The 138991-nt window shown below is 39.6% G+C and overlaps 5 protein-coding genes, 1 non-coding gene and 2 pseudogenes across 19 annotated transcripts; 2 read left to right on the top strand and 6 right to left on the bottom strand.

The window, feature by feature from the left end:
- Positions 1-4805: 4805 nt before the first annotated feature.
- ZNF684 (zinc finger protein 684) lies at positions 4806-19034 on the bottom strand. 3 transcript variants are annotated; one of them, XM_020280306.2, is made up of 6 exons: positions 18439-19033; positions 17927-18187; positions 16942-16979; positions 11860-11986; positions 11098-11193; positions 4806-6763 (listed from the first exon to the last, which is right to left on the bottom strand). In XM_020280306.2, the coding sequence occupies exons 3-6, from the start codon at positions 16954-16956 to the stop codon at positions 5865-5867; spliced, it is 1137 nt and encodes a 378-aa protein (XP_020135895.2). In that variant the 5' UTR covers positions 16957-16979; positions 17927-18187; positions 18439-19033; the 3' UTR covers positions 4806-5864. The 3 variants fall into 3 exon arrangements, with proteins under 3 accessions (XP_020135895.2, XP_075853161.1, XP_020135897.2); XM_075997046.1 differs by lacking the exon at positions 17927-18187 and having other exon boundaries at positions 11860-12011; positions 18439-19034; XM_020280308.2 differs by lacking the exon at positions 17927-18187 and having other exon boundaries at positions 18439-19032.
- A 6941-nt stretch (positions 19035-25975) lies between these two features.
- LOC142869635 (uncharacterized) lies at positions 25976-26133 on the top strand (annotated as a pseudogene).
- Positions 26134-27462: 1329 nt separating this feature from the next.
- LOC142869883 (U6atac minor spliceosomal RNA) lies at positions 27463-27589 on the bottom strand. Its single transcript, XR_012918431.1, has one exon. It is a non-coding gene; the product is annotated as a U6atac minor spliceosomal RNA (small nuclear RNA).
- Positions 27590-29839: 2250 nt separating this feature from the next.
- Positions 29840-38276, bottom strand: EXO5 (exonuclease 5). 8 transcript variants are annotated; one of them, XR_012914544.1, is made up of 5 exons: positions 37975-38276; positions 37322-37421; positions 37086-37129; positions 30445-30574; positions 29840-30025 (listed from the first exon to the last, which is right to left on the bottom strand). XR_012914544.1 is itself a non-coding variant. In XM_075997037.1 (4 exons), exon 4 carries the CDS (start codon positions 34093-34095, stop codon positions 32974-32976), a length of 1122 nt encoding a protein of 373 aa, XP_075853152.1. In that variant the 5' UTR covers positions 34096-34124; positions 37086-37129; positions 37252-37421; positions 38006-38147; the 3' UTR covers positions 32605-32973. The 8 variants fall into 8 exon arrangements, 6 of the variants coding, with proteins under 6 accessions (XP_075853152.1, XP_075853150.1, XP_075853146.1 ...); XR_012914546.1 differs by having other exon boundaries at positions 37252-37421; positions 37975-38111; XM_075997037.1 differs by lacking the exons at positions 29840-30025; positions 30445-30574 and adding an exon at positions 32605-34124 and having other exon boundaries at positions 37252-37421; positions 38006-38147.
- Positions 38277-43037: 4761 nt separating this feature from the next.
- On the bottom strand, positions 43038-59401 carry ZFP69 (ZFP69 zinc finger protein). 2 transcript variants are annotated; one of them, XM_075997023.1, is made up of 6 exons: positions 59257-59401; positions 56891-57403; positions 55408-55493; positions 49845-49971; positions 49439-49537; positions 43038-44313 (listed from the first exon to the last, which is right to left on the bottom strand). In XM_075997023.1, the coding sequence occupies exons 2-6, from the start codon at positions 57015-57017 to the stop codon at positions 43187-43189; spliced, it is 1566 nt and encodes a 521-aa protein (XP_075853138.1). In that variant the 5' UTR covers positions 57018-57403; positions 59257-59401; the 3' UTR covers positions 43038-43186. The 2 variants fall into 2 exon arrangements, with proteins under 2 accessions (XP_075853138.1, XP_075853140.1); XM_075997025.1 differs by having other exon boundaries at positions 49439-49534.
- Positions 59402-66396: 6995 nt separating this feature from the next.
- Positions 66397-68883, top strand: LOC105855058 (Y-box-binding protein 1 pseudogene; annotated as a pseudogene).
- A 4126-nt stretch (positions 68884-73009) lies between these two features.
- ZFP69B (ZFP69 zinc finger protein B) lies at positions 73010-84191 on the bottom strand. 2 transcript variants are annotated; one of them, XM_012735776.2, is made up of 6 exons: positions 84067-84191; positions 83135-83580; positions 80409-80494; positions 79150-79276; positions 78786-78884; positions 73010-75421 (listed from the first exon to the last, which is right to left on the bottom strand). In XM_012735776.2, exons 2-6 carry the CDS (start codon positions 83259-83261, stop codon positions 74253-74255), a joined length of 1608 nt encoding a protein of 535 aa, XP_012591230.1. In that variant the 5' UTR covers positions 83262-83580; positions 84067-84191; the 3' UTR covers positions 73010-74252. The 2 variants fall into 2 exon arrangements, with proteins under 2 accessions (XP_012591230.1, XP_012591232.1); XM_012735778.2 differs by having other exon boundaries at positions 78786-78881.
- Positions 84192-90501: 6310 nt separating this feature from the next.
- SMAP2 (small ArfGAP2) lies at positions 90502-138751 on the bottom strand. Of its 3 annotated transcripts, XM_020280296.2 has the most exons (11): positions 138223-138293; positions 128935-131197; positions 107783-107916; positions 105992-106077; positions 104936-105014; positions 100920-101006; positions 99790-99871; positions 98645-98754; positions 97730-97895; positions 96959-97275; positions 90502-91891 (listed from the first exon to the last, which is right to left on the bottom strand). In XM_020280296.2, exons 4-11 carry the CDS (start codon positions 106072-106074, stop codon positions 91766-91768), a joined length of 1050 nt encoding a protein of 349 aa, XP_020135885.1. In that variant the 5' UTR covers positions 106075-106077; positions 107783-107916; positions 128935-131197; positions 138223-138293; the 3' UTR covers positions 90502-91765. The 3 variants fall into 3 exon arrangements, with proteins under 3 accessions (XP_020135885.1, XP_012591229.2, XP_075853133.1); XM_012735775.3 differs by lacking the exon at positions 128935-131197 and having other exon boundaries at positions 138223-138751; XM_075997018.1 differs by lacking the exons at positions 128935-131197; positions 138223-138293 and adding an exon at positions 137765-138199.
- Between the last annotated feature and the right edge of the window lie 240 nt (positions 138752-138991).

Genomic DNA, 138991 nt, shown 5'->3' with positions numbered 1-138991 from the left:
GCACAAGATTAGAAAACAACCTTGATAAAAAAAAAAAACAGAGTCTGGGACAGGCCTATCGCAAACAGCTGATGACAAGATCCACCGGATGACCTGTTGTTTGCTGATAGCCATTGAACAAGTTATGATGACTTGTGTAACCAGTTCCATAAGCAAGAAAATGTTTTCTCAATATTTTTAGTTCCCTCATATTTCAAATAAGTTTTCAGTGTTCACATTATGGGTGGAGCTGGCAGCTCTAAGTGACCTTGACAATAAGATATATCTCACCCCTGGTAACTTAGCAGCTACAGTCTCAAAATGGGCAGAAAATAGAGAACTCTCAGTACAATTTGCTGACCAGAACTTTGTACATTTCTGTTGCATTGATGCATTCTCTTTTAGAGTTTCTTTCCCAGGAACCAGGAACCTCCTACAAAGCTTCACACCTGTTTGCCCTGAGAAGATAAGATAAGCGATTCTCCACTACAGACTGTGCCCAAAGACCCACTGAGCCTGCACACAAGGCTGAAAGAACAACCGATATTAACCCTTAGCTTATTATAGTACTAAAATCCCTGCCCTGGGAGGGACTTATCCACCATTTATTGATCATGGGACATATATACTAGCATAATTTCTCACTGTACTTGTGTGCTCTGCATTCCATCCCAAACATGCAATGTTCATTTTGCCTCCAGAAAAACCCCTTGACCATGTTGGTCATAGAGTTGGATTTAAGTCATTTCCTAACCTCTCCCTGCCAGTTGATGCATGCAACTGAAATAAATCCTCTCCTCCTTAACAATCCCAGCTGTCCCAGAATTAGCTTTCTGTGCATTGGGCAACATTGAACCCCTCTTGTGGGTTCGCTAACACTTGCACAAAGCTTGCTTTCTGCTACATACCTCCTTCTCTCCTTCCCTTTGAGTTGCTCAATAAGCAGAGAAAGATGAGATGGTCTTTCAGACAACATCCAACATCTCCTCCAGCTGCTGTCACTTGAATAAACCACCTTTCCTTCACCAACACGGGTCTCTGGTGTTTGGTTCTCAGTGGCAGGCTGCCAAACCTGCATTCAGCAACATTCCCAGCACATTGGTAGAATTGCAATTTCCCATCCCTTAGAAGTTGGCAGAGACCATGTGATTTGTTTGATGATAAAATAAAAGAAGCGAGGCCGGGCGCTGTGGCTCACGCCTGTAATCCTAGCTCTTGGGAGGCCGAGGCGGGCGGATTGCTCAAGGTCAGGAGTTCAAAACCAGCCTGAGCAAGAGCGAGACCCCGTCTCTACTATAAATGGAAAGAAATTAATTGGCCAACTGATATATATATAAAAAATTAGCCGGGCATGGTGGCGCATGCCTGTAGTCCCAGCTACCCGGGAGGCTGAGGCAGAAGGATCACTCGAGCCCAGGAGTTTGAGGTTGCTGTGAGCTAGGCTGACGCCACGGCACTCACTCTAGCCTGGGCAACAAAGCGAGACTCTGTCTCAAAAAAATAAAAAAAAAAAATAAAAAAAAAATAAATAAAAGAAGCGATGTGTGCCACTTCCAAAAGGAATCTTCTAAGAGCCAATGCACGCTTTGTCATGTTTCTTTTCCCTCTGGCCCAGAGATTGTAATGTTTAGTGTGGCAGGAAGACTCTAAAATGGCCTCCAATGGCCCCCTCCTTTGGTATTTAAGCCCTTGTGTAATCCTCTTCCCTTAAGTGTAGGCTGAACATAGTGACTCACTGCTAATGAATAGAAGAATATGGAAAAAGTGATGGGATGTCACTTTCACAATTGGGTTACAAAACAACTCTGGCTTCTGTCTTGCTAGCCATCTCTCATTTTTTGGTTCACTTCCTCTCTTACTAGAGAAGCCAGCTGCTTTGTTGTGAGCTGCCTATGTGGTACATGGAAGATGTATTTGGCAAAGAACTGATGTCTCCAGCCAGGTAGGACCTGAGGCCTGCCAACAGCCTTAGTAAGTTTGGAAGTAGACCTTCTAAGGCCTGCCAATCACCACATAGGTAAGCCTGGAAACATATCCTTTCCCTAGTTGAGCTTTAACCACTTCAGTACGAGTGTCGACTATAGTCGATAGGCACAGATGAATGCGCACAGCAACTTTAGCCGACAGCCGTGATATGACTTTTCTAATTTTTCATTTATCAAAATAAAATTGTGAACATTTAAAAATAACAGCATGGGCAATATAAGTAACCTTAACACTTGTACCCCCATAATACGCTAAAATAAAAAAAAATTAAAAAAAATAACGTAATAAAAACATATGTGTATATGTTACCTATTCTGATTTACATTACAAGTAAAGCTGCCTGTAAAGTAAAACAAGCTTTCAGTGCTTTAAAGCTTTCCTCATCACACAAGAGCAAAACAAATTCGTCGTCAATGCACAACACAAACTATTGTGTGGACTATGAGTGCCGGCTGTGGGCAAAGTTTTGCAGCCAGTGAGCACTGTACAGAAGTGGTTAAGATGACTGTAGCCCCTACTGACACCTTGACTGCAGTCTTATAAGAGACCCTGCCTCTGGACTGATCTGGACCCTCAGTCCAGATTCCTGACCCACAGAAACTATAAGATAATAAATGTTTGTTGTTTTAGGCCACTAAGTTTTAGAGTAATTTGTTATGCAGCAGTAGATACCAAACATATGCAGGATGGTTCTGGAGTGAAGGCAACATGGAGCTGAGTCCCTAGCCTTTCCAGCATGGACAGGTTGTATGGACAAGAAATAATCTTTGTTGTTATAAGCCACTATAGATTTTGGTTTTGGTTGATGTCTTAGTCAGTTCAGCCTGCCATAACAAAGCACCATAGACTGGGTAGCTTATAAACAGAAATGAACTTCTCACAGTTCTGGAGGCTGGAAGCCTGACATCAGGTTGGCACTATGGTTGGGTTCTGGCAAAGGACCCTCTTCTGGGTTGCAGATTGCTAACTTCTTGTTGTAATCTCACACAGTGGAAAGAGAGCTCTCTGGGGTCTCTTTTATAAGGGCACTGATCCCATTCATAAGGGCTCCACCTTCATAACCTAATTACCTGCCAAAAGTCCTACCTCCTACTACAATCACATTGGAGTTAGGATTTCAACATATGAATGGAGGGGATACAAACATTTAGTCAATAAGAGGTGACTATTGTTCTAAACTTTGCAGGTGTAAATAACTGTAATAAACATCTTTATACATAAACTGTTTATCAAATTTCTCATTTCCTTAGGACAGATTCTTAGAAATGGAATTGTTTTATCAAATGGTTTGAAGTTTTAAAACTTAATGCATGTTGCCAAATCATGGTTCAAAAAGTTATGCCAATTTATACTTCTACCACTGAGGGGGAATTTAATTCACCAAACCCTGACCAGTTTTTATTTGCCTTTCAATCATAGCACATACGTTGATATAAACACCTGTTCATTCCCCCCTCCTAAATATCTTTTGAACATAATGCTTTCTCTCCATCCCCCAGTACCACAGTGTTGGTTTAGTCCTTTGTCATTTCTTATGTGGCCTACTGCAATATTCTACTAACTGGTCTTGCTTTCTGCAATCAATCTGCCACATAGCTTGCCTACATGATCCTTCAAAATATTAACCTGATCATTATTCTCCTGCTTACAGTACTTTAATGCCAACTCCTACCCAGTTAAGGTAGACTAAACTGCAATAACAAATAGACTTTAAAATATATTGGCTCAGACAAAATAGAAGTTTTTCTTTCCCTCACTAAGCAGTCCAGGGTAGATACTCTGTGTTGGTAGACAGGCCAGAAAGAGGATATTTCTGAATGATCCTTTTACAAAGTAAAAAAAAGAAAATCTCTTAGAGGTGAGGAAAATCAAGGGATTTCTCATTTAAGATTGTGCATTGCTGTTTCAATGACAGAGAACACATAAACTAGGGAGTTCTAGGAATCGAAGGTATTTGGATTGAACTGAGCCATTTTGGTTTTCTTGCCAAAATCTTTTACAGTCTGAAAGTGAGGAGTGAGGTCAGTGACAGAAAGTCTCTAGGTGGCAATTTATATTTGTCCAGTACTACAAATTTACATATATGACAGGTATACCACCCCAGTGAAACTCCTCATCTGGCACTGTCCCATACAAATGCATTTTAATTTAGTCTGTTATATTTCTTTTTCCACTTAAGAAAGGGAGCAAGCAAATTTATGGAACCCAGATTACATGCATGCTGATACATCACAATTAAAATTTCCTGGCTCCATCTTATTTCCAGTCAGCTGGAGCAGCCTATTGCTTATTTCTTGCCACCGTGATTACACAGCTGCTCTTTCCAGGGCATCTCACACTGTCCTGGCAACAGTGGAGCCCTCATCACTCTTGCTGTTGTCTGTGTAGTTTGAAGTTTCTCAATGAGGGTCACAGGCAGGGGAAGGAAGTAGGATGGGAATGGTAAACACTAAGTAGGATGAAATGAGGACTTCATATATGAAATGACAGAAAAATGTTGAGCTGGTAAAAGGCAAATCCTGTGCCTATAAATACCTAGATTTTCCTTGTGGCTGGCAAACTGATTCTGAAGACAATTCCAAGAAAGGAAGGCTCCAGATACTTTTGGAATGACTGCATAAATGAAATTAGGACATAGCCTTCTAAAATAACATTAGAAAGACAAACATTTGAGTCTTTAAGTTCCAGTATGTGTGTTCAAAAAAGCACTGTCATTCATTTATAGTTATTACTCAACATAACTCTTCATGAAATGTCTAATGAAAGAAAAACATTGCAAAATAGTAACTGAGCTTAAACTTAAAAGGAAAAGGCTTAATTTCTGAATTTAGGTTTAAGTTGAGTTTTGTCACCACTCAAGAAAAGGCATAAAAGTTTTTTGACATTACCAAGGAATACTGTGGCAAACACTAGAAATGTTAGCTTACATAATGGCTGATTAGTCCTTCAAAGAGAATATGTAGAACTTAGAACTTCATTAATAATGCCTACGCTGCTCATATGGAAAATTCCAGGTACCTCCAGGAGCTAAACCTGTATTGGTTTCTTAAAAAAACAAAATTCCCAAACCTTTGCAAAGTATCATGACACCCTAACTTTATTAAAATACAGATGATACCCCACTTAAATACCTCTTAAGCTATGCTTACATCTTACATAGCTATACCAATGAAAAAGAACAGGAATATTTGAAGTGCAAATGTTTTAGTTACATATTTAAATACTTCCTTTCCTCAACTGAATACTTATTATAATACAGAACAAAATTGCTTTATTCTCTTCAATTAGTATCTTGTTAAATTTTTTGTTTTGTTGTTTACATATAAAGGAAAACATCTTTGTAAGAATTTTTATAAGAAGTCTTCACTTCTATAATTAAGGAGGAGACTCAGATTCAGTAACACTGCCATGCCCATTAAAAGTGCCAGCAAATGGATGAAAATATTACTGAAATTCATAGAACATATTAAACCACATTTTCTAATTTGGTTAATTATGTTGTTATTGTTAGGATTAGAAGGAAAAATGGTAATGTTTACTGCAGAAACTCATAATAGGTATAATTTAATAAAATGAATAAGCAAGTACTTTATACTCACACTTGCATAACTATATTATTTATTATAAAATTTAAAGTCAGGAATGGTAAATGTAGTTTTTAGTGGTTCCTTGATTATTTGCTTTCTTTCCAAGCTCTATGCTCTATTATTTGTAATTTAGTGTTTTCTGTGATTTTTTTCTGTAAAAAGTTTATTATCACTTCTAAAACATGATTGGCTTGTTTATGGGAATCTACCCTTTCAAAATCATTCAAATTGTGGATTTCTCCTTGACATGAATTCTCTATCTCGTAATATTTACCTAATATTTAAGTTCTTCTCATATTCATAAAGGGAATATTACATATGAATTTTCTGATGTACAATAAGATTTGACTTCTGGGAAAATGCTTTCCCACATTTGTTACATTCATATGGCTTCTCTCCTGTGTGTGTTATCTGATGTCTAAGGAGATGAGACTTCTTGATGAAGGCTTTGCCACACTCAATACATCCATAAGGTTTCTCTCCTGTGTGAATTCTTTGATGTGTAACAAGCACAGATGTGTTGCCAAAGGCTTTGCCACATATGATACATCGGTAGGGTTTCTCTCCTGTATGAAATCTAGAATGTTTATAAAGGGATGAACTATACCTGAAGGTTTTCCCACATTCCTTACATTCAAATGAGTTCTCAAGTGTATGAGATTTCACATGTTGATTAAAGGAGGAGCTCCAAGTGAATGTTTTCCCACACTGACTGCATTCATAAGGTTTCTCTCCAGTGTGAAGTCTCTGGTGGACCACAAGTTGAGCTTTATGCATGAAAGCTTTCCCACAGTCACTGCACACAAAGGGTCTCTCTCCATTATGAATTTTCTGATGAGTAGCAAGGTGTCCCTTTCTACTATAGGCTTTCCCACAGTCATTGCATTCAAAAGGCCTTTTTCTTGTATGGTTTGTTTCATGTCTAATGAAATGAAACTTCTTTTTGAAGTCCTTCTCACATTCACAGCATTCACAAGAGTTTTCTCCACAATAACTTCTCTTATAATTAAGAAAGTCTAAATTAGGTTGCAAACTCCTCCTATGTGATTTATATGATTTTTTTCTTGTAGGATTAAGACTTGTGCTCATGTTATAACGGTGGATTCTCTCCATAGTCAGAATTTTATTGAATGTGAACAAAACTGATGTCAAAAAATTGTCTTTGTTTTCCTCTTGCTTCTCTGGTTCATCAACAAGTGGGCAGTCAGCTTCTAAAACGGAATACAATAAAACATTCCTAGTTATTTGTTCCTACCAACATGGTATGAGAAACATCTATGGTTTCAAATCTAGTCTCTTATTCTGAAACAAATCCTGTATTTGCCTTGTTCCTCTTGAGTTCTAAGAATAAAACTGCTAAAAAAGAAATGGGAGCAGATGAATAATGAGAACAGATGGCTTAACATGACCTGTGGAAAGACAGTAAAACAGGCAAAAGGTACAGTGAGTAGGGTACAAAGGAAGTCAAAAGGTTGATCAACAGGGGTGCAGGCTTAGCTCATAGAATGAAGAGAGATCATCATGGAGATATGCTTAATGGATAGGGGAACAGGAGACAAGGGAGTTAAGGGAACATATTAGAGAACAGACTAGGTTTGGAGGAGGCAATAAGAAGCAGAATTCTCACTATACAATTCCTAGATCACCCTGGTAGATAATTCCCTATTTCTCTCCTTTGTATCTCTTTTTCCTCTTAGTCACCCTGCACAATGTCACTTTCCTTTAAGAACATTCTTATATTTCCAGTCCTCTACCACCATCCAAACCACAGCTGAGACATATCTGTAGACAAAGCTCCAGCTCTACTGACAGCTGGGATTCACTCTTACATATACTTACAAGCCCAGGAACACAAATGTCCAGCAAGTCATCCAAGGATAAGACATCCTAGGCCCAGGCATAGATTCTGTCTATTTGCTATCATTTTTAACTCTGGCTGGCTTTCTGTATATGACAGCTATCTGTCCAATTTTATGTGACAAGTACTGTTTTTATTAACACATCCTCTTTGAAGCTGCCCTCTAGAAAGCGGCTTTGCCCCTTAAGTCATATTTTTTTGTTCCTATGCTCAAAATATTATAAATCCCAAATCTGCTGCTCAATTAGAAAAACAGTTGGGTTGAGGGGGTTGTAATTCCCCACTCTTAAGTATCCCTCCATGTGGAGTATTAGTACAACACCCCTTGCCTCTTGCTCTATGCTTTATCTGTCTCTGTGGAGCTAGACTGAGCAGTGAGTGGGCTATGGCCATCAATACACATTTCTTTCCCCCCACCCCCCGCCCACATTTCTTTATAGAGTGGTTCTGAATATAGGGATTTAGTTTTTTTCTTCTTTCCTCTCTACTTCAACCAATGAGAAGCAGCAGACTGTGTCACTTCTACCAATAATAACCACCTAAAAAATTGAGGGTAATTAGCCTTATATACAAAATTATGCCTGTATGAATTCACTCATGGGGTTAAGCATGCTTTCCACTGGTCCTCAACAAATACCTTCTTTTCCATGCATTCTGGATTCCTAAATTCCATCTTTTTTTTTTTTTTTTTTTTAAACAGTCTTGCTCTGTCATCCAGGCTGGAGTCCCATGGCATCAGCCTAGCTCATAGCAACCTCAAACTCCTGGCTTATGTGATCCTCCTGCCTCAGCCTCCTGAGTAGCTGAGACTACAGGTGCAAGCCACCACATCTAGCTAATTTTTTCTAATTTCAGTAGAGATGGGGGTCTCGCTCTTGCTCAGGATGGTCTTGAACTCCTGACCTCAAGCATTCCTCCTGTCTCAGCCTCCTCCCAGAGTGCTAGGATTACAGGCATGAACCACTGCACCTGGTCCTTGATCTTTTGCTCATGTTCCTTCTGCACCTTAATTTGGCCTCCCTCACCTCCTCTCATTCTATCTAGTACCTAGATATTCTTTAGGGAGAAGCCATTGTTTCATGATCTCAAAAAAAGACTTCTCCAATCTTTGCATACTTTAAAACTTTAAGGTCCATTTTCTTTTAATTTCTAAAATAGTCATTGCAACTATCTGTACCATTCATTCTGACAATTAACTGGAACAAAACTGAAATGTTAATGTGCATCAAACAAATGTTTCATACTCACTTGTCAAATTTTGAAATATTTTAATATGACTATGTTGTGCTGTTTCTAATTACCATTTATAAACTTAGAAAGTGGTAATGGGTTTTTGCTTTCTTTGAACCTTCTCAGGAAACATTTTTTTTAAAAAAGCCTTGGATACCTTTCTAGGGAGCATGTAAAAAAATAAAATAAAAAATTTAAAAAGCTTTGTTGAATGGAAAAATAAGAAACATCCCCCACAATGTCTGGCTCTACAATAATGAATTAATAAAATGTTCATTGAATGCCATTACAGGCTCAGCATTAATATAAAGGAAAAAATAATGTAGACTGTTCCCTTCAGGGCACTATCATGAAAAAACTTGCCTTAAAAGCCACAAGGGTTTTAAAAAAAAAATCCAAGACAGTATATGTTAACTTTTCATGATAGAGTCATAGTAGTGTTGGCTTGGGAGTTCAAAGAGAGTAATTAATTTAGAGTGAAATTACCATGAAAAAGGAGAAACTGAACTCAGACTTAAGCACGCTGGTTTTAGTGAGGAAGACACACCAGCATCAAAAGGATTGATGCAGGCCAGGCACGGTGCCTCCTGCCTGTAATTCTAGCACTTTGGGAGGCCAAGTAGGGAGGATTGCTTGAGCTCAGGAGTTACAGACAAGCCTGAGCAAGAGCGAGACTCCTATCTCTACTAAAAATAGAAAAAATTAGCTTGGCATGGTGGCACAAGCCTGTAGTCCCAGCTACAAAGGAGGCTGAGGCAGGAGGATTGCATTAGCCCAGGAGTTTGAGGCTGTTCTGAGCTATGATGACACCACTGCACTCTAGCTGGAGTGACAGAGAGAGATTCTGTCTCAAAAAAAGGATTGGCAAAGAGAGGAAAACTGTGTATAGAGGACATTAAAGAGCCCAATTTCTATGTAATAGGATAAAGATGAATAATTCTGGGTAAGCAAAATGGGACTACATGATCAAGGACACTAAAAGCCATTTAAATATCACAATATAGGTTATGAAGGAATTATATATTTATCAGAAAAGCGACAAGAAAAATAGAATAATTTGTATAAATCTTGGAGAAACATCTGAGATAAATTAGAAAACAGAATGGAATTGGTAAAATAGTAACATAAACAGCCCAGACATGATATCAGTAATTAAAATTCATTGGTTTATGTCAGCAGGAGTTGGGGTCCCAGGGAATCTAAAATATAGTTAAAGTGGTATTTTAACAATTTGAAAGATACTTTTTTATGATCTCTGTAGAAAGGGAAACTTTTCTTTTGAAGTAGTTTTGAATAAACTAATAGCTGAAGTCATAGGCCATAAGTCACTATAGTATTTAAGACAGTCTATTGAGAGAAAAAATCCAAATTGCCTACCACAGTGATTTTGAGACTGCAAAGCAGTCTTCTTGTTCTTTATAGTAATGTGAAGATAATAGTGAAGGTTGAAGAATTTAAAAAATTAGTTATTATGGGAAAGATATTAATAGAAAATAAGGCCTACTAGGTAAAATGATGGGAATGGAAAGTGGGTGAGGCAAAGATGCTACAGATAGCATAAGACAACTTTAGTCTTCAGAGTAATGAGGCTTCTGATGAGGCTACTGTGGAGAGAAGTTAAGAAGATGGACGAGAAGGCATGAAGCAAAAGGCAAATAAGCAGTAAGACAGGGTGTGAGTTAGCAAGGAAACAACTAAAGTTAGAGGAGAATTTTTAAAAGATATCAACATTATCAAGTGAAACAGAAAGATGCACCACGTTATCAGTGAGACTAACGATGCAAGGTAGGGTGTACGACGAAGAAGAGGAATAAGTGTTTTTTAAAAACGAAAAATCGAGTATGATGTAACAAAAGTTAAAAAAAAACCCACATATACTTAACACAATCTGCCAACTATTTGAAGTGTTTTGCATGTATTAGCCCATATAATCTTTACAGGAAACTTGAGGTAAGGATTAATATTATTCCATGTGCTTGCTTCAGTAGCACATATGCTAAAATAAGAGTAACATTATTCCTATTTTATAAAGACAACTGTGGTACAAAAGAATTTGTCCAAGTTTAGACAGTGATTGGTGGAGTAATGCTTCAAATCTACACAATCTGATGACATCATAAGGACTAACTGCATAGAAAAAGATCTGTAATCATGTTGAGAACAGAAACAAAGTAAGGATCTAGTTGAGCTAGGTAGTGTGAGGAGCCAGAGCAGATAGGAGAGGGATGTCCCTCCATACAACAGCTGAGCAAAGAGGAAAGAGCACCTATGTGGGGAGAGTGAGAGTGAAGGTATCATTCGAGGTGCTGGTGATGTTATGTCAAGTGTACCCAGTCACTTCCAAAGGTGTGGGGCTTTTAAGAGGTGCTTCCTAAAAGTATTTCAAAGGTGGCTGTCCCTCACTGCCCAACTGGGATCTCAATTCCAAACACTCGCATCTGATTTTCTGTCACTCACCTGGATGGCTCCAGCATGAGTTCCCTCCCTCTACCATCCATGGCTCTTGTCCTTGCTCCACCCTGAAGATCACTTTTGTTTTGGAAACTGGACATCCTGTGGGTGGGAAAAAACACAGAAGTTGGGACAAAGTGCTAGGCAAACAACTACCTCACAACTCGGGTCAGCCTTCTTGAGTCACAGGGCCTTCAAAGGTTAACAAATGGGTTTTAGAATAGACCTTTCTCCATTTGGCAGGTAGAAGCATACACAGACTATCTGATCCCTAAAGGGGATTAAGAATTTTTTTTTTTTTTTTTTTTGAGACAGAGTCTCACTCTGTTGCCCAGGCAGAGTGAGTGCCGTGGCATCAGCCTAGCTCTCAGCAACCTCAATCTCCTAGACTCAAGCAATCCTCCTGCCTCAGCCTCCCGAGTAGCTGGGACTACAGGCATGTGCCACCATGCCTGGCTAATTTTTTCTATATATATTAGTTGGCCAATTAATTTCTTTTTCTTTATAGTAGAGACGGGGTCTCGCTCTTGCTCTGGCTGGTTTCGAACTCCTGACCTTGAGCAATCCGCCCACCTCAGCCTCCCAGAGTGCTAGGATTATAGGCATGAGCCACCGCGCCGGGCCTGGGATTAAGAATTTTTAAGCACTAAAATTCAGGGTCAAACTTACTAATGTTTCAGAAAGCTCACAGCTTTCACAACTCTGAAAAGAAGGGCACTACTATTAAATTCTGAGTTATACCAAAAAGTTACCATACATTGTCCTTACCCACTGAGATGAGGTTTCTATAGTTCTCCAACATTACATCCCAATACAGGGTTCTCTCAGCACAATCAAGCAGCTGCCACTCCTCCAGGGTGAAGTCCACAGCCACATCCTGGAATGTCACTGATTCCTGTAACAGCATGTTCATCTTCAAACTAAAGTATGTATCATTAAAGGACTTGTAAGAGAATCAAGGCAGCTCCTTATTATCTTGTCATATGTTTATTGCTGAGTTTGTAGCGAGTTACATACAATAACCATTACACACTTGATTCAGAAATGTATTTTGTGATAGAAACAAAAATCATATTTAAAATATCAAACTAGTGCCAGAACAATTCATTTGGGGAAAGAAAGGTCTTTTCAACAAATGGTGCTGAGACAGCTGGATATCTACACACACAAGAATGAAACTGGACTCCCTACTCATCTCACATCATATACAAAAAAGAACTAAAATGGGTCAGAGACCTAAATGTAAGAAATAAGGCTATCAAACTCTTAAAAGAAAACAGGAGAAAATCTGTGACCCTGGATTAGGTGGTAGTTTCTTAAATACAACAGAAAAAGTGGAAGTGACAAAAGAAAAAATAAATTAAAATTCATCATAATTAAAAACTTTTGTGCTTCATAGGACACCATTAAGAAAGTGAAAAGAAAATCCACAGAATGGGAGAAGGTATTTGCAAATCATGTATGTGAGAAAAGGCTTGTACCTAGAATATATTAATATAAAGAATTCCTAAAATTGAACAATAAAAAGATAATCCATAGCACTCTGGGAGGCCGAGGTGGGCTGATTGCTCGAGTTCAGGAGTTCGAAACCAGCCTGAGCAAGAACAAGACCCCGTCTCTACTATAAATGGAAAGAAATTAATTGGCCAACTAAAAAATATATATACAAAAATTAGTGGGGCATGGTGGTGCATACCTGTAGTCCCAGCTACTTGGGAGGCTGAGGCAGGAGGATCGATTGAGCCCAGGAGTTTGAGGTTGCTGTGAGCTAGGCTGACACCATGGCACTCACTCTAGCCTGGGCAACAAAGTGAGACTCTGTCTCAAAAAAAAAAAAAAAAAAGACAATCCAGGCTGGGCATGGTAGCTCACACCTGTAATCCTAGCACTCTGGGAGGCCGAGGCAGGCAGACTGCTCGAGGTCAGGAGTTCAAAACCAACCTGAGCAAGAGCGAGACCCCGTCTCTACTATAAATAGAAAGAAATTAATTGGCCAACTAATATATATAGAAAAAATTAGCCGGGCATAGTGGCACATGCCTGTAGTCCCAGCTACTCGGGAGGCTGAGGCAGGAGGATTGCTTGAGCCCAGGAGTTTGAGGTTGCTGTGAGCTAGGCTGATGCCACAGCACTCACTCTAGCCTGGGCAACAAAGCGAGACTCTGCCCCCCTCCCCCAAAAAAACCCAAACAATCCAATTTAAAAATGGACAAAGGATTTAAACAGACATTTCTCCAAAGATATATATGTGTTTATGTGTGTATGTGTGTGTATAAGGTAAATAGACACATGAGAAGATGCTTAACACCATTAGTCATTAGTGAAATGCAAATCAAAACCATAATGAGGGCCAGGCATGGTGGCTCATGCCTGTAATCCTAGCACTCTGGGAGGCCAAGGCTAGTGGATTGCTCGAGGTCAGGAGTTCGAAACCAGCCTGAGCAAGAGCGAGACCCTGTCTCTACTAAAAATAGAAAGAAATTAATTGGCCAACTAATATATATAGAAATAAATTAGCCGGGCATGGTGGCACATGTCTGTAGTCCCAGCTACTCGGGAGGCTGAGGCAGCAGGATTGCTTCAGCCTAGGAGTTTGAGGTTGCTGTGAGCTAGGCTGACGCCACGGCACTCACTCTAGCCTGGGCAACAAAGCGAGATTCTATCTCAATAAAAAAACAGAAAACAAACAAAAAACAAAAAAAACCATAATGAGGTACCACTCCACACCCATAAGGACAGTTAAAATCAAGGTAGACAATGACGAATGTTTGCAAAGATGTGGAGAAACTGAATTTACTGTATACTGCTGGTGGGATTCCAAACCAGTGTAACAAATATGGAAAACAGTTTGGCACTTCCTTAGAATGCGAAACATAGAGTAACAACATGACCCAGGAATTCTAATCCTTAGGTATATATCCAAGAGAATTCAAAACATGTCCACACAAAAACTGATAAACAAATGCTCATAGCAGAATTATTCATAGTAGTCAAAAAAGTAGAAAAATCTGCAATGAACTGACAAATGGATAAAAAGGTGGTATAACCATATGAAGAAATATTATTTGGCAATAAAAGAGGAACAAACTACTTATACATCTACAATGTGGATGCATCTTGAAAATACTATACTGGCTGAGAAAAACCAGTCACAAAAGATTACATATTGTGTGGTCCCATTTGTATGAAAGGTTCAGAATAGAAAAGCCATAGAAACAGAACTAGATTAGGGTTGGAGAAAGGGAAGAATGGGGAGTGATTACTCATGGGTATAGAGTATCTTTCTGGGGAGATGAAAATGTTCTGAAATTAGATAGTGGTGAAAGGCTGTACAACTCTATGAATATCCTAAAAACCACTGAATTGTATACACTTTAATTGGGTAACTTCTATGATATGTGAGTTGTATTTCAATAAAGCTATTTAAAAATATTACATATATTTTTCATTTATTCACTCACAAAATATTTAACAAGGACCTACCAACCCTGTATTATTGATATCAAAAGGAATACAATTATGACTCTTCTCAGATATTTTACAATCTATTAGATTCTACAAAGTAAACATAAGTATAATAAAAGGTTATTGAGACTAAAAAGTTGACATGCCAGATGCACATATACATAATAAAATAAGAACCCATGGAATTTTTTATGTGGTAAAATATATCCTCCCAACTACAGAGCCAAAATCATGCTTAATGGATAAATATTAAAAGCACTGCATTCAAAGGTATGTGGTTACATATCTAGCATAAAAGAGAAAGTTAAGACCATATATAGCAGGGATCAAGAAACTAAAGCCCATGGGCTGGCCTCCTATTTTTATAAATAAAATGTCACTGGAACATGGTCATATTCATTCATTTACTTCATATGCAAGGACAGAGTTGAGTAGTTGCTACAGAGCCTGTATGGCCTTCAAATCTAAAATATTTACTATCTGGCCCTTTAAGAAAAAGATAAGGTGACTAGATAGGGTTTATCCCAGGAATGCATAGGTAAAACAAAACAAAACCCCCCAGCTATCTATCAGAATACAAGAGGAAATGGTGAAACACTTGAAGCATTTCCATTAAAATTGGGACAAAAGACTTTTGGCTAGAAATTACACTTGACTCTAGACAACATGGGTTAGAACTACACAGGTCCACTTATACTTAGATTTTTTTTTTCAGTAAATACAGTTGGCCTTCCACTGGCAGGTTCCACATCTGCAACCAGATGCAGATCCAAAATATAGCATGTTCAGGATGCAAAACCCATGTGTATGGAGGGTCAATGTTTCATACCCTTGGGTTCCACAAGGCCAACTGTAGGACTTGAGTTTGCATAGATTTGGGTATCTGCAGGGGTCCTGAAACCAGTCTCCCTCAGATACCAAGGGATGTCTGGCAAAGCTGTAATTATAAGAAGTCAGGCCATTGCAATAAGATAAGAAAAACATGGAAGAAGATATAAATATTGGGCAGGAAGGGACAAAATGCCATTTGAAGAGCATATTACTATCTACCTAGAAAATCTAAGAATCAACTAAAAAACTCTTGGACTTAATAGGACTTCTGTAAGTTGGCTGAATATAAAGTCATCATAGAGAAATTCATGGCTGACTGTGGTGGCTCATGCCTATACATCTAGCACTTTGGGAGGCTGAGGTAGGAGGATTTCTTGAGGCCAGGAATTTGAGACCAGCCTGAGCAACATAACAATACCCTGTCTCTACAAAAAATTAAAAAATTAGTCAGACGTAGTGGTACATGCCTGAAATCCCAGCTACTCTGGAGGATGAGGCTGGAAGATCACTGGAGCCCAGGAGTTTGAGGCTGCAGTGAGCTAAAATGAAGCCACTGCACTCCAGCCTGGGTGACAGAGTAAAACACTATCTCAAAAAACAACAACAAAAACAAGCAAACAAACAAAAAGACATACAGAAGCAGTGTGTGTACCTAACACATTACTTTATGAACCCTGACAATATTCCTTAAATTCAATGACCTTAAAATGCATTGGAAGAGAAAATGCTCAAGATAGTGGAGACTCTGGAAATGATACAAGGTTTACTTATAGATCCGTGTGGCCATTTTAAAGGCTATGTACCCGAACTTACAAATTGAGTTCACTTACTGCTGGTTAACACTATGTTCTCTGCTTACTCTAGGCAGGGAACACTCTAAGAAAGTCATAGGAAACCTGGTATATCTATCATAGGCTGTTGCTGTGAATGTTATTATTTTTTTTTTATGAGACGAGATCTAGCTCTGTCACCCAGGCTGTAGTAGAGTGGCATGATCATAGTTTACTGTAATCTCAAACTCCTGGGCTCAAGTGATCCGACTGCCTCAGCTTCCTGAGTAGCTGGGACTACAGGTGTACCCCACCACACCTGGATAATCTTTTTTGTAGACATGGGGTCTCACTATGTTACCCAGGCTGGTCTTGAACTAGCCTCAAGTGCTCCTTCCTCTGCAACCTCTTGAAGTGCTGGGATTACAGGTATGAGCCACCATACCTGGCTGGGAATGTTATTTCTAATATTATCTATACAGGAAAATCATCTTACTTATCTGGGGAATTATTTTGCTTTATCCATATGGACAATGCCAATACTTAAACTGGTTGGCTATCCATTTACTATGATTTCCAGGAAGACTGAGTATACATTTGCAGCTTAAATTTATTCCAGCTTTGTACACACTCTACAAATTGTACATAAATGTATCAATTTCCTAAATTTTCTTTTGGACCTGATACTCTATTCAATCTATATTTTCCTTGACTATACCATTGCTTTCTATCATATAGATTTGGGGGAGATTTAAATGACTGAATGAATAAATGGATGCCTTACCTGGAAATTGATCATTTCTGCAGCTCTTGGACAGAGATCTATGAAAGTAGAAATGGAGAGAATAGAAAGACCTGAGAAACCAGGACTGCAATATAGAATCCTACTCTATTGGACCAGAAGCACCCACATTGCTGCCTCGAAAATGCCACCTAGTGGGAGAATGACATTTCTCCCCTTTTGGGAGAAAATTCATTTGGGAGACATTCATTTCTCCCATTTTCTGAAATGAATGACATTTCAGAAAAGTCCATGTTCCACCAGCACCAATCTCTACTTGATTCTGTTGCAAATATACAGAGCTTAGATAAGGATGTTGTTCATTTCTGTCCTACTGATCTAATACCAACTTGTTAGCTTTTGAATCAGTGATTTTTTTCCTCCCAGAAATTTATCCTAAGGAAATATTATAATGAATGAGTTAAAGAAAACCAACTAAAAGCCTCATCTCTGAGACTCAAGTGCTCTAGAAAGTATTCCTTCTTGTGACTGCCTGGTTTCTGCTCTGAAGCTGGCATAAAAGATCTCAAATTGGATTGGGCATTCTTGGAAAGGCTGGATTCAGGGACCCAGGAACACTCTTTTAGAAAATTTTTTATTTTTTAAAGCTGGAGCCTTCAGCTTAAACTCCAAGTCTGTTTCTCTCTCTCTCTGGGCACTCACCATCTCCTATGAGCTTAGTTTGGGCTTTTTGAAATTCTAACCAGCACTGCTGGAGCCCTAGGGAGGCTAAAATAGGCAAGAGAGACTCACAGCCTCATCTACACAGTCTTTACTAGAAGATCTACAGATACACCAAGAGACCTAAATAACAACCACAAATTGAAATTTAGTTAGCATTAATTGCTTAAATGACAGCAATAAATATTATTTATGTTTTATGAACAGTTTTATAAAGGAGTGTGAGGTAAAAAATGAAATTTGAAATTTCAAAGAATGAAATTTGGAGAAAACATATCTGGGTTGGAACCTCAGCTCTCCCACTTACTAAGACGTGTGAGTCTAGGCAAGTAATTTCATTTCTTTCAGCTCCAGTTTATTCATATGCAAAATGGTGATAGCATTTATTGCAGATGATTGCTGTGAGACTACCCTGAAAATGCATAGCAGTTTCTCTAGAAATGCTTTCTTCCGGGATCCCCTGAAGTGGCTTAAAATTTCCTGTCGCAGGCTCCGATAGGGCCAATGGTGCTGTCAGAACCAGGAAAGGTGCAGTTAGACGCACAGACTCCTACACAGCGACCTTTACCTACAAAGACAAAAATACAAATTAAACCTCTCCCAGCCCCACCAGGGGACTAGGAACCTACCAGTGCCAGCTGGGAGCCCTACTCTTGCCTTCTCCAAACTACTCAAGAGTTGGAAAAGGATCCACATCCCCAAATCCAAAGTCACCGCACTTGGAGGTTGTAAAGTTTTATCTTTGGCGGGGTAAACCCACAAGCCAGTCCCCGCCTTTTTCACCGTCTTTCCCTTACAGCCCCCAAGTCAAAGCCATACCTGCCACCCTTTCACTGCCTCCCTGTCAGCTCTGGCTCTAAGCCTAGGATCAGGTTACAGCGTTGTCCAGACTCTAAAAGAGCAGCCCCTGCCCTGACTTCACGCGGAACCCCTCTGAATGCAGAATGCTCGCTACCTTCCTACTGCGCGTGTGCGGAAGTAACTGTCCACTTAGAGTTCCCGGTCTCCTCCGGGCTGTAGGGCATCCCGCCAAGACCACATTTCCCACAAGGCTCGTTTCCGGAAGGCGTCAGACGCTTCTTCCTCTTTTGGAGGAGATTCCTGGGTTAGTATCTCTGGGGTTATCCTGAGAGTTGCGCTCATTTTTAAGAAGGAATTGTAATATCATTTTCCTTTGAAAAGACAGACATCAGAATTTTTAAGTACTGGAAAGTCAGAGTCAGTAGTATGCCAAAGAATAACTTACTCAGTAGGGTTTCTTCTAGCAATGCACCAGCTTAGGTGAGGGAGATGAAGAGGATCCAACTAAGAAGACTGAGTAGGCATAATCGGTGAGATAGATGGAAAAGTAGGAGAGTTTAGATCTGCAAAACCAAGGGAAGAAAATGTTTCAAGAAGGAGGGAGTGATCCAGTGTGTCAAATGATAGGTCAAGTAAGAGGAGAACTAAGAATTGGCCATTGCATTTACCAATGTTTAGGTCACTAGTGGTGTTGAAACATGCCATTTTAGTGGAGTGGGTGAAAGTATGTTAAAGTCTGATGAGAATTTGATAAGAGTGGAGGAAGAGGTAGTGGAGAAAGTAAATATTGACAATACTTTTAAGTTTTGTTTTTAAGAAGAGCAGAAAAATAAGGACATCATTGGATAGGGATTTGGGATCCTATATTTTTAAAATTTAAAGATGAAGAAATTATAGTAACTTTGTATACTGACTGAAAAGATCCAGTAGAGAGGGGGGAAGTTGACAATCTAGGAGAAACAGGCTAGTTACATGAGGAAAGTCCTTGATGGAAGAAAGGCTGGAAGCCAGTACAAAATCAGAGGGATCAGTTCTAAGTAAGAGTGTGGACAATTCATCCATTGAAATAAAAGGGAAGGCAGAATATGTAAATGCAGATGCAGATAGGTAGACAAATAGGGTGGTAAAAGAATAAAGATGCCTTCTCTTATTACCAAACCCACAAAGGAATTCATCCTAGGTCCTGTCACTCACTGCACAAAGAGCCAATTATTTAGACAAGGAGGATTGCCAAGGAAGAAAGGAATTTTAATGTGAAAGCTGTCTGTCTGAAAAATGGGGGAAATAGTTGCAAATCTGTCTCCCTGACTGACTAAGAGGGCAAGGGCTTTTATAGTGAACTGTGGAATGCAGGTCGTGTGGGGTTTGAAGTCACAGGGTCTTCTGGTGGTCTGATTAAAGAATCAAGCTGTTGGTGATGGATGGTGAGTCTTGTGGAGAGGCTAGTTAAGTCTAGTTGTTAGGCTTTACTGATAAAGTACAGTAGCTGGAACCAAGAGAGAAAAATCCTTCCCTCTCCAGTGTGCCTCCAGCACCCTCTATTAACAGGGTTAACAATTATGCTGGTCAGCAAAGAAGAAATATTAATAATTGACAAGTCCTAACTCCATCACAGATGAGGCCAAAAGGGTCAATTTGTAACTGAAAGGCAAACATTACCAGCATACCTGGTAATGTTCCTTGCTTTAAAATATACTTTGATATAATCATATGAGCTTGCTTTTTTTTTTTTTTTTTTTTTTTGAGACAGAGTCTCACTCTGATGCTAGGGCTAGAGTGCCATGGCATCAGCCTAGCTCACAGCAACCTCAAATTCCTGGGCTCAAGCAATCCTCCTGCCTCAGCCTCCAAGCAGCTGGGACTACAGGCATGTGCCACCATGCCCTGCTAATTTCTTCTATATGTTTTTAGATGTCCAGCTAATTTCTGTCTATTTTTAGTAGAGATGGGGTCTCACTCTTGCTCAGTCTGGTCTCGAACTCCTGAGCTCAAACAATCCTCCTGCCTCAGCCTCCCAGAGTGCTAGGATTACAGGCGTGAGCCACCGCACCTGGCCATGAGTTTTCTTTTGAGTAGTGTTAGCATGGTATATTGTTTTTTCATCTTTTCAATTTTAACCAATTACTGTCTTTATATTTACAGTGAGTTTCTATTAGGAAGTACAAAGGGTATTGCTTTTTTATACAATCTAACAATCACAATCTCTTAACTGTGATCTTTAGAACATTTATATTTAACATGACAATTGATATGACTGGTTTAAATCTGTTATCTTGTTAAGTGTTTTCTACTTCTCCCACCTATTTTTTACCCCCTTTCGCTTTATTAACTACCTTTCTTTGGATTAAGTATTTTTTATGATTTCATTTTAATCTCTTCTGTTGGGTTATTAGCTATATATCTTTATTTTGTTTCTTTAGTGGTTGCTTTAGGATTTCTTGTATACATCTTTAAGGTATCAGAGTCTACCTTTCAAAGTATGTTATACTGCCTCATATATCAGAGTAAGAACTATGTAACAGTAAACTTCCATTTATCCCTTCCCGGGTTTTGTGCTATTATTGTATGGTTTGTTTCTACATATGTTATAAATCCCCCCAAAACATCCTTATCATAACTTTAAACAAATTATCTTTTTCCCCCAATTTTTTTATTGTGGTAAAATACACATAACATAAAATCTACCACCTTAACCATTTTAAGTGTATGTTTCAGTGGTATTCAATATATTTATAATGTGGTTCATCTCCATAACTGTCTTGAACTTGTAAACTGAAATGCTATCCCCATTAAACAACAGCTTCCTATTCCATTCTCCCCCAACCCTGACTCCAAGCAACCACTATTCTACTTTCTGTATTTATGATCTTGACTACTATAAGTATTTCATTTAAGTGGAATCACATAGTATTTGTCCTTTTGTGACTGGATTATTTCACTTAGCAGAATTTCCTCAAGGTTCTTTTATGTTGTAGCATGTGTCAGAATTTCCTTCTGCTTTTCAGGCTGAATATTCCATTGTATTATCATTTTGCTTATTCATTTATCTATTGATGGACACTTGGGTTGCTTGCACATTTTAGCTATTGTGAATAATGCTGCTATGAACATGAGTATATTATATAAACATCTCTTCAAGACGTTGATTTAAATTCTTTTGGATATATACTCAGAAGGGGAATTGCTAGGCCTTATGGTAATTATATTTTTAATTTTCTGAGGAACTATCATAAATCATACTGTTTTCCATAGAAGCTGTACTATTTTACATTGCCACCAAGAGCACACAAAGGTTCCAGTTTCTCCCCATCCTCACCAACACTTGTTATTTTCTAGGTTTTATTTATTTATTTATTTATTTATTTTTATGGCAGCCATCCTGATGAGTATGAAGTGATATCTCATTGTAGGCTTTTTGTTTTGGTTTGGCTTTTATTTCTTTTTTTTCAGACAGGATGGGGTGGGCGTCTATGTTGCCCAGGCTGGTCTTGAACTCCTTAGCTCAAGTGATCCTCCTGAGTAGCTGAGAACACAGGCTGCACCACCACACCTGGATCACTATAGTTTTGATTTGCATTTCTAATGATTAATGATGTTGGGCATCTTTTCATATGCTTATTGCCCATTTGTATATCTTTGGAGAACCATCTATTTGATGCCTTGCTCATTTTAAAACTCACAGTAGTTTTGTTGTTGTTGAGTTTTAGGGGTTTACCATATATTCTGGATGTTAATTCCTTATCAGATAAATGACTTGTAAATATTTTCTCCCATTCTGTGGATTGCTTTTTTACTTTGTTGATAGTGTCATTTGATGCACAAATTTCTAAAAATTTGGGGGTCATATTCAAGAAATCATTGCTAAATCCAATGTCATGAACTTTTTTTTATAGAGACAGGGTCTCACTATGTTGCCCAAAATAGTGGACTTGAACTCCTGGGCTCAAGCAATCCTTCTACATCAGCCTCCTGAGTAGCTGGGACAATGTGCCACCACACCCAGCAATATCATGAATGTTTGCCCTATGTTCTAAGAGTTTTATAGGTTGTCTTACATTTAGGTCTTTGATCCATTTTGAGTTAATTTTTGTATATAGTGTAAAGTAAGGGTCCAACCTTATTGTTTTGCATATCAAAAATAATTTGACCACACGTGTGGGTTTATTTCTGGACTATCTATTATAGTATATTGGTCTGTATGTCTGTCTTTTTATTATTTATTTGTTTTTAGGGAAAGGGTTTTGTCTTGTCACTCAGGCTGGAGTACAATGGCATGATCATAGTTCACCGTAACCTCAAACTCCTGGGCTCAAGTGATTGTCCTGCCTACACCTCCCAAATAGCTAGAGCTACAAATGTGTGCCACCATGCCCAACTAACTTTTAAATATTTTAATGCAGAGACAGGGTCTTGCTGTATTTCTCAAGCTGGTATATGTTTGTCTTTATGCTAGTACTATACCGTTTAGATTACTGTATTTTTGTAGAAAGTTTTGAAATCAGAAAGTGAGTTCTTGAGTTTATTCTTCTTTTACAAGATTGTTTTGGGTTTTTCTATTTCTGCGAAAAATATCACTGGCAGAATATCACTAGGACTTTAATAGGGATTTCATTGATCTGTAGATTCTTTTGGGTAGTACTGACATCTTAATATTGTTTTCAATCTATGAATATGGGATGTGTTTCTATTTATTTATACCTTCTTTAATTTTTTTTTCAGCAATCTTTTGCAGTTTTCATTGCACTAGTCTTTCACTTCCTTGGTTAAGTTAATTCCTAAGTATTTTATTCTTTTTGGTGCAATTGTATAACAAATGAAATTTTTTCTTAATTTCCTCTTCAGATTTGCTCATTATTGTATAAAAATGCAACTATTTTTTTGTGTGTTGACTTTGTATTCTGCTACTTTGCTGAATTCATTTATTAGTCCTAACAGGGGTGTGTGTGTATGTGTGTGTGTATGTTCTTTAGATTTTTCTACATCTAAGACCATATAATCTACAAAGAGAGATTATTTTACTTCTTTCTTTTCAATTTGGATGCTTTTTATTTCTACTTCTTGCCTAAATGCTCTGGCTACAACTTCCAACACTATGTTGAATAGAAGTAGTAAAAGCAGTCATCCTTGCCTTTTTCCTAATGTCGGAGCAAAAGCTGTCAGTCTTTCACCATTGAATATGATGTTTGCTATAGGTTTTTCATACTTGGCTTTTATTATGTTGAGGTAGTTTCCTTTTCTTCCTAATTTTTTAAAATGAAGATATTGAATTTTGTCAAATGCTCTTTCTGCAATAAGAGAACCATGTGGTTTTTTACCTTCATTTATTAATGTGGTGTAGTAATTGACTTTCAAATATTGAACCATCCTTGCATTCCAGGAATAAATCTCCCTTGGTTATGATGTATATTCCTTTAATTTGCTGCTTGACTTGGTTTGCTAGTATTTTTTGAGGATATTTGCATCAATGTTCATAAAGAATATTGGTCTGTAGTTTTCTTTTTTTGTAGAGTCTTTGTATGGCTTGGATGTCAGGTTAAGGCTGCCCTCATACAAGGAGTTATCTTTAATTTTTTTTTTTAAGTTTGAGAAAGACTGGTATTAGTTCTTCAACTGTTTGGTAGAATTAACCAGTGAAGCCATCAGGTCCAGGGATTTTTTTTGTCAGAAATGTTTTATTTCTGATTCAATCTCATTACTAGTTATATAATAGTTAAGCACAGTTCTCTAGGTGGCCTTAGACAAACCCAGCACTCTCTCTTTCTTGCTTGTAGTTCTCAAGCATGTGTAGAATATGCTCAGAATGCAACATCCTGAGATAAAGAAGATGGTTAGAACAGCTCAGGCTTTCTTCATGTCCCCCATAAAACAGGATGTCCTTTAACACTTTATCCTAGCTTATCATGTTGTCCCTGTGGTATAAAACCCAGGGTGGGCTGCTTTCCAGGGTCCCTCAGCTGCAGTACAAGCAGAGCATCATAGACAAGCCTCCATTCACCCTGGGCAGATTTCCTGAGCCTTGGGAACTGGCTCACTCTGAATCCTAGGCCTCTGTTGTCCCTTGCTGCCTATCTGTAAGTAATACATCCACTTCATGTAACTTGCTTTGTGTGTGTCCCATCTCAACAGACTTGTGAAAGTAACCAGTGCACAATGAAACAACTTTAACCTACAGGACTATTCAGATTTTCCATTTCTTTATGATCTAGCCTTGGTAGGTTTGTGTTTATAGGAAGTTTTCCATTTCTTCTAGGTTATCAAATTTGTTGGTATACATTTGTTCATAATATTTTCTTATAATCCTTTCAAATTAGGAGTAATGTCCCTACTTTCATTTCCAATTATAGTCTTGGAAAGAGTGTTTCCTCTTTTTTTCTTAGTCCAGCTACATTTCAGGTTCTGTTCCAGATCACTGCAAATGTTGCAATAAAATGAATCACACAAATTGATTTCCCAGTGCATATACAAGTCATTTTATACCATGCTTGTAGGCTATTGAGTGTGCAATAGGATCATGTCTAAAACAATGTATATATCTTAATTTAAAATACTTTATTGCTAAAAACAAATGCTAACAATCATATGAGCCTTCAGTGAGTTCCAATCATTTTGCTGGTCTTGCCTCAATGCTGACTGATCAGGATGGTAGTTGCTGAGGGTTGATATGACTGTGCAATTTCTTAAAATAAGACAACATTGAAGTTTGCTGCATTGATTGATGCCTCCTTTCATGAAAGAGTTCCTTGTAATATGCACTGCTGTTTGATTGCACTTTACCCACAGTAGAACTTTTTTCAAAATTGAAGTCAATCCTCTTAAATCCTGCCACAGCTTTACAAATTATTAATAAGTTTATTACTTAATTCTAAATCCTTTCTTGTCATTTCAACAATGTTCACAGCATCTTCTCCAGGAGTAGATTCTGTCTCAAGAAACCACTTTTCTTTAGTCATCCATAAGATGCAACTCCTCGCCCATTAAAGTTTTATTATGAGATAATAGCAATTCAGTCATATCTTCAGGCTCCACTTCTATTTCTAGTTCCCTGGCAATCTTCACCACATCTACAGTTGTTTCCTCCATTGAAGTTTTAAACCTCTTAAAGTCATCCATGCAGGCTGCAATCAACTTCTTTCAAACTCCTGCTAATGTTGATATTTTGATCTCCTCCTATCAATGTCAAATGTTATTAATGGCATCTAAAATGGAAAATCCTTTACAGAAGGTTTTCAATTTACTTTGCCCAGTCCATCAGTGGAATCACTATCTATGGCAAGTATGTATATTCCTACAAAATGTATCTCATTAAAGACCTGAAATTCAAAATTACTCCTTGATCTATGGGCTGTAGAATGGATGTTGTGTTAGCAGGTATGAAAACATTAATCTTGTATATCTCCCTCAGAGCTCTTAGGTGACTAGGTGCATTGTCAATGAGCAGTAATATTTTGAAAGGAATCTTCTTTTCTGAGCAGTAGGTCTCAAAAGTGGGCTTAAAATGTTGTTAACCATGCTGTAAACAGATGTACTGTCATCCAGGCATTTATAGAACACAGGTATCACTTTTCAGCCTTTTTGCTAAGATCAGGTGTAGTATCTGTTCTTATCAGTTTAAGATAGAGCACAGGCAGAGTAGATTTAACAAAATTCTTAAGGGTTCTAGAATTTTAGAATGGTAAATGAGTATTAGCTTCAACTTAAAGTCACCACTTGCATTAGCCCCCCATAAGATAGTCAGCCTGTCCTTTGAAGCTTTAAAGCCAGTCATAGACTTCTCCTCTCTAGTTATGAAAGTCCTAGATATTCCAATAGAAGGCTGTTTTTGCCTACACTGAAAATCTACTGTTTAGTGTAACCACCTTCACCAATTATCCTTGGTAGATATTCTGGGTAACTTGCTGCTTCACCTTGGTTTTTTTCACAAACAAGTTCTTACTCTGTCACCCAGGCTGGAGTGCAGTGGTGTGATTATAGCTCACTGCAGCCTCAAACTCTTGGGCTAAAGCAATCCTCCCACCTTGGTCTCCCAAAGTGTTGAGATTACAGGCATAAGCCACTGAGCCTAAGCTTCAACTTGTATTTTTATTTTATGGAGATGGCTTTAAACTTTAAACCTCATGAGCCAACCTCTGCTAGCTTTAATCCCTTCTTCCGAAGCTTCCTCATTTCTCTTAGCCTTCATAGAACTAAGAAGAATTAAGATTGCTCTGGGTTAAGCTTTGGCTTAATGAAACGTGACTGGTTTGACCTTCTCTCCAGACCACTGAAACTTTCTACATATCAGCAGTAAGGCTGTTTTGCTTTCTTATGTGTGTTCACTGAAATAGCACTTTTAATTTCCTTCAAGAGCTTTTCCTTTGCCAGGCATGGTGGCACACACCTGTAGTCCCAGCTTAGGAGGCTGAGGTAGGAAGATCATTTGTCACTTGAGCCAAGAGGTTTGAGACCAGCCTAGGCAACATAGTGAGACCCCTGTTTCTAAAGAAAGGAAAAGGAAAAGAAAACAAGGAAAGAAAGAAACTTTTCCTTTGTACTAACAACTTTGCTAACCAAAGTTATAATAACACTAGCTTTTAGACTACTAATTTAAATAAAAACATTTGTTTCTTAAATCATGTAGAGAAGAAAACAAAGAGTGGAGTTACAAAGCACTGTTACAGTAATACCAGCTTTTATACTTGCCCATATATTAATATTTATATTTATTGAGATATTTATTTCTTCATATAAGAGTTCCAGTGTCCTTTCATTTCCACCTGCAGGACTCCCTTGAGCATATCTTGCAGGGCAGATTTAGTGGTAACAAATCCCCTCAGCTTTTGTTTATCTGGGAATGTCTTTAATTTCTCCCTCACTTTTTTTTTGTTGACTCAAAAATTTTCTTTTTATTCCATTTGTATTACTTCTTGAAACTTGCAGTGAAAGAACACACAAAGGTAAAGTTGTCAAGTGTAATTATGCTCTTGGAAGAGTTTAGATAATTTTTTTAACCTTTTTATAAATTTCAGCATATTATGGGGGTACAAATGTTAAGGTTACGTATATTAAAAATGATGGTTAGATGCCATGAAGTAGGTAGCAATGCCTTAACTGTATGCGTTTTGTATAGACCCAAGAGCCTCTTCCATGCTTGTCAAGGGGAGTGCTAAGCTTCTCTCCTTTCATACAACACTCTCCCTCACTTTTTTTTTTTTTTTTTTTTTTTGAGACAGAGTCTCACTTTGTTGCCCACGCTAGAGTGAGTGCTGTGGCGTCAGCCTAGCTCACAGCAACCTCAAACTCCTGGGCTCAAGCAATCCTCCTGCCTCAGCCTCCCAAGTAGCTGGGACTACAGGCATGCGCCACCATGCCCGGCTTTTTTTTTTCTATATGTATTAGTTGGCCAATTAATTTCTTTCTATTTATAGTAGAGACGGGGTCTCGCTCTTGCTCAGGCTGGTTTCGAACTCCTGACCTCGAGCAATCCACCCGCCTCGGCCTCCCAGAGAGCTAGGATTACAGGCGTGAGCCACCGCGCCCGGCCTCTCCCTCACTTTTGAAGTACTGTTTTACTGAACAGAAAATTCTTTCATTGATTTTTTTTTTTTGGTTTTTTTCCAGCACTTTGAATATATTGGCCCACTGCTTTCTGGCCTCCAAAGTTTCTGATGAGTAATCAAGTGCTCTTGAGGATCCCTTATATGTGATGACCATTTTATTCATACATTATCTTCTTGACTTTCTCCATGTCTTTCTCTAGTTCTATAGTATCTTTAAGAGAGTTGTTTAAAAGTCTTCATAAAGTAGGTCCACCATCAAGTCTTTTTCGGGGACAGTTTCTGTTGACTTATTTTTTCCTTTAAATGCACAATACTTTCCTGTTTCTTTGTATGCTTTGTGATTTTTTTGTTGAAAACTAGACATCTGAATATAATGTGGTAACTCTGGGAATCAGATTCTCTCCATTCCCCAGAGTTTCCTGTTTTTAGTTTGATTGTTTTAGGCTATGTCTGTCCCAAGAATCAGCCTGAGATGTAAACTTAAGGTCCAGTCAGGTCTTTTCTGAGCCTGTATCTCCTCTCAGTATGGATGCTGACTTTCTAATCTCCTCCATACATCCAGTTACTTCTGAATGTCCTATTCTTTGATACCTGGCTCACAAGAGGGGAAAAAGAGAAAAATAAAGGGGAAAAAATTGTGCCAGCTCTATATATCTCATGGAAGTCACTTCAGCCAGAAAGAGGAGGATCTTGGAGCAAACAGGGGACATGCAGCAACAACAGATTCCTCGTTGCACCTCTGTGATCAGAAGTAGCAATCGCATAAGCAAAAGGATCCATGCTGTTTGGAGAACAGGTCCTTTTGCCCACTTTGGCTCCCACAAGCTGGTGCAGATTGCTCCTGCCATAGGACTGACAGGTAGAAGATGGGTAGGTGCCACTATACTAAGAGTTGAAACTGACCAAAATTAACAATTTATCATTCAGGCTTCCTCCTGGAAATTGCAAGACTTCAGCAGACTCCAGAGTTTCAACTTAGTGACATGAGACAGGTTCTGCCACTGCAATTGCTGTCTAGGTGGGGAGACAAGGTTCCTAGTGCTTCCTACTCTGCCATTTCCCCCAAATCCTCTCTCCATTATCCCTTTTTGCAGTCACAGAATTTCCAGTTTTTGTCTGGGCAAAGGCTTGCCCAGTATAAAAATTACGTATTCCAATCTTCCTTGCAGCTAGCTAAGACCACATGACCAGATTTTGGCCAGTGGGATGTAAGTGGAAGTAGTAGTACAAATTTAAGAAGTATCTTTAAAGGGATACCCTTCTCCTATTCCAGATTTTTTTTTAAATGGAGTATCTCTCTGTCGCCCAGGCTGGAGTACAGTGGTACAGACATAGATTACTGCAGCTTATACACCTGGGCTTTAGTAATGATGTTCCCATCTCTGCCTCCAAAGTAGCTAGACTACAGGTAGGCACCATCATGCCCAGCTAATTTTAATTTTTTGTGGAGGCAGGATCTCACTATGTTGCCCAGGCTAGTCTTGAGCTCCTGGCGTCAAGTGATCCTCCTACCTCAGCCTTCCAAAGTGCTGGGATTATGGGGATAAGCCACAATGCCTGGCCTCCTATTGCAGTTTGATGCTGAATGTATAATGGGTGACTGACCTTTTACAGTCATTTTGGACTATGAAAAAGACATATGTTGATGCCAGACAAACAAAAGGGAAGGAACCTGGGCTTCTGAAAACATTAGGGGCAACATCAGACCTGAACTAGCTATATTTAGGCTTCTTTTAAATAAGAGTAATAAATTTTTTTTTGTTTAACCACCATCGTTTTAGTGATTTCTATTATAAACAGTTGAACCTCATCCTAATTAATGTATTCAACTCATTTCCTGGCCCAGGAAGCAAATTCTTTTTTTTTTTTAATCGAGAAATAGCTTTGGTGTGATGTCTCTTTTCATATATCTACTCACTGAACAAACATCCAAGGCGGCTGTAATTTGGAGTTCAGACACTTTAAGGTAGAATTCACAAGGAAGAAATGACATTGTTAAGATGGAAGCTGCAAACCAGGGAGAAATTTGTTGTAGAGAACAGCATCAGTGATGGTCTTAGCCATATGAGCTGCAACAACAAAATAACACAAAATGAGTAGCTTATAAACAACAAAAAAATTTCAGTTCTGGAAGCTGGGAAGTCCAAGATCAAGGTGACAGCAGATTTGGCATTGTCTGAGGGCCCATTTACTGGTTCACAGATGGCACCTTCTCACTGTGCTCAAGTGGTAGAAGAGGCAAAATGAGCTCTATTATAAGGACACCTATCCCATTCATTGGGGTTCTTCCTCATTACCTAATCACCTCCCAAATGCCCAATGCCATTGCCTTGGGGATTTGGATCACAACATATTAGTTTTGGGGGAGCACACAAACATTCAGATCATAAGAATGATCCTGGGGCAATCCCAACTATAGATATCTCAACTTATCTTGTGAGAAACCATAAAGTAATACCATAAAGGATTTCAGATCTTAGGGAATTACCGAATTCTCAACAGTGTCAGTATCTGAAACCAGCAGATGATTTCTTCTTCTTTCTCTTCTTCTCCTTCTCCTCCTACTCTTCCTCCTTCTCCTTCTTTTCTTCTGACAGGATCTTGCTCTGTTGCCTGGACTGGAGTATGTGGTACAATCATTGCTCACTAGAGCCTTGAACTCCTGGGCTCAAGCAATCCTCCCACCTCACCCTCCAGAATAGCTAGAACTACAGGCACATGCCACCATGCCCAGCTACTTTTCTTATTTTTTGTAGAGACAGGGTGTTTCATTGTGTTGCCCAGACTAGTCTCAGACTCCTGGCCTCAAGTGATCCTTCCACCACAGCGTCCTGAAGTGCTGGGATTACAGGCATGAGCACCATGCTCACCCAGCCTTTTTCCTCTTAAAGCTTCAGATATAAATTAAGATGATGTTACAGAACCTGAGCAAGTTCTTTTTTTGAAGACTATTAGCTTAATTAATACTGTTTCTCTCATAAGGTCCTGATTACTGTGCTCCCAATTTAACTGAAAACTTACTAGGGCCTATAATAACATACAGTCTAGGAGGCTTAACAACAGCAATAAAAACTTTATATCATAATGATTAAGAGCATAAACACTGAAGTCAGACATATCTACACTGGAGTCTACTACTTCCAAACTGTGGGACCTTGGGCAAGTTAAAACCTTTCTAAGCCTTGGTTCCCTCACTGAGAATAACAGATACATAGATTTAATCATATAAAGTGATTAGCACAGTGCCTGGCACGTAACAGTCACTGAGTAAATGGGAAGAGTTATCATAAGATTCCTAGTATCCACAGTATGTGCAGCTAAAGACCTCCAGAGGTAACTTATTGTATTTCCTTTAGATGTCCAGGTTTTACCAACACACATATAACATGGAGTCACATGAACAATATTTACTATGTTCTGCTGGCTCTTAATCTTCCAGTTAATAAAGAAACTCCATTTCTGCCAACTCTCTTCCCCCTACATTTACTTCTGCAAATTCCCCAGTAGTGTCTCCATAAACAAATCCTTACCATCCTGGTGATGCCCGTATCATTCTTTCTTCTAGCTTCTTTGATGATGTTTGTATAAAAGGGATCTACTGCCTTCTAAGATGGACTGAGACTTCTCACCACTACCTTTACATTTTCCTTAAAATATTATTTCTCGGCCGGGCGCTGTGGCTCACGCCTGTAATCCTAGCTCTTGGGAGGCCGAGGCGGGCGGATTGCTCAAGGTCAGGAGTTCAAAACCAGCCTGAGCAAGAGCGAGACCCCGTCTCTACTATAAATAGAAAGAAATTAATTGGCCAACTGATATATATATAAAAAATTAGCTGGGCATGGTGGCGCATGCCTGTAGTCCCAGCTACCCGGGAGGCTGAGGCAGAAGGATCACTCGAGCCCAGGAGTTTGAGGTTGCTGTGAGCTAGGCTGACGCCACGGCACTCACTCTAGCCTGGGCAACAAAGCGAGACTCTGTCTCAAAAAAAAAAAAAAAAAATATTATTTCTCACTTTATAAAAAGGGTATCACAAGACTTACTTTTTCACATAATGTTGCACTGCTAAGATTCATACAGATTGTTGCATGTCATTGCAGCTCATTTGTTTTTGACTGCAGTACCACATCATCCACTCTTCTGATGATGGGCACCAGGGTAGTTTCTAGGCTTCTGCTGTTGTGAAAGCACTACAAAGTATTCTTGTTCATGTTTCCTGTGGTACACATGTAAGTTTCTCTTAGCATATACTCAGGAGTGGTATTGCTAAATTATAGTCTGTGAATGATACATGTTACTTCATGTATTAAAATTTTCATATCTAGTATTTTCACCTTGTGACTTTCTGTTTTTATTTATCTTTCCTTATCTCTTTGAGAATATTATGCTTATTTTATTTTTTTATTATTTTTTTCTTTTTTCCAGCATATTATGGGGGTACAAATGTTAAGGTTATATATTTCCCTTGCCCCCCTCCCCGTATTATACTTATTATAAATTCTTGGTCTGCTCATTCTACTAATTCTCCTTCAGAAATGTTTATATATGCATGTTTATATATGTATTTGAAGGCAAGGAATAATATACACACAACTATATATAGTGGTCATTCTTGAAGAATTGAGATTATGATAAAACATCAGTTCAACTACCCTGGACAGCATTTCATTTTATTTTATGTAAAATGTAGAAATCCTTGATTAAGAAAAAATAGGGAAGACATCAGAAACCAAAGAATTTTCATAGGAAAGCAATGTTTGCTGAAGAATACCTTTGTTCCAGCCATGATGAGCATCTACCCTTTTGGCAATCCATGGCAAAGCTCCATGGTGTATCTCTCCCACTCATTCTTGAGCCTTGGTCCTGGATATGAATGTCATTAGAGGTTGTAGAAATAAAAAAAGAACCAAAATAAGAACACGCTCTATGAAAGCCAAGCTCAGAGAGTGGTCCTCTTTTACTTAGGTATTAATATATCAGGAACAGAAACAATCAACATTCCTGAGAGCATATCTTCTATTCATTTGGGTTTTTTGGCCTGGGGCTTCAGTGTGGAGCTGAGCACTCCACCACCCTTCCTCCAGTCACAAATGTCTGCATAGCTGCATGTCCGGCACTTCCAAGCCTCCTCCACATTGACCCCTTGAGGTTCTCGGTGTCCCATCCAATAGGCCATATAATGTTGCACCTTGATCTTCACCTTTTTCTCTTCAAAGGCTACAATCTCTGTACCTAGCACAGTGGCAGTCTCTTGATGGACATACTCAATCTTCAGGATATCAATAACTGGGAGGTCTGACAGTGTTAGAGACAAGAAGACCAGTTCCATGAGGTCACCCAAAGAGTTCACAGAGAAGCCTCCCTGCTGGGCATGCCTCAGCACTGAAGGCCCCAGTGGCTTTTCTGGACACAATTTTGTGTGGTGGATTAGGCTAGCAGGGGTCACTTTCCCTTGTACCATGGCATCAAAGATATATTTGTATAGGCTGACTTGAAAACAGTCTTTCTTTTTCTGAGCTTCTAGAGGGAGTATAGGGTGCCTGCGTGTCTTGAGTTCAGCCAGTTCCAGTTCTCCTTTTGCTGTATAGTGCAGCTCATCAATCACTCCAACAATAAGCACACCCTCCACTTCCCCAAACACTGGAAACTCTCTGATGCGCCCTCCTGACTGCAGGGTAGGAATCATTGATAGTATGTTCAAAAACTTAATTGCCCAAGCATCTTCTTTAGTGGTAATGGGGATAGTCACGAGATCATGAAGTTCTAGTTCTCTAGCTAGGTGGATGCTGGCACCAGTGTCCAAAACAGCTGCCTTCTCAGGTGACAAGAAACCAGGAAGCTCCTTTCCATATGCAGTTTGTAGTTCACACCAGTTCTGAGTACACAGGTCGGTGACATATAAATATTTAAGGTGGAATCTCTCCATAGGTGATGAGACATCCAATCCTCTTTTCCAGTTTTGTAAGCTTATGGGCTTGTCATCCTTCCCAGGGGGCTCAGTAGAAGGGCCAGACTTGCTAAGTGAAGCACTTGACTCTTGGGCATCTTCCATGTCCAGAAACTCCAAAAACTCTGAATCACTCAAGTCTGAGAAGCCTGAGGCTTCTGCTGATACTGTCTCCTCTTCCCCAGTCTCTGCCATGGCACAGCTCTGGATGGGCAAGGAGGGCCCTGCATAATATGTTAAAGAAACACACTGTCCAAATAAAGAACTTCTCAAAAGCACTTTCAAATTCCAATGAGATTTTTAAAAAAATCATGACAAATTACTCAAATTCTTTAAAGAAGCCAATTTATTTATGATCAGTTAGTAATACCACAGAGTTGCAGTACCTGTACACTTTACAATAGGGCTCCTTGTATCATCTGTATATATGCCTGGCAGAATATTTTAAATGGAAAAATAGTTTTATTCCTGGATCTGCCACTAACATATTTTGTGTGATTTTTAACTAAATCATTTTTCTTGGCCTCAACTTCTTCAGATTTAAAAGGAGATTTGGGGTTTGCCTTTTCTGGTTCAAAATTTTACATACTTAGAACATTATTTCATTATTTTAAGTGACTGTACATCTTTGTAAACGTATGAGCAACGTTTGACAGTTTACAACAGGCCACTTCTACAATTTCTTTGATACGAAGTCCTTGACCACAAAAGTAAATCTTAAATACAGACTGTTCCTTGAGAAAAATCGGCACCATGATGACTTTTTAAAAAAACTTTTTAATTTTTATGTTTTTGAGATAGGGTATTGCTCTGTTGCCCTGGCTAGAGTGCAGTGGCATGATCATAGCTCAGTGAGACCTCAAACTCCTGGGCTCAAATGATCCTCCTGCCTCAGCCTCCTGAATAGCTGGAACTAAGGGCACATGCCACTATGTCCAGCTAATTTTTTGTATTTTTTGTAGAGACAGGGTCTCACTCTTGTTCAGGATGGTCACAAACTCCTGGCCCCAAGCAATCTTCCCGCCTTGGGTGCTAGGGTTACAGGCATGAGCCACTGCCACCATGCCCTTTCTTTAATCTTAAGAAACTATCTTGTGAAGGTATTCCTTTTACACCTTCCTTCAAGCCTCACATATCTAACTTTGCACAGACAGAAAACAAAACAAGGTATGCCCAGTCAATTAGTATTTGACATTGAGTGCCAGAAAAATAAATAGTTGAAACAGAATTTAAGCTGATAGAGGTAACTATGAACTGTCTCCTCCTTGCCATTCTAATAAGCAGTGAATAAGGTGAATGCACCAACTCCCATGTCATAACTTAAGAAGTGATACCCTGAAAAATGTCTTTAATGTTATGGTTATGCTTAACTAATTTTTAAATAGTCTAAATGTCACTAATAAAAGAAAGCATAGATAGCCAGAAGAAAATTATTTGCAATGAACAAAAGAAATACAATGCTAAGACTTTTGTTTATACAGTATCTTATGAAGTTATTGCTCTATAGGATACTTTATAATAAAACACATAACTTTAAACATTCTCATAGGAAAAAAAGTAATAAACATAGAAGCTGCACATTTGCATAAGTGTCTTAAACTGTAAATATGCTTTAAGTGATAATTTCAAAATTAATAACTTTGTTTAACTATAAAGTCCCTGAAAGTTTCAGAGAATCTTTACTTTCTACGGAAGGGTGCACTCTGAGGTTTTTGTGAGGGGGAGAAGGGGCACTAAGTCCAAATGAATTAACCTTGAAAATTATTTTATTTCAAATATCTGGAGCTGGCTGTCCAATATGGTAGCCACCAACCATATGTGGCTACTTACGTTTAAATTAATTAAAATAAAATTTAAAATTCATTCTCTTAGTTGCACTGACAACATTTTCAATGTTCAGTAGCTCCATGTGGCTAGTAGGTACAGTATAAGGTACAGATATAGAACATTTCCCTGATCACAGAAAGTTCTACTGAACAGCACTTATTTAGACTATTTCTTGTGTATGCATTAACTGCCAAAAGAGAGAGTAAGTTCCTCAAAGGTACAGACTGTCTACTTGTTTTACGTACAACATTGAGAACAGGGAAGTCTTAAACAGGTAAATGAAAAGTCTTGTGGAGAAGAATCAAAGGGGGGCATTCTCTATGGAATTATTCACCTAAAAGAAGAAAACAATACACTAAGGATGGACAATTTACTCAGATGTGTGGCTGGGACTTTCCTATGCAGAAAAAAAAATCCAGGAGAGAGCATAAATATATAAATGTAGTGCATTGTATCCCAAAATGTAGTCTGCATATCTTTGACACATGAGAGGATTTTGCATGGTATATTATTAGATACACCTCAGATTAACTATAAAACCACTGGAACATTCATGAAATGTCTAATTTCATAGACACTATATCTTAGGACAAGTTTGATTCTTTTAATAATGTAAAAAAGAAAAAATATGAGAATAATAACATAGGTAGTACACAGATTATGGCAAAAATTGTTAGGTGATAAGTGAATAAGATGTTTGGGAAGCACCCACATAGTGTCAAGAGTCTGGGGGTCCTACAGATCTGGATTCTGAACCTTAGTAGTTCCATAGTATATTTTTTCTTTTTTTTTTTTTTGAGACAGAGTCTCACTCTGTTGCCCAGGCTACAGTGCCGTGGCATCAGCCTAGCTCACAGCAACCTCAAACTCCTGAGTTAAAGCGATCCTCCTGCCTCGTCCTTCCAAGTAGCTGGGACTGCAGGCATGTGCCACTGTGCCCGGGTAAGTTTTTCTATTATTATTTTTTTTTTAGCTGTTTGGCTAATTTCTTTATATTAGAGACAGGGTCTCACTCTTGCTCAGGTTGGTCTCGAACTCCTGAGCTCAAGCAATGCTCCCACTCGGCCTCCCAAAGTGCTAGGATTACAGGCGTGAGCCACAGCACCTGGCTGTTCGGTAGTATTTAATAGTATGCCTTGTGAGTAATCTTGGACAAGGTTTTAGTTTTCCTGAAACTACTGACACATCTTTAAAATGAGCGTACTCCTTTTAACCCTACTTAGCTACCAAACATTGAATGACAAACATAATACACATATAATGTGGAACTCCTCTTTCCCAAGGAAGAGATGAGAGAGAGTATCTATTTTCTCTGGCAAATGAGATTAAACTTTAGAAGAGAGGAAACTCCTACTCACCTGGGCCTCAGTTGGTTTTCCTCCTCACAGGGAAGGCCAGAATGCTGAAATGACAAGGCGAAGGGCAGAGAAAGAAGCTCTGAAAGACTAAGTCTTCATCAAAGAACCTAGATTAGCAACTTGGGTCTTTACTGTGGTAGATTTGGGGCTTTTGGTCCTTTCTCACCTGACCATTCCCTTACGTTGTGGTGTTTTCTCCTCTCTGATCCATCCACAATTCACAGACTATTGCTCACCTCAAATCCTAACATTTGCCTCTCCCCTGGAGCAAACCCTCCGTGATTTCTTCGTTTTCCCCATACTCTGGAAGCAGTTATTTGATCCGATCCCTGTTCCCTGCAAGTAAAAGGGTAAAAAATAGCCGCGGTGTCCCAGAAGCTCTGAGATCGGTTTCCTTTTCCAGCTCCATCTTCAACCAAAAAGCTTGGGCAGGAAACCTCTGGTCAGAGGCTTTGCTTTACCTCTTTGTGCTCCTGCTGCCTGCAGAATTGCCCCGGCCTTCACCCTCAACATCCTGACTTGTTTGGTGCAGGCTGGACTTGTGGACTCCAGGGGCATCTGCATTCAGCGGGGACCTTCCCTCTGGTCCCAAATCACTTTCTCCCCGGCGTGCCATGCAAGCCCTACTGAGCACTTCCTACAACATCCTGGAGAAGCCAGGAATGAGAACATTCCTAGATCGAGGCTCTCTGGCCTCGGGAAGGGGTCCTAGCAGAACACAGGGTCTTCCAAGGGTGAAGGTCCAGAACCGGGAACCTTGCCTGCGAGGGGAGACTAAACGAACCGCTTTCCAGGAGCCACTCCCCTCGCCCCCCTGCCAGGGAGAGGGACACGGAGACCGTGAGGACCGCGCGCAGCCCACCACCCCATTCGCTGGTCTTCCCCTAACCTCAGATACTCCTCCGAATCCCAGTCTCCACCTGGTTTTGCCGCGGCCTCAGAGCTGTTCCCAGACGCTTCCCGGACGAGTTTGAGAAGGCTGGGCACAGCGCTCAGCCACAGCCGACTATCAGCCCGCGGCAAAAGTTGCCCAGAGCCCAGTCCCACAATACCCAGCGGCTGCCCAAGGACCGCCCCTTCCCAGAGGCCTCAGCGGCTCCGCCTGTCCTCGCGAGGCTGTGGCTCCCACGGAATCTTTCTCACTGCAGGGCGGAAGGTGCTACAAACGCAAGGGCAACTTCTGGGAACTCGCTAAAGGTGGGCTGTCTCACCGTGTGCGCCGCTGTCGACACGTAGTTTAATTCCGGGCGGAGCTGCGCTATCTCCTGACGTATAAAGTCCCTCTCTGGCGTGGTCTCCCTGCTACTGCAGGGCCAATCCTAGAAAGTCTGGCCATGTCGCTTGCCATGGTGCACCTGGCCTCTGCGTGTTAATTGCTGCATCCTTGCTTTTGCCACCCTCGGATTCTCTGTCCCTATCTTAGCACTTTGCACCAGATTTTCCAGCTGAGGGAACAACCACGAACTCACTCTTGAAAGATGCTCGCGCCTTCCTCATCAACGTATTTCTTTTTTTCTGTTTGCTTACTTTTAACTAACCATTTTTTGGGAAATGTAATACAACTATATTTATTCTCAAGCATAAGACAAAGGTAAGTATAATAATTATTGCACATTAAGCAGACATGGCATCATTAGAGCAAAACTAGAACAGTGCCATTCCCTTCCCAAATACACTCCTGAGGCAACTACTAGCTTGACTTTTATGGCACTTCCTTGCTTTTCTTATCGTTTTTCACACATATATGGAAACTTAGTTTATGACAAAAGGTGGCATCACACAGCAATGGGGAAGAGATGGTGTTTTCAATTAAGGTTCTATGGTAATAGGGGTATCCTTATGAAAAAAATATAAAAAGGGACCTCTATCTCCATAACGAAAATCAATTCTAGGTGGATTAAATATTCACATATGAAATGCCAAAGTCTAAAAGCTGTTAGACTATAATATAGGAAATTATCTTTTGGACTTCAGAATAGGTAAATATTTTTAAATAAAAATAGAAAAGCATAAAATTAAGGAAGCTACAAAGGCTATTTTATGTCAGTTGGGAAAATTTAAAAGTGACTTGTGTTTTAGATAATATTAACACTGAAGTACAGATATCCTGAGTGTAATAATTTTGTGTTTATGTAGGAAAACGTCCTTTTTCTTAGAAATATGGAAGTTGAGGAAAAGCTTTTTAATCAAGTGAGATATGAGAGGGCATTTCTGGATTGAGGCTGGAAAAGGTTTCTGCCTCCTCTCCAATATAACCTTCCTTATTGTAACTCCCAGCACAAGGAAAATCTCTTCCCAACCCCTTCACCCATGGACAACTCCCTTCAAATGGAGGTTGAGGGGCAATGCCACTAAGTGGAGTGTAGCAGATGAGACTGAGAAACAATCATGGAATTTGTGGGGAAATCCAAGACAAAAGTACCATATTCCTCAGAGCTTTCAATCTGAGGACGGTGGGCCTCCAAATTCAGAAAAAAAGGATGCTTGTTTCCCCAAAAAGATATCCTAGGAAGTCTGGATCTTTAAGGCCCATCTATATACAAAAATCATTGATTTGTCTTTCCTCTCCAAGTCTATAACCATGGAAATACTGTTTGATACAAATGGTCCTTTTTCCTCTCTGTCCATCCTTCTTTCATTGGTCTTTTAGAACATAGGATTTGTACCTCTCATATTGTACTGGCTACAGTCTACCTTATATCAGAGGAGGTCTTTATATGAGTAGTCTCTAGAGTGGCACTGTCCAATACAGAAACCCCATGTGGCTCTTGAACACTTGAAATGTGGTTAGTCTGAATGAAATAAAATACACACTGAGGCTGAGTGTGGCAGCTCATGCCTGTAATCCCAAAACTTTGGGAGGCCAAGTCAGTAGGATCACTTAAGACTAGGAATTCAAGACCTGCCTGGGCAACATAGTGAGACCCTATCTCTATGAAAAATTTAAAAATTATCTGGATGCAGTGGCACATGCCTATAGTCCCAGCTACTTGGGAAGCTGAGATAGGAGGATTGTTTGGGCCCAAGAGTTCAAGGCTGCAGTAAGCTATGGTCACACCAGTGTACTCCAGCCTGGGTGACAGAGAACCTGTCTCAAAAAACAAAACAAAACAAAAAACCCCACTGTATTTTGAAGACTTAGTACAAAAAAATGTAAAATAACTCAATAATTTTTCATATTGGTTACATGATAATATTTAGGATGTGTTTGGTTAAATAATTTTTTTAATTAATGGTACTGCTTTTTATTAATGTAGTTGCTAGAAAATTTATATACATGGTTCACATTTGTGTTGTGGGTCACATTGTATTTCTATTGTACAGCATTGCTAGAGCATCAGAACCTTAAGGGCAGAGAATTTATGTTGCTCAAGTGTGTTCCTCACAGGTGCTGGAACAATAATTGACATAATAATCTTTATATACTTAAGAGAACTTCATTGAAAATATTCTGTATTTAAGAATTTCCTCTTCCCCATGTAAAGATCGGCCTCTCTTCACCCAAACTCATGGTCATTGAAAAGGGCATTTTTAGTCACAAATCTAGAGGCGGCTGGGAAATTGGGGTAGGTGGGAATGAACTAAGGACATAAGCCTGGGGCATGCTTCAGCTAAAAGCAGGCAGCTTCAGATACAGGACATCAAGGGTTTTCTCTTTCCATTTCTTGGGTTTGTTCCCTTGTGTTTGCTCCATTATCCAGACAGCCTACCTCCCCTTACACTGCTAGTAGTTTCCAGGGGCTATGAAAACCTTACAGATTTGTGTCCAGTGGAAAAAAAAGGAATTCCACTTCCCTAATTGTTCAAACGTTCCAGAAATTAACCCTGATTAATCAAACTGGGGTTATATGGTATGCCTGTCTTAGCCAGAATCTTATGCAAAACAGAGCCTGAGGCAGTGTGCCTTTTTTTTTTGGAAGGTGCAAATCCATGGTAGAAGGACAAGAGGGAAGTGGAGCAAATCAACAATGTAAAGCAAATTGAAGTGGTGTGTTATTGCACTGGCTATTGCTTCATGGTAAGCCATGGTTCTTTCACACCAATTTCTGAGTAATTTTATAAAATTTAAATCCTATGTTGTCACTCATCTCTAGTCTAAAATTCTGTAGGATAAGGCCTATCCCTTTAGTTAATTTAGTAAATTGAGCCAAGAATTCATGGGTTCACCCATAAAGGTATAAATTTTATGACATGTATCACACATCATTGCCTTATGTTGTGGTGCACACTAAATCTGGGATGATGAGTAGGAGCTAACAAAGAAATTGGGCAAAATCACTGTGGTCCTGGCCTTGGTGCTCAGCTTTCACATCATAAGCAATGTTAAGTAATGCTCATTCATTAATTTAATGTCTATTAAGTAGAAAGTCATGTCCCTCCTCCTTTCTCTCTCCCTCCCTGTGTTAACTCTAACATGCTAACATAAGCATCCTGTAAAATGCTATGTATGGTCAGGAGATCATTAATGGTAGACCCTGCCATCCTACATACCCTGTCTCATCACTTCTACATTCCAATCAAAAGTGTTGCAGCCAAGATTATATTTGCTAAGGTAAATCATCAGTCTCTTTAAAGGGACTCCCTTTCATCAGCCAGTTCCAACCTCAGAAATCAGGGACTAGAGCAGTTGGTGGAAAGGGGTCTCCTCTTTCTCCAGCAGAGACTGGTGGTCTTGGCTACTATTCAAGAAGACGCAGATTCTTCTCTCGCTCCAGGGATGGCAAGTGCTGATGTTTCTGGGGGATGCAGCTCAGCTGGTACTTCCAGGCCATGTTATTGAGACAAATTGATGCTTCTTGGAGGGTTGACAGGGCTATTGGTCCAGGAGATGCTTCATCATCAATTATGGCCCCTAAAGCTCCATATCTTGCTGGCGGATAAATTAGTCCAACCTGTATGGTCAATTTGCAAATATCCATCCTACAAATGCACATACCCTCTAGCACAGAAATCCCAGTTCTAGGAATTTACCCTACATATATACTTACATGTGTGAGAAATGAAAACATGTAAGAATATTCATTGAATATTGTACAAAATACTGAAAATAACCCAAATCTATCCATAGTAAAGAGGCCAAATAAAATACATTTATACCATGGAATACTATGCAGCTATAAAAAATGAACAGGCACGTTATATAGTGAGGTGGAATGACCTCCATGAAATATTAATAATGTGCAGATGTTTGTATAGGAGGTAGCCATTTCTGCTTAAAAAGAAAAAGGGAAACTGCATATTTGTACACTCTTGGATGTAAATAGAAAAATCTAGAAGGGTGCACAAAAAATTAGTTATAAAAATGATGTCCCTAGGTCAGAAAATTTGGTGGTAGGAAATGTAGGAAAAGAGGCTTTTCACTATGTACAATTGCTTTTGCCTCTGAACTTCATACCATGTGAAAGCTTTCCCCATTAAAAGAATAAAATTTTAATTTAAAAAATAGGGATGGCAATATTTTAAACAGTAGTTCCTAATGCCAATCTGTATATCCATGATTACTAGTGAAGAATAATTTTGAATCCAACATGAAATTAGAAAAAAAATTATGTTATGAATTTTTCATAATGCTGAATTCATTTAATTAGTTTGAAGGACCAGATTTTATTCTTTCTTTATTACTTTTTTTTTTTTTTTTGAGACAGAGTCTCACTCTATGCCCTGGCTAGAGTGCAGTGGTGTCATAATAGCTCACTGTAACCTCAAACTCATGGGCTCACGCAATCCTCCTCAGCCTCACCCTCCGGGATAGCTGGGACCACAAGCACACACACCATGCCCAGCTAAGTTTTTTCCTATTTATTGTAGAGATGGGATTGGTCTCCAACTCCTGAGCTCAAGTGATCCTCCCACCTTGACCTCCCAGGGTGCTAGGATTACAGGCATGAGCCACCACGCCCAGCCCAGATTTTATTCTTAAGTACTTTGTATGGAGATGTTAGTAGACAGTAGTTACCAAGGTAATGTTTATTTACACAACAGGCAAACTTAAAAGTTGGCATCATTACATCAATTCCTCAAATTCATTTACGTCCTGAAATTTTAAAGCATAGAAAGACTGATTTGGACTTGGCTTTTGTTCTCATGTCAAATATCTTTTTCTACACATTATTTCGGAAGGCATTCCTCCTGTGTATTTCATGGTGTCGACTAAGTGATGAATTATAGCTGAAGGCTTTTCCACATTCATTACATTCATAAGGTTTTTCTCCAGTGTGATGTCTTTGATGTTTTTTAAAGGATGAATCATGCCTATAGGCTTTTCCACAGCGGTTGCATTCATATGCTTTCACTCCTGTATGAACAGTTTTATGGTTGCTAAGGTGTATCCTCTGTCTAAAGGCTTTTCCACATTCCTTACATTTGTAGGGTCTTTCCCCAGTATGGATTCTCTGGTGATGTGTTAGATACGCTCTATGACTAAAGGTTTTACAACATGCAGTGCATGCATAGGGCTTCTCCCCAGTATGAATTCTTATATGTTCACTAAGATGTCTAATCTGTCGAAAGGTTTTCCCACATTCATTGCAAGTAAAGGGTTTCTCTCCAGAATGAGTCCTCAAGTGCTGAATCAAGCTAATATTCTGGCTGAAAGCTTTCTGACACTTATCACATACATAGGGTTTCTCTCCAGTGTGAGTTCTATGATGCTGATTAAGCGATGAGCGATGTCTGAAGGTTTTGCCACATTCCTCACATTCAAAGGGTTTCTCACCAGTATGGATTCTCTGGTGTGTACTAAGGGATGCACTTTGACTAAAGGCCCTTCCACATTCTTTACATCTGAAAGGTTTCTCACCAGTATGAATTCTCATGTGTTCAGTAAGATGAATGGGTTGTTTGAAGATTTTTTCACATATATTACATTCATAGGTTTTTGTTCTTATGTAATTTGTTGGATGATTAATCAAATCTAATTTGTATTTGTTCTTTCTAGGTGTATCACATTTATGGTGCCTCTGTTCTATAATAAGATTTGAACTCACAATGATATTTTCCCCAAATTTGTTAGTTTCTTGTCCTCTCTCCTTGTAGGTCAAGATGGTTTGTCTCACATCTCTAACACAGGTTTCCTGGTGCCTTTCTAACACATCATCATATTTGGAGACTTTTCTCAATGTGGAATAAATGATATCATCCTTCATGACTCTTTCCATCATAATGCCATGATACAACTCTTCCTGTGAAGTGGCATTCTTTGCACTAGTCTCTGTTTTACTCTTCAATTCTGAAAGAAATGGAAAAACTGTAAATAACTCATACTCATTATGCCTTGAAAAATCAATCACTATACTGGTATGGAACAGACACTTAGACAACAATACATATAAGTATATGAAACTTTGACTATCTTTAAATATAGTTATACAGCCTGGAAAGGTAATGAAAAATGAAATTAACAAACAGTGAACAAGTTAAAAGTGTTATTTTATATACATAGTAAAATTTGAATCTTGTTCTAATAATACTAAGTAATAGAATTTCAAAACTATGTCTTAAGAATGGAAGTACTCAGGCTGGGCATGGTGGCTCACGCTTGTAATCCTAGCACTCTGGGAGGCCGAGGCGGGCGGATTGCTCAAGGTCAGGAGTTCAAAACCAGCCTGAGCGAGACCCCGTCTCTACTATAAAAATAGAAAGAAATTAATTGGCCAACTAATATATATATATATGAAATTAGCTGGGCATGGTGGCTCGTGCCTGTAGTCCCAGCAACTCGGGAGGCTGAGGCAGTAGGATTGCTTGAGCCCAGGAGTTTGAGGTTGCTGTGAGCTAGGCTGACGCCACGGCACTCACTCTAGCCTAGGCAAGAAAGCAAGACTCTGTCTCAAAAAAAAAAAAAAAAAAAAAAAAAAAAAAAAGAATGGAAGTACTTTAAATTGACAACCACTTTTGGAAAACAATCTCAGAAAGATAGAAGAGGTCTTTCTCTCTCCCCCTACTCCAGCAACAGCAGGAGATTCACTAGTTCAAAAAATAGGGCTTGAACTAAAAACAAAGAACATTACACTGTCTTTTATTGAAACTTGTATTTGTGTGTATATGTATAATTCTGTTTTCTGTAGTTAGTAACATAGCGATGGAAGTGTTACTTATACAAGGAGACTTATAAAAAACCCAGACTGCTATGTTGCTATTGCTGGTAGGTTCTAGGAAAATATCCTTTAACCTTTAAAATTCTGACTGGTTTCTTTACTTGATAATTTGTTGCACCATTATTAATATTTCAATGGATACATTAGGTATATATTCTTTTTTTTTTTTGAGACAGATTCTCACTTTGTTGCCCAGGCTTGAGTGAGTGCCGTGGCGTCAGCCTAGCTCACAGCAACCTCAATCTCCTGGGCTCAAGCAATCCTGCTGCCTCAGCCTCCCGAGTAGCTGGGACTACAGGCATGTGCCACCATGCCCAGCTAATTTTTTTTTTTTGTATATATATTTTTAGTTGGTCGATTAATTTCTTTCTATTTTTGGTAGAGACAGAGTCTCACTCAGGCTGGTTTCGAATTCCTGACCTCGAGCAATCCTCCCGCCTCGGCCTCCCAGAGTGCTAGGATTACAGGCGTGAAGGTATATATTCTTGAAAAATAAAATTTCTTTTTAAAGATTGTTTTGTCAACACAGAAGGATCATTAGCAATTCCAAATTCTAAATGAAGAGAGGCAATAATAACATCTAATAATGTCTATGCTCCGCAGGCCCAATTCTGTCCTGAATAGGCAAAGAGGAAGAGAAGAAGACAGGGCAAGAGAAAGGTAGCCATCTATGTAGCCCTCCCCAGTTCAGTATTCAAGCCTGAGGTAGGTTCAAGCCAGGGAGCAAGAATAGAGGCTTTACCTTTGGATGAAGCTAGGAGTTTTTATTATTGCATTGAACTAAATAAACATTTTACTAAAATCAAGACTGTTCTAGGCCATCTATGGGACCTCTCTGAGATTTTTATCCATAGGCAAGGAAAAGACAGTCACGGTAGGTTTGTTTTGTTTTGTTTTAAAAGACAGAGTCTTACTATGTTGTTGGGTTAGATTTGAACTCCTGGGCTCAAGGAATATTCCTGCTTAGCCTCTTGAGTACCTGGGACTATAGGCACATGCCACCATTCTTGGCTATGTTAACTTTATTATTATTTTCATTGTTATGCACTTGAGTACGAGCGTTGACTATAGTCTATAGCCACAGATGAACTCGCACAGCAACTTTAGCCAACAGCTGTGATATGAAGGCGCACAGCTGAGCGTCAGCTTTAGCCGACAGCCGTGATATGCCTTTTCTAATTTTTCATTTATCAAAATAAAATTGTGAACATTTAAAAATAATGTTAATAAAAACATATATGTATATGTTACCTATTCTTATTTACAAGTAAAGCTGCCTGTAAAGTAAAACAAGCTTTCAGTGCTTTAAAGCTTTCCACATCACACAAGAGCAAAACGGATTTGTCGTCAATGCCCAGCACAAACTATCCTGCGGACTATGAGTGCCGGCTGTGGGCAAGGTTTCTCGGCTGGTGAGTGCCATACCGAAGTGGTTATGAATTGAAGAAGAGAAAACGCAGGAAAGTGTACAATCATTGGAATTAATAACAGAAAGAAACAAGATGGCTACCTATAAGATTAATATTCAAAATCAATTTGTTGGGGGGAGGGGGGCGGGTATATACATACATAATGAGTGAGATGTGCACCATCTGGGGGATGGTCATGATGGAGACTCAGACTTGTGGGGGGAGGGGGAAATGGGCATTTATTGAAACCTTAAAATCTGTACCCCCATAATATGCCGAAATAAAAAATAAATAAATAAAAGTAATACTTTCCAAATTAAAAAAAAAATCAATTTGTTATTATATATCAGCAAGCGGAAAACATAATTTTTAAAAATATGGAAAAAAGGAGAAAAAATACTGTTTATAATAACAACAAAATATAATATTTTCAGGCTGAATCTAACAAAAGATGTTCAATATATGTAAGATCTTTATGTAGAAAATCCTGCAATGTTATTGAAAAATTAGGAAATATCAATAAATGGAGCAATATAGCATATTCCGGATAGTTGGACTCAATATAATATTAACTCTCCCCAAAACTGATCTATAAATTCAGTTCTATTCCAATCAAAATGCTACCAGAGTATGTGTGTATGTGTAATTTTATATGCTGATTATATAATACATATGGAAAAACAAAGAGCTAAGAATAGCCAGAACAATTTTAAAGAACAAAGTAGATGAACTACCAGATAGTAAATTTCATTATGAAATATAGTAAATAAGACAGCTTGGCATTAGAGTAGGGACAGAAAAATAAAAGAATAAAACATAATAGAGCCCAGAAACAGACTCAAATATAACATATAAAGAAACTTGACAGGTGACAGAGTGCATTAATCATTACTGGACTGATTATCCATGTGGAAAAGTTAAACTAGATTTTCACCTCATACTATGTATACAATAACTTCCAGGTGAATTGAACCTAAATAGGAAAAGTAAAACTTTGAAAATATAGGAATATATACAGAAACATATTTATATATACACACACACACATACGTCATATATATGATACGATGTAAGATAGCCAAGTGTGGTGGCACACGCCTATAGTCCCAGCTACACAGGAGGCTGAGGCAGGAGGCTCACTTGAGCCCAGAGTTTGATGCTGTAGTGCACCATGACTGCGCCTGTGAATAGCCACTGCACTGGGCAACACAGCGAACCTCATTTCTTAAAAAAAAAAAATTAATTAAAAAAGAAATGGAGGATAATAGAGCAGAAAGGGTTTCTTACACAAAAAGTACAAACAATAAAAAGAAAACTGACAAATTCAGTAACATTAAATTTAGAAAACTCAGAAAAGACACTATTTTTAAAAAAGTAAAAAATGGGCCACTGAACAGAAACATTTGCAAAACATAAAGCTATCAAGGATTAGTATCCAGAATGTATACATACACAAGTTTCTATGAATCAATAAGAAAAAAACAAATAACAATAGAAAAATTGGCAAGGGATATAAACAGGTAATTTATACAAGTAGTCATGAAAATGAAAGAAACAAGATATCATATTCACCCATTGAATTTACAAAAATTTTAAAGTTTGACAATGCCAAGTACTGACAAAGATGCTGAATTGTGGAAACTCTTAAAACCTGCTAATGGGAGTAAAAATTCGTGTACTTGGTTTGAAGAGCAATTTGGTAATACCTAGCAAAATGAAAGTGCATGTATTTCATGACCCAACAATTTTGCTTCTACCACCTTATAGAAATACTTGCATATGTATATGAAAATATATGTACACAAAGGTTTGCTGCAGCATGTTTGTAACCCCCAAATTTGGAAACAATATAAATGCCTATCAACAGGAAAATAAACAAATAAATTGTGGTTTACTAATTCAATCGAAATGAATGAACTAGATCATGGAGAAATATCAACAGTGTTGAATGAGAAAAGCAAGTGGAGAGAATAATAATATTAAAGAATAAGAACATGCAAAACAATGCTATATATTGTTTAGGGATATATGTATGTAACAAAAATATGAGAACATACGGGAATGATAATGTTTAAACTCAGAAGAGTGGTTATTTTGAAAAGTGGAAGGGGAACAGTGGGGCTACAACTCTGTTTTATTTCTTAATCTGGATGGAAGCTACATAAAAATTTGTTATAATGTTCTCTATGCCTTTCTGAATATCTAAAATATTTCATAATAAAAGAAAAGTTTAAGGAGATTGCTAAAAACCATAGATTTGGTGAGAAAGAATCGATGGTAATTTCTCTTGTAGGAGTTTTCATGAAGTAGCCATTATAAAAAATCAAGATACACAGTTGAAAAGAGAATGAGAATTGAAGCTGGGACTGAAGGCTGACAAAAAATGAAAATAGAGGGCAAGAAAATTAAAGATTTACCGAATGCAGTAAGAGTCTTGAAAAGAGATCTGTTTTCTGTGGAGAGATCAGGTGCATCTGACTGCTTAAAGAAAAGGAGCTTTAGTCTACGGCCACACCACCCTGAACACGCCCGATTTCGTCTGATCTCGGAAACTAAGCAGGGTCGGGCCTGGTTAATACTTGGAAGGGAGAAAAGGAGCTTTAGATTGGCAGTCCTAAGGATATTGGAGACAGAAGGAAAATCAAGTTCAACCTTAATGAGAACAAGACTTCTCCTCCCTCCAACTCCAGAGGGACCTTTGCAAGAGCTCAGTGAAGGAATGGGCAATGGAGGGAGGGGTGAAATCGGGTTTAGTGCATGCCGTGTCCTGTGAACCTTCCCCACAGCCTGGAAAGACTTTGAGTACTCTCATCTATATATTAGAAGGTGCCATCTGCCTTGCTCTCACCTGAACTGGGATCTCCTGGGCCTTCTTTCTCTGTCATCCATGGTTCCTCTCCTTTCTCCAACTGGGAAATCACACTAGGTTTAGAAAGTTGATATCCTGCTTATGGAGTAAAGAAAGAGTGTGAATGTCTATGTTGATGTAAAAGAACTATCCCCAGAATTTAGTTCAAGTCTTCTGGTATTCAGGTTCTCTGAAAGTGGAAAGGGGTGGATCTTTCTATTCTGCCTCTATGTAGTAAAGCTGTTCCCCAAGGAAAGTTGATCAGATATGCCCTGGCTTGGTTTTCAAAGGAATAACAACACAGAACACAAGGCCAAGCTTCAAGAAATCCACAACACTGATAATTTAAAATAATGACTTTTCTATAATAGGTAGGTTTCTGGATGTGTGGATAGCCCATTCTTACCTACTGACACCAGGTTCCTGTAGTTCTCCAGCATCACCTCTCGGTACAGATTCTGGTGAACAGGGCCTAGTTGCCCCCACTCTTCCTGAGTGAAGTCAATAGATACGTCTTTGAAGGTCAATAATTCCTGGAATATCAAACATATTCCTTTTCAGCCAGAGACCACCTCTGTCAAGGTCCAATGAGGTCTGACAGTATTCTGAGTTCTAAGAGATTCTAAACTAGTTTTACCAGGAGCCTCCTCTGGATTTGTTTGGAGATTCTCTGGAGATTACTATAAAAGATTAAATATATGAAGGACAGATGGTCACGCATGTCTTAGAAAAAAATTAAGCAGGATAAGGAGAACAGGGAGAGCCACAGTGAGGATAGGAATATCTCTTATGTAAGGTGGTTGTGGAGGCCTCTCTAAAAGGGTGATATTTGACCAGAGACATCAATTCAGTAAGGGAGACAGCCATGTGGAAATCCGAGGGAACAGCACTCTAGGCAGGTACAAAGTACCTAAGGTTAGAGCATCCTTGGCTTGTTTAAGGAACAGGAAGGTGAACAGCATGCCTGGAGGCAGCTTAGTTAAGGGGAGAGTGGAAGGAGATGAGATCAGAGAGGTAGGTGCGGAGGCAAGGAGAAAGGCTTTTTGTTCCCCCCTAGCACTTATTGTCACAAACACCTATGCATTCTTGCTGAGCTTGAATTCTGGACTCCCACTGGAGTTTATTTTATTTTATTTATTTTTTTATTTTGGCATATTACGGGGGTACAAATTTTAAGGTTTCAATAAATGCCCTTTCCCTCCCTCTCCCGACAAGTCCAAGTTTCCAGCATGACCATCCCCCAGATGGTGCACATCTCACCCCACTGGAGTTTAATTAAAAAGTGAACAACAAAACTGTCTGGAACTGTGGTCCAATCTTTTCCTAGATCAAAAACTAAAAAGATAAAAGAGAGAAGCCCTCAGTGGTGGTGTCATGGGGTTGGCAGTTGGGCTAATTAAAGGTAAATTCAATCAAATTAAAGCTGCATCACAGCCAAACTTAGCCACAGCTCTAGGAGGAATCTGAATAATCATCCCCTCACCTTAACCACCAGACTAAGAAAAGGGCTTTGAGTCTCTTGGAAACAGAATAACACAAAATAAATTATTACACACACACATACATTCCCTCTCTCTCTCACTCTCTCTCTCTCTCTCTCTCTCTCCTTATATACAATATCTGAACTACAACAAAAAATTATTAGATAAGAAAAATATGACCTACAATCAAGAAAATGAAAATCAATAAAAGGAGACCAATAGCTGACCAAGTTATTGGAATTAGCAGAAAAGAAATTTAAACCACTGTTAAAATATGTTATTTACAATAAAATATGAATAGAACAGGTGAAGAGATGGAGATAACTAAGAGATACAGAGATGCTAAAAAAGAACTACAGTTGACCCTTGAACAACCCAAGTGTTAAGGGTTACCAACCTCCTGAAAATCCAAATCCTCAAAACTTAACTACTAACAGTCTACCATTTACTGGAAGCCTTACCAATGACACAGTCAATTAACACATATAGTCTATATTATATGTATCATATACAGTATTCTTACAATAAAGAAGAAAAATTAAAATGTTAATATGAAAATCATAAGGAAGAGAAAATACATTTATAATACTGTACCCTATTGATACTATAAGTTTATGTCATCTGTTTATAAGATGAATCTTTGATATGGCAGGCAACCACAGTTGCAGACCTCAATATATGCTACATATCAAGCAGTTCAACTTTTTCTTGTAATATCATGACTTTTCTCTGCTTCTTGGGAGACATCTAGCATCATTCGTGGCACTTTGTATGGGTCCCATGGTGTTATTCAAGGTTTATGGTATTGTACTATGGTAAACACAAAGAAAAATACTAAAGAACAGCAAGAGATCTCTTTTTACTTTGATATACAATTTACAGATGAACTGCTCACATGGAGATGTTTAACATCTCACAGCTTTTTAAGCAGTCACTCAATACATTTAACCTCACTGCTATAGCAATAGAAGGTAGTATAAAATTATTACAGTAGCACAGTATATACTACAGTTAATTTTATGCAGTAATGATTTAATACTGCATCTTTACATTTGTTTATATTTCTCTCGACTTTGAATGGCACCATGTATGACCTGTGTGTGCATAAGTTTTGATAAATTTTGACTTTTTATAATAGATTTGTATATATTTTATGGCAGTAAATAATAGACCATTATCTACATATATTTTATGTATTTACATATATTTACATATATTTTATGAAATACCTTCTTAAAATTTCTAGGCCACACAGTTCATCTGTGAGTTTTTTCAAATTGTGTCACATCTCCATAAAATTTTCCCATATATTTATTGAAAAACATCCATATGTAAGTGGACCTGCACAGTTCAAACCCATGTTGTTCAAGAATCAACTGTAAATGAAAGTTCTACTAGTGAAAAATACAATATGTGGAAAATTTATTTGATGGGCTTAAGTTAGATTAGACCATGATGAAGATCAGTGAAACTTAAGATAGATTAATAAATATTATTTAAACTAGAACACCAAGAGAAAAAAAAAATCTGTGGGATAAATGCAAGTGGCCTAATATACACAAATTAGAATCTCAGAAGAGAGAATGGGCAGAAAAAACACTTGAAGAAATAATGGGTGAAAATTTTCCGAATTTATGGAAAAAACAATCAACCCACAGATCCAAAAAGCTTAGCAAACCCCAAAAAGGATAAACTCAAAGAAAACCACATCTGTGCACAGTAAAGAAAAAGTGATATTTAACAGATGCATCGCATAAATGATAGTAACAGCTGACTTCTCATCCAAACAATACAAGCTCAAAGAGAATGGAATATTTTTAAGTGCTTAAAGAAAAAACACTCAACCTGGAATTCTATATCGAATAAAAGATCCTCAAATAGGATGGCAATAGGAAGACCTATTTAGATCAACAGAAGTTGTGAGAATTCATCACCAGAATACCCACATCGCAAAAAAATGCTAAACAAAGTTCTTTAAGCTGAAGGGAAATGATGCCAGATAGAAATCTGGAACTACAGGAAAGAATAAAGTGCCTGAATTCGTAAATATGTGGGTAAATATAAAAGATTCACTTTTTCTTTTCTTAATTTTTATAAGACAATTTACTGTTAAAAGCAAAAAATAAGAATAATGTATTGTGGAGTTTTTAACATTTAAAATAAAACATATGATGACAATAGCACAAAGAATGGGAAGAAGTAGAAATATAATGTAATGCTCTCATATGATATGTGAAGCAGTATAATATTAACTCAAAGCAATTGTGATCTTAAAAATGCATTTTGTAATAGCTAGAGCAACTACTAAAAACAAATCAATGTAGCTTAGAAGTCATTAGAGGGCATAAAATGGAATACTAAAAAACGATTCATTCCAAATGAAGGCAGGAGAGGAGGAACAAAGAAACAAAGAATACATAGAACAAACAACAAACAAAACCCAAAAATATACTTAGACCCAACCATATTAATGATTAACTGTCGGCTGTGCACAGTGGCTCATGCCTGTAATCCTAGCACTCTGGGAGGCCAAGGCGGACAGATTGCTTGAGGTCAGGAGTTCGAAACCAGCCTGAGCAAGAGTGAGACCCCGTCTCTACTATAAATAGAAAGAAATTAATTGGCCAACTAATATATAGAGAAAAAATTAGCCGGGCATGGTGGTGCAATCCTATAGTCCCAGCTACTCGGTAGGCTGAGGCAGTAGGATCGCTTGATCCCAGGAGTTTGAGGTTGCTGTGAGCTAGGCTGACACCACACACTCACTCTAGCCTGGACAATATAGCGAGACTCTGTCTCAAAAAAAAAAAAAATGATTAACTGTCAATGGACAAAACAAGCAAGACTCAGCTATATTTAAGAACATTACACTTTAAATATGACAAGTAGGTTTAAAGTAAAAAGATAGAAAAAAGCTATACGATGCAAACAATAATTAAAGGAATGTTGGAGTAGCTATATTCAATCAGACAAAACGACTTCAGGAAAAGGGATGTTACTAGGCACAAAGAGGGACATTTCAGAATAAGAGGTTCAGTTCACCAAGAAGACAACAATCCTAAGTGTTTACGCATCTGATGACAGAACTTCAAAATAAATAAAGCAGAACTGAAGAGATACAAACAAAATGACAATAACTGGAGATTTTAACACTACTCTCAGTAAATGATATAACCAATAGACAAAAATTCATCAAAGATATAGAAGATCTGAACAACACTATCAACCAATTTAATTTACACTTACAGAACACTATACCTAACACGTACAGAATATTCTTTTTTAAATTAAACTCTTTAAGATACATATAGATTCACATGTAGCTGTAAGAAATGACAGAAAGACTTCATGCACTCTCTATGGAGGTAGAATGGAGAATTAATTGAAAAGGGGCATGAGGGAACTTTCTGAAATGGTGAAAATGTTCTATATCTTGACTTGGTTGTGTGGTGTATACATATGTCAAAATGGAAGCATATACTTTCTTAAGTGTATTCCTGTTGTAAATTATACCTCAATTTAAAAAAATTTAATCCTTTTCCAGTGCTAAGAATCCAATCAGTTTATGATAAATGAAAGTAATAAATTCCAAATAAACAGAATGTAGACATAACTCTTTAAATAATTAGACTATTATTGTTAACTTCTTCCATATTACTATCAATAACCCTGGAATGCATTTCAATCCTAGAAGGCAGATATTAGCATCTGTACTTCTTAGTTGAGGAAACTGAGATTTTTAAACAGCTAAAAAATAGCTCTAGATCACCAATCAAGTAATGACAAGAGATGAAATCAAATCCTATACCATCTAATTTCAGAACCCAAGTTCTTTTCACTTAAAACTCTGCAATCCTCCAATAAGATCTCCTCTTTAAAAGTCTCTCTTTTGCATTTATTCTATAATTTTCCTTCTGTTTCACCCATTTCTGACACCCTGTTTTAACTGCTGCCCCCCCCCACTGTTCCTGCTTTTCTGCCCAGCCTGCAGTATTTGTACTCTGTGTGACCTATTTTTCTTCTCTGTCACTTCCCCTTGGCTGTGGTTTGACCTGTGCTCTCAGCACTATACTAAGAGTCACCTCTTGAAATTCAGTGCTATATGTACATGACTAAGAATGTTAGAACTTTCTTCTCAGACATTTTGACTTTGAGTACTTTTATTGAGGTTTATCTTATATCTCAAGTGGTATCTGTTGGTTTTTAGGGGATAGTATCATATCACTCATTTTGCTTTCTCTACAGAAATTAGCACAAATATTAGATCTAGATGTTGGTAAGAAATAATTACGTGGAGGGAGGCCACTAAGAGTAAGGAAATTTCCAACACTGAAGCCCAATTTTCTACACAAGAGTAATTGCACTCAGCTCCCAAGTTGACTTTGTTAGTCTCAACTCCCCTCCCCACCTCCCAAAGAAAAAGGAGGCAGGTTATAGCCTTAAAAACAAGAAGCAATGCCAAGAAAATGAGAGGAAAGTCCAACCTACCTGGGATTCTGCTGCTGGGGGCCCAGAGGTCACTTCATCCTCTAAACTTTCTCCTTGGGTCACATTAGCATCCCGAGACAACAGAACTATGGAAGGAAAACAGCCAGAAGGTTAGCATCTCCCCACAACCCCCAAACAGAAAAACTGCCCACAGACCCACTGAATGTGGCTCTTTCCCCAATACATTCACAAAGAGGGAAACTTAGAGCAGCTCAAGAGCAGCCCACGGCCTCCTTAATGAGGATGACTTGCATTTTGCTTTGGGCATTATTGTTTCCCAATGGTCAAAAACTATGTATGAGAGAATAAAGTATTTTGGAAAAATAAATGAATAATTCTTTAGAGTAAAAAAACCAAACAAATTCCCAATGGTCAATGCCGTTCCAAAAGCACATATCTCTCAGGATACAACTTTGTTCAAAAATCCTCAAGGGTTCTCCAATGACAAGGAAGAAAAATCCAAACACCTCACCATGGACTTCAAGGCACTATACAATCAGCCCAAAGTGTATTTTCTCAACAATGGTTACCTCTAATCCACCATCCTTTATACATGGGACATATACCCCCAACCACATTCCTAACCCTGTTAGACTAAATATTCCCCATTCTCTGAGCCACTCTTCAAGGTACTCATTTTTGTATCTTTTCCCCAAATCTTCTATAAAAAACTTAAGACATTTCTTCAAGGCTCAATTCAATGCTATCTGCTTTGTGAAAATTTCTGAAATACATACAATCAGAAGAAAGTTTCCTGTCTCTTGTATTCCAACAGAACTTTTCTTAGGCTACCTTCTATTATTTTGATTGGGGTATATGTCTATGTCTATCAGTTAATAATCAGCATTAGAGATAATTATTCATCTTTCCATCTGTATAGCTAGAACACAATAAACACTGCCTAAGTTTAAAGTGTTAAAGGTATGAATAAAGACACCACATGAGACACATGAATTCCTATGTCCTTCTGTCTATTCCTGAACACTAAATAAGGTGTGATTTGGGGCATATCTCCCATAGAACCCACATAGTTCAAGGTAAAGAGAGTAATCAGGCTTGTCATTCCTGCCTCTCAGCAGAGGAAATGAAAAAAACAGATACTTCTGAAAATTACTGGTCTGGGGCTAAAATCACTGGAACTTGGAGGACTTAAGGGGGCAGAAACCTTTGACTCCCTCTCTGTGAATCACATTCCCACACTCAGGAGCCACTGGTGGGAACACCTTGTATTTTCTTCCTGCCACATGTTGCATTTGAACACAGGAGATAGAAGCAGCATAGAGCAGGTATCACAAGGAGCTCGTGGGCTGGGAGCCCACTATTTTCCTCACCTTTCCCTCCCCTTCCCAAAGCCATAAGAATGAACCCCAAAGACCTTCTTTCCCCCAATTTCATCCCCAAGAGACCACCCAATGAAATGTATACCTATCTTTCCACACACAAATGAGACCTCCTTCTTCCCCCTCCATCAGTCTATTCTCACCTTCTCCCTCAAACATTTTGGTCACATCCTCCCACCGGGGTGCCCCTTCCTTGGTCCTCTTTGGATGGTGCAACTTCACCCAGGTGCTGGCCTTGGTGGGCAGGGTGATCAGGAGCTGCTGAGGCATGATGATGCCTGCCTGACTGGGCTTCGGGTGAGGAAACTGCCAGAACCTCTGATGAGAAGCTTCAGGGTTGTATGGTACTACTCAGATCGCAGTCACCTGCCCTCAGTCCGGCTCCTCAGGAAAGGAGCTGCGTCTGTCCTAGAGATTGGAGCTTGTGTCCCTGCAGCATCAGGCTCTTGCGGCTCCTGGAGGCCGGTGTGACTTTAACAACACTGAAAAATGGACTCCCCTCTTAAATTAAGCACTATTTCTTTGGGAGGCAGCCAGCTGAGTAGATTTGAGCAATGCCTCAATATTCTTCTACAGGAGCAAAGGGGAAGAGAAGAGGGATCCAGAAGCATCTGTCATACACCAGAACTCCAGAACCTGCAGGAGTATATTTAAAACTGCAAAAGATGCAAAACAAAGATCATCAACGTAGGAGTAATAATCAATGTTCCTGGATGTGGCTCTATCTCCCAGTTCAATACATACATACACAGATAGTCAAAGATACACAAACACCCCAAAGATGTACAAACATGCACAGACCCTGCCTCGACTTTCCTCCTTGTAAGCTGCAGGCATCTTCTGTCTGGATACAAACGTGGGGTTTAAAAGAGCAGGCTTTGAAATCAGACAGTCTAGGTGAGAACCCTGACACTTGCACTTAAAAGCCATGAGGCATTTCAACTATCTGAGCCTTCTGTTTCCTCATCTATAAAATGGGATAATAGGCCGGGCGCGGTGGCTCACGCCTGTAATCCTAGCACTTTGGGAGGCCGAGGCGGGCGGATTGCTCAAGGTCAGGAGTTCGAAACCAGCCTGAGCGAGACCCCGTCTCTACCAAAAATAGAAATAAATTAATTGACCAACTAAAAATATATATACAAAAAAATTAGCTGGGCATGGTGGCGCATGCCTGTAGTCCCAGCTACTCGGGAGGCTGAGGCAGGAGGATTGCTTGAGCCCCGGAGATTGAGGTTGCTGTGAGCCAGGCTGACGCCACGGCACTCACTCTAGCCTGGGCAACAAAGTGAGACTCTGTCTCAAAAAAAAAAAAAAAAAAGGGATAATAATTGTACTTCATATTGTTGTAATGTTGGTTGAGACGATGCTAGGCACACAGCAAATGCTTAATAAACATTGTTACAAACCTTTTATCATTTTGCTTATTACAGCATTATCTTTTTTTTTGAGACAGAGTCTCACTCTGTCCCTGGGGCTAGAGTGACATGGCGTCAGCCTCACTCACAGCAACCTCAAACTCCTGGGCTCAAGCAATCTTCCTGCCTCAGCCTCCCGAGTAGCTGGGACTACAGGCACACGCCACCATGCCTGGCTAATTTTTTTCTATATATTTTTAGTTGGTCAATTAATTTCTTTCTACTTTTAGTAGAGACGCTCTTGCTCAGGCTGGTCTCGAACTCCTGACCTTGAGCTATCCGCCTCGGCCTCCCAGAGTGTTAGGATTCCAGGCGTGAGCCACCGCGCTTGGCCAGCATTACCTTTTTAAATTAGTTTTTGAAAAAATTAGAGATGTGAATTTAAAGTTCAAGTGTCTCTACTGATAGAATAATCACATAGCTGCGTCTGGGCACAAGCAAGCAGCACAGACACATCACCACCCACGCAGATGCTCAGCACCTGGCCATTTCCTCCTAACCTCACTGGTTGAGTGCAGCCTGGTTTCAGAAATGTTAAAATTGGAGAGGGGTCTTCAAAGGAAGGAAACAGTACTTCAAGTATAACAAAGACTACAGCAGAATTGAACAGGCAAATTTGGAAACAACCCAAATCCATCATCTCAACTAACCCCCCCACCCCACCCCGCGCTGGCATCTGAGCAAGTGCTTCAGCTGTGACCAGGTCCAGTGTACTCGGTGCCCCAAGAACAGTCGTAGCTCCGTGGAAAGGGAGCCGGCCCAACTTTTTGAAGTTTGTAAGGAAGGGATGGGTTATGTGACTTATGGGTTTGGGATTTTGATTTGTTTTTTGTCTTTGTATTTTCCCTGGTGACTGATGGCAGAGAAAGGAGTTGCATATATGCTAGAGACTGGAACCTGTAGAAAATATCCCGCGCCTCAATATATAAAAGGTCTTGTTACCAAAGTGCAGAAACTTTCAAGTGCAGAAACTTAAGAACCGTGAATGGCTAAGAAGCTTCAATTCGAAGACGCCCCATCCTCGCAGTGGTCCCAGACACGCCACCCTCGGGGCTTACAGACGGCGGACACAGGCAGACAGGCCTCCTACTCACCAGATCGGCCGCGGACGCAGGTAGGACCACAGACCGGGCCATGAGAGCGCTTGCTCCTGGGTTTTCAGCTGCAGAGTGTCTCTTTAGAGATGGACTGAATGGTAACAGATTTTGTTCTTTTCCAGGGTTTTATGGACAGACCACATCTTCACTCAACGCATTCTCCAAAAACATCCAGCGTTTACATGGGAAGCCCAAAGGACCCTCGGCCTCCGGACTGCACCAGGGTCCTTTCCAAATTCCCATCAAGGGCCGGCCCAGGGCGGGTGGGCTTTGCCAGCCGCACCCCAGGAGCGGAGCTTTGGGGGCCGCAATGGGAGGGGCGCCCTAAGCCGGTTCCTCGCAGACCCGGGTGAGGATACACTCGCTGGCTGCTGCTTTCATGCCGGGCCAGCGGCAGCGGCCGAGCCCACCCCGCCTCTTAGGCCGCAGCCGGGCGTCTCGCGTTGCCCCCGCCCTCCCGACCAGCCCTTGCCCCAGCACCCGGGGTACCCTGCCAAGCCCACCCCACGCGGTTGCGCCGCGGGCTGGTTGTGCGCCTGCGCCACTTCCCGCGGGCCCCGCGCGCCCGGCCGCCGGCTCCGCCCACCAGGCGGCCGCTGAGCCCGCCCTCTCCGGGGAAGAGGCGCGCGCCCGCGGAAGCCGGAAGTCGGGGGGCGCGCCCCGAGCACTCGCGTACCGCGGGCTGCCCCTGCCCCGGCGGCGGGGATCTGCCAACCAGCCAGACTGCCTCAAGTTTCCTGACGGAGGTCCGGGAGAGACCCTGTGGCCCGCCAGTGGGGAAGTCCCTTCTCTGTCATTCATTCCTTCATTCAACTATCTTCCGAGAGCCTAAGATCTGCCACACATTCATGTAGGCTCTGAGAAAGAATACAGCAGTAAACCAAACGAAGTTCCTGCTTTCTTGGAACTTAACTAGGGTGAAATTAATTGATAATAATAAATAGAAAAATAGCTAATACCCCAGGCAATCCTAAGGAATATGAAGAAAAAGGAAGCAGGGTGGGGAGAGTGGGGAGAGAGGATGACTGGAGTTCCCATGGTAGACTAGGAAAACGACCCACCTCAGAAAACAACAATAAAATGAAAAAATAAAAAGTCTGGAATATATACTTTTAATGTTCTTAAAGACATGTATTATTTAATAGTTTGCTAGGGCTGCCATAAAAGAAGTCACAGACTGAGTGACTTAAACAACAGAAATTTCTTTTCTCACAGTTCCAGAGGTCAGAATCCAGGATACAGTGTAGACAGGTTTGGTTTCTCCTAAGGCCTATTTCCTTGGTTTGCAGATGACTGCCTTTGTGAGGGGGGTGAAACAGGGGATTGTCACATTGTGAGGTACTAGGAGTTAGGGTTTTGGCAGATGAATTTAGGGGGAAGACAATGCTGCCACCAGATGCCTGGCAAAAGCAAATACAAATCCTCTTTGTAGAAAAGCATTATTATTGTAGGCTCCAAATTCTTCCTACATGTAAATTTTCGTAGACAATGTCCAGAACCGAACTAAAGATAACCATGTAAACAAGGAGACAAGACTTTTAGGGAGAACCAGCAGAAACACAAACAACAGAAAGAGGCCTGCAGAGACAACTGCTTTTGGAATTACCAGATGCAAATTATAAAATAATATTTTCTTTGTTCAAAGAAATAAAACATAACTTAGACAATTTTGGTAAGTACCTGAAAACTATGAAAAGTGATAGAGGCCAGGCACAGTAGCTCACACCTGTAATCCTAGCACTTTGAGAGGCTAAGACGGGAGGATGACTTGAGGTCAGGAGTTCAAGTCCAGCCTCAGCAAGAGTGAGACTCTGTCTCTACTAAAAATATAAAAATTATACGGGTGTTTTGGTAACCCCCCTATAGTCCCTGCTACTTGGGAGGGTGAGCCAGGAGGACCACTTGAACCCAGAAATGTGAAATTGCAGTAAACTATCGTGACACTACTGCACTCTATCCCAGGGAACAGGTGAGACCCTGTCTCCAAAAAACAAAACAAAAACCAAAAAATGTGATGGAGTAGATGTAAAAAAGAAGAAAACAGACTTCTGTGTGTGCAAAATACGGTAACAAAATTAAGAACTCAGTGAATAAGTATAACGGCAGATTAGACATTGCTGAATAGAGAATGAATGAAAAGGAAGATAGGTCAGAAGAAATTATCTAGAATGAAGTATTAGGAAACAAAAAGAAGGAATATACAGAAGAGAGGATAAGAGACATAGAGAATACAGGGAGAAGATCTAATATAAGTTTAAAAAGAAAGAAGCTAAGGCAGATATAATGGCTAAATATTTTTCAGTACCCATCAATGCAACCAGATTACAGATATAAGAAGCTAAATAACTCTCTAGTGGGATGAATAAAAAAATTCACACCTAGATACATCATAGTGAAAGCATATCCTATAGCCCCAGGCAAGTCTTCAGATGACTTCAACCTCAGCCAACATCTTGACAGCAACTCACCTTGACTACATCCTGGGCCCAGAACCCCTCATCTAAGCAGTTTCTGAATTTTTGATCCATGAAAACAGTGAGATTAAAAAATGTTTATTTCATTAAGCCATCAAGTTTTGGGGTTGTTATGTAACAACACAATTGATAACTAACACAGTGACATTGTGACAGCTAACATTATCAGTAATAATGGAATCCAGAAGACAATGGAACAAAATCTTCAGAGTGTTGTGAGGAGATAACCAACAACCCAGGATTTAATGCAAAAAAAAAAAAAAAATTCTTCAAGAATAAAGGTGAAATAAAGACATTTTCAGACAAACAGAGAGTTTGCCACCAGCAGACTACATTAAAGCAAACTCCCAAGGTTTAACTTTAGGCAGAAGGAAAATGATTCCACATAAAAGAATAAAGATGCAAACAGGAAAGAACAAAGAAAGGAGAAAATATATAACTAAATCTAAATGAGCATTAATGATATAGAGTAGACCAAAAATCTTAATAATTTGTGAGGCTTAAAAAATAGAATTAAAATACTCAAAAACAATAGCATATAGATCAAGAAGGGGGTAAATGGAGTTAGTGTTCTAAGAATTATCTTGAAGGAGAGTAGAAGTATCCATTAACATTAAATTTTGATTAGTAAAAAATATATATTTTTAGCTGGAAGACATATAACTGAATATGAAGACCCATTATAAGGTTGCTAAGTTATAAAGTAACTAAGACAATGAAATAGGTATTTGTGCAAGAATAGACAAACTGACCAATGAAAGGGAGTAGAGTCCAGATGCAGGCCAACTCACAGACCACTGTCTTTATGACAAGAGAGGAGAAAGGAATGTCTTTTTAATAAATTGGTGCTAGATCAATTGAATACTCATATGAACTCCTACTTTACAACATACACAAAAATTAATCCAGATGGATTGCAGAACTAAATGTGATAGGTAAAACCATAACACTTTTAGAAGAAAATAGGAAAATGTTTTTATGACCTTGAAATAGGCATAAATTCATTACATGGGATAAAAAGTGCTAAACATAAAGGAAAAAATGATGAATTAACCTAGATTAAATTTAAGGACCAGATTTTTCAGACACTGCTGGTGGGAGTATAAATTGGTACAGCTAATTTGGAAAAGTATTTGGAAGTATCTACTAAAGCTGAACATTATGACCCAGCAATCCCTCCCCTAGGTATACACCCAACAGAAATTCATAAGTATGTTCCCTAGCAGACATATACCAGAATGTTCATAGCAGCACTCTATGTCCATCAACAGTAGAATGGGTAAGTAAATATTGGTATATTCACACAATGAAGTACATACAGTAATGAAAATAGACTACAATTACACAACAATATTAATGAATCTAACAAACTTAGTGTTGAGCAAAAGAAGCCAGACACAAAAGAATACACACAGTGTGATGCCATTTATATAAAGTACAGAAACAGAGGTAACTAATCTATGGTGTTAGAAGTTACCGTTTGGAGGGTACTGACAGGAAAGGGACTCGGGGCTTCTGAACGCTATGATTTCTGTTCTTAATCTGTGAGCTGGTTACATAGGTGTGTTTAATTTTTAAGATTAATCAAGATATTTGTCTGTGTGTGTGTATATATACATATACATGTATACATATATATGCCTCTTTCTGTATGAATATTGAAATTTAATAAAGTTTTTAGAAATGTATGTTATCTTTTTGTTTGTTTGTTTTTTGAGACAGAGTCTCGCTTTGTTGCCCAGGATAGAGTGAGTGCCGTGGCATCAGTCTAGCTCACAGCAACCTCAAACTCCTGGCTCAAGCAATCCTCCTGCCTCAGCCTCCCAAGTAGCTGGGACTACAGGCATTCGCCACCATGCCCAGCTAATTTTTTGTATATATATTAGTTGGCCAATTAATTTCTTTCTATTTATAGTAGAGACGGGGTCTCGCTCTTGCTCAGGCTGGTTTCGAACTCCTGACCTCGAGCAATCCGCCTGCCTCGGCCTCCCAGAGAGCTAGGATTACAGGCATGAGCCACCGAGCCCGGCCTATGTTGTTATCTTTTAGGGTAACCACTAAAAGAACAGAAGTAAAACATGCAACTTCAAATTAGTAAAGAGGGGAAAAGGAATGATAAAATATCATGAGTCCAAAGGAGGATATCTATAAGAAGTGGGGGCTGGGCGTGGTAGCTCAAGCCTGGGTGTGGGTGGCTCACGCTTGTAATCCTAGCACTCTGGCGGCCAAGGCAGGAGGATTGCTTGAGCTCAGGAGTTCGAGACCAGCCTGAGCAAGAGTGAGACCCCATCTCTACTATAAATAGAAGGAAATTAGCCAAACAACTAAAAATAGAAAAAATTAGCCGGGCATGGTGGCACGTGCCTATAGTACCAGCTACTGGGGAGGCTGAGGTAGGAGGATAGCTTGAGCTCTCAGGAGGAGTTTGAGGTTGCTGTGAGCCAGGCTGACACCCATGGCACTCTAGCCCAGGCAACACAGTGAGACTCTGTCTCAAAAAAAATAAATAAATAAAAATAAAAATAAATAAATAAATAAAGAAGTGGGGAGCTGTTTTATAGAGGGTAATCAAGGAAGATCCCTCTGATAAGATTCATTTGGAACAGAGACCTGAAAGCAGTCAGGAAGTGGACCACGCTGATATCTGGAGAAAGAAAGTCTTAGCAGAAAACAACAGCCCTGAGGTGAAAGCATGTGTGGGCATATGCATGGACGAGCAAGGAATTTAGTATTGCTTGAGGCAAACCGTGGTTAAGAACATTGGCTCTATTCTGAGAGAAATTGGAAGCCCATGAAGAGTTTGGAACTGAGAAGCAGCATAATCTGACTTACGTCTTAACACAATCATTTGGGGGAAGGACAAACTATGGTGGGTGTAAGCATGCACTAAGTCAAGTGAAAGATCATAGTGAATTGGACTAGGTGGTAGCAGTGGAAGTGATGAGAGAAGATATATTACAAAGATAGAGCTCACAGCATTTGCCAATGGATTGAAGGAAAAGTATTAGAGAAAGAGGAGTCAAGGATAATTCTGGGATTTTTAGCTTGAGCAATTGGCTGTTCCCATTTACTGAAACAGGAAATACTGGAGGTAGAGCAGGTTCAGAAATGGACCTGTTAAATTTGAGATGCCTAATACACATCCGAGAATCAAGTATGCACTAGGAATTAAGAGTTTCAAGTGAAGAAAGAATGTGTGGCTGGAAATATAAATTTGGGTGTTAGCAACATACACATATGGAGTTGAGGGTGTTTGCAAGGGCATGACTCAAAGCTGGGTAGGGAAAGAAGGATGTGGCCAGTAAAGGTTGGTGAAGAGATGATATGGCATTGGTACAAGTGGGTTCGAAGAGTTTTTCAGAACTGGGTACTTTGGGAAGGGATTTAAAGAAACACTACAGGGTGGGCAGAGTGATAGAGCTGGAATTTGAATTCTAGTGAATGTGTCTGCTGGAAATAAATACATCTACAAATTGTTTTATTGCGGTAAAAAATAATGTAATAATCATTTTTAACCATGCAGTTCAGTAGTGTGGAGTATATTTACATTGTTACGATACAGATCTCTAGAATTTCATCTTGCAGATGTGAATCTCTATACCCATTAAACAACTCTTTTTTTTCCTCTCCCCCAGCCACAAATCTATTTTCTGTTTCAATGAATTTGACTAGCTTATATACTTCATATAAGTGGAATCATATAGTATTTTCCTTTTTGCATAAAAATTTTAACATTGGTAATATCTAGGTTCTGTCATGTTTGTTTTCTTTATTGAGGGAAAAATGTGGGTTCCTCACCACATAACAGAAACACTGTGCCAGCCTGGAGTGCTCAGCAGAATGGCTACAAAGTAGATTAAGCAAGAACCAATATAACTACAGGCACTGTAAAAGTGTCCAGCACTTTCCTGGGTACCTCAGCACTTTCTAGCCTTGAAGCGGCCAGTACCGGCCAGTACAGGCCACCCCGGACTGCTTGAGAATGGTTTTAGCCATCCTATGGTGCCCTTTAGCTAACTGTAATACTAAAATCCCCACCTAGGCGAGAATTGTAACATCATTAACATAATATGGGTTGTATGATGGTGGTACTGCCAGTGTGATTTGTTTCACTGTGAACAAACAATGATACAATGTAAAAGCTCTGCATCACTCATTGGAAGGGGATTTAAAGCAACACTACAGGGTGGGCAGAGTGATAGAGCTGGAATTTGAATACAGTTTTTTTTTTTTTTTTTGAGACAGAGTCTCACTTGTTGCCCAGGCTAGAGTGAGTGCCGTGGCATCAGCCTAGCTCATAGCAACCTCAAACTCCTGGGCTCAAGCGATCCTCCTGCCTCAGCCTCCCGAGTAGCTGGGACTACAGGCATGCGCCACCATGCCCGGCTAATTTTTTCTATATATATATTAGTTGGCCAATTAATTTCTTTCTATTTATAGTAGAGACGAGGTCTCGCTCTTGCTCAGGCTGGTTTCGAACTCCTGACCTTGAGCAATCCGCCCGTCTCGGCCTCCCAGAGAGCTAGGATTACAGGCGTGAGCCACCGCGCCCGGCCTGAATACAGTTTTTTATAATTGCTTAGCTCAAGCTCTTTACCACTTTACCACAGATGCTTAAGATCTGAGCACAATTATATTGAGTGAAAAACAATTCCAATTCCCAATGCACCTAAAACAGGTAAGGGCACATACAGACAAGAGAACTCAAAATAAAAATAATCCAATGTTATCCCTGTAATGAAGGATACTGGAAAATTATTTTAGTTATAGAGTATGTGTGCTAAATTGTCCACATTTTGTTCTCTACCCCAACCACCACCCATGAATAAGCATTGCATTTTTAATATTTTTAGAAAATTAAAATGAGAGAGGGTGTATGTGTGTGTGTGTGTGTGTGTAGAGAGAGAGAGAGAGAGAGAGAGAGAATAAATCAATCAATGAGCTTGGGGAAAGTAGTATGCAATTCTAAAGTTCATCCAGAAATTTAAATACATATGATATTGTATTATTCTGTTTGGGGTGCCATAACAAAATACCATAGTCTGAGTGGCTTAAACTACAGAAATTTATTTCTCATAGTGGTAGAAGCTAGGAAGTCCAAGATCAAGGTGCTGGCAAGATAGGTTTCACTCCGAAGCCTCTGGCCTTGGCTTGTAGACAGCCACCATCTTACTCTGTGCTTACATAACTTCTTCTTTGTGCACCCACAGGACAGGAAGGTGGGTGAAGGGAGAGAGAGAACAAGCTGTCTGGTGTCTCTTCTTTTTTTTTTTATTTTGGCATATTATGGGGGTACAGATTTTAAGGTTTCAATCAATGCCCTTTCCCCCCTTCCCCCCACAAGTCTAAGTTTCCAGCATGACCATCCCTCAGATGGTGCACATGTCACTTATTATGTATGTATATACCCGCCCCCTCTCCCCTCACCCATCCCCAATACCCTATTACTGTAGTACCTATGTGTCCACTTAGGTGCTACTCAGTTAATACCATGGTGTCTCTTTTTATAAGGGCACTAATGCCATCTTAAGAGCCTCATCCTCATGACCTTATCTAACCTCATGACCTTATCTAACCCTAATTGCCTCCTTCAAAGGCCCTATCTCCAAATATCATTATATTGGGGGTTAAGTATATGAATTGGGGGGCAGACCATAAACATTAAAAGCATACTAGATATAGTTGAGAAACTTTTAGAAAAATAAAGTTCAATAGAGGAAGCTAAACTGTTTCAAAATCTATCACATAAAGTTTCTGTCATAAAAACTGTGTCTCATTGGAGGATGTAGACACAGAGGAATGTCACACGTGGCCCAGCCTCCCATCTCACTAACCCAGTAGCTGAGGCCACAGTTCCCGTAGAGCTGTTCGATCACTTAGCTGTGCAACCTTGGGCCTATCATTTATTCTCTCAGATCTTCAGTGTCTTCATTCACAAAATGGGGTGAAATAATAGCACCACTTCATAAGGATGATGTAGTTCTAAATAAGATCACGTGTGTAGATGCATACAGAGTGTGTTTTGCATATACAATGAGAAGGTGTTGGATGGGTAGCGGGAGCAGAGAGCGGACCCCAGAGAGCCCTGCGCAGCTCCCCACCCCCACCTGGCCACTGCCAGCCCCAGTCACTGTCATCGCAACCATAAGCAGGAGGCTGGGACCCAGCAGCTGCCCCCAGCGCTGCCACCAACACCAAGCCCCGCACCACTGGCAGAGGCGCAGGGAGTGGGCTGGGTGGCCTCACATCCGCGACTCCTGCCGACAGGGACAACAAAATCATCGCCAGGAAGGTTTTTGGGAACAGTAAAATGGTTCAATGTAAGAAACGAATATGGTCTCATCAGCAGGCGTGACACCAAGGAAGATGTATTTGTACACCAGACAGCCATAAAGGATGACCCCAGAAAGTACCTTCGCAGTGTCTGAGACAGAGACATTGTGGAGTTCAAGTTGTCGAAGGAGAAAAGGGTGGGAGGCAGGAAATGTCACAGGACCTGCTGGAATTCCAGTTCAAGGCAGTAGATGTGCAGCAGACCGTAACCATTACAGATGCTGTCCACATCACAGGGGGCCGCCCCGCAATTACCAGACTAGCGAGAGTGGAGAAGAGAATGAGGGCTCCCACGGTGCTCCCAAAGGCCAGGCCCTACCGCAGGCGAAGATCCCTCCTTACTATATATATAAGGGGACCTTCTGGGCATCGACCACAGTATCCCAACCCTCCTGTGCAGGGAGGAGGGAGGGAGGGTGCTGACAACCAGGCTGCAGGAGGACAAGGTAGACCAGTAAGACAGAATAGGGGGGGGGGTCGTGGACCATGATTCCACAGGAGCCCTCTTGGACACAGACAGCCCAGAGAGGACGGCAAAGAAAAGGACAAAGAGAATCATGGAGATGAGACCCAAGGTCATCAGCCACCTCAACGTCTTTACTGCTGCACCTTCAATTACCGACGCAGACGCCCAGAAAACCCTAAACTATAAGATGTTAAAGAGACAAAAGCAGCCCATCCACCAGCTGAGAATTCGTTGGCTCCCGAGGCTGAACAAATGCCACCTTACCATCCCTACCATCGTCCTGTTAGTCATCCAACAAGAAATAAATATGAAATTCCAGCAGTAAGAAATGAACAAAAAGATTGGAGCTGAAGACCTTAAGGGCTTGCTTTTTGCCAGTTAACCAGATAACTAGAATGATCTGCATTACCTATGCGGCATGGGGTTTTTATTATTTTTACCTATGGACATCTATTTTGGTAATAACAAATGTGTTTTTTAAAAAAGCCTGGCTTTCCTCAATTCACCTTTAAAGGTTTTTAAATTATTTTATATCTAGTCAAGTTGAGATTTTTAAGAACTTCATTTTTAATTTGTAATAAAAGTTTACAACTTGATTTTTTCAAAAAAGTCAACAAATGGCAAGCACCTGTTGATAAAGTTCTTAAATAATTAAAAACAAAACAAAACAAAAAAAACAATCGAGAAGGGATGAGATACAATGAGGTGCATTTGGATAGTTGACTAGAAATTTGGAAAGCAGAAATGTTTAGATCTTCAATTGCATTGGATGTAAAAACACAAAATCAAAAATATAGGAAATAACCTTGTCAGTTATGATAACATTAACAAAAGTCACAAACATACACTCTATCTGGAGTGAAGAATTAAATACAAAAATATAAAAATGGAATGACATACAAAAAACTGAAAGAAAATTAAGATGAATGTGTCTGAGGAAAAATTTTCTATATGAATCCCAGACTCTAGGTATTAATTGTCCCACTTTATTAATATAGAAATCGAGTCTCTTTTCTGCCTTCCTGGTTGGAGGTACATGTTCTCCAGATCCTTTGACTGCCTGTTTGTTTACTCCCTTGTTTTGATGGAGCACATTCTCCTGTAGCTTCCTAAGAAAAAGTGCATAGGAGATAAATTTTGACACCTGACATATCCAAAAATGTCTCTGTTTTGCCCTCACACTTGATTAGTAGTTGACTGAGCATAGAACTTTAGGATTTTTCTCAAGATTTGGAAGACATTGCTTGATTATTGCTGTGCTGTGTAAAGTCTAAAGCTTTTCTTATTCCCACATAGGTGAATGACCTATCACCTTGCTCCAGAAACATTTAGGATATTTTCTTTTGCTCTGCAGATTTAATACTTCATAATGATGATCCTTGATGTGGGTTCTTTTTAGAAGCAGATTGCTTGGGTGCCATTTACTACCTGGGTGTCCTTACTTGTTTAACTTCTATGTGTCTCGTCTGTAAAATGGGAATAACAGTAGTACCCACTTGAGAGGATTGTTTTAAGAATTAAATGAGTTAACATGAATTAAGTACTAAAAACAATGCCTGGCACATTGTAAGCACATGATAAATGTTAGCTATTGGTATTAATATTTACTGTGCTGGGCAGACAGAAGACCCTTTTAATCTGAAGATTCATGACCTTCAATTCTGAAAACGTGTCTTGTGTGTATGTATATATCTCCTACCCTTCATTTTCTCTTCTCTTTATGGCGATTAGGAGCTTGCTCTTTATGTACAGTATGTCTAGGTCATTGACCTCAGCCTTTTGAGAGACTTCCCATTGCTGGTGTACTTTTCTGCAGGCTCTGCTAAATCAGTCACTGCTCTTTTTTCTCACTAACAAAAATTTGTTGACATCTCTAGTCTGCTGCTATATTCTCCTCCATTACATTTTATAAGCCCCTACTTTTTCTACATCAGGTTCACAAAACAAAGATAAAATCATGTGGTTAATCAGCCATATTTAAATGCATTTTTAGCAAATTTACTTATAAATACCCTTCTATTAACATCTTAAAGTATGTCACTTCTGATTCTCAGTTCTTAGAGGTCAGAGAACTTGGCCCACTTGCAAAGGCAACAAGCAAAGAATATTTCCTCAACTACAAAATCTAGGCAGGAAAGTATAGAGATTGCCTTTCTTTATTGTCATCATGGACACATAGTTCAATTTAGTTCAAATCAATTCAACAAATATTTATTGAGTCCCTATTGTGTGCCAGGTACTTTTCTAGGTACTTGTGATACATACGTGAACAAAACAAAGATCCTTGACCTCAAAGAGCTTACATTATAGTACGAGGAAACAGTAGTAAACAATAAGCCTAATAAATAAGGTATTTAAGAGAGTTAGAGGTGACATTGAAAAAGAAAAAGTAGAGCAGGTTAAGGAGGTATATGAGTTCTGGAGTTGGGCGGTGAAAGAGACAGCCTGCAGCATTACATAGCATGGTCAGGATAGGCTTCAGTGAGAAGGCAACATCTAAGCAAAGATGAGAAGGTAAGGGAGTAGGTTATCTGGAACATTTAGTACAATGGCCCAAAGGCTGGAGTTTAAGAGAGGTCTGGGCTAGAGACGCAAATTCGACAGTTGTTAAATAGAGATGGTATTTTAAACCATAAGACTGTATGAGATCACTGAGGCAGAGACTATAGGAAGAAAAATGATAGTCACACCTTTCACTGAAAGAAGCAATCAGAGCCAAATTCTTGGGAAATCTAAGACCATAGAAACATGGTAGGCCGGGCACGGTGGCTCACGCCTGTAATCCTAGCACTCTGGGAGGCCGAGGTGGGCGAATTGCTCAAGGTCAGGAGGTCAAAACCAGCCTGAGCAAGAGCAAGACGCCGTCTCTACTATAAATAGAAAGAAATTAATTGGCCAACTAATATATATAGAAAAAATTAGCCAGGCATGGTGGCGCATGCCTGTAGTCCCAGCTACTCGGGAGGCTGAGGCAGCAGGATTGCTTGAGCCCAGGAGTTTGAGGTTGCTGTGAGCTAGGCTGACACCAGGGCACTCACTCTAGCCTGGGCAACAAAGCAAGATTCTGTCTCAAAAAAAGAAAAAAAAAAAAAAGAAAAAGAAACATGTAAGGAACAGTGTGTATCTCCATTCTTTTTTTGCCCATCAAAGTCATATAGGAGTTAAGAGTTAAAGGCCAGTTTTAAAAAATGCAAATTTAGTAATAGAAAAAAATCTAGAGATACCGGTATATATTCTGGACTTATAACTTTACTTTGGATAGTTCACACTTATAATGCCCAGGCAATTGAACTGCTTGTTCTATCTCCACATAAAAGAGTAATAAGTCTGACCTATTTCCAACTATGTTTGTAAGAATCCATTATCTATTTCATTAAGTGAAGTATTAGGAATCACACACTTTCTCTGCTATAGCTCCTCAATATGGTTCCTGCAGCCACCTTGCCCTGGTCTTTTCAGTGGGCCCCTTGATGTGTCGTTCCAGGGGCTATCTTAAAGACCCTCCCACTCAACAGAAAGCACATTTTCACATCTAATACTGTATGCTTGGCAAAAGGAAAGTTAAAAAAAATTAAAATGGCAGTTACCAATCTTCAAAAAGGCATCATTATTTTAAGGAATTATGATTAATTTTTTGAGCGCAATAATAGCAGTACAGTTATGTTTTTTAAGAAGTTCACCTTTTAGACATATATCCCAAAATATTTATGAATAAAAAAATTATAGACTGAAGTCTGCATAAATACTCCAAAAATAACTCATAGGCTCTCCCAAGACAGCATTAAAAATGTGATTTTTTAGGCCGGGCGCTGTGGCTCACGCCTGTAATCCTAGCTCTTGGGAGGCCGAGGCGGGCGGATTGCTCAAGGTCAGGAGTTCAAAACCAGCCTGAGCGAGACCCCGTCTCTACTATAAATAGAAATTAATTGGCCAACTGATATATATATAAAAAAAAAAATTAGCCGGGCATGGTGGCGCATGCCTGTAGTCCCAGCTACCCGGGAGGCTGAGGCAGAAGGATCACTGGAGCCCAGGAGTTTGAGGTTGCTGTGAGCTAGGCTGACGCCACGGCACTCACTCTAGCCCGGGCAACAAAGTGAGACTCTGTCTCAAAAAAAAAAAAAAAAAAAAATGTGATTTTTTAAAAAAAAAGTATTGAATACTAAAGGAATTGCTGACTTATGGTATATACATGAACATACTAATTTGACATTAAATGATAGTCTATTGCCACTTCTAATCATTTTAAGTACCCTAGGGGGAGCAGGTAGCAAACTATAACCCTTAGGCCATGCAACCCAACACCATTTTTTGTTGGTGTTAAGAGAGAGGGTCTTGCTCTGTCACTCAGGCTGGAGTGCAGTGGCAAATTACAGCTCACTGTAATCTTGAACTCCTGGGCTCAAGAGATCCTGCCACTTGAGAAGCTAGGAATATAGGCATGTGACAGACACCACACCTAGGTTTTTTTGTTTGTTTGTTTTACTTTTGTGTAGAGACAGGCTGTTGCTCTTGCCCAAGCTGCTCCAGAACTCTTGGCCTCAAGCAATTTTCTCCTCAGCCTCCCAAAGTGCTGGGATTACAGATGTGAGCCATCACACCTGGCCCCAGCACCTATTTTTTAAGTGAGGTTTATTGGAACACTATTACACCCATTCATTTATGTCAATGGTTCTCAACCAGGGACAATTTTTCCCTCTAGGGGACATCTGGCAATGTCTGGAGACGTTTTTGGCTGCCAAAATTAGGGGGAGGGGCAGCTACTGGCATCTAGTACTGGTATCTTGGGGGTCAAGGCCAGAGATGCTGCTACACTTTCTACAATGCACAGGATAGCTGCTCATAAGAAAGCATTATCCAGCCCCTATCAGCAGTGCCAAAGTTCAGATGCCCTAGTTTACATATTGTCTCTGGCTGCTTTTATCCTAAAATGAGAGTACTTGTGACAGAGACAATACAGCCCATGACAGCTAACATATTTACTCTCTGGCCTTTTACAAAAAGTTTGCCAACTCTTGCTCCGTAGGAAACCAGAAAATTTAAGTAAGTATCTTATGTGTAGTAGGTTATCTATCAATTCTAGAAAACTCTTAACATTATTTCTTCTAGAAATGAGATAACCAACTTTTTTTTAAAGACACATTGTTGCACTGCGTTGCTGAGGCTGGCCTAAAACTCTTGGGCTCAAGCAATTCTCCTGGCTCAACCTCCTGAGTACCTAGGACTTTAGGCATGTCCCACCATGCCTGGCTTAACATTTTAATTTATACTCCTTTTTGCCTTATAAAGGGCTATAGGCTTTTATAGATTTATATAAATGTTGTGCTGTATTTTCTGATTCATTAAAGGGATATTTAAAACAGTGATTCTCAAAAGCCAATCCACAGACCACTGACCTGCCATGAAAATTTCACTGGTCCATAATGAAATGAGAAAAGTAAAGACAAATTTGGGATATTTTCATGAAAATTATTTCATTTAATATAAAAGGTTGTTCTTCATAATTATTATATTCCTCCTACATTTTAAAGTATTAAAACACCCTTTTTTTCATGAAACAATGCTGATCATAGGTCATTGTTTTTTAATATGGCAAAATTAACAGTTGGTAATCTTGTGCCAAACCATTTTTTAAATTATTGATTCCTGAAATCCAAAAGTCAGGGAACCAGTGATTTAGAGTCTTAGGCTCCAATATAGTCTTTGTTGTTGAGTATGTTTCATGTATCATTGCTGAAAGTATTTCTTAAATGTGTTTTGCAGTGTCTAATAAGTGATGAACTACAGCTGAAGGCTTTTCCACATTCATTACAATCATAAGGTTTTTCTCCAGTATGAATTCTCTGATGTTTAGCAAAGGATGAATCATGCCTAAAGGCTTTCCCACAATGACTGCATTCATAAGGTTTCACTCCAGTATGGACTCTCTGATGGATAGAAAGATGTATTCTCTGGCTAAAGGCTTTCCCACATTCCTTACATTTATATGGTCTTTCTCCTGTATGAGTTCTCTGGTGTTGGGTTAGGTATGTGCTATGGCTGAAGGTTTTACTGCATACATTACAAATATAGGGTTTCACACCAGTATGAATAATCTCATGCTGTCTAAGGTGTCTAATCTGGAAAAATGCTTTTCCACAGTCTTTGCATGTAAAAGGTTTCTCTCTAACATGAGTTCTCAGATGTTGGATCAGTCCAATGCTCTGGCTGAAGGCTTTCTCACATACCCCACATTCATAGGGCTTCTCCCCAGTATGAATTCGAACATGTTGTGTAAGGGATGAAGGATGTCTGAAGGTTTTCCCACATTCCTTACATTCATAGGGTTTCTCTCCAGTATGGATTCTCTGATGTGGAATAAGAGATGAACTTTGGCTAAAGGCTTTTCCACATTCCTTACATCTGAAAGGTTTCTCTCCAGTATGAATTCTCATGTGTTCAGTAAGATGAATGAGCTGTTTGAAGATTTTTTCACAAATATTACATTCAAAAGTTTTCATCTTTGTATAACTCCTTGGATTATTAATTAAATCTAAATTGTATCTGCTTCTTTTTCCAGATGCGTCATACTTATGGTCTCGTTTTCTTGAAATATTTATTGGTCCTGGCATAACTTTGGAATTCACATTAATTCTTTTCTCACATCTGTTAGATTCTTGGCCTCTCTCCTCAGCAAGCATTTTCTTGCAGATCAAGGGGATTTTCCCCTCACCCATTTCTTGGTTTTCCTGCTGGCTTTCTAAATTATCACATTTGGAGACCCTTCCCAACGTGGAATACATGGTGCTTCCTCTAGTAGACCTTTCCATCATCAGACCATGGTGTAATTCTTCCCATGAGATGTCATTCTTTAAGGTTGACTCTTTGGTTTCTGTTTTACTCTCCAAGTCTAAAAGAAATACAAAATTAAAAATGACCCATATTCACTGCACTTTAAAAAATAAATCACCACAATGAGAATGATAGGAAAAAAATAATATAAACTAGGTATAGGAGGTTTGGACAGTCTTCCAATGTGATACTGCCACCTAGAGAGCTGATATGAAAGCAAGTAAATAAGCGGTCAGAGAAAAGAAGCTGTTAAAAGCATGTAAGGTGACTTTAAGAAATTGGGAGGAGCTCATCCATGTGAATTGCAAGAGGAAATAAACTAAGGAGAATAAGGGCAAATATCAAAAAATAAGAATAAGGAAGACAGGATTCTAAGACCATATTATCTTAAGCCCTTATTTCTATGACAACATTTTCTTTACTTAAGAAAACAAATATTTTTAAAAAGTATTTATACCAAATACTTTGTAAACATCAAAATAAAACATTAAATAAGGCAAGAATGCAACGATTAAAAAGGGATAGCATCTTCCTATCTGGGATGAGATTCCCTCCGGTCTCTGACGATTTTGGAATGTATCCATTCAGACATTTCCCAACAAAATGTATATGTGAATGTATACATTTATGTATATATGGTCTTAAATATACATTTGCACAAAAAAGGGATAATGGTATACATATAGTTCTGCATCTGTTTTATTTATCTTATGGGCCTCTTTCTACATCTATACATTGAGATTATCTCATTCTAACAACCTCATTGCATTCTACTGTATGGACCTATCATAATTTGACTTTTCCCTACTGAAAAATATTTATGTTGTCTCCAGTTTTTCACTATTACAAATCAAACCACAATCTATCATACATAATTTTACATACATTCTTGTATACTCCTGTATTTCATTAGATTTACTAGAGAAAGTGTTGGGTTGTACATGTGTACACTTGGCAAATGCAGGTGCCTTGCCCTGCATATTCAATAGATTTGATTAATCTTCATAATATTTGCCTATATAAGATGTGGAAAATGGTTTTCCACAATTTGTGACAAAATATTAACTACTTTGTAAAATCTTAAAGGACAGAGAATATATATTTTATCTATAGTATACCTGGCATAACATTTTTGGATGAAGGAATTTTTCCCTGATATTCTTTCTATTCCCATACATCCATTTTGGACCCTGTCATCCTAAAGCACCAATGTTTCTGTTCACAAAAAAAAAAAAAAAAAAATCTTATTCCTCAGGATTTTGGAATATTTACATTCAAACATTTCCCAACAAGATTTACATGTGTATGTATACATTTACTAACCTCACTTTAGTAACAACACATAAAAAGTGTTCAGAAATAGCTGGATAAATTTTGGAGTGGGGTTAAAAAGCAAGCAGAGATGTTCAGATTACTTAATACAGGGGAAAGGAAGTAAGCTCACTTTTCTGTTTAGGGTAATAACAAGATAAATGTGATATTTTAAATGGTCAAATCAGGCAGTAACATTCAAGATGAGTCAGAAAAAGACAATAAGACATCAACAATGCAACTAGAAATTTTAGTAATTCAGGCAAGAAATGATGGAAACTTCACTTAGCATTGCATCAACACAGGTAGAAGAGAAGCAGATCCAATAAGTAATATCAAGGAAGAAACCATGGGAATGAGGAAAAACCAGAGTAGAAAACATAATATTCTTGATTATATCATTTCTAGAGACTGAAAGAACATTGGAAATTAGGATGAGAAACTTGCTTAGATGAGAAGATGATTTCTGGTTTTGGATGTACTAGGTTTGAAGTGACAACAGTACTTCTATATAGAGATGTCATAAATGCCAGGGATATGTAGGAACACAGTTCATTTAGATATATAAGACAAAGATGAAAATATGGAGAATATAGGTGTGGAAAGGATAGTTGAAACCATCACAACGTATTTGTGGGAGTTTGTATAGAAATCCAGTAGCACTGTAAAAGATACAGGCTACTTAGGGATTACGGCTGAGACTGCTGGCTATTCATCTGAAATCTGTTCTTCCCATTTTTGGACATACAACTAGATTATATATCCCAATCTTCCTTAAATTAGATTGAGTGATATCACAAAGGTCTCCCCTGTTAAATAAACGAGAGCGAAAATGATGTGAATGAACCACTCCAGGCTGGTCCGTAAAACCTCCCAAATGAGGTCCTTTGTGCTCTCTTTGCTGGCTAGCTGGAGATGATGAAGAGGCCCTAGGGGATGATGGAGCCACAAGGCAAGAACCTTGGTCCTGAATACTTCAGATGGAGAATAACTGCTAATTGACCTAAACAATTTTTTCAGACCAGTATATGAGCAAGAAATAAGTTCATATTCTGTTTGAGATAATTTATGGCTCAAAATTTGTTACAAAATTTTGGAATCTATTTGTTACAGTAGTTTAGCCAATCCTAACAAAGGTAGAAATTATATTAATATATCTGCATTAAAAAAGACATTAAAGAGAAGCCCTGAAAAAGCAGTAAGAGACAGAGGAAACAAAAACGATTAAACTAGCTAATGGGGGAAAGGATATTAAAGTGACAAGGTCTGTATAACTTAATGCTGCCATGTAGAACAGCATCATAAGAACACACAAACTGTGGAGTCAGATTAGAAGTAAAATACTGACTCTACCAAGTAGTAGGTAATTTCACTGTATATATTTCTTTTCTTTTTTTTTTTCAGCTGATTGGACTGAAATTGTATATATTTCATAATCAGCCTCTTTCTCATTTGTAAAATGGGGCTAATGTACGACTCGCAGAGAGATATTTACCCACTTGGTAAATACCTATTATTGTTACTGTTCACACACATTGAAGAAGACTGCTAAAACCCATTAGATTTCATAAGAAGGAACTGTATGGTGATTTCTCAAAAAGCCATAAATTATCTGGCATGAAAAGTAAAATTACACAAGTTAAAAAGATAATCAGAATTGAAGCTGTGATCACAGAATAAGAGTTTTCAAAAAATTGAAAATGAAATAACTGGGAGACAGTGAAACCAATGATAAAATGACATGAGAATACAGTGAAGCAGACTGTGTCTAATCAGAAGAGATTTGTGTACATCTAAATGTATTAAAGATGGGAAAGAAACTGTGATCACAGAAAGGTTTAGAATAATGGAGAAAGAGGTAAAAATCATGAAAGTCAGATCAAGGGAAATGATGAAGAATGTTAACCCTGATGAGAAAGGCACCTCTTTTCCTCTGACTTCAGAGAGACTAAAGAGAAGATGCAAGTTCAGAAAAGGGGTGACAGAAATGGTAGAATCAGCTTCTTTGTGTGTCCTATCCAGGTGGCCTTGGCCTTCTCCACTGCTTGGAGAAGGCTTTTAGGGGAATTCTCTGGCCAGCATCACAAAGGCCCCATCTGCCCTGCTCTTACCTGGACCTGGACATCCTGAACTCTCTCTCTCCATCAGCCATGGTTCTTCTCCTTTCTCCAACTGGGAAATCACACCAGGTTTGGAAAGCTGATATCCTGCTTATGGGGAAGAAAAGACTGTATGTGCTGAGGTCAAAGAGTCATCCCAAGAACTTAAAAATGGTCCTTTGGTATTCAGATCTTCTGAAGAAAGGTGAATAGAAAGACCAGGACAGAAAAGACCACAGCAATCCTGACTTGGTGTTCAGAAGGAATTAGAAAACTTTAATATAGAACCCAAAGCCCAAGCAAAACACTTAAAATTTAGAAACAAAGATTTTCTTTCAATAGGCAGGTTCTATTTTCAAGGGGAACCCATCCTTACCCACTGAGACCAGGTTCCCATAGTTCTCTAACATCACCTCCCGGTACAGATTCCGGTGAGCAGGGCCCAGCTGTCCCCACTCCTCCTTGGTGAAGTCCACAGATATGTCCTTGAAGGTCAATAGTTCCTAGAACAACAAATATGTTCCTTTTCAGCCAGAGTTCAGGAAGTTGTTCTGAACTTGTCTAGATGCTAAGAGATTCCAGTCAAGTTTTCTGGCTACCCTTTGCTAATAGTTTGGTTGATTCTTCTGGATATTATAAAAAAAAATGCATAGAGTATGTGAGTTTCCTTTGCAGCTTACAATTTAGATGAAGGGAAAGTGTTCATGAAATATTAAAGGTCACAGAACTGTGCGCAGTAATTGAGATTAAGGACAATAAAGTTAAGGAGTATTTGGAGGGGGGAAGAATTCTAAAGGGGCTAAGGCCACAGAGAAGACAGGAACCTTTGTTGGACTCAAAGAATTGGTTAAAATGAGAACATTTTAGCATGGGTAAAATATCCTTAACTGTGTTTTTCTGTTAATAAGAAAAGTATAAGAGAATAGCATCTTTTTAGAGGAAACATGTATTCTGCCTATAAGGAAGACACCTTGAACAAGGCAAACACTCTGGGTTGCAAAGTACAAGAGCCTAGACTGGGCGCAGTGGCTCACACTTGTAATCCTAGCACTCTGGGAGGCCGAGGCAGGCAGATTGCTCAAGGTCAGGAGTTCTAAACCAGCCTGAACAAGAGCGAGACCCCGTCTCTACTATAAATAGAAAGAAATTAATTGGCCAACTAATATATATATAGAAAAAATTAGCCGGGCATGGTGGTGCATGCCTGTAGTTCCAGCTACTCGGGAGGCTGAGGCCGCAGGATTGCTTAAGCCCAGGAGTTTGAGGTTGCTGTGAGCTAGGCTGATGCCACGGCACTCACTCTAGCCTGGGCAACAAAGTGAGACTCTGTTTCAAAAAAAAAAAAAAAAAAGAAGTACAAGAGCCTATTATGTATGATCCACGCATATTAAATAATCATTTGCTAGTTATTTTTTTAAATACTCCAAAATGTAAAGATAATTCAAAAGCCAGGAATCTGAAATAATAACAAATCCCCTAAGTATGGAGATTAGTTTAGTGCTTTTCATGTATCATGAATAATTCTGAAATGGCTAAGAAAAAACAATTCAAGAAGTCAAGTCAAAAAAATCTAAGTCCAGGACACTTAAAATCTGAAAAACAATGTCAAGAAAGTGATCAGAAACTCTGACTCACCTGGGATTCTGCTGTGAAGGACCCAGGGGTCACTCCATCTTCTAAACTCTCTCCCTGGGTCACATCAGCAACCTGAGATAGCAGAGCTAGGGAAGGAAAAGAGCCATGAGGTTTGCACCTCTCCAAATCCCCTAAACAGAAAAACTGCCTGCAGACTCACTGAATGTGGCTCCTCCCCCAACACATCCACAGGGGGACATTTAGAGTGACTCAAGAGCAGCCCCAACCTCCTTAATGAGGAAGACCTGCAGCACATTGCTTTAGGCATTAATATTTCCCAATAGGCCAGTCCTCTGCTCAAAAATCCTCAAAGGCTAAAACGGGAACTTAAAGGACTGTTAAAAAAAATCCTCAAAGGTTCCCCACTGACAAGAAAGAAAAATTCAAACACTTCACCATGGACTTCAAGATCCTTCACAACCAGTCCAAAGCTTCTTCTCCAAGTATCATCTCCCTCCAAATGCCATCCTTCACCCACTGGACACACCTACCCACACAATCCTATTCACCATTCTTTGAACATACATGGATAGTCCCTACCTCAGTACTTCTCCCCAAATCCTATTTGATGAAAAACAGATATCCTTCAGGCCCAATTCAAGTGAAGTTTTCCCAGACACCCTTAATGAGAAGCTTCTTCTCTCCTAAGCTCTCCCAAAAGCTTGGTTTTTATATCTATTCTGGTATCTATCTCAGGCTACTTGCCTCTTATTTGTATGATTATCTCCCTCAGTTGAGTATTAGAATGAGTATATGGGTAGAAATGGTATCCTGTTCATTTTTTTCCCCATCTGCTAAAGTGCTAAGCATAACATCCTGACAGGTTTCTAGAATTCAAGAAGTACTGGTTGAATTTGAGATATTAAAAATATGAAGTAGGAATTAAAGCACAGGAATTACTGTCCATGTATTTTATTCTAACTTTTTACCATGAATATTGAATACCCATTTATCTACCACCTAGATTCAACAATTGTTAACATTTACCATTATTGGCTATATTTATCTATATTTTTCCTGAACTATTTCAAGGTTGTAGACATATTTCATCCCTAAATACTTCAAATAAGGATCCTCCTGCATAACCACAATGCCATTTATTACACCTACAAAAATTAGCAATAAATCCATAGTATCATCTAAATATTCAATCCATATTCATATTTCTTCAACTGCTCCCAAACTCTTACTGGTTTTTTTTTCCAAACCAGGAGTTAATAAAGGCTTGTTGTACATTCAAAGTGGTTGTTATCTTTCTTTAGTCTCTTTTTTTTTTTTGAGACAGAATATTTCTCTGTTGCCCTGGATAGAGTATAGAGTGCAGTGGCATCATTGTAGCTCACTGCAACCTCAAACTCCTGGGCTCAAACAATCCTCCTGCCTCAGTCTCCGAATAGCTGGGACTACAGGTACATGACAAGAGGCCCAACCATAATTCTATTTTTAGAGACAGTCTCACTCTCACTTAGGCTGGTCTTAAATTCCTCAATCCTCCTGCCTCAGCCTCCCAGAGTGCTAAGATTACAGTCATGAGCCACCACGCCTGGCGTCTAATCTCTTTTACTCTAGAATAGTACTTTCCCACCATGCTCCTGCCACTTTTTTTTTTTTTTAATGACACTGGCTTTTTAAAAGACAACAGTAGTCTGACTGTATCCTGATGGTGGGGCTTATATTTTTGCTCCATCCCCTGTATTTTCTGTAAACCAGAAGTTCACTTAAGATCAGGTTAAACATTTTTGGTAGGAATATCTGTGGGTGATACCACGTGCTTAATATCACATTACCCATAAAGTACAAAATGTCAGATTATCCCATCATTAGGACATTTTGGTTAAGATGGTGACCACCAGACCTCACCATTGGAAAAGTATATTCTTTGCATTTGGTAAGTAATCTGAGAGGGTAATACTTTGACACCATGTGAATATCTGTTCCCCATCAACCTTTCAATTATTTCATTTAAAATATTCTATCATTCCTTCTACATATATTATTGGCAGGTGTTTTTGGTGAAGAGCTTTCTCTCACCAACTGCAGATGATCTAAAAGGCAAGGTAAATGCACCATTCATTCCCATAATAATCGATTTTTCGAGGTAAACAATCAGCATATTAATTGCCTCCAATGTTTGCGAATGATTTTCTCCCCTTAACCTTTCCCTATTTTAAGTGTCACTGTGAGCATATGGAATCTTTTCTATTCAAGGTGTTACAATCAACTGGGACACTTAAACTGTCCCAAATGTGTCCAGCGGGAGCCCCTTGAACCTGGCTCCTGCATCTTTTTGACACAAGTCCATTAGTCTTTAAGCTCTTCCTTACTTTCTAGCACAAGATACTCCAGGTTCACATGGTACAGCCCTTGCTGCCTTCTACTTCTGACCCAACCAAGTACCTGTGTGACCCTTGGCAGGTCTCTTATTTATTTGATTTACATTTCCTCAACTGTTAGAATAAAGAAAACCAGGTAAGTCTGTCCTGCCGCACATGCTCATGGAGAAGGTGAAAAAAAATAACACACATGGCTATGACACCGCAATATCATTTTAGGCTGAACTGACCACTACTACTTAGGAAAACCCCAGACCAGAAGCCATATCAAGAACTCCAGAGATCTTTCACCCAATTGTCTCCCCAAGAGATGCTTCCACTCAAGTGTCTACCTTCCTTCTCACACAGCAGAAGACTGCTTTTCCTCCCTCCCACTCATCAATCTATTCTCACCTTCTCCTTTAAACATTTTAGTCACATCCTCCCACCGGGGAGCCCTCTCCTTGGCCTTCTTTGGATGGTGCAACTTCACCCAGGTGCTGGGCTCCGTGGGCAGCGTGATCAGGAGCTGCTGGGGCATGGTGGCTTCCGCCTCCTTCCTGAGCAACGCTCTGTCTCAGCCCACAGGCCTGTCCACTTCTGACAAGGAAACTGCGGGAACCTCCAACAGCAGGCTTCACAGGTATATCGGTTTCCTGTAAGCACTGACTTCTGCTCCTCAGGCCTCGCTACCAGGAACATGGGAAACACAAGCACCAAAATCTGGGGTCTGGACTTGCTTCTGCCAGTGGCTCTCAAGGCACATCTCCCAACTTGAGCTCCAATCGGTCTCCTCAGCCGGCAGCTGGAGGTGCCAGGTATTTATTCTCAGTGGCCACCTCTACAGTACCCTGCAGATTCTGGGCAGAAAACGAAATTAGAGTCGACAAAGGATCTAGAGGCTCAGTCACAGGGCAGGAACTCTAGAACTTGCACAAACCACTGTGAAATTATTACAAAAGCTACATGGAGACGGTGGATAGACACAGCCCACAAGGTCCAAAACACCGTGCAGGTGTGACGAAGTACAGAGATGAATGCAACCCAATTCTTTGACGCAGGAATGATGTTTAAAGTCGTGTGGGATTTGGAATCCCAGCTCCTTCACTTGTCGGTTGTGGCAAATGACCTAACCGCTGGGATCCCGCGTCTTCCTCCCTCAGGGAGAGGCCAAACCTCGCTCCCAGGCGGGACCCGCGCGGCCCGGCCTTCGCAGCCTTTGTCTGGGCCCGGCTACGGGGGCTGTGGGGGGCGCGGCGCGCGACAGGGCGGCCACGGACGACGCGGGGCCGAGCTCGCGCTGCCCCGTCGGCCCCCACCCCAACCCCGGAGACCTCCCCGCTCACCCTCTCAGCGGCTGCACCGCACACGCCCGCCTTCCCGCCGCGGCCGCCGGGTCCCGGCCCCGCACCGCACCGCTCCCACGCAGCGCCGCGGCGGGCAAGCCGGCCCAGCGCGCCTGCGCGGCGGCGGCCTCGCGCATCCTTCCCAGCGGGCTCCCGCCCCGCGGGGTGCGCGCCCGGCGGCCCCTGCCTGGGGACACCCGGGTCCCGGCGTCGGCCGGCTCCTGCCGCAGGAGGCGGTGTCCTCGGGCCCCAGGCGCCGCAGCAGAAAGCCGAGTTTCCTCCGCCCAGAATACGCCCAGAAGTGTTTCTGGGTTGGCATTTGAAACCCTTGACAGGAGGGAGACAGTTGGGTAACTCTTGTGTTGAAACAACACTAGCATAAGAGAATCCATGCCACTTTCCCTGAGTAATATGGACGTGGAAAAAGACTGAAAATGGAATAGATTCCCGTGTTTTATTAAAATAATAAAGGGATCAGGTAGCTTTTTGTTCCAGTATTCAATAAAAATTTTCACAGTAATTGCTCTCCTTATATTTCTGAAATGCCAGAAAATACACAAAACAAGAAAATAATTTTTACCTGTAATCTCACCAAGCAGTGCACAGCCTTTCCTACACACACACACACACACATACATTGTTTATGTTTTTCATGCATTTTTATATATTTTTCACCAAAGTGATTATACTGCAATGCTGTTTTATTGCTGAGTTTTCTCCCCTCAGAAAATGTAGCAGTACGTCATTCCAAATACATTTCTACATCAATAGCTTACAAAAATAACAATTTAGAAAATGGAATAAAATTATAGTAGTTGCTAACTATTATAAATGTGTTCCCCCAAAATTTATGTTTAAGCCCTAATGTTATTGTATGTGGAGACAGGGCTTTTATGGAAGTAATTAAGATTAAATAAGGTCATAAGGGTGGGCCCCTGATCTGATAGGATTAATGTCCTTATAGGAAGAGACACCAGGGGCTCACTATGTCTCTCCCTCTCCCTTACTCCCTCTTTCTCCTCTCTCCTCTCCCTCTTTCTCCAGTAACCGCAGACTCTGGTAAAAGGCCCTGTGAAGACTTAGGGGGAAGACCTCTGTCTGCAAGAGTCCTGGTCAGAAATTAAACCTGCCAGAACTTATTCTGGAACTTCTAGTCTCCACAACTGTGAGAAAATAAATTTCTATTGTTCAAGCTCCCCAGTCAATGGTATTTTGTTATAGTAGCACAAGCCATTTGGGGAACTGTGCTAGTCTTCTTGGCTACCATAACAAAATACCGTAGACTGGGTGGCTTAACCAACAGAAATTAATTTTCTCAGAGTTCTGGAGGCTGGGAAATACAAGACCAAGGTATGGGCAAGGTAGGTTTCATTCTCTTGGCTTTGTGGATATGTGGGTAGCTGCCATCTCGCTGGATGCTCACATGACCTTTTCCTCTTCTCTTTTACACAGTCATGAAGATATTCTCCCATATTATCTTTTAGGATCTTTATTATTTTGAATTTCATATTTAGATCTACAAGCTATATAGAATGAATTTTTTGTTATGGTATGAGGTAGGGGGTCAGCTTTCACTTTTTGGTTTTTTTTTTGAGACAGGGTCTCTCACTCTGTTGCCCAGGCTACAGGTGCAGTGGCATCATCATAGCTCACAGCAACCTCAAATTCCTGGGCTCAAATTATCTTCCCACCTCAGCCTCCTGACCAGTAGGGAGTACAGGTGTGTGCCACCACCCTTGGCTAATTTTTACACTTTTTTATAGAGACAGGGTCTCACTGTTGCTCAGGCTGGTCTCAAGTGATCCTTCCCCCTTGGTTTCCCACAATGCTGGGATTATAGGCATCAGCCACTGTGCCCAGCCAGAAGTTTCCAAATGCTGAATTCAATAGTCTTTTCATCAATCCTTCTCTCACTGGATTTACCTGCTGATTTGGCATTTCTGATCATCTTTCCTTCTAGATACTCTAATTCCTAGGGTCCCTTGACACTGTACTTTCCTGGGGTTTTGTTTTGTTTTGCATAACTCTCTGATTGTTTCTCTTCATCCCTACTCCACCTCCTCTCTTTCTTGGGCCTTTCCTCCCTAACGACTATTAAAAATGAATATTTCTCCTCAAATCCTATCCTAGCCCACTGCTCTTATTTTACAAATCTACACTATGTGATCCCATCCACTCCTATTGCATCAATTTCCACCTCTATGGGCTAACTCCCAAATTAATTTCGCTAGCCTGACCTCTTCCTTGGCATCAGCCTCTTAAATCCAATTTCCAGAGGGTCTACCAGACCTGGATACATCACAAGCAACCCAAATTTAACATGCCTAAAACGAAACTCCTAATTATCTACTTCTTTCCTCCTAGAGAGAAAAGCTAATTTCTCCTCTTTCTGTAAATTCTCTCACATAATGTAGAAACATGGGAGATGTGACTCCTTCCTCTTGCTCCATCCTACATCTTTTCCAATACTGAGACCTCCCAACTCTACCCCCTAAAGAAATTTTCTGGTTGCTTCCCTAAAATAGTATCCTATGGTTATTAGGTATTCCAGAAAAATGGATTCCATGGTTAAATGCATTGGTAAATGCTAGAAAACTATGAAAAAAGTCCTTACCATAGGACATTTCAGAACCATTACTGTGTAGGATACTATATTGTAGATATACATGAAATGATACAACATGCAGTCTTTCCCAAGCTTGTTTTAGCATTTCTGTGGAACACCTTTTAGCCTCTCACATGCCTCATAATCAGTTCATGAACTCCTGCTCTAAGCCACTGCATTCTCCCCTCACTCCTGGTCTTCCCCATAGAGACCCATTACCATTTTATCTGTGTAACTGTACACTGGGGAAACTGCACAAACACTTGTGCAAAAAGTGGGCACTGGCTGTTAGCTATTACTAATTCCTGGGTACCCCTGATATCACTGTCCACTTGTCAGAGTGGGACCAGATGCAGTCCAGGTAATGATGGAGTTTTTTTACCTCAGTCAGCCTCACTATAGGTCCAGTGGAACCTTAAACCTCTCCTAAAGTAGCTCCCTAAGTTCCTGAGTATCTAGTTGGAAAAGATGTCCTTCGAAAGTGATAGAATCCCCACATTGGCTTGCTCACCTGTGAAGTAAGGCCAATTAAGAAAGGAATGGGGGCCAGGCATGATGGCTCACACCTGTAATCCTAGCACTCTGGGAGGCTGAGACAGGAGGATCACTTGAGCTCAGTAGTTTGAGGTTGCAGTGAGCTATGATGATGCCACTTCACTCTACCCGGGGTGACAGAGTGAGACTCTTGTCTCAAAAAAAAAAAAAAAAAAAAAAAAAGGAGATGAGAAAGCCCCTGGAGCTTTTTCCCACCAAAGCAATAAACGAATACAGTACTATAATACATCTCTAGGGGAACTGCAGGCATAAAGCTTCACAGATGTGACAGTAGTGATTGCTATCACATGTCCATTTAACTTGTCAGTCTAGCTGGTACAGAAGATGGATGGGTTTGGGGGAATGACAATAGATTATCCTTAACTTCATCGGGTGGGGGTACCCATTTCAGTTGCTGTTCCAAGAATTCATTTCCTATTGACTCAAATCAGGGTAGTGCCAAACACCTTATATATACCTATTAACATGACAATTTGAGAAGGGGGTATTCTCTCCTGATAAAAACGTCAGAAGCAGTTTGCTTCCACTTGATAGAACAACAGTATGAGTTTACCATGACATCTGGAGAATATGTCAGCTCCTGGATCTATGCCATAAATTACTCTGTGGAGGCTTTGACTGTCTTATTATGGTATATTGTATTTTCCAAAGCTGGCCACACCAATATATATCCCATCTCTCATACTCATAATGTGACACTGGCATTCTTCTGTTGAAAGGTGAGGTCTGTTTTCTCTCCCCTTGAACATGAATGGACCTTTGTAACTGCCTTGACCAATAGAATGCAGCAACTATAGCACTGCGTAACTTCTAAGGCTAGGCTGTAAAGGAGCAAATATGTCTTCTTTCTGCCTCTTTCTGTCTTGGACTCTTGCCCTTTGAACTCAGCCACTATATTTTGAGGATGTCCATACCACATGGTGAGGTCATATGTAAGTGTTCTGGCAACAGCCCAGCAAAGCCAACGTGGCAATGAATAAGCCTTCATATGATTCTAGCCCTTTGCCTTCTAGTCTTCCAGCTAGGCGCCCGACACTATGAAGCAAAGACAAACCATCTGTTCTGTGCCCTAATTCCTGACTCATGGAAACTTAGGGGGACATAATAAAAGATTACTGTTGTTTTAAGCAGAAGTAATGGGCAATCTATAATATTAAATATAACGTAAAGGAGTCCTGTCACCTCAATGAATTATTTGAAGCATGTTGGAATAACCCCTTTAAATTGGGGAATTTGTTGCCCCAAGAGACTGTGAGCTTCTTAAGAGCAGGAATGGTTATATTTTTCTTATCCATTCTTCTCAAATTATAAAAACTGACGGCATTCAAGTCTCTGTTTCTTCTCTTTATGTTTTCTCCTTAAGTGACTTCATTGGGTCCTGTGGCTTTACATAGCATCCCTATCCTGATGACTCCCAAACTGATGACTTCAGCCAAACTATTTCCAACACAGACATTTGTACTAGTTCTGCCCTTTTCAGATCTCCACACGACTGGTTGTTTATTCAGGTCTCAGATCAAATACAACCTCCTCCTGACCCCTCTATCCAAGTAGCTCCCATACCCATTCTCCCCTCTTATTACTGTCTGAATTAAATAGATTTGTTTACTGTCCATCTCTGCTACCACACTATCCCATGAGATTGGGGAGTTTTTATTCATTGCTTTATTTTCAGAGCATAAGACAGTGTTTGACACAATCTAAACATCATTAAATTTTTTTTTTTTTTTTTTTTTTTTTTTTTTGAGACAGAGTCTCACTTTGTTGTCCGGGCTAGAGTGAGTGCCGTGGCGTCAGCCTAGCTCACAGCAACCTCAAACTCCTGGGCTCGAGTGATCCTTCTGCCTCAGCCTCCCGGGTAGCTGGGACTACAGGCATGCGCCACCATGCCCGGCTAATTTTATATATATATATCAGTTGGCCAATTAATTTCTTTCTATTTATAGTAGAGACGGGGTCTCGCTCAGGCTGGTTTTGAACTCCTGACCTCGAGCAATCCGCCCGCCTCGGCCTCCCAAGAGCTAGGATTACAGGCGTGAGCCACAGCGCCCGGCCTATCATTAAATATTTGTTGCATGAATTAATGACCAACATAGGTCTAGCACATCGTACTTTCTAACATCTAAGTACTAAGTGCCTAATACTGTGCTAAATACATCACAGGAATTGCCCCATACTATCCCAAGTATTACCATTAGCCCTGTTTTACATTGAGACACAGGTGCTTTAGTAGCTTGCTCAGGTCCCAAAGTAAGGTTATATGAGTACTGGCAGAGCGCACTTTCTTTTTTTTTTCTGAGACAGAGTCTCGCTTTGTTGCCCAGGCTAGAGTGAGTGCCGTGGCGTCAGCCTAGCTCACAGCAACCTCAAACTCCTGGGCTCAAGCGATCCTCCTGCCTCAGCCTCCGAGTAGCTGGGACTACAGACATGCGCCACCATGCCCAGCTAATTTTTTCTATATATATTAGTTGGCCAATTAATTTCTTTCTATTTTTAGTAGAGACGGGGGTCTCACTCTTGCTCAGGCTGGTTTCGAACTCCTGACCTTGAGCAATCCGCCCGCCTCAGCCTCCCAGAGTGCTAGGATTACAGATGTGAGCCACCACACCCGGCCCAGAGCGCACTTTCTTAGCCACTGTGCCGTCCTCCCACTTACATCTGTAAGTAGTCAAAGGTGTACTCAAAGGGAAAATGGAAGGAAAGGTCCAAAATCTCTTGTATTGAGAGCAGAAATGCAGTCAAATGGAGGAGAAATGGGCTAAAGACTGTTTGCCTTTGTGTTTCACACCACCCCCAGGATGCACATTCCAATTACTGACACTGGCTCAGAAGGCCCAGTTCCTGCTTCTTGTTCTGAAGGCTCAGAGAGGGCTGAATTACCTTTACCAGTCAAAGCTACTGCTGTTTTGGCAGGGAGGAATTTAACTATTTATTTGCCACGGTACAGGGAAAGGAAAAGGGGCTGGAAGTTCAGGCACTTAAGAGTCTAGTAGACCCCTGGCCAACTGATTCCTTTCTCTAGGTTTCATCTTCTCCATCTAAGCATGGGAAGAACTACCTGTTCTGATGTTTTATGACTCTAGCAGGTGCAGATTTCACAGTTCCCTCAGCTCACAACTCTAGACACCACTGAAGAAGTGCCCCCTTTCTGAAAGCTGGAGGCTGGGCCTGTCCCCTGGGTATGAGAAGTATAGAGAATTTTCTAAAATACAAGAAGGAACTGCCAGTGGAAAACAGAAAACCTGGGTGACACATAGTAACAGCCAAGCAAACCATCCTTCCCTGCAATATTTATTTAAGGAATTTACACATACACAGGAGAAAGGCAACCAGGAATTGTGGTTCCCACACATGAAATCTTTTAAGCAAAGTTTTCTTGTTTGAATTTTCAAGTGGGGTGAACAATGACTGAGAGGAAAGCTGTCCAGGCCCTGTGCCTCACACACTGGGGAAAGGCGATACAAAGCACCCGGGACACACAGGCATGAAAGAGTGATTGGCAGACTGGGAGAAGGGAAAGCAGAAAGGGCGCTTATAGGTGAGATGGCAATTTTTTTAAACTACAAGAAAAACTGGCAACAGTTGTAGGCTGTTGATAAATTAACTCCTCTCTGCTATAAACCTAAAACTAAAAAAACAAAAACACCCAGAGCAGATGGGGAGAGAGTGGGAGGCAAAATACACACATGCGCGCGCGCACACACACACACACACACACAAACGCACACGAGCAGTACACACGCTAAGCTCTGCGTTCCCACTGTAGGGGTTGGTCCTCCAGCCATGGAGTCAGATCCTACTGAAGGCAGTTAGGGGGCGGGAAAGGGACATGTGTTTGTGAGTGCGATCCTCATAAAGTCTTTGGTGCTAGTAAAGGCGGACTGAAGCAGCAACTCCTGAAGCCCCAGATCCAGAAAGCAACTCAGGGAAAGAGAGTAATATTTTTGCTCATCCTCACAGGAGGGGGCTTGCCTCACCCCAGGAGCAGGGTCAACTTGAACCAAAGCCCAAGGAGGATTTGATTTCAGTACTTTCTTCATTCCCACGAATCATGGATAACATGATGCCTCCCTCTTCAAATTTAAACACTTAGAAATAGCTTATTAACATGTATAGGAGGACCTCCAAACTTTCCCCTCTTTGCCTAATACATGACACCTACAGACCTTTCCTGGAGGTTTAACCTTGAAGGAAGGTACTCAAAGGTATGCACATTTCTCCCACAGTTTAAGTGCCTTCTGCCAACAATTTCTAAGGTGCTGGTGCCAGGGGAGGACTAGGGGCTGAGTGCCTGGGGGAGAAGTTGGGATGGCTAAGGGGCATGTACAACATAAAGCAACAGAGAGGTCTTCATGTATTGGGGAGTGGCTGGGCTGGGCAGGATGCCCAATCCCAAATGACTTATTGAGCAATTTCTTAATCAAACAGAGAGAGGTAGGAAAAGAGGACTGGGAGGTGGGGGGGGGGGGAGTTGGAGAAAGGAGAAAAAGAGGGAGAGCAAGGGCTGAGGAGAGTGGCAGCCACACGGGTATTTTGTTTTTATTTCCACATCTGAGGACTGAGAGTCTGATTTGCTGCCTGTCCATTTCCGCCGCTCATTGACTGTCCATAGTTCATCATGCCGTTGGCTCCATAGAAGTTCATCCCAGCCATCTGCTGGGTCATCTGAAAGGGAGAGAGGAGACTTTCAGACCTGGCTGTGGACAATCAGCCAATTAGTGCAAAAGGCAGGGTAGGAGTCCTTCTGTCTGCGGGGACGCGGAGAATGAGACAAAGGGAAACTGTTATGTGTGGCACACCCTGAACCTTAACAGTCAGACTGTTTCAAGACCATGTACACGAAGGACTTTGCGGGAGTGTGATGCTGACAGAGATTAATGCTCAGGGAGGGAAAAAAGATCTAGTCAACAGAAAAGCAGCATGAGAAGTTCTTTTTCCTTTCTAGTCCCTCATCCTAAATAGAAGGGGCCTACTGTTAACCTCCCTGGCCAACCCTGAGAGCCGAAGGAAAAGCCCCCACTGGGCACTCCTGCCTTATCTCCAGCAGAGCGCTAATACTGTCAGCGACAGGGAAAGTGCTTGTGCATGCTTACTCATTTGTAGAGGGGGAAAAAAACCCCAGCAAATTAGACTGTTCAGAATGAACAAAGAAAGGCAAAAAATAAAACAAAACAAAACAACCCAATGTGTCTTCAGTGTATGATAAACGAAGGAGCTGGGAGAAGAGAGACAGAGGGATAAGAACTGGAAGGTGGAGGGAATAGGGGAAGGGGAAAGACACAGGGCCTCTTCCTTCAATTAAACTGAAAGACTGGCCCCTGGGAGTAAACAGAAGAAAGTTTATCAAAGAAAAATGCCTTGAATTTCCTGAGCCTAGCATGTTTTTTTTTTGTTTGTTTGTTTTTTGAGACAGAGTCTCACTTTATTGCCCAGGCTAGAGTGAGTGCCATGGCGTCAGTCTAGCTCACAGCAACCTCAAACTCCTGGCTCAAGCAATCCTCCTGCCTCAGCCTCCCAAGTAGCTGGGACTACAGGCATTCGCCACCATGCCCGGCTAATTTTTTGTATATATATATATATATCAGTTGGCCAATTAATTTCTTTCTATTTATAGTAGAGACGGGGTCTCGCTCTTGCTCAGGCTGGTTTCGAACTCCTGACTTCGAGCAATCCGCCCGCCTCGGCCTCCCAGAGAGCTAGGATTACAGGCATGAGCCATTGCGCCTGGCCCATAAGTTCTTTTTTCTTTTAGGAGAAAGTCTAATTATTTTCTTCTACCAACTTTTTAAGAAAATTTCAAACTTACAAGAAAGTTGAAAGAATAATACAGTGAAACCCATATATCTCTTTCTTAAATTCACCAACTGTTAACATTTTGCCATATTTTCTCTCCCTCTCTATACAAAAATTTAAAACCTTTTTTTGATGAGCATGGAAAGTTGCAGGTATCATGACATTTCACCCCTTAATAAGTCAGGAGGCATCTCATAAGAATGAACACTTTAATAGAACCACAATACAATTAACACACTCAAGAAATTTAACATCAATACAATATTCTACTATACATGGCATTTCATCTTCATCTCTCTTTATTCTCCTCTAACCTAGAACAGTTCCCCTACCACTTTTTTTCCTGACATTGACATTTTTAAGAATCCAGACCAGTTATTTTGCAGAATATCCCTAAATTTGGATTTATCTTGTTTTCTCATGATTTGATCCAAATTAAATATTTCTGGCAAGAATTCTATGTAGGGGAAATTATGTCCTTATTAATACAAGGTATCAGAAAACACGTGATTTAACCTGTCTTGTTGTTGGTAATTTTATGTTTGATCACTTGGCTAAAGTGGTAGCCATATTTTTATCAGTGTAATTAATAAGTAATCTGAGTAATTCTTTGAAAATGAGTGAATATGTTGTTCTTTCTACAATTATTAGCTGTCATTCTTCTGTAAAGAAGGCTTTCTTTCCCTCCCTCCATTCCACACCCTTTAAAAAAATATCACAATGCACTCATGGATTTTTTTTTTCATTCAAAGTGTTATAACCCGCTACTGTCATTATTCTTTCTGATGTTCAAATCACCCCATATTTGGCCAGTAGGAGCCTCTAAAAGTTGGCTCATGTGTCCCTTTGACATGTTCCCATCAGTTTTATAGCACTTTATTACTTACATAAATAAAAATGAAAGAATGAATATAGGTGCATCAAAATCCTAACTATGAATGCTAGAAAAATAACAAAGCAAAAGAAAGCATATGGGAGGAAATGATAAAGATAACCCAGAAACTGAGGTAGAAAACGGAAAAATGTAGAACCAATAAATAAATCAAAATCCTGGTTCTTTGAAAGAAATAATAGGACTGCCTGGCATAACTTTTGATAGATAAATTTAAAAACCTTGATGAAATGGATAATCTAGGTAAATACAATTTTCTAAAATTGATTTCTATAAAAGAAACATAAAATTATTAAAGAATTAGTATAAAAGAAAGCAATAGGGTCAACACAATTTCACATGGAAATTCTACAAAATCATCAAAGACCAACACTACATAAATTATTCCAGACCACAGAGAAAGAAAAACATAAAAATACTTTTATAAAGTATAACACTGATACAGCCCCAATAAGATAGCACGTACATGCATGTGTGTGGTGTACAAACACCACTCCTCTGGTATTCCTTTGCCTACCTCTTCATTTTCTTGTTAAATCACTTAGTTTCAGGTATATTTCTTTGAACCTAGTTTAAAACTAGGTGCTGCTTTGTCAGCCAATTTGAATATCATTTTCTTCTGATATTAATAGAAGAGTTGCCTGATACGATAAGACTGATAAGTTTGGTCTCAATTGCATCATATTATATTTTTACTGTGCTTATAATATTTGCTGCACTTTGTAGTATGTGCTAAAAAATTCTTCTGATATAAAGTTTCATATTTTAGTTCTAATGATTACCATTATCTAATACTTTTAATAATGTCCTTTTTCCTTACTCAAGCTTCCATGATTTGATTTGTCAGATTATTATATAATCTTTGACTTCCACTTATTTCTTATGCAACCATCAATTACCTTATTCTACTCTCCTCCTTTTTTCTCCCTTCTCCTCCATTTTTAGTTGTATCTCTGTTTGTCAGAATACAATGTATATTCTACCACCCTTGTCATCCACCTTTGTTTTAGTCTTAGATTCTCAATTAAACATTCGATGCACACCATCAATCCTTTTGCCAAAAACGACCCCAGTCATCTCTTAGATGAATGAAGAATGAAGTTTATTTTCTGTTAAAATCCTCAGGAAAGGCTTGTAAGTATGATATTCCCTGAGTTCTTGCATATACAATTTTTTTTTTAGTCTCAATATCTGAAGGATAGCTTGGCTGGCTATAAAATACTTGTCTTGCATGTATTTGAGTGTCTTGAAAATACTATTCCTATTGTTGTCTTTTTATATTTTGCTATTAGGAAGTCTGATGTCAACCTGAATATTCTTTTTGTTGTTGTTGTTAAGTAACAGATTTTTGTGGGTAGGAGATATGGAGAAGGCTGGAGTCCTGAGAATGTTTTTTGTTCTTTAAAGTCTCAAGGTTTACTGGGATGTGTTTTAGAGTTAACTGTTCTGGGTAATTTTCCAAGATACACAGTGGGCTTCTTCAATATTATATATATATATGTATTTTTTTTATTTCAGCATATTATGGGGGTACAAGTATTAAGGTTATGTATATTGCCCATGCCCCCAATATTTTATTTTTTACTTCTAAGTTTTTTACTTCTAGAAAGTTTTCTTGTACTGTAGTTTTAAATATATTAATTCTGTTCTATATCTGTTTTACTCCTTTGGACATCTCCAAATATATTTGAGGCTGTTTTCTTTGCCTAACTTCTACATTACTTTCACTCTGGATTCTTTTTACTCCTTTGTACATTTAGTTTTCATTATCTTGGCTGTTTCATGCTGTTACTTGATGCCAAATACGTTTTCAGCTGAGTCTATTCTCCTTTGGATAACTTGTAATTTAGTCTTTATTTCTAAGATAATTTTGTCTTTTTCTTTCCTTTCAGCAAACTTTCAGTTCACAGAGCCCAGTTTTTTATCCATTTTGGTTCTAAGTTTTTGAATTTCTGATTAGTTTTTCTTATCTGTAAATGTTTATTTAAGGACATTTAATTCAGCTTAGTAGATGACATAACAATTTTCTTCTATTTCATGATTGTTTTGGGGGGGAGAATTTTTCATTATCTGTAATATTTTGCTTTTCATTTTCTATTAATATTTCCTTCTCATAGTGTTTTTAATTTTTTTTCCATACAAAGATCTTGCTCATCAAGATCTCATAGTGTTTTATAAACATCATCTGCCACTTTCTGTTATTTTTGTAGTGCCTTATTTTTCCAAATCAGCAATAATAGACAGGTGTGAGGGTTTGGGGAGACTTACTAAATTTCTTAGTTCAAGAGTAGTAGCTTCTACTAGCAAAACAATGATTTTGGAGGGAGGAGGATGGCATATATTCTGCTCTTGTGATTCTTGTTTCCACTTCTGATTTCTTTCTTTCTTTTCACCACCAGGTTTCCAAAGATTATCTCCTCCTTCTAAGTCATCCCCATCTCCCCCAGAAGAAATGCTTTTCCACCTGTACTCCTATAAATTTCAAGTCCCTTATTTTTGATCCTTCAAGTAACTGGAGTTCTAACCTATCAGGTCTCAGACCTGTCCTCAGTATGTCTCTGATCAGGATAGGTCTTTCTCCTTTTGGGGGTGAGGAGTGGTTTTATCTGTGCTGTCACCTCTAGGCCCCTGCTCCTCCTCTTTTTACAGAGTCTCCTCTGTGATGCTGACTCTGTTGGATTGGGGTGTTTATATGCCCACTGCCATGCCATTTAAAGCTTATGGGATTCTATCTACTAGATGTGGTCAGAATGAATGCATTTCTTGTCTGTACAGGTTTTTTGTGGGTTTGTTTTTGTTTTTGAGAATGTGTGGAGAGATTTATATTTAAGCAGTTGCCCTTATTTTACAGGACCAGAGAACTCCTCAGAAAGTCTGATATTAGACAGACATTCTAAGGGGGGGGGGGGGGGGAAGCAAACCTAGGAATGTCTCTGGCATTATCTCATCTACATGGAAAAGATTCAAAGGATAAGGGAGAGGCACAAAGAGAGACAACCTTGAGGAAGGCTCAAAACTCTCGTTCTGTGTAAAATGGGGTCTTTTACCTGAGTAAGGTTCCACTGCAGCTGCTGAGCTGGCTGAACCCCATACATAGTCTGGGGCATAGCTGCCATGCCTGCCATGTAGCCGGCCTGCTGGCTGGTCATCATTCCATTCGGCACACCCATCATTGACGCCTGCATGCCACCCATGTAGCCTGCAGGCATGGCCATGGGGGCAACCATCCCAGAAGCTCCTGGCTGAGCTACCATGCCTACTGGTGGGGGCATCATGCTCCCCATTATGCTGTTAGAAGGTGTAACCCCAGGAAAGCTGGGGTAGGCTGTGGGATATGCCATCTGAGCTGGAGCCATGAACATTGCTGCCAAGAAAACATACATACAGGTGTGTTAAAGAGGAAAGAACACAAAGTCAGCCCAAATCCTCACTAGATACTCCTTTCTAGCTAGAATTTCTCAGGACTATTCAAATCAGTATGCTCTTTTACACAGTAAAGTAGTTAGACTCTGTACAAGATTTGCTGTAGCTGACTAATGGGCCGCTGACCCAGCCATTTCTCTTTTAGGGTCCAGATCCAGACAGTGAGTCAGACTTCACAGAGGAGTGACCCCAGGCCCTACAGACGTATGGCTTTGGGTTACACTAATATCTATCTGCTGATACTTTGTGGCCTCCTAAGAAATGTCATGTTCATGTTTTTTTGGTATATGAGGTCCTGGCCGCCAAGGAACTGTCCCCTGTCACAACAAATAATTCCTACACGTAAGCCCTCATGTCTCTACCTGGCACATCACCACCGTGCCCATGAAATCTACCTTGAGTAGGCATCTGAGGTGTCTGGGATCCATAGAGTGAAAGGATGGAGTCTTTAGAGAGTTGTTTCTTGCCTGTTTCTTCTGACTTGCTCCCTGGCTCCGGAAACAGGTTCAGGTTTTCAGGAACAGAGCCGGCACTCCCTGCAGTTGGCATGGAACCTACAACCTTAGGGCAAAGAGGGTAGGGGGAGAATTGGAATGGTTCTCAGGGGGGTCGTAGGGGTCTCATTAAGAATTTCCCTCACCTCTATGCTGCTTCTAACATTTGCAATAAGAACTCATGGCTCAAGTTAACATTTTTACCACAGAAATATCTGAAAACACCTGACAGTTAAGCTCTGGTACAATTCTTTCCTCTTTAGCAAAATAATGTGATTTGATAGGAACAAACAAGCAAAACAACCCACAAATGATACTGCAGAGAGAAGTGAATTTCAATCCCAGTGCGGCCATAGGCTAGTCAAATAACTTTTCTGAACTAATATTTTCTCATCTGTAAAAATATCCACTATACAGATTTGTGGTGAAGATTTGAAATTATTAATGAAACATACAAAATGATATAAAAAACCACCTAGCACTGTGCCTGGGACACAGCAGGTATTTCACAAATGGTAACCATTAAAATTGTCAAGTCTTTACCTACAATTCTCTGGCAGTAACTCAGGCTGAGGAGCTGGCCTGAAGTATCAGCCTTCACAATATCAGACACCTTAGACAGAAGCCAACTCAAGGGGTCCACCCTTTCTGGGCAGGAGACACAATGGTATGAAGAGTAATCTCAGAGTATGACAGAAATGACAATGTTAAGGGAAGAATCAAGAATCAAGAAAATGAAAGTCCAACTGCACCAAGGAAGCATGACTTGGTTCTATGATTAAGTTATCAAATCACTCTTTCCAGAAGAAGACTTACCTTTCTGGAAACAGAAGAAGAAGGGGATGGAACAGAGGCCAAAAGATCTAAATCCTTCTCTAGGGTATTGCTGGTCTTGCTATTTGCAATGGAGCAGGCCACAGGAGCATCTAGAAAGAAAGATCAAAGTTAAAATGTAGTAATGCTCATTAAGTAATGAGTAATGCTCATGCCTTCCTTCTATTCTGGATAAGAAGCAGAATGCCCATAAGCTCCATCATGGACCTGGAAATCTATATTTCTGGAACCATCTAGCTTAGATGGGGCTTCTCAGAAAAGGCTCCCATCCCACATGGGGAAGCCTGCAGGCCAGTTATCAGGCCCAGGGCTATAGAAACACAGGCCTGGAGGCTTCATCAGCATCACAGCTGTGGGGCTGGCCAGCTCCCTTCTGTTATTTGAAGGGCAAGGTGTGTAGGATTCATTTTCAGAAAGTAATGAAAGGTACAGAAATGAGAAGTCTAAGCAGCCAATAATCTAAATCAGCAGGAGTAGACTGAAACAAAGTATAAAAATCAGTGCTGTGAAAGGTAGAAAATGGCTTTCTTTCTGAAAGGGCAGAATCACTAGTTCAGGATTTCAAAGGTTTGGAAAAAAATGACCATGAGGTAACAAGCCGTCACAGAAATAGGCTGCACCTGAAAAATGAAAGAGATGGGGGCAGGGAGTGGAGGAAAATGGCATGAGGCTCAAAGGTGCTGTTTAGCAAAACTGCTAACATTTATTGAGTGCTTACTATGTGCTAGGCATGGGCTAAGAGCTTTAAAGGCATCATTTCATTTAATCCTCCCAACAGCACCTTTTAAATAGAGACTCCTACCCTCACTGCATAGATCAGGAAAGTAATGTTCAGAGGTTAAGTAAACTGCCCAAGGTCACAAAAACAGTAAGTAGCACGGTTGGGACTCTGGCTCCAAGGGCCATGCTCTTAACCACTACACTGGACTGTTACTCTGAAAAAAGTCACAGTAAGCACTCCCTTAAAGCAACTGCTCAGATGTAAAACCTAACAGGAAGAATGTGAGAGAACAATCTTAGTAATGAAGACACAAACTGGAGAATCTCATCTCTTCCTATCTTCCCAAGGTCACTGACAATTCATCAAAATTTGTAAGAACATGGGAGCTGAAAAGTCTAACTCTTACCAAGGCCCAACAAATCCATGACAGGTGCTGAGGATTTCGGGGAGCTTTTCCGAGGTAGCTGTGGATCTTCTTTTTTCTGTGGCTAAGGTGAAAATATGTTATAGAAAGAAATAAGCAAGTGTTTTTGAACTCTTTTCCCACTCTCCACTGTAAAGCCACAGGTATTCTTGTGGTATGGTGGCTGTTATTAAAAAAGAGTTACCAAAGAAACAAAACTCTGGAAGTGTCAGGTGAAAGAATCAAGTCAAGAGGTATGAGTGCATAAACCAAACCTGAAGTGAAAAACCAAGATATCATCTGTGCTTGTCTGGCTTTCTGAAGAGACAGAGCTTTCTGAAACCAAGACAGACACAGATCGGGGATACAACAGAAGCAACAGCTTTTGGTATCAAGAAAAGTCAAGAATAAAGGTAGGTATCTGATGGTACGAAGGCCAAGAGCCAACAAATCTGCCAGTGGTTAGAACACCTTTTACTTTAACACCAAAAGGGAGATTGGGTAATTAGGGTTACCTAATTCACTCTGCCAATATCACTAGTGGCTGTGTCCACAGATAATGTGATTCAGAATGATGATAAAAGATTCTTCCTTAAGCAAGAGTAACACAGTTCATTCTCCCAAGATTTCAAGTTTTTATATATTAGAGCGTCTACTACTATAGCCACAATATGTCCTATGGAAAAAGAAAGGTGTTTCCTTCAATATGACAAAGCAAGAATATAAGAAGGGATCATTCAAAATGGATTAGTATGGCCTGATTTCCAGACTGTTCTTAACTGAAATAAGAAAATGGGGTACACAAGGTCTAATGAGAAGGACTAATATGGAGGTAGCACCTGCTCAGAAGGTGTCAAACAGCCTTGGCCTCCTGGCTTGGAATGTGCCTCTTGCTTAGATGAGACAGATGCATTTCCCAAGCTCCCATCTGGCCCCAAAGAGAAGTGTTACAGAGCAGATTAGGCAGCAACAGGTAATGGGAGAGAAGCAGAAATGGCAGAAGGCAATCAAATCCAGATGTGCAACCCTTTAGCCCAAGGTGCAATGGTGCAATATGGTATCAACCCCCCCACCCTCCACACATATAAACATACCTGAGGCCATTCACAAAGTGCAAATATTTTCCCACTTACCATTTTCACTTTCTCAAAAACAACAGGCTCCATTTTTTTCTCTGGAACTGGTTCACTCCCTCTTTTCCACTTGTCATCTTTTTCTTTCTATAATAATTTAACAAAGAATACAGGCCCCATGGTGACTGATAATTCAATAAATTGTAATTCAGATGTCCAAAAAGGATACCCCAAATCCCTATCGATTCTGAGGCAGTAGTCTGACAAACTTGGGGATGGGGTATCTTGGTGTGGGACATGAAAATTGACCTCTTCCACATAAGTCTCAATGCTGTTTCCTCCTCCAAACACCTGCCCTCCTGGTCTGTCTAACCCATTCATGATGCTTGAAATTTGCAGTCTAGGTTATCTATAGAGGCTAGAAATTTTACCAGTTTGCTGATCATTTTTGCCCCAAATTTAACTTGCTCATGCTTTGAGACGTTTCCCCCTCATCTTGGTACACTACTGAATAGTTCACGTTTATCTTACTCAACTATGTCCTTTGTGATTTTATAAATTCAACCATAGGTCCCTTCAATATTGTATTGATTGATTTGTTGATCAAAGACAAAGTCTTGCTCCATTGCCCCAGCTAGAATGCAGTGTTGTTCCTGTAGCTCACTGCAACCTCAAACTCCTGGGCTCAAGTGATCCTCCTGCCTCAGCTTCCCCAGTAGCTGCACTACCACACCCAGCTGATTTTTCTATTTTGTAGAGACGGGGTCTTGCTCTTGCTCAAGCTGGTCTCAAACTCCTGAGCTCAAATGATCTTCCCGTCTTGGCCTCCCAGAGTGCTAGGATTACAGGTGTGAGCCACAGTGCCTGGCCTCAACTCCCTTTTTAAAAAATTAGAAAATAACCCTTAATTTCAAGTCTAAAGACCAGAAAAACAAAAATTAAGTTTTAACATCAAATAAACATTTAAATGTGAAACAGAACCACAAAGTAACCTTAAGAATACAGGCACATAAAAGAAAGTATAGCATACATATGAAAAAATGGTCCAGCCAGTGACCAACAATGCAATTTAAAATGCATTTTTAGGGGGAGAAATATCTTAATAATACCTCATGTTGTTAGGGATGAAGTGAAACTAGTACTCTTATACAGTGCTGAGATGACAATATAAAATGTGGTATAACTTTTAGAAGGTATATTGGCAAAAGTATGAAGAGACAAATATTGAAATCCTTTGACCTAGATAATACCATATCTTATAATGTATCTTAAGAAAATAATCCAAAATATGAAAAGGTTACATGTACTAATAAGTTTGTCCCAGCATTATTTATGCTAAAGAAAAACTTAAATAACAACCTTTATGCCAGAGGGCAAATGTTAAAAATAAACTGTGATTTAGCTACTCACTGAAAGATGCAACCAATAAAAATTATGAAAACCGGCCAGGCGCTGTGGCTCACGCCTGTAATCCTAGCTCTTGGGAGGCCGAGGTGGGCGGATTGCTCAAGGTCAGGAGTTCAAAACCAGCCTGAGCAAGAGCGAGACCCCGTCTCTACTATAAATAGAAAGAAATTAATTGGCCAACTGATATATATATAAAAAATTAGCCGGGCGTGGTGGCGCATGCCTGTAGTCCCAGCTACTCGGGAGGCTGAGGCAGAAGGATCACTCAAGCCCAGGAGATTGAGGTTGCTGTGAGCTAGGCTGACGCCACGGCACTCACTCTAGCCTGGACAACAAAGCGAGACTCTGTCTCAAAAAAAAAAAAAAAAATTATGAAAACCATATAAGTAACTTAGAAACATATAATACATTAAGTGGAATGAAAGCAGGAGACATTTTTTATAACTGTATTATAATTATGCCTCCAAAAAGTAACTATACAGAAAAAAAGAGGGAACATAACAAGATGATAATCACTAAAAATAGTGAGAATATGCATGGATTTTTCACTTTCATAAAATTTCTCTAAAATAATTTTATAATCACAACACATGCAGCTATAACTTTTTTATACATAGTGTAGCACTTTAACACTGAACACTTTATTTCTTGAAGTTAAAAATGTTTTATCTGTATATTAAAAAAATTCTTTAATTGACAAGCCCAGTTTCTTTTCATTTGATATTTAGATGTCTTCACTTAGCAAATATTAATCCTTGGCATTATAAATCATCACAAGAATATTTTTTAAAAATTTAAGCACATTAAATTAAAAACGCTTGAAATAGATTTTTGGTAAACAGGAGGTATTTCCTTCCTAAGTGAAAACCTCTAGTGATTAAAACAGTCTTGCTTTCATGGGTAAAGTACACTGGTAACATCATTATGAGCACCTGAGAGGAGAGATGCTGTTTATACAACAGTTGTGTATAAACAGCAACCCCCCCTCCTCCTTTACCTTCAGAATTAACCTCAGATACCCTTTTCTGACCTCATCTGATTTCATATCTTCAGGCACAATGAACAGAGCTAGGCAGACAGATCATAGTTTTCTATAAATAAAAAGAAATGTGTGTGCTTTGGTTCTAAACCCTTTTTGATGATGCCATCTAAGCCATAGCTGTACACTGGGTTAATTCTTTCTTGGAACAGTTATGATAACTGACAAGTTTTTTTTCTGGATGACTGTAAGAGTCCTTCATACTAAGTTGGGAAGGAATTATTTTTACCCAGCTACATGTATTATCTTGCAATTGCCAGTGTTGAAATTTGTCTACCAGTTAATGCCCCTTTAATACTGCTTCAAAACATCAAGCTGAAGATGATTCCAATTACCTTTTAAGTACTTGGAAGGGCTTAGAGCCCTGTGAAAACTCAGTGATTTCACTATTATATCATCTATTAAAATAAATAACTAGAATAGATGATAGATAGATAGGACCTGTGCTCGAACTGGAGTATCCCATACTCTCTGTGCTTCCGTGGCTACAGAAAAAGTCAATTATTCCTAAGAGAATTTACTATAGAATCTTTCAAAGGCTGTTTAAAGGTATAAATGCTCATATTTAATAGTTCTCTTTTAGTTGTCATTAGGCACATTTTCTTCTTCCAGAAATCATGATATATTTCCTCCTGTGTGTTGTACTAGTTTTCACACACTATTTCAGAGTCTAAACATGCCAAGGATGACATGTGTATGTGGTAACTGGTAGTCAATCTCCCTCTGAAACTCTTCTCAGGAACAAGAGTCCCCTTGGCAGTAAGTCTACTCCCATACTGGTTATCAGCAAATAATGCCAAAATCATATGTTGGTCAAACTGAAGAAAACTCTGGTGATTTAATTACACCTACTTTTTGTTGATTTGATTTGCAGAAAAAAAAATAAAGTATGTGTGTATATATAGCAATATATATAGAGCTATAGTACATGTATATGTACTATACATATACATATGTACTATACATATACATGTACACATACATATATACACATATTATTCTATTTGATCTAGTATACTCAACATGTCCATTTCAAGAAATAATTTTGAACTGGGAATCACTAACATCTTCTAAACAGAGATTAAGGCAAATAATTCACTGATGGTTTGCTCTGTCCCCCCAGTTTGTTCCATGATGATATCTCGTGGTCTTGACTTAAAAACTGGCTTTCTTTTATTTTTGCTTTTTTTTTTTTTTGAGACAGAGTCTCACTTTGTTGCCCAGGCTAGAGTGAGTGCCGTGGCATCAGCCTAGCTCACAGCAACCTCAAACTCCTGGCTCAAGCAATCCTTCTGCCTCAGCCTCCCAAGTAGCTGGGACTACAGGCATGCACCACCATGCCCGGCTAATTTTTTCTATATATACTAGTTGGCCAATTAATTTCTTTCTATTTATAGTAGAGACGGGGTCTCACTCTTGCTCAGGCTGGTTTCGAACTCCTGACCTCGAGCAATTCGCCCGCCTCGGCCTCCCAGAGAGCTAGGATTACAGGCATGAGCCACCGCGCCCGGCCTATTTTTGCATTTTTTAAATGATGGTTTTGGGAGTATTTTGGAAGCAAATTCTTCCCTGGCTTCATTAATAAGCAAATTACTTATTAAGAACAAAACTTGAAAGATTTAAAACCAACCCTAAAGGCATTGATGTCCAGACTTCGGTCCATATATTTCTTCTTCTCATATTTATCTCGAATAAATCCCTCAACAGCTCTGCAAAAAGCTTATTAAGGATGAATGAAACAAGTCACTCCAACAGTAAGAATATAAAAAGTCAATTTGTATCCCATGGAGCACTGTTCTCCTTCCCTCTCGCCTGGTTTCCCCACATGGCTCCTGTCTGCTCATATGCAGTTTCCCTAACCAAAACCTTGGAATGCCTCTTCCATGGTTACTGTGGGGACTCATTATTTCCTACGAGTACCCTTCAGAGTGATGACAGAGGCAAATGGGATTAACCTTCATATTAACATCAGAGGTTCCTGTGGCTGTTCTAGAATATAGGTAAAGCAGTCAATTATCAATTTTAAAGCACTTTAGTCAATAGGTCTCAAACAAAGGCACCTAAGCGCCCCTTAAAAATATAAACTCTTATGCCCCATTGTCAGAATCTAATCAGCAGGTCTTCTGCAGAGCCCTAAATCTGCACTTAACAGGTTTCACCTGTACCCACCCAAAAACAAACTCTAACATGATCTACAAACCACATTTTGAGAAGCACTGCCTTTGGGAAGTCTGTTGAACAGATGGAGAAAGCTAGTTATTGATAAAATGGTCAACAATAGTTAATTTTTTCACATGGGACATAAAAAGACAATAAAAATGAATGGTAGTTTTGGTGACTGCTAGAGTTCAACACAGCACAGTAAACTATTTTTTGTTTAATCAAACAACAGTTTCAGAGATCCAAAATAAACTAGTGGAGATATAACTTTATGGAAGAATTCACACTGAAATCACTGCAGCCTTAATTCCTGAGTGAACTTTCTCCATGACACTACACGACAATTCTGACATTAGCAAGTATACATGTTCTTTTTGCAAGTCTTGGTTGCAGGTCAGAGGGAAAGCAAGGACTTTGACTAATCCACCTAGAGATGACCCAGTTAGATCACAACTGTCAATCCTGTTTGACTCTCCCCAGATATCAAAATACCACTCAGCCTTCTAAGTTGCTCCAGAAAAGATACGGGTCTATCTGGGGTCGCCGAAAGGTCTCAGGAAGGTAGGCTTCATAAAGTCGGTTTGCCTTTCCATTCCCCATTTCTTGCATACACTGTGACCAAAGAGAATGTAGAAACATGGAATGTTAGATCAGGAACAAACTAAAAAACTTCTCATTCAATCCCACCATTGTACAACTGAAGAACCGAACCAACCTAGAGACTAGCAGAACCAAGATTTAAACTTTTGAATTCTGATTTCCAACCCATGATTTTCTCTACCCTCTAGGAATTCCCAATCATTTCCTCCCTCCAGCTGTCTTCCCCCCTACACTCTATGGGTTCTTTTATTGAAAGATTTATCTGCCAAGATATACTTAATGCAGTAATAATTCAGGATCTCATTTGAAAGGCCAAGACACGGCCAGGAATGGTGGCTCACGCCTAATCCTAGCACTCTGGGAGGCCAAGGTGGGAGGATCGCTCAAGCTCAGGAGTTCAAAATCAGCCTGAGCAAGAGTGAGACCCTATCTCTACTAAAAATAGAAAAAAATTAATTGGCCAACTAAAAATATATAGGAAAAATTAGCCAGGCATGGTGGCACATGCCTGTAATCCCAGCTACTCGGGAGGCTGAGGCAGGAGGATCGCCTGAGCCCAGTAGTTTGAGGTTGCTGTGAGGTAGGCTGATGCCACCGCACTCTAGCCCTGGCAACAGAGTAAGACTCTGTTTCAAAAAAAAAAAAAAAAAAAAAAAAAGTCCAAGACACATAGCTACCAATCAAAATGTCTACTTGATAATTAGTGTTATAACTCTAAGTTTATATTATTAATTAATCTATTCTAATTATCTATTAAAATAATGGATTAATATAAATGTGTGTTTCCCACTAGGCCTTTAAATGAATCCATTAACACTTGTGAGGGCTAAATCCCAAGAGCTTTTTAAATCTTCAAATGCCCAAATATCTCCATGGTATGTAAAGCACAACTGCAAAATGTAACTTGCCTTTTTAGACCTTTAACAAATCTATAAATGTAGTCTAAAGTAATTTCTAAAGCCATTTTTTGGTTAAGAATAACCTTTTATTTCCATCACCAACTTTAGCAACTGTTTTTTGGGGTGCTCCCTTTTATCCCCCCAAAAGAAAAAAACCTTAAAATTAAAGTGTTTCAAGGTAGGAAGAGAATAAAGAACAATGAAGCTACATCAAGGTGCAGACCGTAGGCCAGCCAGACGCTTAAGTATCTCACTTCAAGCTTACCAAGCTAACAGCAAGCAAGATTTATATTGGTATTTTAGCAATAAAATATTTCTATAATAAAGTTCATGATTTATTTCTATAAGTCTATGACATCTAAAATGTTAGATCTGCAAATGCCAAGGGTCTTAGAATATAAACCAATACTTTTCTTTTTTTGTTTGTTTGTTTGTTTGAGACAGAGTCTCACTCTGTTGCCCGGGCTAGAGTGCTGTGGCGTCAGCCTAGCTCACAGCAACCTCAAACTCCTAGGCTTAAGCCATCCTCCTGCCTCAGCCTCCCGCAATAGCTTTCTTAATACTTTCATGGACCCAGGGGGTCCCAGACGATAGACTATTTATGTCTTGAAGGAAGTAAAATATAGGTAGATTAACTTGTATCTTAAATAGAAAGATGAAACATTCCTTTATTAAGATGTGGGAATTTAACATAAGTGTTCAACAACTAAATTTTCCTTTATCTTCATCTTTGTGTCCAGTTTGAAAGAAAATCATCTGGAACTACTTTTACATGGGTACATGGGAGCAGCCGACTCACTCTGGAGCCATGTAAGTACCTGAATCTGTTCTTGAGTCCACTGGTCAAGGTTAACTGACTTTACCCTGGATATGTGCACCCCAAGATTCCTGTGGATTCCAGCACATCGAATGCAGATGAACACACCAATGTTCCAGGAGGCCCATCGTGGCCCTGTAAAGGTCAGGAACAGGGTAATAAAGTACAAACTATGACATTCGAGGCCTAAGCTGCAATATTTAGATTATCAGACAACATTTCTGCTAGAACATAAGTGAAAGAATTTTTACAACCACCACCTTTTTATTTTTATTGACTTTATTCATTCTTCCATGGATCAGGGTTTTTTTTAGTTTAAATTTTTTTAAACATACAGTACAGTGGTTTTTAGTATATTCACATAGTGTGAAATGACCACCACTAATTTCAAAACATTTTCATCACTCCAAAAGAAATCACAAACCCATTAGCAAGCACTACCCATTTCCTCCCAACCCCTCCCTCCCAGCTCCTGGCAACCACACAAATCTACTTTTCCTCTCTATGGATCTGCCAATTCTAGACATTTCAAATAAACAGAATTATATAATATGTAAGCATTTGTGCATGGTGCAGTTTTTTTTACAGTGTCTAATAATATGAATGTTGAAACCGAGATGTTATAATATTCTGTTACTTATGTTAAGAAAAATCCTAGGAGAGCAGTGCAAAGCCATTTCACGTTCTGTTTAGCCTAGCACCTTACATGAACAGTCCTCTCCCAAGAGACTTTGCGATGGTGGTAGGGCCTGGATTCAGTTTTCCTACCAGGAAAAAAGATACAGACATGGCATGCTGGCCCAAGGCTCAACCTGAAATTTAAAACTTTGTTTATCCTCCTCTCCCCTCCGGGCCTATAAAATATACATCCACATTAACTTAATAGGATCCTTTCTCCTTGGGCTGCTGATGTCCCTACTTTACCCAACTACAGAATTACCTAGTTTCAAGATTGCCAAATAATAAAGATGCTTATTGCAACAAAAAAGAAATATCAGATATGAATTTTAATAAAAAAATGTTACTTTGCTTACCCTAATAATCACTGTGGAAAATTATTACTCTTCTTCATAATTTTTATAATTTGAAGGAGGAAAGAAGTGACTTCCTTTTATATGATGCTTGCCAAAGACTTACTGAAAAATCAGAAATATTTCCTTCTCCATCACTGCACTAGGCAGAAATTTACCACATAAAATGAGCATAATATCAAAGTTTGAAAATGCAATAAAGAAGTGAAAAGACACTAACTGACTTTTTTTAAAAAATTAAAAAAAAAAAAATAGAGACAGGTTCTCTCTGTGTTGCCCAGGCTGGTCTCGAATTCCTGGGCTTAAGCTATCCCCCTGCCTTGGGCTCCCAAAGTGCTAGGATTACAGGTATGAGCCATTGTGCCCAGCCATGTTACTTGATTTTCTACAGAGAAAAATGAGGCCTGTGTTTGGAACAAGGAACACAAAACTTCAGTTCTGTAGGACACAATTATTTGTTTAGCTTGCAGGTTTTGACAGCAGGGTTTTTTAAAAATAATAATGAAACAAGGAATTGACAGCAGTTTTAATGAAAGAATGCTAGAATAATTTGGCAGAAAATTATTCTTAGAAATCAGAATCCATGATCATTATAAATAAGAATGTAATTTTTTGACAAAGATACCACTTACTATGGCAAATATAACTTTAGAAGGAGCAAATCCTCCTTCTCACCACCAGGTGGTGTTCCCTGCCTGAAATTTTATCCCCATGCCTTCCTACTGTTACCATCACAGGCTCAGATTTATCTTCTAAAGAGACCTCGAGTCCCTTCAGATTCCTAGATGGATTTACATAGTTGGTCTGCCATATAGCTAATAAACACACAAATGATTCACACACTTGTTCTGGATGGTAGGGTATTACAAAAACACAAAATGAAAAACCTAAACAGATGTGAATGAGGTTTCTTAGAATGCTGTACATCTATTTTAGGTTACAGTTTCCATAAAAGAACTCTGATAAGATCTAAGTTATATAAGATTTAAAATGGGACCAAAAGTTAATATTTCATGTATTTTTAGCATTTTTCCTTTGTTCTAGATTCTAGAATCTACAACTCGTAAGATAGTTAAGATGCGTATGTTTGCTAATAAAGTCAGAAGCCCAAAACATTCCTCAAAAGTTAGCTATGGCATCTTCTCTTAGGAAGGCAGTTAAAAGATATTATTTTTAATAAATAAGTTAACTGTGGAATGTTATGCTGTTTGTTCCCTGACCCTAAGGCCAAAGAAGGCAGTTCCCAATCACCCCATTGTCAACAACTATGGAATCTCTCCAGCTCCCACTCCAGAGTACTTAAAAAGTCTTTCTGCCTTCTGAAAAATGCAAGACTAAAACTTGGAGTAACTCTGGAGCCAGTGACAAGGCTCTTATATAGAAATACAGGCAACTATATTTTCATGAAAAACCAGAGGATAGCCTCTTCTATACTCTCCCAACAGTCCACACTGCCCCCCCAACACCTGACATTTCTTCTACAAACTTTCCCCAGTGAAACAGTGATAGTTCTATCCCAGACACTCAGTCTCTTTTAGTTTTGAGCCACTAGATTATTATTATTATTATATTCCATAAAAGATTCTGAAATTGAAGAGAAAATACAAGAGACAAAAGTTACTTATATGGCTGAAAATGTGGGGAAATGGTATAATTGTTAAAAATACAATCTTTGCAGCTAGAAAAGACTTAGGTTTAAATGCAGCTCCATCAATGATTACCTGTGTGACCTTAAGGGAGATACTTAAATTTACTAAAGCTCAGTTTCCTCAATCTATAAAATGTGTACAATAGCCACCTCACGGTGCCTAGAACATAGAGAGAAACAATAATAAATGAAAGCTACATATAAGAACATGGTATAGAATGAAGCTTCCAGAACCCATTTCCCATTCATCGTCATTACCTCATTCATATGTATAACCCAATACTTTACGCAACACCACATACTACTTCTTTTTAGAAAAGAATATGAATTCTGGTCCTCAAACATAAGAACCAAAACTAACTGAATATCAGGAAGAAGAAACTTACCCTAGACCCAATTTCAAAGTCTTCTAGAAAACATGAAATTTTAGGCAGCTTCCTTTATCTCTCTCAAAATACTTATGGAAATGCAGTATCTAAACTCCCACCTGTTTCCCTTCTCTGCCACACACCCCCATCCTGCCCTTGTGAACACACATGCCTCTGCTACACACACAAAGGAAGAAGGCCCAAAGCTGTCAACATGAGTGGTGGGTGCTTGGATTTCACAGTACCTAGTATTTCTGCTACAGGGCCAGCCTACATAAATCTGGTATACTTGCAAAGATAAACCAATTGTCTCACTTACAATGACTTCTAGTTCCATCCATGTTGCTGCAAATGACTGCGAGAGTTAAAAAAGTGGATCTCATGAAGATAGAGAGTAGACTGGTGGTTACCAGAGGGAGGGTAGTTGGTGGAATGAAGTTGATTAATGGGTACAAAAACACAGTAAGATACAAGGAGTAAGACCTAGTGTTCAATAAATCAATAAGGTGACCATAGTAGATCTATTGTATATTTCAAAAGAGATACTTAAACTTCCTAAGCCTCAGTTTCCTCATCTTGCTAGAAGAGAATAATTCAAATGTTCCTGGCATACAGAAAAGATACATGTTTAAGGTGAGGGATATTCCTACTATTCTGATTTGATCATTACACATTATATGAATGTATCAAAATATCACATGTACCCCAAAAGTATATACATTATGTAACAATAAAAAAGATAAATCAGGCCGGGCGCTGTGGCTCACGCCTGTAATCCTAGATCTTGGGAGGCCGAGGCGGGCGGATTGCTCAAGGTCAGGAGTTCAAAACCAGCCTGAGCGAGACCCCGTCTCTACTATAAATAGAAAGAAATTAATTGGCCAACTGATATATATATAAAAAATTAGCCGGGCATGGTGGCGCATGTCTGTAGTCCCAGCTACCCGGGAGGCTGAGGCAGAAGGATCACTGGAGCCCAGGAGTTTGAGGTTGCTGTGAGCTAGGCTGACGCCACGGCACTCACTCTAGCCTGGGCAACAAAGTGAGACTCTGTCTCAAAAAAAAAAAAAAAAAAAAAAAAAGATAAATCAATTGTTCAATACACACTGGTCATGGCAACCAAGAAGAAAATATAAAAGATATTATTTTGAAAGTGAAAATAAAATGAAACACTGAGAGTCAATAATCTGAACAATTTTGAAAGCAAAGAAGATAAACAAGTGATATAAACTGGTAAGGATTTGCACAACACAAGAACAGGGTCACAGCTAAGTGAACATATTCAACAGGAACCTAAGAGCAGGCTCAGGCAGCATTAAGCAATATTAAAATTAACATATAATCACTCTGCAATAAGGAATCAGAAAAAATGAAGAAAGTACATGGATTTGGTTGATCAGTCAAGAAATCAACTGTAGTTAAGTACCAGCACAGTATCGGGGAAACCTGGGCTTACACTGGCCTGTTGCATGTGTTTTGACAAGTCTCCCAAGGGCTTATGTCTCCATTTGTTAAATGGAAAAACAAATAAGTAATATCCAATTTATACTCAACTTCTGGACAGCCTCTACATGCTGCCCAGTTGCAAATTGTCCTTGCTGCTGAAACGTCCCCCACCACCAGAAGTGCCAGGATTGGAACAGTTCTGGGGTTGAGAACTCAGAAGAGAGGAGAACTGGAGCGATAGAGGGTTTCAAGCTATTATTATAATAATTACAGCTTGCTGATTTCTAACCTGTGGTGTTCCAGACAAATAAATATTGAGGAAAATCACATTGATAAATTAATGGCTACTCATATTTAGACTTGCTGGCAGTATGGAGTTGTTGAAAAGTGCAACACACAGGGAGAGAAAATCTCTTCCATTTTCCACCCAAGGTCTGTTGAATATACCTTGGAAACTTTTCCAGAATCTATCCGTTTCTACCTAGACCTTCTCATCTCTCATCTATAGGCATTCATTCTCTCACAGTACTTATTGAGAACCTATGTGCCAAGCACTCTGCCTAAGTACTGGGGATACAAAGGCAGAGACAATGAAGATGAGATTCCTTGACTCAAACAGCTCGCAGACTTAACTAGTTGGTCTCCAGACTTCCACCAGAATAACCTTTCTAAAACAACAAATCTGCACAGATCAGACCTCGAAATATAAACCTTCCATGTAGTCTCATACAGAGGAAAAAATGTAAATTGGTGTGAATTTTCTGAATAGCATATTCCAAGCTGAGCTCTCAGTCTCGTGCCACAGAATCTGCTGTTTCTCTACTGTTCATTTTAGCCAACTACACCTCCATCCATTCGTCTGCGTCAGTCAGAAATTTATGCATCATCTTTGAAATTTCTCTCTCCTTCAACCCCCACATCACCAAGACCAAATAATTAGTATCTGTCAATCAGTACCTCTTTTCTCCATTTATATCACAATTTCTCTAACCTAGAGTCACCAAAATCTTTTGGACCAGTGCAGTAACCTGCTAATGTCTCTCTGTACATTCTCATTTTCCCATCTCTTTTCCCCAAGCCCAAACCAAAACCATTCCCCACAAAACAACCAATGTGAGCTCTTAAAGCAGCAAAAGTCACCTTGTCATTCTACTGCTTAAAACTCTTCTATGGAAAGCTCCCTTCTATTACTGTTGTATTAAAGAACAAAATTCTTAACATGGTCTCCAAGGCCTCAAATGTCCAGCCCATGCTGACTTCCCCAGCTTACCAATTCCTACACCAGCCTTCTTTTATTTCCTCAAGGCACCAACATGTTCCTTCCTTTGGTCTTTTGGCCTTTGTACGCGCTGTTCCTACTACTTAAAAAGCTCTTTCCCCAACCGCCATCTGCCACTTGTAGCCTAGCCAACTCCTATACATCACGAGCTGAAATGTTTCTTCCTCAAAGAAGTCTTTCCTTGGTCCCCCAATCTAATCCAGACTGTAATCTCTCTTCTACCCTTTCTTTTGGTTTTTACATTTTATTATAGAAAAGCAGAATATAATTAACCACCAACTTCAGCAATTATCAACTCCTAGCCAATTTTGTTTCAGCTATACTCCCACCCACCATCCCTCACCCCAACCTTGGATTATTTTGGGCAAATCCAAAATATCATACCATTTCATCTGTATATATAATTCAGCATATAGCTCTAAAAGATAAGGACTTTTTAAAGGTTATAAACCTTAATTCACCCTTTACTTTTTCTTTCTAACTCATACCACATTTTGTTATTATATGTTTATTTATGTGATTGTTTAACATTTCTTTCCCAATAAACTGTAAGTGCCAGAAGAACTGACATGAGATCCATGACATTCACTATCACATTCTCAGGGCATAGCACAGTTCCTTACACAAAGTAGGGAGGCAAAATGTGTTTAAAAATTAATTAAAACTAGGTATTCTGGGTACAATAGCATGTGCCTCTAGTCCCAGCTATTCAGAAGGCTGAGGTGGGACCAGGAGTTTGAGGCCAACCTGGGCAACATAGTGAGACCCCAATTAAAAAAAAAGAAAAACCGGCCGGGCGCGGTGGCTCACGCCTGTAATCCTAGCCCTCTGGGAGGCCGAGGCGGGTGGATTGCTCAAGGTCAGGAGTTTGAAACCAGCCTGAGTGAGACCCCGTCTCTACTAAAAATAGAAAGAAATTAATTGACCAACTAAAAGTATATATACAAAAAATTAGCCGGGCATGGTGGTGCATGCCTGTAGTCCCAGCTACTCGGGAGGCTGAGGCAGGAGGATCGCTTGAACCCAGGAGTTTGAGGTTGCTGTGAGCTAGGCTGACGCCACGGCACTCACTCTAGCCTGGGAAACAAAAGTGAGACTCTGTCTCAAAAAAAAAAAAAAAAAAAACAAAACCTAAGTAAATCCTTTGACCCCTACATGTAAGAATTCATAAGGGAAACATCAGATCTAGTACATAAAGAAATAAGTTTAAAATGTTCATTATAACTTCTTTATGAAAATTAGAAACATCAAAAGATTATACAAAGTAATTATATCACCATAAAATGGGGGAAAATATAGCTCTCTATTTGTTATAGAAATATCTCTATGATATACTAATTTTTAAAATCCAGTATTAAAACAGCATACATGAAATAATTCCATTTTTGTTTTAAAATGTGACTATATGTATTCACAGAAAAAAGTCAAAAAGAATATATGTAAAATATTAAAAGCTGTTATCTCTAAATAATGGGGTTGTGAAATATCTATTTTCTACTCTGTATTTTTATATACTCTCTGACTTGTTTCCAATGAGCTTATATTAATTTTGTAATGGGAAAAAAACCATACAGATATCTCAAAAGCAAAACAATACAACCATTTGTGTCTCCTTCCTGGCTGCAAGATAAGTTGAAACTGCTCAACATGACATATAAAGCCTGATAAGAGCCTGTGCTTTACACATGCTGAGCAAGTTATCACTTTCGTATATGCCCTACACTCATGCCTCTGCCCACACCATTTGTTCTACTTAGAATGGCTTTCTTCCCCATTCCCAGCTTGACAAAATTCAAAATCCACTCCAACATGACCTTTCTGTGAGGCCTTCAATGGAATAAATCTTGACCTTCTCTGTGGTTAATAGTCCACTGTATGCTCTGCTCTACTACTTAATGTGTTAGAGTTAGTTACTTATAGGTCTCTCCTGCCCTAAATAGTCTATGACATCTAGAAGGTAAGGACCATGTCCTCTCATCATTTATCCCAAACACTTAGTACAACGTTAGCAGATAGAAGATGATACACAATAAATATTTGTTAAATGAATTCATCGATAAGGAACATAGAAGTATATAATTTTTCCTCTTTTGCAAAATGAAGGGAGAAATTTTCAAACACATTAAAAACTAAGCTATTTCACAGAAAAGGGATCAGGTTACTTCGGTGAGGTTTCAAAGGCAGAATTGGCACCAATGAGTCAAAGTTGATTTTAGCACACTGTGGGGAAGAAATTTCTGACAATTAAGGCTGTGTGAAAACAAATGCAGCATGTCCTGAAATAATAAAATGCAGTGTTCAAGCAGAGGGCCAGCAATCAACTCTCAGGGATGACAGAGGAATGATCCCCACGTGGTGAGCTGGGTGAACAACGAGCCCTAAGACTTTTCCTACTGCTACAGTTCTAGTAGATGATTTGTAGGTAATTTTCAGGTCCCTTCTGGGTTAATATTCAATGGTTCTGAGAACGTAAAATGAAATAATAAATTTATGAAGATGTTAGGTCTTAATGAACCTAAAAAACTGAACAAAATTCAGTTCATGGAGCCTGGGATAGGCAATGAAAACTGGTTTAAATGCGATAAACACATAAGGAAAAACCTAAATCAACAACTCTGATTTTAAAGTAGAAGTTAATTCTCTTTAACTGTCATTCATTGACTCTGACAAAAAATGTGGAAGTCAAAGTAAAAAACCAGCAGTATTGGTTTTATGAACAAATCTAATGCCAGTTACCTCAGTTCCACTCTTTATATTCCTCTGTTCTCTGATTCACTACTAAGAAGAATAATATACAGAAATACCAGTATGATCCTGGAAAAATTAAGTAGGGCTGTTGAGGGGTATGTTTACCAGATTTTTTTTTTCTGAGACAGAGTCTTGTGCTCTGTTGCCTTGGCTGGAATGCATTAGCAGGATCTTAGCTCACTGCAATCTCAAACTCCTGGTTCAAGCAATCCTTTAGCCTCAGCTTCTCAAGTAGCTAGGACCAACGACAGGTGTACACTACTATGCCTGGCTAATTTTTTAAAAAAATTTTTGTAGAGGTGGAGTCTTGATGTTGCCCAGGCTGGTCTCAAACTCCTGGCCTCAAATGATTCTCCTGCCCCAACCTCCCAAAGTGCAGGGATTACAGGCGTAAGCCATCGTGCCCCACTGCACCAGGCTACCATCCTATTATCATCTATACAAAAGAGAATTCATCTACTTCCCTATTTCAAAATAACTTCTGTAACTACAAACATTTTAAGGAACCATGAGACCAAAATAAAGGCTTACTCAATCAACCTCTGCTTTCAGAATACTCGCTTTGCAAGAGAGGTCCCTTTCCATCCGGACCATCTTGCAAGAATGTTGTTTTCATTTGTCAAAAAGAGACACTGTGCACATTCGTACACATGAAAAAAGAGCAAAAGTTAAGCTTTTTAAATGGTTGAGACAAAACAAATTAAAACATTTCTGAGATTGATTAAAGAATAAAGGTAAATACTATACCAAGGAATTTAAAATTAGAAAATCAGAGGTGAAAAGAACCTTAGATTGGGTCCAATCTCTCAATGAATGCAGGAAATCCTTCTATGGGTGACCACTTGGCTCATCCATTGCTAAGTCAATTATGTACCATTTCAAAAGGTAATCTATTCTACTGTTAGATGGTACTGATTATTAGAGAGGCCTTCCTTAGACTGGGTCCTAACTAATCTGTCTTCTCACTACTTTGATTTCCTGGTGCTGCTTTTTACTCCTCCAATATTTATATATAATACGAAAGTATGCAAGGTAAGGATGGAGGTTTGGTGATATTAGCAGACGAGAGCAGCTACTCATATACTCAACCAACCAAAATATAAGCCAGCTGAGCCAACTTAATCCCGGAGATCAATGATAGAGCAGATGTAGCAATTAGATTGCTATATCAGTGGAGATGAAGCAAAACAATATTATCTTCCTAGCAGGTATCCAGAAAAAGAAGGTTAGTGTAGTACAGTACTGCCGAATCCTCACTGATGAAATAATTAGTCCAAGGGTGGGAACCTTTTCATGTTGGAAGGCCACATTAATTTAGCTGTAATCAAATAAGGCGACATTCAAGAAATTTCAATTAGATATATTAAAAATGTACATTGTTTTGTAAAACTCCAACTACTATGTACTTAATAATTTCAAAAAATGAAAACTATTTGTTAATTTTAAAGTTAACTAACATTTTACTGACTTTGTTGTGTCTGCTTTTTGTTGGAAAGCATTTGAATGTTTGGTTGCAGCATGGAGATCTATAGTTTCAGATGATCCCCTAGATGGATTATCAGTCATTTGTGACCTTAAGGGCATATTGATTTGGGTTGGGTAGCAGAACGTAAATTCGCAGCAATAAGTGGTAGAAAAGCAAGAAAGCATTTTTCAGGCATGTTGCCAAAAGCATGAGTATTCTACTGCATTTTTCAATATTTAAATTGGATATTTCTTAACAAAAAACAATAACTTTAAAATATCATCTACTGAGCACAATCAATCCCATCTGTAGTTCTTCAGGTGCCTTGGTGATATCAACTAGGTGAGGCTGAAATGCTAATTTGAGTGTGATGACATGATTCTCAAAGTCAGTGAAACTTTCACTGTATTCTCCAAATTAATAGTTCTATAACAGTGCATATTCTTCAAGTGGTTTGCATATATCACTCTGCTCATCAATGACCTTTGCTAACTGGGGAAAATATTCATCTGAAATTTCCTTTTGAAGAAGAGTTTTGAAAAAAGATAGCTTTATTAAAAATGCTTGGATTTTTTGCCATTAATAATAAACAGACTTAGTTTTACCTTGCAAAGAAATATTCAAATCATTTTGATTTGACATGATATCACACAGAAATGCTGCATTCCTATAGAAATCTTCTTTCAATAATTCACATTGCTGATTCTGTTCTTCATAAAATTTAACTATCTGTTCTCACAGATATAAAATGTTGACTAACACCTGTCCCTGCCATAGCCAACTCATGTTAGAATGATACAGCAAATCCACACGGAATACCTCATGGTTCAACTTTAGCATGTTACAAAACTGAAGATGCTGTGTTGCATTTGCATGAATATAGCTAACAACACTTATAACTTGTTGCAAAGTGTCACTTAAAATAGCTTTAGCACAGAGATTTTGCTGATGCAAGATACAATGAAAAAAAATGAGAGCATATGGATCTGTTAATACTTTTTTATCTGTGCAACAAACCCCTCATGTTTTCCTGTCATGTTTTCCATCTGTACATACACTCACTAAACTTACCAAATTCAGTCCAACTTCATGACATTTATCTTGAAACCTGTTGAAGATATCTATTCCCCATGTTCTGTTCACAGGAGTGTCCAAAGCTAAAAGCTCTTTGTAGCAAAGATAATCTTCTTTTATGACCCAAATGAAGTATAAAACCTGCACCAAGTCAGTAGTAGTATCTGTTGATTCATCCAGAGCAACTGAATAATATATATATATATATATATATATTTCCTTTTGAAATATTGCATGAAGTTGTTCTGTTAAGTTGAAGGCTAATTCATGCTGCCAATCAGATATAGTTCTCCTTGAAAGAGGCAGTTGTTTGTACTTTGAAACGTTATTGGTGTCTAAGCATGCTACAACTTTGACAATGCATTCTTTCACAATTTCTACATCACTGAATGGCTTCCCTTCTTTCCCTGAGTATATAAGCTACTTTATAAGTTGATTCAGTGGTATTATTTCCAGGCCTTATTGCTGCTTGAAATAACTATCTTTGCTTTTAATCTTTTAATTTCTGCAATACAGCCTTTCATGCCTCTTCCTCTAATTTAAAATATTTGTGGTCCTTATGAGTGTTGTAATGCTAATGAGCACTGAATTTCTTTAATGTTGATACTGCAGTATCACAAAGCAAGCAAATCATCTTATCTTTAGCAGAAACAAGATAATATTGCAATTCCCAATCCTCATTTAAAAATCTGTTTTCTTTCTTCAGTGTTTTCTTGGTATTCTTTGACATGATGGGATGTTAAGCAGACAGAATTAAAAAATACTGTCCAGCTGTGCAACCATTCACAAATTCCACTTCAAACAGAAACACAGTGCACCGCTGTCAAAAGCTGATAACAGACTGGCATACTCGACCCCCATAAACTCTCACCAACCAGCCTTGTGCAGCAGTGGCGCCAGTCAGGCGGGAGAAGTCAGAACTAAATCATAAGCACAGCAGCAGCCTTTTAATTTAGCCTTTATGGCTTACTAATGTTCTAATTGTGCCAGTCAATCTGGGAGGATTAATTCGTTGAAACTTGTTTTATTCTTTGGTAATTTAAATATGTTCTTTTAAAAAATAAAGTAAAAATACAAACAATGAACCAAAATGTATTAATAGAAACAGAAGGATTTGTTTTGTAAAATTTGGATTCAGTCAAAAGACTGCACTTAAGGACCTAGGAGGCTACATGTGGCCTTAAGGCCGTGGGTTCCCCACCCCTGGATTAGCTGATCTACATCTAAACCTATTTCAGCAGTTAACTTAAAATGGCTTTTCTCAAAAAACAGTACACCCTGTAACACTAGGAATCAACAGGAGAGCAGAACGAGGTCTGGTAGAAGAAAGGAAGGAGACATTCTTCATCTTTCTCATTTTACTTAACTGGCCCCTGCTATCTACAGAGCTAAAGATATGGATTCTCTAAGCAGTGGTGCTAATTAGCTGAGTGACTATAGGCACATCAATTCACTTCTCTGAGACCCAATTTCCTTAACTATTAATAGGTTAGATTATCTCTAAAATCTACCTTGTCTAAAAGATAGTAACTGTACCTCTAAAGTTCATTAAACAACTCCAAAATGATTGAAGGGAGGGCAATTAACTTTCAGTAAATTTAGCTCCACATCAATCTTATTTCCCTGGTTTATTATTAGTAGGTAGGAATTTACTGTGGTTTGGCTGTGACTCTTCCTTTCTGTCTTCCATGATCTGGGCCTTTCTAGAGTCAATTATTATTACTCCTCACTTCTATATACCAACAATGACACCACTTTCCCTCAAAACTGTGTATAGATGCCAGCTGTCATGTTCCTGCCACACACAGAAAGTTGAGAGTGAATCCTACCCACAGAGACCCAGAAGACAGGCGATAGGATACAGATGGCCTTCTGACTGCCACAGAAATCTATGTAAACATATATCGAAACATCACATTGTATACTATAAATTTTCATTTGCCAATAATACCTTAATAAAAAAAGTTTTAATGTCTTTCCAGCTGGTCCTGAAGCAGTCATGCAGTGCTCTTGGTGGTGCTACCTGATAGGCTGAAACAAGACATAACTCTTTTGGGGTTTCCCTGGGAGATTCCGGTAAGGGCCGCAATGATTGTTTTTATAGTAAAGAGCCAATATATTTTAAGGAGGGAAAAAGAGCTAGTCAAAAGATTTTCTGCTGGCCGGGCGCGGTGGCTCACGCCTGTAATCCTAGCACTCTGGGAGGCCGAGGCGGGCGGATTGCTCAAGATCAGGAGTTCAAAACCAGCCTGAGTGAGACCCCGTCTCTACCATAAAAATAGAAAGAAATTAATTGGCCAACTAATATATATAATATAAAAATCAGCCGGGCATGGTGGCTGGTGCCTGTAGTCCCAGCTACTCGGGAGGCTGAGGCAGGAGGATCGCTTGAGCCCAGGAGTTTGAGGTTGCTGTGAGCTAGGCTGACACCACGGCACTCACTCTAGCCTGGGCAAGAAAGCAAGACTCTGTCTCAAAAAAAAAAAAAAAAGAAAAAAAAAAAAAAGATTTTCTGCTGATGTTGAAGAATCTCATAAAGTCAGTGAGACTGACTGATTATACAAACCAATGAAGCCCTCCAGTTGCTTCCAGTGGAGACCAGCCCTCTGATGTTATAAACACTGAGTGTGGCAAAACTTAATAAAAATCTGAACAGGCCCACCTTTTCATTTGAGGACACAGTAGACGTTCTTGAAAAAGAACAAAGGCAAGCCCTCTAAACTTTCATTTCATGGAGTGAAATGATGATGGCTCACCTTCAAGGACATACATAGTCATTTGAAGATGCATCAAAATCCTTCCAATCTCATGTGATTGGCACCCAAAACACTCTAAAAGCACCTCAGAAGAATGGAGAACAACTTCTGAGGGAAATAATGGATGGTGTAGTTGAAACACTCATCTTCAGAAAAGCCTAGAATTGCGTTCCCAATAAACCTCTGGATCCTGATACAAACAAAGATTGCTGGAACCCAAACAACAAAAAAAATGTTTGATAAAGCAAATACATGAAGGAACTAGGTTGTAAATGATAAAGAAATCCAGCTAAAAATCTATGCCTGAAACTAAGCTGGAGATGATGAATTTGCTTGCTCTCTTTAGAGCCAATTACATGGATAATGGCAACTTGGAAGTGGAAAAAGGGTGACTCAGAAAATGAAGGCCACCTAGACTATCTACCCCAGAAGTCAACTGAAAGAAACTCATTGATGCTGTTAACTTAAATGTTCCCTGAAAAAGACTTGAAGATCTGCCATGTTTCCCCAAAAATAAGACCTACCCATAAAATAAGCCCTAGCAGGATTTCTAAGCATTTGCACATTATAAGCCCTACTCCAAAAATAAGACCTAGTGATGGGTGTGGCTATGCAGCCTATCCGCACAACCCATGCTTTTCGCCATGGAGCGGTAAAGAAGACGAGCAGCCCTTCTCATCTGCCCCATGGTGACGGCTACTATCCCAGAGGTGGCGGGAAAGGTTCGGGCAGCCCCACCAACAAGGTCAGCTCCCCCTGTCAGGTCCCGGCCATCCCTGTGTGTGCTGCAAGCTGAGGCTTTGAGGGAAAAATAACACATCCCCTGAAAATAAGCCCTAGGGTGTCTTCTTGAGGAAAAATAAATATTATTGTCTTATTTTCAGGGAAACACGGTATTTATTTATTTATTTATTTTTCTTCTTTAAGGAGAACCATGGAAGAGAGGAAACACGGTATTTACATGTTCCTGGTCAACTTAAGATCTCTCACAAATAGCTTTACAGGGCCTATTCCCTCTAACTGCAAAACATCTTTTTGTGAAAATCTTGTTCTGCCCACTTTCTCCATGAAGTCTTTTCTCTTTCCCATTCCAACTCCCACAGTACTTTGCTGCTTCTCCTGTGGCACTCACTCATCTATGTCTGCTTTGTTGTTAGGCTTTATTTTTGTTGTTGTTGTTTATTTTTATGAGCTCCTGTAGGTAACAAAACTGCCTAATTCAGTGTATGTTTAAAAAACCTGGTATGACTATTTTTCTTATGTAGATTTAAGTTTTAGATTGCTTACTATAGAAAATCACACAAAGGAAATTTAAATATACTACATAGAAAGTCAGAGGACAGGGGTCAATGTTCCTCATCTCCTGGTTAGCCCATGATATTTCGGCTCTAGCCAATTTCCTCTACACAAAGACCCTGCTTAGCATTTATGAATAAGCTAGAAGAGTGGTGGCTGAAACATGGCTTCTCTGAAAAGGGGAGGGAGAAAACAAAAAATAGCTGCTTTCATTGGGGGCAGGAAGGAGATTATTTCATTAGAAGCCAAACAGTGAGACTATCTCAGTATAAACAATTGTTTGGCTTGAAGACTCCATGTAGGCAATCTCTCCAGCAAAGGCTCAGCTGGAATGGAACACAGAGCCTGCCAGAACCCAAGGATAGCGACTGACACAGGCCGAACTGTCTGAATCATGGCTTTGGCATCCCAGAGCATCCCAGCAAGGATGCTCATGGAACGCTACCATAAACAGCACCATTCTGCACCTGACTCAGTGAAAAATGTGGATTTAAAGCAGATGAAGAAAATTGGGGGCATTGGGAGCAAATGCAAAGTTATTCAACCTAACCTGACATTTCATAGCAAATGTAACAAGTACAAAAATTACATCTCCCCAGAAATCTAATCCACTTCAGTCACTACCTTCAATGGCTGGGGGGAGTAGGTGTGTAGGGAAGGATTGCTGAGCTAACAGCTGGACAATCATTTCAAAGTCAGCCAGGTGGATCTGATATTTCAAAACTTGACATAATTAAGCTAATTTCCTAGCACTCATGACCTCACTTCAGATATAGATGCAAACTTGCTTCTCCAGAAGTTACTGTCTTCATTCATCCTCTGAGACATTCAGTTCTTTACATTTTTAGGTTACTTTAAGTTGAAGGCTAAACTTCCTCATTGCAACGACCAGCATCTACTCATATACTAAAAAAAAAAAAAAAAAATACTGAAGCTGCCAGTGAGCCTGCCCACTGGGGGGATGCCTATGTTTAGAAGAAGCTACTGCAGAAGGATGATATGGCCACTGTCCAGTGAGATTGTTCTTCAACCTCCATCCCTAGGATAGATTCCTGACCCCTTCATACTGACCAGGGACTGATTCCTTCCACTAGGTAGCTGCCATAATACTAGATTCTGGATGCTCAAGACCCAGTTCTGATCCATAACTCATAAACCCAGGGGTTTCCTAGACAGCCTTTGCAAGCAAACGTTTCACACATTTCAATCACTACCTCAACCAACAGCTAACAGCAGGACGGGGCAAGTAAGTGTTTAGGGAGGGACTGATGAGCTATAGCTGGGCAGTCATTTCAAAGTCAGCCAGGTGGACCCAATATTTTGAAACTTGACATAGTAATCAAGTGCTGGCATTCACCTGCATATAGTAAGTACTTAATATATGCTTGCTGATTAAAAAGGTAATAAGCAGTAGAGGAACAATATGAAAATTGATATTAAAAATAGCCCACATTAGGCCGGGCGCTGTGGCTCACGCCTGTAATCCTAGCTCTTGGGAGGCCGAGGCGGGTGGATTGCTCAAGGTCAGGAGTTCAAAACCAGCCTGAGCAAGAGCGAGACCCCGTCTCTACTATAAATAGAAAGAAATTAATTGGCCAACTGATATATATATATAAAATTAGCCGGGCATAGTGGCGCATGCCTGTAGTCCCAGCTACTCGGGAGGCTGAGGCAGAAGGATCACTCTAGCCCAGGAGTTTGAGGTTGCTGTGAGCTAGGCTGACGCCACGGCACTCACTCTAGCCTGGACAACAAAGCGAGACTCTGTCTCAAAAAAAAAAAAAAAAAAAAAAAATAGCCCACATTCAAATTGTCCCATCCTTCTCCCTCTAGACAAATGGCTCCCAACCAATCTCCCTTCAAGGAGCAATGGTGATATCTGGAGACATTTTCAGTTGTCACAACTGGCTAAGAATGCTGCTAAACATCCTAAAATGCACATGAAAACCTCCACAACAAGGAACTATCCAAAATATCAATAGTGCTGAGGTTGAGAAATCCTGCTCTAGAGGAACCATTTTTAAGCCATCTTGTTTGAAGGGGGTGAGATATAAGAATATGCAGATTTTGCGGAAAAGCCTCTTCTCTTGTTCTGTAACAAATAAGCATTTAGAGTATAGAATTCTGACATTGGAAAGAACCTTAGAGATTATCTAGCTCAAGCACAGTAGGAAAAAGTAAGGTCCAGGTCATCTGCCCAAGTTCACAGAAGAAATGATCAGCTGGACTGAAAGTATATCTTTACACACCCCAAATGTGTTATACATTACAGATTAGATGCGTAGTAATGGTCAGATAAATTGATATCTTGTTATTTTTTATTACAACATACAATTCACTCTGCTGCTAGGAAGTCCAACCGCTGAGACTGTGAGTGAAAACTTATTCCCACTCATAATCCCCTTCCTCAAAAACAAGCCCAGAAGGAGAGAAGAGCGTATCATTCTACAGCTCAAGACCAAGTGGCCAGGCAGAAAATGTTTTTCAGCTGTTTCCAAGAAAGCTCATGCCTTTTACCCAGGCAGAGGTTCTACACAAAACCTTCTCAGTAGGCAAATGAGCCCTTGTGCAAGACCATGAATATGTGAACTCTCCACAGTGCAAATGAGCCCTTGTGCAAGACCATGATTACGTGAACTCTCCACAGTGCAGTGCAGCAGCTTTCCTAACACACTGGGGGAATCCTAACCAATGGCAAACAGACAGAAAATCGGTGCCACTGTAATGGAATCACAACGATATCCAAACAAGCTAGAGAACTTTCATTTCTAAACAAACAGAACAGACAGGAATTCTGGGATCAAAGTACAGATGGTTAATCCAGGGGCATGCTGAATGTTAGTCATCAAAACAGCCCTGGCTTAAGGGAGGAGAGCAAAGAGTGGAGAATTGCCCTTTCAAAAAAGAAAATATTCACCACAATGTTTCAAAACCTAGGTGTTTTAGAACTTAGTATAATGAGGTAGAAGTCAAAAGGTGTGGCACAGGAGGGTGGGGCAAAGATGCCAGCTATGTGGAAAGAAAGATCCTGCAAAGGGAACATTATGCAGAGAAACCCAGGGCAGGTCTCTAGGAAATAAATCACAACTTCAAAAAAGCCAAAGTAAGGTTCTTCAAATTAAATAAACCTGTTCCAGTGGGTACAAAGAGAGTTTCTAAAACTGCTGCAAGGTTATTATTAATTTTTATCACACCTGAGAACAGTGTCTAAATATTTACTCCCATCCCACAAAGGGCTACAGGACTGCTATTTCAGCCTCCTCTTTCACGCCCCAGGCTACATGTTCACCAAGACGATGTGTCACACCAAAACCTCCTACTGAGAGGGCAGAGGATTAGCTTCGTGACTGGCTCCCGCTTTCAAAGCAGCACAGGTGCCAGAAGCATGCAAGTGAAATGGCATAAAGAAGCAATTACCACAAAGCAACCACGAAATTCACCTGCTCAGCTTCCTGGACTGTCACAGATCTTCAAACATCTGAGTTAATAGTATAAATATGACTGTCAAAAAACAAAACAAAACAAAAAAAGAATAGGATCTGAGCAAACATTAACAGAATAATGCTGTTCATGATGAGGACATAGACACTATGCACCAGACACTGTGCATTAGGTATACACATATACATGAAGACACAGTCCCTGTCCTCATTTACAGTCTAAAGAAAGCCCTTGCTTAAAAAAAAAATTGCAGTAGCTATTATCCTGTTTCTCTTAATGTAGGACTTCTAAACTACCTCTCCCAGTGGACTGAATTTGAGTGAAGGAGGAATATATGAACAACCTAAGATGTTAATCAATGGCACAAAAATATTTCCATACACGTGCCCATCTTGCTGTGATATGACCATAAAGCTGTTCCTTACGGTCAAGCCAGGGTTCTCCCAGCTCTCTACTCCTTGTCTCAACAGATGTTTGCTGCAACAACGTGGTCCAGAATGATAGCCCCCACGGCAAAGCCGTCTCTATATGGGCTCAACCCAGAAGACCCCCTCGACAACTTTTTAAAATTAGAGGGCCCAAACAACTACTCATATCTGAACACATAAATAACTCATCAATCTAACAGCAACATAAAAATTGACATTGCACCATTATTTGTAATACTGAAAAACTGAAAACTTGAATATCCAACAATTGGGCAGGAGTTAAGTAAATAATGACATATTCTAATGATGGACTCTAATAAAGGCATCAAAATGTTTTTAATGTCATGAAATAAGCTTATGATCAATGTTAAGCAAGATAATGATGATATCAAGTCATTATGATATAAGCTCAGGTAAATAATGAGTGTTAAGATTATGGGAAATATCTTCTACATCATTACATTTCTTCATACTTTCCAGTGATTTTTATCATAAATATGAATAACTTTCATAATCAGAAAAGATGAAGTTTTTCTTTTTTAGAAAACAGCATTTAATGATGTTTAGATTATAAGCACAAGGACCCTGCTACCTCTCCATCTCCCTGGGAGATGCAAAACAAAAAAAAAAAACTGGTCTGGGAGTCTGTTGCTATGGCAACAAATCTTTTTTTTCCTTAAATGCATGAGAAGTCTAACGAAGCTGGGACTTATTTTTACTCTGCCCATAATATGGACCCTTGACTTGAGTCACTGATGTCAGGCTGCTCCTGTTCAGACTAGACTCAGAATAAAGTCAGAATGCTCAGAGGAGCTAAGCTGGAGTCTTCTGATTCCAATGCTGCATTTATCGAAGCTTCCTTTCTCTCTCAAACAAGCTGTGGACATTAATTCAGCAGTCACACTGTGGGAAAGACCTTTCCTCAAATTTCAATTCCATCTGCAATAGTTCCTTTAACCAAACGCTGAATGCCTACTTTCAGAAAGACAAAGTCAAACCCCTATTCCAAACAGCTACTCTTTTAGTGAAAATGCTTTCAACATAGCAGAAGAGCCTGAATCTTTTAATTCTTTCTCAAATCAGCTGTCACACTCAGATTGATTTCCATTAGCTCTGCTGTTTACAGCTATTTTGAGCAAAAGTATCAGGGTAAGACCAGGAAGTTTCCTTCCTATTTCTCCCCAGAGGGTTTGTGTCAGTTATAACTTGAGTAGTCAAGTATCAACAACAAAAAGACACCAATGCCTCTTTCCACATGAGCTTATAGTATAGCATATATCACCAGCTCACATAGAAAATTCTACAAAAAATTATTTTTCAAAGCCATAAGAACAAAAACAACATTCTAAACAATATTAATACAAATATCTTTAACTCACTAGAGAACTCATTTCTAAATCTACACATTCGGGGACTTCCAGTCAGACAAGAAAAGAGGAAGTTAAATAACAAAATGTACTGCGTGTGCCCTTTAGGCCAACGAGGTGAAGAAACATTGGAGGATTAACACGTAAACCCACATCTAAAGATGTAAGCTCTGCGGTAAAAGCTTGGGGATTTATGGTCTTTCCATCACTAGCAACTGCTGCAAAAGAAAGCATGGCTATTTGAAAAAGGAAAAAGAAAAGGTGCTCTGTTTGCTCAAACCACTATGCTGGGACAGGCTTATTACTACAACTGAGAGTAGGTCTCTCTCCTGTATTTGCTTCACTATTTTTAATAAATCGTAAAATGAGAGCATTACACATTTGGTTTTTGGGTAAGGAGAAATGACATGAAGCCCAAGGGACCCAGTTCTTGTTCTTTTGGATTAAGAAATTTCTTTTTGAAAGTTTTGACTTAAAATTTAAAAAGAAATCAACAAAATATTATCTAAGAGGGCTTATGAAATCCAGAACTTAAACTGTATTCTTTATCTATTCAAAAGCAAACCAGAAAACCTATAGTAAATACACAAATTGAAAGGAAAAGAAGGCTATGGTCAACAAAAATTGTCAAAGAATCACTTAACATTAATTGAAAATGAAAAGCAGCAGCAATAATAAAATCCTACCACTACCCCGTGACATATTACAAAGGCATAATTGCAGGGCAAGTTTCCGCCACACATGAGGGAGGATGGGAGTAAGGGGAGTGTTGGACAAACTGAAGACAACCACCAGGGCAACCTTACGCTGATGGATGGCCACAGCTGAAGGCAGATTTGGCTCATCTCTGGGGTTTTCCACTGGGGAGAGACCTGCAGTTCAGCCATCAATGGACCAGCATTCACAAAGCCTGTGGGGAAATACAGGATCCAGAAGAGTGGGGTAGGGAAGGAGAAAGTTTGGGAAAGGGAAGAGTCAAATACAATAGCGAAATATTATATTTATTAAACATGAGGCTTCAAAAATGCATAGATGTACCTTTTAAGTTGAATGGACTGGCTGAAAAGAACCGGTACTCTGGAAAGCAGTCTGATAATGCTTTTTAAAATACTGAGTTACATTTTAATGACATCTATGAATTATAGCAACACCTGCCAAAAGGAAATTATTTTTTGTTTTTGGAAAAAAGAGAAAAGCAATATAATCTATGCAATTTTTACAGTTGGTAACTTTACTCAAACAATGAGAGTCCTTTACCCATGGCCTCTGTGGGAAGTAGCAGCCTAAAAGCAAATATACTCACACTACATAGAAAACCTCTGCTGGCCTAGTTCCACTAATTCCATCAATGTAGCAAGGGCCCAAATGCAGGTGACCCGATTGACAAAAAAAGCACTACCAGAGAGGGCTGAACTTGTATCATGTAACTTATCAAACACTCCTATAATGAAGAAGAAAACTAGTAGCAATAGCTTGGGAAGGTTTGACTTTAAATGAAGCAGCAGCAACTTTCCTTACAAAACACTTTTCAGGTTCAGAGTAGAAGAAACCAGATCCAGTGATTCTCACCCCCCTCACCCAATGCTAACCTATCTGAAGTTGTTGGGGAGAACAAACCCAATCAATATGACTAGTTAAAATGATGTTTGGCACAAGGAAAAATAGGCTCACTGAGATTACCCTAATGATCAAGAAAAGACTAAGCTATACCATGTTTTAAGACTACAGACCTCAAAATTCTCTCTATACATCTTCTGTGTTATCAATTCAAGACGTTCAGTTGTAGATGACACAGCTCAACATAGATACACTGTATCTAAGGCTTCCTAGAATTTACAGGGTGGGAAATTATTTTCTGAGAAATCAAACGATAAAACACTCCTGGCGGTGGCCAATACTCAAATATAGATTCAACAGAAGCCAATTTGCCTACTCACACACCCTAATTATATAGGTTATGAATGAGTGGTTACATTACTTCCTGGGACTAATTGTTGTTTTAGCACCAGTCAAGATCCTTTACAAGCACACAAGATTGTATCTGCCTAAAAACCCTTCTTATCTCTGGTCCAAAATAATTCGAATACTGTAACGAGAAAGAATGCCATTTATGTCCTTGCCTTTTCATGCTGGGAACCTGCCTTTCCTTGCTCTGCTCTATCACAGGGAACTACATCTCCCAGGTTCCCTTGCCCTCTGACTTCTAGATAAGTTCTGTTGACTGGAGGCATTGGGCAGGATAAGAGGTAGGAGCTGTGAGAAGCCCAGGTAATGCTCTCTCTCTTATTCAGACTGGGTTCCAGCTGCCATGAGGCAGCTCCTCTTTCCATGCTTCTATCTCATACCAGACAGCTCAGGCTTCTAGGCCTTGGTGACACTAACATCTATACCTTCTATTTTCCTTAGTGGTGTAGTAGCTCCCAGGCATTGCTAATCTCTGGGGTGCCACACCAGCCTGTGTTTAGCTTCTTGGCTCTTACGTCAGCTGCATAACCTATTCTGTATATTAAATTCCCTCTGCTTATACAACCAACAGTGATTTCTGTTCCCCTGACTGGTCCCTGACTGACATAGAGCCTTCTAAACAATTTGAAAACATTTTTCAGGAAATTAATAGCTTTCTTAAGAATTAAAATAATTATTCAGATAATCTATATAAAAAATTTCTTCTAACATGGAACAAAAGACTTATAGATGATAAAACCAATTCATTCGTTCAAACAACTATTTACTGAAAGCCTGGTCTGTGCCAAGCACTATTCCATGTGCTAGGTATACTATAGTGAACAAAACAGGCACAAACCCCCCTGCTCTCGTGGAGCTTACATTCTAGTGGACAGGTCAAGTGTGGCAAATCATGATTTTAAAAATTAACCAATACAGGAATACTGTTTAACAATAGAGGAATTTGGTAAAAGTGAATTAACTTTAAGGTGTTCTACTCTACATAGACTTGGTTCCTACCTTTTCAATGTGGTATGCTGAACTGTCACATTCCAGGGGCCAATACAGAACTTCTTCAAAGTTAGTATCTACTTAAACTGGCCACTTGCTCAAACAGAAGTACAACTGTGATAAGGATTTAAGCAGACACAATAAGAAAAGTTAGGCAATGTATGCTTAGAATGTAAAATTGCTTGGCATCTTTTTCATGGGGGATATTTGGAGGCATTGAGTATGACTCAATAAGTAGCTTTATCCCTTCTCTATGGCACAGGTAGATTCTATCAACATAACATACAAAGCCAGCTGCAATGTACATAACTAGTAGAGTGCTGCAGTCCACCAACTGCATGACATTATTTCCAAGATGGAATTTTCAGGCAGAAGAACAGAAACAGACAATGACTCATATGGTGAACAGTTATACAGACAACTGTGCCCAAGAAAGCTGCCACCTACATACCATAATGACATCAGATAAAAAATGCAGAAGGAAGGTAGTTTTCTGATTTATCTGGAAACAAAAGATTTGCTGAAAAGTATACTGAGAGATAAGACTATAGCTACCTGTTTACATATCCTAAGCACTGAGAAATAAAGGACACACATCAAATATTCAAAATATGACCTGCTTGAGCATAAGAGCAGTTTAGCCTCAAAAATCATTATCATTAGCTCCAGAAATGACATAATATCTACTAATGGCATTTCACTAAACTTTTCTCAGATAATTTAATGTCCCATAAAGGTACACTTCAGTGGAGTTCTTGTGGGCACAATACTTATTATTCAGCAATTAGACAGCATTTCATGCCTGCAATATTTATAATTCCATTTAAGTAGCAGGTAGACCTACAATATTAGGGATTTCTTACACAACAGGGAGTCTAAAGCATAGTGCATATTCATAATCTCAATACCACAGAGCAAGTCAACTACAGAGCTATGGTTTCAAACTTATTGGCTCCTGACTACCTATCAAACTTTAGCCCTCATCACTCCCCAACATGTAACCAAAACATACTAATAAATCACAATCAATCTCTCTCTCTCTCTCTCTCTCTCTCTCTCTCTCTCTCTCTCACACACACACACACACAAACACAAACACACACACATTCACACAATACAGCACACCTTGGAGGCTCTCACATTGTTTCCTCTTCCTAGAATGTAAAGTCCCCTTAATTTCCGTGGTAAAGTCATGCTTATCATTTAAGACACAGCCTAATTGTTTCTTTGAATCCATGACTTCCTAAGACTTGTTTGCCCTCTTCAATGCTCTCATTTCTCGCTATGTCCAATGCCATAATAATAATTACTACATTGCATCATTTATCTGTTTACACATCTGCTTCCCCATTAGACTGTAAGATATTTAAGAACAAAGACCCTATCTTTTTTTTTTTTTTTGCTACAGTACAGAAGTAATCCTATCTTTTAATCTATATGTCCTGATACAGTGTCTGACACAAAGTAGGTGTTTGAGAAATATTTTCTGAGTGAATATGTGTAGAATGGGATCTCAGGCTTACGAAGAGTTCTCCCTAAAAGATTGGTATTTGGTACTATCTCACTGCCACAGAATGATATTTAAAGGACAAGGAGAACAAATAGGAAAGTGTCTCCTAGGGAACAGGTTTAACAATGTTGATATTAAAGACAATCTAATGAGGACTTTGATAAATTACTTTCAGTAAAACTGTGTCAATCTAACCATGACTGTCAGAGTTACGGTGTATTAGCTACAAAAACCCAGAAAAATTATTTGATCTTGGCTGGAGAACAGCATTTAACAACTAGAAATGGAAGCAGAACTTCTGTTGTCTAGATCTAATGGAAATTTTTTACTTCTCAAAAGATGCCACAGATAAAGCTATTATTTAAAATTGATAGGAAAGTTCATGTTCTAAAGAATATTTAACAATCAATGATTTAGCTATCAATGGAAAACAAATGTAAAACAAAGCTAGAGATTAATTTACATGAGTTAAAATTTAGGACTATTATTAGAAAATTTCTACACAAAGAAATTCTCTAGTCTAACCTTTTATACAAGTTTGAAAAGTCAGGAAACATCCAGAGACCATCCTCAGGAGTACCATAAAGTACATTTGCAAAAATGCCAGAACTCCCATATATAGGAAATGGGTTTGGCTTAAAGGCTAGGGAATTATTGGGTGAGTCATTCTAACTGTGGCTTCCAGTAACCAGAGTTTTTTTAAGGGAGTAAAGTCAAAACTGAAACTAATAAAATCAAGACAAAATAAATATGATCAACAGTGGTAGAAATAAATAATGCATATGTTTGAGTAACACATTAGTTTACAAGGCACTTCCATTTTTCAAACTAGAAAAATTAAGTAGACTTCATGTTGGAACATCCTGTTAAACTCCTTTACCCTGCTTGTTGTAGCTTTCTGACCTTTAGCACATCACCTAACTTTCATGAGCTTCATTCTTTCAAGGTATTTTCTAAGGCTATCCCCAGGTTATCTTGGTTAAATTCAAATATATTCTTAAGTAATTTAGAAGACAGCTGCTTTCATCAAAGACATCTTAAAAAGCGTCCTAGGCTCATAAGGCACACATAAGCCCACCTCTTAGTTGGCAAAGAAACAGAATAGTGGAAGAGACTGTAGACTTGATGTTGGAACATCCAATCACACTTTTATGTGCCTAAGGGTCTAGGACACTTCAATGTGCATGCAGTATAAAATGTTCTTCATTTTATACTGTTAATTGAAAAATGCAGGCGTCAAGAACTGTGGGTAATATGCTACTACTTGCATAAAAGCACTGCAAAGGACTATATTTAAATGTAGTTGTTTGTCTATGCATATATTATCTCTTAAAAGTCACATAAGAAATTGTCAACAGTAGTTACCTCCAGGGAGGGAAAATGGTGGCTAAGGGATCAGAGACAGCAAAATGACTTTTCACTGTACACACTCCCTTTTGGACCTTTGAATTTTGAACCATATGAAAGTGCTACTTTTTTTAAAAAAGTAAATTTAAATTTAAAAATATATAATAGGAGTTGGAGAGGCAGTGGTTAGGTGATTTGAGGTGAAACACTGCAGACAGGATGTAGCAAAAGGGAAAAGTAAAAAATTATTACAAAGTTTCTGTCAGACTCCAGAATTGTTTGCGGTGTTTTCCAGTCTGAAGTACAATACATATTCCTCAAGACCATCAAATTTCTTCCATTCTAGTTATTTTCCCATTAAGCAGCTCTCAATTCCTCATAAATCTTGACACTGAGAAAGGACTGTTCCAATAGTGGACATAAGTATATCATTGGTCATCAGGTACAGTCAATCCACATCTGTGAGTTCAACCAACCATAGATCAAAATTATTCCAGATAAAAATGGATAGTTGTGTCTTTACTGAACACGTGCAGAAGTTTTTTTCTTGTCACTTTTCCCTACACAACACATAGTGTAACAGCTACTAACATAGCACTTATACTGCATTAGGTATCATAAGTAATCTAGAGATGATTTAAAGTATAAGGGAGGATGTGCATAGGTTATATCAAATACTACACCATTTTATATCAGGAACTTCAGCATTCATGGATTTGGGTACACTGGTGGGGGCAGGGGCTCCTGGAACCAATCTTCCACAGAACCCAGGAATGCTGTAGGTCCTTTCACGGTGAATGAAATAGTGTCTAATTTAAACTACAATCTCTGAAGAGGTGGCTTAGCCGTTATTCCAGGCACGCTGATAAAATCTGGAACTGCAGAGCTAGAGACTAAATCTTGGACCAGTATGATCCCAAGTAGGAGGGAAGTATGACCCATACTCAAAAATGGAACCCGGCCTCAACTAGCCAGAGTTACCATTGACACATCTGGAATTTTCAGTAGTTTTGTCCTCTATCACTACTTACTCAGTCCAAAAATTTGTCCTAAAGGTCACATTAACTTGAGGGCTTTGAGTGATAAGGAAACCACATCTTGGGCCTACAGAAAGTCAGAGAATTTTTTCTTTTTAAAGGCAGTACCAAAGTAGCTTCCTTTTCCACACTGAAATCACGCCAATGCCTTAGCAGTCCCAGAAACTAGTGAGCCTTGTGCTCAAGAGAGTTAAAAACCCCAGGACCAACAAAACTTCTATTAAGTAAAAAGAATATATGCTTCTTCTCTACTGTGATGTTTAAACCACATATTTAAGAGTCGATTAATAAAGAAATAGCATTTCTAAGTATAATATTTTAAAAATAAAGTCATTATCAAAGAGTTATTTGGGGACATTGTAAAAATACCTGCTCATAAGTCTGTGGTTCAGGCTACATCATCTGACTGAATATTAATGGATGAGCACCCACTCACCATAATCCTGTACAATTAGCTCTCAATTTTTAAAGAAAGGACACAAGGAACACAGATAAATGAACTCAAACCCAAATCTCACTTTGGCCAACAGTTTTTAGATTCCTCCTCCAATAAAATGTATTTTTTTTTTTTTGAGACAGAGTCTCACTCTGTTGCCCAGGCTAGAGTGCCATAGCATCAGCCTAGCTCACAGCAACCTCAAACTCCTGGAATCAAACAATCCTCCTGCCTCAGCCTTCCAGGTAGCTGGGACTACAGGCACGCCCCACCATGCCCAGCTAATTTTTTCTATTTTTAGTTGTTTTGGCTAATTTCTTTCTATTTATAGTAGAGATGGGGTCTCGCTCTTGCACAGGCTGGTCTCGAACTCCTGAGCTCAAGCAATCCTCCCACCTCGGCCTCCCAGAGGGCTCGGATTACAGGCGTGAGCCACTGCACCTGGCCTGAAAGGTATTTTTTATCAGAGCTAGCAGGTAACTTACTCTATTGATGCAAATGAACTGAGGCCTCAACAAATGCCTATTTCACATAAATAAAAGATAACTGATACATTGTCATCTCATTTTTAATACAATGGCCAAGTCACTGAAGCCACCATGGCAAAATGTAAAACTGACTTTTTTTTTTTTTTTTTGAGACAGAGTCTCACTTTGTTGCCCAGGCTAGAGTGAGTGCCATGGCATCAGCCTAGCTCACAGCAACCTCAAACTCCTGGGCTCAAGCAATCCTGCTGCCTCAGCCTCCCGAGTAGCTGGGACTACAGGCATGCGCCACCATGCCCAGCTAATTTTTTTCTATATATATTAGTTGGCCAATTGATTTCTTTCTATTTATAGTAGAGACGGGGTCTCGCTCTTGCTCAGGTTGGTTTCCAACTCCTGAACTCAAACGATCCACCCGCCTCGGCCTCCCAGAGAGCTAGGATTACAGGCGTGAGCCACCGCGCCTGGCCAGTAAAACTGACTTTTGAAAAGAAATTGTTTCAGGATCCAGGATTCTACCACCAACACCAGTTAAATAAAGTTTACAAGCCAGCACTTACCAGTTCTCATTAAGAAGTAACTAGTATTTCATTACCTGATGCCCAGTAAGACTATGGATAAAAAAGCAACGGAAAATTTGAAGGAAGAAGTGGTGAATCAACCTCTCTCTTCCATATGCCACATTTTATTGGAATATGAGTAAGTATAAGAGTAATATGAGAAATGAGGGGGAGCGGGTGATACTAATCATCAAAATGGCATCTGACTCCCCAAATGTAGCAATGCTCATTCCAGTAGGTTACTTCACTGTGACTCAAGATCTGTCAACTGAGGACAGAGGCAATTTGAGTAAAGCCAAGAGCACATTCCTAAATTGTAAACCAAATCTTCTAATAGATCTAGCACAAGATCTAACAAGAATCAGCCTATAAGAGATTAACCTACCCAACATAAATTGATTCTAAAATGCTTTTTTAAATGAATTCTTGCTAATGCAAAAATTCAGGAGAGAAGAAGTCTGGGGACCTGCTTTCCTAAAGGCACATTCCGTTTATCTATTGGAAAAGGTCACTAAAACATACTACAAAGTGTCTAAATCAATGTATCATTCCCTGTTCTCCTTATATAACCTCGTTTTTCTAAAATAAAAGATAATTAAGTAAAATCATTGATTAAGCAGGTACTTCATTTCTCAGATAAATAGAAATACATTTGAATCTTTGTTTTACAGTCATATACCTAATATGTTATATGGCAAAGAACCCTGGCAAATCCACTGCATTATGAACAAAAATAAACGAACAGTGGCCTTCAAAATAAACTGTTTCTCCCCAACCAAAAGGAAGAGAATTTTCCCAACTCCTCCAATTATATGCCAAAAAATTAAAAAAGAAAATAAGGAAACAAAATATTTATAAAAGCTTATATCTATAAATGTCAAGTACCAACATTTCACTAATTAAGCTTTCCTATCATACTGACTTCTAATTGTATCAAATCATGAATCTTTGAGGGCGCAGAAAACAAAGACTGATTCTGCCAATTTAAAACGATATTTCACTTTTAGAAGTATAATCATTAGAAAGGCAACAAATTCATCGAATTCCCTTTCTCTCCACTGATTTGTCAGAAAACGAACTACAGCCAGAAGCTGATACTTTCTGCCACCATACATACATTAGGCCTCAAACGCACTCCACAATCCAGGGCTAGGCTGTCTAGAAATCCGCACTGTGTCACTGCATAAGGCAGTTTCCCACTGCACACATCCAGGAAGAAGAAAGCCACCTAAGCACTCTGTCAGATCTCAGTAAGGCTGCAAAATGACAGAAGGAGTTGCTAACCAAATAGCACAGCAATCATCACCTTTAAAAATCATTTAAGCAGTTTTCGTCTCCGCCATCTCACCTCCCTCCTCCTTCTCTCCTCTCTCTCCTCTCTCTCTCTCTCTCTCTCTCTCTCTTTCTCTTTCTCTGCAGTTCTTCCCCAGCTTTGCAAATGAAAGGCTGCGAGCTCTGGACTGACAGCTGGCCCAGAGCTCATTCAGAGCCCCGAAACACAGACATTCTCACCTGAACACACCAGGCCACTTCCTCCCCCACCATCACATCCCCACCGCCCGACACACACACACCCTGGAAACCTCTCCTCACACAAATACCCGAGCTGCAGAACACCTAGCAGGCTCAATTAGCAAGAGTAGCACGCGTTACCATTTAAAGATGACTTGGGCGGCCTAAGCTGCAGAAACCTCCGCGACAGCGACCACCCCCAAGGCGCAGCCCGGCGGCCTGACCCCTCCCCCGTCAGGTGGGATGCGCTACCTTTAGACTGGCAGTCCGCACAAAACTTGTTATCCTCCTCCAGCAGCAGGTTGGCCAGGACCGCCTGGTACCGATCCACGTCCTTCACCGACTTGCCCGTCATGGCCAGCGTGCCGGCGGGGGCAGAGGGCGACGCGCCCTCCCCGCCCCCAGAAACCCCTGCCTCAGTCTGGGGTGAGGACCCCGGGTCCCCCGCCCAGGGGCACCTCCTGAGCGGGGGAGAGCCTTCTCCTCCCGCCCCGCCCGGTGTCCGGGTCGGGTCAGCGGCGCCCGCCCCCACCCTGCAGCCCCCTCAGTGCGGTGCCCCCTGGCGGGCTTAGCCAGAGGCCCGAGAGCAGGGGAGGCTGCTGGACCACGGACCCTCAGCCCAGGCAAAGGAGCCCTAGGGCTTCCTGGGTGCTGGACGCAGAAATGACCCCCAGGCCTGCCTGTCTGCGGGTCGTGCGTCCCGCGCCTCGGTTTCCCTGGCAGCTGCTGCCTGCTCGGCCACCACCTCCGCAGCCTACTTCCGGCAGCTCTTCCTCTCCACCTCCGCCCGACCCGGCCCGCGCATGCGCCCCGCCCCCACCGCTCGGCACTGGGCTCTTCTCTCAGCTCCGCCTCTCAGGGACCAATCCGGGGATAAATGGGGGGCGGGGCTTGAGGCGGGGGCGGAGGGAGGGGTGGGCACGCCCCCTGCGTGTCCTTGGAAAAGAATGAATGGAGCCTGGCAGAAAGAGAGTGGAGGGAGCAAGAAAGTGAAGGAAAACGACAACTAATATTTACTGAG

This window comes from Microcebus murinus, chromosome 2 (genome assembly GCF_040939455.1).
Source record: "Microcebus murinus isolate Inina chromosome 2, M.murinus_Inina_mat1.0, whole genome shotgun sequence".
Taxonomy (NCBI): Eukaryota; Metazoa; Chordata; class Mammalia; order Primates; family Cheirogaleidae; genus Microcebus; species Microcebus murinus.
Note: the sequence above shows the minus strand (reverse complement) of the source record. Positions and strands in the feature narration are given on the sequence as shown.

Coding starts and splice junctions, on each gene's coding strand:
- ZNF684 (XM_075997046.1), bottom strand. CDS start 12,004: ATGAACATGCTGTTACAGGAATCAGTGACATTCCAGGATGTGGCTGTG. Junction 11,194..11,859: donor TAGAAACCTCATCTCAGTGG/GTAAGGACAATG, acceptor TCCCACCCACAG/GATGTCCAGTTTCCAAAACA. Junction 6,764..11,097: donor CTCATGCTGGAGCCATCCAG/GTGAGTGACAGA, acceptor ATTCCGTTTTAG/AAGCTGACTGCCCACTTGTT.
- SMAP2 (XM_012735775.3), bottom strand. CDS start 138,325: ATGACGGGCAAGTCGGTGAAGGACGTGGATCGGTACCAGGCGGTCCTG. Junction 97,896..98,644: donor CTTCTTCTGTTTCCAGAAAG/GTAAGTCTTCTT, acceptor CTTTGCCCTAAG/GTTGTAGGTTCCATGCCAAC. Junction 97,276..97,729: donor ACCTCAGATGCCTACTCAAG/GTAGATTTCATG, acceptor TTTTCTTGGCAG/CAATGTTCATGGCTCCAGCT.
- ZFP69B (XM_012735776.2), bottom strand. CDS start 83,261: ATGCCCCAGCAGCTCCTGATCACGCTGCCCACGGAGCCCAGCACCTGG. Junction 79,277..80,408: donor CCTTCACAGCAGAATCCCAG/GTGAGTCAGAGT, acceptor TTGTTGTTCTAG/GAACTATTGACCTTCAAGGA. Junction 78,885..79,149: donor TGGGAACCTGGTCTCAGTGG/GTAAGGATGGGT, acceptor CTTCCCCATAAG/CAGGATATCAGCTTTCCAAA.
- ZFP69 (XM_075997023.1), bottom strand. CDS start 57,017: ATGCCTCAGCAGCTCCTGATCACCCTGCCCACCAAGGCCAGCACCTGG. Junction 55,494..56,890: donor CAAAATGTTTGAGGGAGAAG/GTGAGAATAGAC, acceptor TTCCTTCCATAG/TTCTGTTGTCTCGGGATGCT. Junction 49,972..55,407: donor CCCCAGCAGCAGAATCCCAG/GTAGGTTGGACT, acceptor TTGATATTCCAG/GAATTATTGACCTTCAAAGA.
- EXO5 (XM_075997037.1), bottom strand. CDS start 34,095: ATGGCAGAGACTGGGGAAGAGGAGACAGTATCAGCAGAAGCCTCAGGC.